General features: G+C 32.8%; 2 protein-coding genes across 2 annotated transcripts; both read left to right on the forward strand.

Moving 5' to 3' along the window:
- Positions 1 to 14,860: 14,860 nt before the first annotated feature.
- Positions 14,861 to 110,222, forward strand: LOC126769420 (uncharacterized). Its single transcript, XM_050488185.1, has 3 exons — positions 14,861 to 14,957; positions 94,259 to 94,333; positions 108,450 to 110,222. Exon 3 carries the CDS (start codon positions 108,453 to 108,455, stop codon positions 109,863 to 109,865), a length of 1,413 nt encoding a protein of 470 aa, XP_050344142.1. The 5' UTR covers positions 14,861 to 14,957; positions 94,259 to 94,333; positions 108,450 to 108,452; the 3' UTR covers positions 109,866 to 110,222.
- Positions 110,223 to 131,252: 21,030 nt separating this feature from the next.
- LOC126769608 (odorant receptor 4-like) lies at positions 131,253 to 138,550 on the forward strand. Its single transcript, XM_050488478.1, has 9 exons — positions 131,253 to 131,511; positions 131,802 to 131,954; positions 132,843 to 133,031; positions 133,426 to 133,630; positions 134,349 to 134,445; positions 135,298 to 135,402; positions 136,112 to 136,200; positions 137,844 to 137,910; positions 138,491 to 138,550. Exons 1-9 carry the CDS (start codon positions 131,253 to 131,255, stop codon positions 138,548 to 138,550), a joined length of 1,224 nt encoding a protein of 407 aa, XP_050344435.1.
- Positions 138,551 to 144,179: the final 5,629 nt, after the last annotated feature.

The raw sequence follows: 144,179 nt of genomic DNA on the forward strand, positions 1-144,179 counted from the left end.
AACCCACGACGTGCAGCGCGAAAGGCAAGTATCAACCAACCACGCCAACCGGCTCGTCCATAAAAAAACAAGTAGCAGTTGAAAAATTATATTTATAAAGTTCATTTACTTTTAATAATTGAATGTAGGATCGTAAAAAAACTTATAGGTTGGACCAATACATTTACAAGCGGCAAAATATGTTAAAATAATAAAAATGAAAAACTTTCTTTACTTCATTAAAATTTTAGGATTATTGTTATCGAAAAATAACATGAATTCATATAAAATAAAAGGTAACGTAAAAAGAAAAAAATATGTTTGAAAAAACTACACCTTTTAGTTACGAATACATAACTTCGCAAAAATGTCTATTAAATTTTAAGTACTGATGCGCGTATTCATTATGCTTTGGTTTTATTCGAGCTGACATTTTTCCCCCGCTTTATATAATCAGCGAAACCGGAAAAAAGGATAATAGTTTTTAGTACAAATGTTTCACATTACTTGAAACTTGAATTCTATTCAAGTATTATTATATGACGGAGGAGGAGCCTCAGCTTCATCAGTATGGTCCATAGTTTCTAATTTCCAAGTTGCGAGCGTCGATTAACATTACCCATGTTGGAGCAACTAAATACAGTAGATTAATGAACTCGTTTATAATGTTCAATCACTTAGCACTATAACTAGGAACGCGCGTCGGTTTCAATATTCGACCGCACTGGCCGGCTGCTGCACAAGAAGTATCGTGTGCGCCGTTCAGCCGGTGAATCATTGACTCCGTCGAGTGCCGACAGAGGCCGCTAGCGTTCCAATGATGATACGATTGCGACATATAAATAAAAATGACTAATGTAGGGTAAGAGTCTTGGGCTAAAATTCTGGGGCGGACCACAAGAAGCCTGGAGTTTGGGAGTTGGTATTATTTACGACTCCGTGCTTTCAATTATACGCTTAATATCATCTGTTAATGAATATATAATTTGATTAGTACGTTTGTCTCTCTAACATCAAGAAATTTTTGACTGAACTGTACAACTGCGACACCATGTAAGCTAAGCCCTATAGTGATAGCATTACGTGTTATACGACGTTATACAATGGCGGCGAAGCTTTACTTGGTGGTATACCAAATATCAATAAAGCATATTTGTATGTATTTATGTGGTGGATAAGTGACCCCGTAATATAGGGACTAGTCCATCATAGATTCCAAAGTTGGTAGTGGATTGACAATGAAAGGAGCAGTAAGTAGTATAATATATATGAGCATGGATAACCACTCTCGCCCTTCCACAATCAAATAAAATATAAGTTAATTTTAAATTGTCAATATTATTTGTGCTGAAACAAAATCGTTAGTTTTTTTTTAAGTATATTATAATTATAGCTGCTCCGGATTCCCATTAGCCATAATTTTTTTAGATCCCGTTATGTTTATAACTATGTATATTCTTTCCCAGATTCAATGTCAAATTCCATTATTATACATAATATCAAAGACATATAGTTATTTTTTTTTATAATATGAATATTTTTATAGTACCGATTAAATGAAATGTATTAAATACTTCTTACAAAGCAGTAAAGGTTTCCGTCTTGTTTGATTTTAGAATAAAAAAGAAATATTCGATAGAACTAATTCAAATATGCATGCTTTTATACATTTTAAGTTGGATTTATCTATTGTTATTCAGAAAATCGTCGTGATTTACAGTACAGAAAGGGAATACAAATAATCCATTAACAGTTTTGTTTTTCACCTATCTGTCTTCACAGCTGACATTGGGAAAATGGAACGTTATAATTCAATTATTTAAAAAAAAGTACCCGGTATCCACAGTTCTGAAGAAAAACAATTCGTTATACCCTAACTTCGAGCCGAAGTAATTGATTGTCGTTGAATCGGTTAAGAGGAAACTAACCGTTCATCACGTTGGCCGTATCATTGTAGACAAGCCAACTGGAACAACGTATTATAGTGCAACTGTGTGGGTAAACATGGAGGCAGTTTTTATTCCCTCACTTTCATAAGGTAATGGGACGAAAATCAAACATAACTTGAGACTAATCAAGCTATCAGTGAGGCGTGGGATCTTCAAGTGTGCCACCAGACTTTAGGCTGCTGTAGAATTTCTTGACGGTTACTTTTTATTGACCTGAATTGAAATGTGAAATGAGACCGGCAAGCCTTATAATCAAATCACAGCAACAATGAGGAATGAGTATGTATATATATATATTTATGTACCATCCAAGTAACTATAAAATATTTACAATAATTAATTATATATTATTACAATGAATAATATTGTTATTTTATTACAAGTAAATATCACAGTACTGTACAACATCGTATCGTATGTCCGAAGGTTGTCTGTAAGAAATTGCTCTTTTAGAGATAAAACCCTTGTTATGTAATATTGTACATCACAAGGTTGTCTCGTTAATTAAGTATATTATGAAATTTATAAAAAAATTGGGTGTGTCAAAAATAATATTTTTATAAATATTCAAGTACAAAAGGGGCTTATGCAAGTAAAACGTCCAGAATGTCATCGATTATAATTTGAATCTAATTAATAAATTGCATTAACCATTTTTTTTTGAAAAATTGCTGAGAAATATCTCTATATCTATTTAAGAACACGATTGTAAGTTAATTCCAGAAAGTTATATGCGACATCAAAATTGCATTTCACCATAAGTCGGCTTTCAACGTTCCGCGAATGAGATACGTAGTGACTTCCTACAGAATACCACTGTTGACATTTCGTATTAACTTGTATTCGAATTTAATAATTTGAAATAAAATTTCGAAGGTAACAACAATTTTAAAAGCTAGCAGTATAAAACGGTTATTTTAACGTAATAAAATGGCGAACCCAACACACCGAGACGAATAAAAGTTACGTTGGATGTATTAAATAATTTTTTTCCCTTTTTGTGTTTCCTTTTTGTTCTTTTATGCACTGAAGTGTTAAATGTGTTTTTTGTGGAATAACGAAGTCAAATTGGATAATGCTGTCATAAGACACCTATCGGAATAATACTATTACTATCCCGCTGGGTATAACGTATAACATTAATGTATGTACTAAGACATTTTGGCTTGATTGGTCTAGCGGATAGCTTAAGCCGCAAACACTGAGGTCCTGAGTTCAAACCGCAGATCAGATCAATAAAAACTTATTGAATTTTTCCATCGATAAATTCTCAGTACTAAGCCAGAGTCCGGAAATTGGCAGTGTTTAAGCTCTCGTGCCTTGATATGTACGCAAAGTCTGAATTCTTTCCGGTCGTGTCAGATTTGCCATCAATGAGAGTAAACAATATAAGGTGCATTTGTATACTCCACTATAATGATCTGTGCAGTTGACTATTCTCTCTTGAGAATGATTGCCGTGGCCTTAATCGACCAGGAAAGCATTATCAATTCGACATTTACTTTTATTTGTTATGAAATAAATAGCAATAGTTTAGAGGTTTACATCATCATACATCAACAGCCAATCATTGTCCACTGCTGAACATAGGCCTCTCCCAAGGTGTGCCAAAGCTCCCTGTGGTAACTGGGGGCCTTTTTTTGGGCGCATCTGCCATTGAGGAGGGTTTGCCCATACTCGCCGCGCTGGGCAGGCGTGTTGGCGAGCGCAGTAGGGTGGTAAGATGTTTATGGGGGGGACGCTGCTGCCCCCCCTTATGCTTAGAGGTTTAATTCTTATGTAAATTTTATCAGAAAGAGTTTCTTTATAAAAGCTGGGTAAAAGTTAATATTTTAACTGTTACTTAAACCTAATATTTTTTACTAAAAAGCTGTTCGGGTTATTTATAATCTTGGCGTTCGAGAACTCGGTATGCGATAACAAAGCATTTCTACTTTGCTTGCAAAATCACAAAATTTTTTCACCAGCATTATATATAATAGTGGTATATAATTTAAAGAGCCAGGATGTCCTAGTGGTTAGTTTACTACAAATTGCGTGATCAAAACCGGACAAGCACCACTGAATTTTCATTTTGTTTACAATTCAACTCGTTCTCGGCGGTATAGAAAACCATAGTGAGATACCCTACATGTATAAGATGATAATTTCTCACATGTGTGAAACACCAATCAAAAATCCACTTAAGACTAGCATGGTGGAATTAGCTCCAAGCCTTCTTTTAAAAAAGGAAGCCTTAGTAATAAGACCTTTACAGACTGCTACTTTTGTAATTAAGATAATTTCGATAAAATCATTAACAATCATTTTGAACTTAAAATTATAAAACCAAGTATCTACATCCTTCCTTTATCCTTCAAAGTATTCATTTAAAGTATTCAACTAAGTACAGTATATGAAAAGAAAATCACGACTTCATTGCTAAAAATAAAATATACTATTTATTCGGCTCTAAAAGAATCAATTCATAATCTTACTAAATATCCTTCTCTCCATATGTTTAATTGGTAGTTTATTTTGCGCAAATACTTATCATATTTATAATAATTTCCTCCAGACCGATTTCGGGCACAGCAGCCAGTCTTGAGATTAGCCAACTGCGCAGGACATATATTATTTAAATGCACATGTGTGGCGTAAACACAGGTGCACTCTCTATTCCCTAACTCATAATCGAATGGGACGGCAATCCGACACGACTGGCAAGAGTTCAGGCACAGGACCAACAGCTTTAAGTGCTTTCCGAGGCACGGGAGTTTAGAGGTTGGAAGGGTACCACTCCAGACACCGGGCTGCTTCTGAAAATTTTCGACAGAAAAACTCAATAACTTTTTATTGGCCCGTCTTGGGATTCGAAACCAGGACGGGTCTGCGGCCTTACATATAGTCACTAAGCTAACTAAGCAGTTACCATATTTAAAAAAAAATTACAATGGAATAGTTTCTATAATTTTTGACAAATAAACCTATATAATAAATAACTAGTTTCTAGACAGATATTCTACCGCTAAACAACAGTACTTGGTATTCTTGTGTTCCAGTTTGAAGGGTGAGTGAGCCAGTGTAATTACAGGCACAAGGGACATAACATTTTAGTTCCCAAGTTTGGTGGCGCATAGGTGATGTAAGCGATGGTTAAAATTTCTTACAATTCCACCACCACTTACCATCAGGTGGCCCGTAGGCTCGTCCGCCTTCCTATTCTATACAAAAAAAAAATCACTGATCGGTGTTAAGGTCGACCACAATAGGATTTGTAGTGTTCAATATTTCCACATAAGCCAGGCACAAATAGGCTCAGATATATTACTGAAGGTGCTTCTTGCGTGTCAAATAAAATTTGCTATCTTTTAAGACTGCAAATCCCAAGGTTTTGGACTCAATCCCGGATCGGCCATAACAAGTTATTTGGTTTGCCTGTCTGTTGTTAGTTATATTTAACAATTAGCAAAGCTGTTGAAATAGCTAGTTAGTGATAAATTACAATAATAAGTGCTGATGAAGAAGAAAGAAACCATACATCTATCGGAAATGAAAAAGGTTTTATTCATGTTAAAATTAATTTACAAAGTTCAGTTACCGTTATTGAGGTTAGTAATTTTATACGTAATTTACTAATGTACACTTTTAGAATATTATTTTCGACGGACTGATTGACGTGGTTGGTAGATACTTGCCTTTTACGCCGAAGGTTGTGGGTTTGATTCCCACCTAGGAGAGACATTTGTGTGAATGAACATGTTTGTTTGTCCTGAGTCTGGGTGTAATTATCTATATGTAAGTACGTATTTACAAAAGAAAAGTAGTATATGTAGTATATCAGATGTTTAATTATCATAGTACAAGCTCTGCTTAGTTTGGGATCAGATGGTCATGTGTGAATAATGTCCCAGGATATTATTATATTATCTAATATATAAAAATCTCATGTCATGGTGTTTGTGGCCGAACTCTTCCAAAGTGGCTCGACCGATTTCTATGAAATTTGTTATGTATCAAATATACAGGCATGAGAATCGGTCGTAAAGTATATTTCATACCGCTAGTTGTCAAGGTTATCCCTATCCAGATTTTTTTTCTATTTCTTAACATTTTTTTTATTTTGTATTTTATTTAGATTTAGCGTCAAAAATTACACATAACCCCAAATTTTCAACCTCCTAACCCATCATCCCGTTTTGTAATCACGATTTTAGTATTTTTGTATGAACAATATAAAAATAATTACTTAAAGTGAACCTCATCGAACTTTCATCCACGTCATTCACGAGAAGCGTCGCGTCATTTTAACATTTAAAAATTAGCAAAATATTTAACGATTTATTTCACTGATAAGAAATATGAACGTGTTTTATGATATTGAAAAGGTTGGTAAAATACAAAAGATCAAATACATTATCGATATACCGTTTTTATTAGTATATAAATACAACAATTTGGTCTATTTGTGTGTGTGTGTTACAGTGAAAAATGACAGCTAGACGCAAGGGGGCCCATTTGGGCTGTCAAACTAATAAAGCATCAAGCATGCGTAATAATAGAGCAGAAAGAACAAACGAACAAATCCAACTAAATAACGAAAATGTGCATGTGAGCATGTCACCATTGAACGGTTTGCTCATCGGCACGTATCCAGTAGCAAGGCTGTTCCTGAAGTTCATTCGCACACGAAAAAATATCGCAAAGGACTTTGTTCCTAAAGGGGTCTCTCCTTCCCCAACATAACGTGGTTGTTTTGTTATCGTTTTAATTACACGGGTCTTATATCGTGTCTTCGTCGAAATTTTATGGAGGAAAGTCAAGAAACCGAAATTGTAGCAAGTGTAAATAATGCAATCTTGAGAAATAAGTTAATAAATTATTAAAATTAATTCAAGCATACATACATTCAATATACACATGATTCGAGTGTTTACTATTGACCGTATAATCAGAGAAATGATAGTATAATCATATGCTCAGCGTCAAAAAAACTATCGAAAGAAAAAATACAAAATCAATGACCATTATTTATCAAGCTACTATAACAATATTTAATTTATAGTAGACTCTGTTTTGATTGTTTAAAACTTTAAAGACATTTTTTATGTTTAATTTATTGTTAAAGGGTTTAATTATTACTTTGACGACATTCAAAATAAAATCCTTTAGAAATGATATCATTATTCTGAATCAAATTTAATTATTTAATGCAATAAGTAAACTTAATTCCATTTGAATTCTGCTAACAGCGCCACCTTTGAACAGATTATGTTTGTTTATATAGTTTGTGTGAAATAAATCATCTCTTGTTTTGTAAAATATTTAACTATATTTCAAAAAATATTTTGCAGTAATTCAATTTGTCTGTTTTAATAGAATCTGTTAGTTGCTAATAATTGAATCGATTGAAAGGCAATAAAAGACGCGGTTTCCTCACTGGAATTATAAAAGGATTAATTTAAAGTAATATCTTAGGAGTTACGGCAAAATTAAAATTCTCGTCCAAGAAGAAAAATTATGGGGATGGCCAACGATGTGACAGCGAAATAGCCAGCGCAAAGATTATGTTCCATTCGTATGTGTATCCCATATTCTACCGCCAAACAGCAATATTTAATATTGTTGTGTTTCGGCTTAAAGGGCAATGGGCCAGTGTAACTATAGGCAAAAGGGACAATTTAGTTTACAAGGTTGGTGACGCATTCGCTTTGTATGGTTAATATTTTTATAGTGTTAATGTATATGGGTGGGGGTGATCATTTGCCAATATTATAAAGAAAACAAATAACGGACCACCTTTTTCAAAAGTTCTGTCTCATAATGTGGGACGAATTTATGATGAGCCACCACTCACACACAAAATCCGTAGACATAACCTAAGAAAACAATAATAAATAAATGCATGAAAAAATTCGCAGGGTGGCGCTTTATGCATATATGTATAATGACAATCAATAAGTCGCAAGACCAAACGATTATGGCTTTAATTTGGGCACAACATGTTTATCACACGGACAAGTATACGTGGCATGTTGTCGGGTGGGCAAACCATCGAGCTTATTTGTGTTGGCTAAAGATGGACTGACAAAAAATATCTTACACTCAATTGCTCTTCGATATTAATTAACTGCTTTAGGATAAAAATATATTACTTTTTTCACTTTAAATTTAACTTTTAATCAAACAAAGAATATGTCCATTACATGAATGAAATACATTAAATTGAGAAAATGAATGGTTGGTGTTTTTTTTTTTGTTTTTATCGGCGGTTATCGTCTACAACGCTCCTTTCCTTTTTCTGTCATAGATTCCATCCCCATACACTTATAATAAATTCGTTACATTTGATTTAAAATCCAAAATATTCAGTAAATATAATTTATATGGCAGAGCAAAGTTTGCCGGGTCAGCTAGTATTATTTATTACATTATACAACAAGTATACCCACTCATCCAAATGCATCAAATTCAACATAAAAATATCACGCGTCAACTTACTGTTTCTTGAGTGAAAGCTGATAAACAAGTGATAAAAAATCGAAACCTCTTATTAATAATTTTCTTATTGCTTAATAGTTTCTTAACTTTATGCGACATCCTACCAAGATGTTTGATTGAAACTATGTTTTGATTTTTAACGTTTGTGTTTTTTAAATTTACATTACAAATATTTTTTCAATACTATTCTCTATGGTTTCGTTTTAAAATTATTATTGATACATTTTGAGTCCAGTTACGCGGCTCTTCAAGAAATACAAATTAAAACAACCACATATAATATTTAATTATCAACACAATTGAATGTAAGTATATAATATAAATAATATTTATACAATAATAACATATACCAAAATAACAAATATAATGAGACTATGAACAAGATCTTTCGTTGTGATTAACTAAATTTGATATGAGTATATTGCCGGTAACCTTAGTAAGCGCTCTTAATATATTATCCGTTAAAATTTTTAGTGTACTAGACTCAAAGGCAATGTGAAGAGTGTAGAGCATATAAAGAGACTAATCATAATATGTTCTAGATGTTCATGCTGTTTTTGTTATAAAATCATATATAAAAATATTGCCACAAATTCAATGCCCCACATAAGCTGCCGTTCGTCAAATAGCCATTAAAGCTTAAGCTTAAGCCAACGTAGAGGCTGCTGGTAAAACCTCCATTGATGAACATGCAGGTTATTTTTATACGAGAAATAAAAGGATTCCCAGTAAAAAAATTTGCCTCTATATTTGACGCGAAAATGAATTGAATCGTGAAAATGAAAACTCACATTAATCTCATTGAGAACCGAGATTTTACTAATTGCAAGTTTTAATCTGGTTGACTACTGAAATTTTAGTACTTAATTTGTATAAATTTAAACGAATACCGGTCATTACATCAGTACTCACTAAAAAAATAAACAAAATCTATTCATACAAAAACTTACCCTTTTTATTAATATGATAACGAAATTGTAATATATTACATATTATAGAAAAATAAATAAGACTTAAAAAATATATATAACATAAAAAATTGTAAAACAATAATAGACAGTAAATAATAAAGCATTTTTTCCTCATACGGAGAAGGATTATTTCACAACGCTGGTTCACGACAGGCTGGTATGTTACATGAATGTTGCGTCTCGATGATTTCATAACCATAATGTGACAAATAAAATTAGGTGTCGATAAATAATTTGAACATAATATAACTCAGTATGACTTGTCAGGTTGTAAGTTCATCTTCAGCTTCAGTATATTATATACCCTTGATCCTATCTCAGCTCACATCAGCTCAACTCGCTTTACTTTTTGGTAGGTCTTTATGTAAGCCCGTCTGGGTAGGTACCACCCAGACATCACATATCAAGTAGCCATACTTAGTATTTTTGAGTTCGGATTTGAGGGGTAAGTTAGCCAGTGTAAATGTTTGCATGAAGGACACAATATGTTAGTTTCCAAGGTTTATCTATGTAAGGGATGGTTAATATTTCTTAGTGTCAATATTTATCGAAAAGGTGGAGATAAGTTATTTTTCATATAATAAATGTTTACTATTTTAAATAATAAAAAAAACTTTCATTATACTGTTCTATTATTCTAAAACTTATCTCGGAATAGTTACATTCACAAAATAACCAGAATAATAAAAATGTCATAAAAACTTTATGGTAAAGGTACTGAACTGATCTACACAGCTGCACCTTGTTAGTTGAATTAACAGTTTTAAAATATCCCAACATCGAATGCTCTTATTTCGTGTCAACGCCCAGACAAAAATTAATTAAAGTTTTCGAGTACCTTTGGAAAAACATACGTAAAAATAAGATGATCATTGCCATACAAACTTTAGGGTTATGTTTTAATAAAAATCAGAAGTTACAACTATTTTCTAACACAAAGTATTGTTTATGATTCGGTTTACCAATTCCATTAGCAATACTGTGTGGGATAGTATTTTTATAAGAATATACGAAAATAAAAATGTCTTATTTGAAGGTACAATTCTGTGAATTTTCAAGCGTATCTACGAGGATTCCCAATTTGATTATGAGCTATTTACTTAAAATGCCATTTCAATTCATGCGCGGTGACATAATCGAACCCATATTTTTTTTTCATCAAATTCATATTAAGCACATCAACTCCGTCAATACTTATCATCAGTATCTCAAAACCTGCCACCATAAGGGGCAGAAAATAATCCACCAATAAAAATAGCCCCAGGAAGGGTTGACGTCAAATAGGCTGGTTATATACGTCTGGCGAATTCATCTTCTTGCAATTTCTTAAAAAAAGACTGCGTGACTTAAATAAATGGGAAAAACAAGTAGATAAAATTAATCTTTTTTTACACTTAATAGGCCAGCATCTGACCGTTGACTGAGCACATTCTCCGAAAGGTATCCGATAGAAGACTGTGAGTGACGCAACCACACGTCGATGTTCTAGACTTTGGAGCCTAGACTCGACCAATGTGTCGTCTCCCATCAGCCTCCTGGCACGCCTCTCAATCAACTCTAGAGCCTGAAAGTGGTACTTAGCAGAGCCATCCCAAAGGTGAGAACGGTACTCCATACATGACCTCACTTGTGCTGTATATAAGCTGAGCAGTTGTTCTGGAGTAAAGTAACTTCTCACTTTGGAGAGGATATAAGCTTTCGAGCAGCTATTTGGGCTTTGGACTCAATAAAATAGCCGAAATTTAGAGTCGACGTGAGAGTAACGCCAAAAAGGTCAAGATGGTCAGTTATAGGTACAGACACATTTCGGAAAGACGGAGGTAGCTGGAATTCCTTCTTTTTAGCGGAAAATAAATACGCCTGCGTCTTGGATGCATTGAACATGACCAAATTGGCATCTCCAGAAACGGACACTGCCTTAAGTGTTACGCTTAGGCTCTCCACCATGGCCTCTCTCTGAGCCTGGATTTGGGCCTCACTAGCGTGTTGGACATGTAGATCTCGACAACTGTGCAATCATTTGCGTACCCATGGATACCAGGCATCACCAGATTATTAATGTGCAGCAAAAATAGTGTCGCCGAGAGAGAATCATAATTACTACCTGTATAAGTAAGTTATTTTTAACCTCCGAGGCAAACAGTGTTATAAGTTTGACGTGTGTTTGTCTCTGTTTGTCTGTCTACATGAGATCGTAGCTCTCGAACGGATGAACCGATTTTCATTTAGTTGCTTTTGTTTGAAATATTTCTTAGTCAAGAGTGCTTTAGGCTATGTTCAAAGAAAATTAATTCAGATGTTTTATAGTTATGGGAAGTGGAAGATTGTATGAATAAACGATAGTTCGGTTATATTCATATTGTTAAATGAAATAATTTGATTTGTAAATTGAAATAAAAATAAACAAGTTGATTAAGCGGTTTTATTTCCAATAAATAAATTAACAGTGATTTAGGTCTTCGATAACGTAAAATAAGTAATAGTAACATTGTATTCTTTACATTACTACTAACAGTTACGAAAATAAGTACCTACAAACTTTCTGTAACAAATACCTAACAATACTATGGTAAAACACGATTTATACCTATATTTCATTTTGAAACAAGACCATACCTCCTACTTAAATCTAAGTTTACAGTAACAGCCTGTGAATGTCCCACTGTTGCGCTAAGGCCTCCTCTCCTTTTTAAGGAAAGGTTTGGAGCTTATTCCACCACGCTGCTCCAATGCGGGTTGAGTACACGTGTGGTAAAATTTCAAATAAATTAGACACATACAGGTTTCCTCACGATGTTTTCCTTCACCGTCAAGCACGAGATGAATTATAAACACAAATTAAGTACATGAAAATACGTGGTGCTTGCCCGGGTTTTGAACCCACGATCATAGGTTAAGATTCTCTCGTTCTGACCATTGGGGCACCTCTGCTTACTAATCTAAGTTTTAAAAGCGTAAAATAAACCTTCTATTAAAAATTTAAAAAAAAAACCGACTCAAAGAAATAAATAAAATAAAAGTATGAAAAGGTAAAACATAAAACATTAAAAAGCAAAAAATAAAATGAATATTATAAATGGAATAGTAAGATTTATATAAAAATCTCGACCGAATACATTATATTAGAATTTATAATAGAAGATAATATAATTATTTAAATTAAAACTTCGTCGTGTCGGGGGACCGCTTCATATTAATCAAACCAGAACACTATAATATTAAATACTACTGCTTAGAGGTAAAATTGGTAATGAGTGGGCTCCACCTACCCAGATGGCTAAATTCGAGGTTGCAAAATGCCCCATCACCAAGTAAAGGTTTTTTGTACAAAATTGCATAAAATCGTGAAAACGCTTTTTTGTCATGCAATTTTATTAAAAACAACATTACACGAATATTTAAAATATTTCTTTTGTATTTAAATTCTGTGTTTAAAATTCCTCAGCTGCGGCAATATCCAAAGGAATGCAAAATGCAGAACGTCTTTAATCTCTTTCTTGTTGGAAACTTCTAACATCCAAAATATTCAACTAAGAGCACTGAATTTATCAACGTTATAATGCACGTCATGCTTTTAGCTTTTCGAAACAATGGATTACTTTGCGCAGAATTCCGAAAACTGAAAGGCGAAAAATGTTTACGGTTAACCATAATTAGTTGAATAAATTTCAGTCCTAAAGTTTATCAATTGAATTTCGTGGTTAGACAAATATCTCTGAAATCTTGACTGCTAGTAGTAGGTAGTTTTATACTTTCGAGGTCCTGGGTTCAAATCCTCAATTAACAAAAGTTATTGAGTTTTTTTTTTAAGAAAATTCCTAATATCAGTCATCTTGATATTGTTACAGTGCCTCGGTGAGCACTTTAAGTTCCTGCACATGATTTTTCTTTTGACGTGTTGTATTGCCATCCCACTGGACTATGAGAATGTGGGAACAGAGAATGCACCTGTATTTATGCTGAAATTTACTCTGTAATATTTTCCACGCCGTTCACGTCCTCCATCAGAAGAATGTTATTCATGGAAATATGGAAAAAAGAAATAAACTTATTACAATTAAAGATAATCAGCTTAATTGATTCGGGACGGTGACGATAAAAATGTGCACAATAGTTTCACTTTGGTCATATATCATTACAGATGCTATTATCAAAAGGATCTAGTTTTTATGACAACTCAATAAAATTAATGGATACATCCTTCTTATTTTTTTGTGTTATGTTACGTTACTTATATATTTATTGCAGTAATGTACGTGCTGCTACATTCCTAATCGCAATATACATATTACTGACATGCTACTATCGCTTGATGTCAATTCAGCAATACCTTTTAAGATCCTTCGAATATTGCGTATAACAAAAGTGATATAAGAATAATAAGTCAGTGTAAATTTTGGATAATTATAATATAAATACTTTTAAATAAACAGGAGTGATAGTTCATTTTTTGTGTTTTTTTTAATAACTTAAGTGCACCAAACTAACAGTACGAATGTTGTAACTTTACACATTTTCTAAACGACATCATTTCGAACGAATCGAGCCATTGCTCACATTTTATGACCTTTAACACGAATTATCACGTGTTCGACGACGTGAAATAGATAAATTCTAATGCGAATTAGCAAATTAACTTATGTACTCTTAATATAAAACCTATAATCATATTAATAATATAAAGGAAATCATTTTATTAAGCTACTATTTTAGACATATGATTGCAATTTATTGTTTCAAAAAGGAATGCTACAAATTTAGTTCTTATGTTTTTATTTTTGTTTTGTTTATTCTAATTTATTCCTTTATTTTTAAAGGAACACTATTCGTCATAAGTTAGAAGATATCTGTAAAATATCATTCGTATACCTGCGTGAATTTATTCAGATAGGTGAATAACAACTTTAAAGAGCAAGAAACGCAAAAACAAAATTGGTTTAAGCTGTCTTGTTTTTATATATATAAATAAATTAATTTTCGGCTTAGTACTATGAATACTTTTTTGCTATGTAACAAACTTTACAGAGCACTTCTTTTGTAATAATCTTGAGTATAGACTCATCTGATTGCCAAATGACTACATATTATATTTAATATGTTTAACTAGATAGTAGGGCTTTAAGCTATGTAACCGATCACCATCAGAGCGCCTGCTTATAAAATAAAATTTAAAAATCATTAGTTATGCAATCCAGCCAGTATAACCCAAGCATCGATTTTATAAGAGCAAGCAATATTAAACTAAAAACTTCGTACAGTTTTGTACGAAACATTTAAAAACGGCTTAGAGAATATTCATTCATATTTAGTCAACTCGAAAACGTTTCAGAGCGAAATATGTACGTAAATATTTTCGTCACACGTTTGATACGATATCGAACGAACGTTTTTTGCAAACATGTTTCAAAACAGTAAACAATGTTAACGATATTTTCCTCTATATCTGTATATTTGATCGCGATGACAGACTGTGTGGAAGAGCTTTGTGCAATGATCGACCAACGAATATGTGGGTCGTTTAGTTTAACGAACTAGTGTTTTATTACAAATTGTGTTAATGAAGTCTATGATACTATTGGTAAGTTTCTTTGTATAATAAAGTACACGTGTATCTTATTTAGCTCATATTTTACTTTTAATTTTGACATCAAACCTTTACTATTTTATTATGGAATAAATAAGCAAAAATCAAATAATATTCAAAAATTCAAGTCAAAAATAATAGTCGTTTAAAATAATTAATGACAGTAGTTTCGCGTTCTGTTAAAAAATAAAAAACCTCGCATTATATATTTAAAATAACGCTTACTAAGCATACGATTTAGCTATGCTAAGTCGGTTTAATTCAAACTTACTTCTATTTGTAGTGGCTTAGAATAATTAATTAAGTTATGTTTTATGCAGTCATTCATTTAAATTATAATTTTTTTAATTTATTATTAAAATTGGAAATATAAATTTAATTCATATACACACAAATTCACTTTACATAAGTATTTACATAATATACATTTACCTTAAATTTTGTGATTTGACATGACAATAATATGTTAAAGTCATCACAATTGGACAGATCTAAATGAATATCCCTTAATATTTTTGGGGAATTTATTTCGTCTCGATATGACAACCTGATTGACTTCTACTTTTTATCTTAATGACAAGTGAGGGAAGAAATTTATTAACTAAATAGCACAACATTAACATTTATGGAATTAATGTGGGCTGAAACAAAAGCCAGGAGAAAAAAAACAGCTTGACGAAACCGAATTTCATTCGACACAAAATTATACATTATTTTAATGGGATGCGGGTCTGTCACGTCAAATTTTCTTAAAAAACTGTCTCCATGTTTCATATTAATACAAGTACAAAACAAAGAGAATCCTGACTTAATTTTTCCCTGTATTCATCGTTATTGTGTTCTGGCGTGTCACTCCGCATAGATTATACATATTCAAAGAATTCACTTAACAAAAATGTTCATATTTTTAAATGTTTTTCGTTATTTTACACCGTATTCATTTATTGATTTTCTTTAATTATAAATTCTTTCGATAAACATCACTTTCGATGTTTAACATATATTCAAGCATCCCGTGACGGTAACACTTTTATTTTAAACTTTCATACCGTAATAATTATAAACAAACATCAAGCCCATCTTACGATCATAATTAAACCTACCCAGCCAGGTGCATGCAAGCAAAACTAACTAGTTCATTAAAACTTCTCACCGTCAATATGCAGTTTTTATACTTACTAAGGTTAAATTCAAACTAGCGATCCCGTTACGCTCCGAATAGATGTTTTGGATATCGCGTCCTAGGTGCCCTAGGCAAATTCCACATATTTCACGTTGGGGAAACGGGTTATTAAGTTTTTCCAGCGAGAACAAAAAAGGGTCAAATTCAAACTACATAATATTTTATTTTTCAACTGTGCAAAACATATCATAACAACATATCATATCAAAAGTCAAAAGTTATAAATTAATATACTAGTGATAATTGCATTAGAAATTATTCTTATAGAGCGTATGTGATACGTAGTTTTCGTGAATCGTGCTAGCAAAATTTTTCTGTACCGATTACTATCCGTGCTGTAGTATTATAAATACGAAAATGAGGTTGTTGTTTGCTTGTTAGGCTTTGACATCTTAACTACTAAATCAAGCTTAGTGAAATTTTGCATAAACATTGTCAAGGGATTTGTACATAAAAGGCCATACGGTACCGACCATCCTCACACGCGGACGAAGTCGGGGGAAGGAACTAGTAATATATAAAAACAATAGATTCTTAATCTTTAGCTTGTTATGCTAATCTAAGGAGATGAATCTTTCTGACATATTTGCATTTTTATAAATTCACTATTGTCATATTTATATATATACTCGTATAAGCAAAATATTACTTGTCACAAGATCTCCTGAACTATCCACCCGTAACTATGTAACTTGAAATTTGTTACAGTTACTCCTTCCCCGACGTAGACGCTCACTACGAACGGATTTTACGCAAATCCTACATACATAATACATTTTTCTTCTTATCTACCCGTGCGAAGCCAGCATGATTATCTAATTTTCATATAACCTTATCAGAAATAAAACGTCACACGTACATTCAAAATCACATCATAATATACATACACAAATCACACACACACAAATACAAATGTCCTTAGATCATAGTTTGGTAAATCATTTCTAATCACTTATAATGGTTATATGTTATAATTATTGAATACACTTTTAGTTCTATCATTATATTTCTTTATCTGTTACTAATGATTGCTCTTCTCGTTATAAGGCCGTTATGATTTATTACCAATAACGTAATGGATTACTAATGACATCACAAAAAACAAAATAACTTTATAACCACATATCTAATCTAAACATCTAATCACTCTACACTTCTCTACGGTAGTATATATAAAGCCTGACTGCCTTGTTGGTCTAGTGGCTATGTAAGGCCACAGACCGGATGGTCCTGGATTCAAATCCCAATCGGGTCGGGCCAATAAAAAGTTATTGAGTTTATCAGTCGAAAATTCTGAATAGCCCCCCGGAGTTGGAAGTGTATACACTCCTATCCTCCTTGCCTCGCAAAGCACGTAATGTCGTTGGCTCTGCGCCTAAACTCTTTCCGGTCAATTGCCGTCGCATCGGATTATGAGATTTAGGGAATAGAGAGTGCACCTGTATTTGCGCACACACTTGTGCACTGTAATATGCCCAGCGCAGTTGGCTAATCTCTCTTGAGTGGCAGCCAAGGACTATTATTATTATATAGAGCCACCATAGAGCAATAGTGTACAACATGACTAGTTTCTGCCCGCGGCTTCTCCCTGTGAGGAAGGGAGTTTTTAGGTGCCCTATGTCTTTTACTCTGACAATCTTTATGTTTGACTTCATGACAACCAGTTGAGTAGTCAAGATGTGGAAGCGTAACAAAAAAATTCACTTTCGCAATTATAATAATAGTTAGAATTTCGTAATATAATAAGATGATTATTCATTTGTCATATTTTCAGTTTTCGAAACGCTGATCAAAATCAAAACCAGTAATAAAAAAAAATCAAATATAATTCATTTCAAAAATATATAATAATTTACTGATACAGACTTTGCTACTATAAAATGGCGTGGGCGTGGGTGTTGGGCGTGTTATAAAATTGTATTCACTTTTATTATTAAGTAATTTTATCTTCTTTTACCTTTTACTGCACTGAATGTAGCGTTTGTGTTGGCAGCATATGTACAAGGCGTAGACTGAAAAGCAGCCTAGCTGAGACTACGACCTTTTCACCAAATTATCAAATATCATATTGTTAACTCTTTTTTTATGGTTTTGTACCTTAATTTTTTTTGTCTTTGTTTCTTTTTGGTGAATAAAGTTATTTATTATTATGATTATTAAAAATAAACAACATTATCTTGTTTATTTCCGTATATATTTATACATAGTATAAATATAAAGTTATAGTTATAATACTAATTTTGTATTTAAACCTGAGTTAAAACATAAATTTATGCACTAGTTTAGTTATTGTTTAAATGTAACAAATAGTTAAAGTTATATTTCAAACATCTGCAGTACCTATTTCGGTTAAACCGCTTAGTCATAACACTAGCCTTTAGTGGAATGGTAAGCACTTATCGGCCATTTCAGAACCGAACGCGTAGAACCACTCATAATAATGATTGGCTTTTAAAACTGACGATTTTACACTCGGTAAAACTACAATACTCCTACATGTAGGATATATAAAGAAGTAATCGACATTTATTTTTAATGAAAAGAAAAAAATAGTTTAGCGTTCAAATTTCGAATACGAATTTAATTATTTTGTTATTTTATTTAATATCTTGTAACATAGTTGATTTTTTATGTGAAACATATATGACGGTTCGCGTTGCGGGTAAAACGGAACTAGTATGACTTAACGGCAAACGGCATGACGTTCTCAAAAGCCGTCATGTCCCTTCTCCACCACCGATTTCTACTCCCTTTTGATTTCGTGGCGCGTATTATATGTACTCGATTCTATTAATAAGAAATATATATATTTATTAAAGAAAGTCTGTTTTTATTACTTTTTCTCTTTAATTAATTTCTTATTTCGTTTAATTCTTCCAATAATTAATTATCGATTTTAACGTTTCACATCTTCCAGCTTCCCGTGACGGCCAATATTTTATTATGGAACGTTTTTGAAACATTATTTCATACATTATTATAATCGATGTAAAAAGTGATGATTTATTTTTTAAGAAAATAAAAACAGCTTTATATAATAATAAATATTTTTTCAAGGAATATTTAAATTATTAAATTCATTCCATGTCTGGAATATGTTAAGTGATCTTTCAAGTTGATGCAAAACTACTTAGTATTCGCGTGGCAGGCGCTGGGTTCCGGTATTTTCTGAGCCATATTGACAAACCCGTAGAGAGCATTAAGCCACCGATATAACAATCTTATAAAACCCTCAAATAACATTATACAATAATATACATATAAAATTAAACCTCTTGAAGCTTTCGATTTATAGATATTATATATAAATTACATTCAAGGTGAAATTTTAAACACAAATTTTTGACTACAACCTAAGACTGCAGATTTAAGCCCAGGCTAGCACCCCTAAATTTTCGTGCGCTTAATTTGACTTTATAATTGATAGCGTGATCAGCTATGAAGGAAAACATCGTAGGGTAGGGTAGAGTAGGGTAGCCTGCATGTGTGGATGAAATTCTGCTACATGTGTATCCATCAAGCTGCATTCCATGCCAAATGTCTTTCAATTTTTTTCAGCGTAATTTCGAGTATGATTGAAGGTCATACAACCAAGGACACATTTTGCGTATTTATAATAATAGTTTGATTCATAGAGCCAATAGGCCCAATTTTTAGATCACGTGAATTTTAAGCTGAAGGGTGCGATGTTTCGGTTGTGATTCTACCACGGTTTTATCCCGCCAACTCTCATTGCAGTAGCGAGGTGGGTAAGCTCCACAACTCTTACAGGCTGTTTTTCAACAATAAATATTTATTAATGAAGACTTGGATTTATTTTATGCCTAATTTTATGAACAAATGAACTTAAAATATAAATTCTGACTTTATATTTCTCTACGGTCGACAAGAAAAATGAATGCAAGGGGAATTTACATATCGCCCAAATATAAAAGTCCTATTTCCGCCACTACTACCCCATGGGATATAATAAATGGTGTCATAAATTGCGAGATGCTCACGATAAAAAAATACAAACATTATAAAAGTAAAAGTTTTGAGACCAAACTATAACATTCAACGGGGAAAAATTGTGTTCAACGATAATATTTACAACAGTGTAAAAATAACACATATTATCCTGTCCTATATGGAAGTCTTTACATTATTTTCTCTAGCAACCAGTATTGTACAAATTACTGATAAAATTTCCTGCGTTGATTTAAATATCTTGTAATGTCTGTATTGTTTGGAGCAATGGTAGTGTAGGTAGGTTCAAGTAACGCACCTTGCTTGCTAATTCTTCACGACCTATAATGTCATTGGTGGGATTTATGTAACTGACCTCTCGCTTATAACAATACAATCTCCACAATTTCTTTCGTTCTCTTTTATTCGCTAATGGTAGATTGTTGGTGTATCTTTTGTATTATATGGTTTTTACGCGCTCTTTTATAAATATTTTTAATTTCATTTAGTGTAATAATACATATTTGAGGATTCTTGATGGCTATACAAATTTTAATTTGACTCTAATCTTATAACATTTGTGGGCTATAAGTTAGTCTTCTCACTTGAAAACCGGGACGCAGAGTGGACAGCGACCGAAATTGTATGCAGCGAGGCTATCACTTTCATTTTCATGTTTTATTTAGGATTTCTTTTGACTGCCTCATTGGTCTATTCGCTATATGTGGCCCTTGCGACGTGACTCGACCGTCTCTGCGAAGAACGGAACGCGTGCAAACGTGTCGTCGGAGCAATCCTGCCAGCCTTCGAAGCCTGGATGAGACGAAAGCGACAAGTCACCTTCCGACTTACGCAAGTAATGACCCGTCACGGTTGTTTTGGAGAATACCTGTGTAAAGTCGGACACTAATCAACGGTGATGTGCCACCACTGTGGCGCAGACCGGGACACCTCTCAGCAAACGTTGGAGGCGTGCCCCACGTGGAGTGCGGAGAGAGAGATCCTGATCCGTCGAACAAGACTTGTCCCTGCAAGCAATTGTGTCGGCGATGCTCCGCAGGCAATTGGCGTGAAGAGCGTAGCCTCCTTCTGTGAGACTGTCATGGTACAGAAGGAGACGTGGGAGCAGAACAGGAAAGGGCCGATCGTGCTCGGCGGAGACGACGTCGGCGTCGTCTCGGAGCCCCCACAGCCCCAACGCCCGGGGCTTAAAAGATAAGGCGTAACCCTGGGGCCGTGAAAGCGTGAGGTTGTGGGCCTCACGTGTCCTATTTCAGACGGCCCTGAGGAGGATGGCAGCCAGGATGGCCTCGCGGTGCCGTACGCACTAGCGAAGAGCGCGGGGGAGGCAAGATTACCTTCGTAATATTAGTAAGAAACATATATTTATTTTATTAAAGACATAACTCTTTAATTATAATTTCCTTCAATATACATCAGTTTCGATGTTTGCTATTTTAATGTATTTTTAATAGGATATTACTTCAAACATCTCCAATAATGTAGCGAAACTATAATAAATATTTATCTTGTTAACTCAAAATATATCGTTAACAAACAATTTTACTGTGGCATAAATATTTTACTTGTTAAAAGCCTTCCTATCGAGTTTTGTATACCAATTTGCATCGTTAGTCTTGTAAAATGTTCTCAGAACTCGCACAACAGAAAATAATATTATAAATTTCATCTATGTTGCCTTTGCTAACGTACTACAACTGTACCTGTATTTTTTTACGTAGGTTTATTTTTATTTTATAGCAACCGTTAATTAATCCACAGTGCACAGTAAAACAATGTGTGTTTCTTATTGCACTGATTGTTTAAATATTATTATATACAAAGAAATGTTTTTTTTTTTCTTTTTTTCATTATACGCAATCACGCCACACTTAGCAGATGTTTTATTTATTAACGTAATATTACTATGCCAGTATTTGTTATAAAGTAGGAATAACAATAGACCAAGGAGTCTAGATGTCTTTATTTATATATTATGTTTTGTTTTTGTTTTTACTTCTTTGTATTTGTACATTTTAAAATTGTAAAGCTTAATTTTGTTTTATTTGAGTGGGATTTTTGTGGATGAGTGGATAAATAGTCTGTCTGGATATAATTTGACTTAATATATTATACATACATACAACTCTATCGGTTTACATCTTCAAAAATCATCGTAATATTTCACCCAATTACCCAAAACTTTAATGAATCCTTCCTTATTAATAACTCAGTACATTAATGAACACAGTATGAAAACTCATTCAGCGATTTTTGAGTTTATCGTGGTCGAACAGACAAAAAATTAGACGAGTGAGCACTTGGTTTTATAAAATGTATTCGATGATTGTAAGTCAAGACAAAGATAATATAGAAATATTTATCAAATGACACTCATATACTAAAAATCTAAGGTGTAATCAAATAATTCATTCATGCATCCCGGTGGAACTATACTTGACTATTGCTAGCCAATTACTACCATGTACACGCCACGCGCTTGATAACAATCGACCAACAATTGAATAATTCCGGTTGTTATTCCGGTTGTTAATCAAATAAACAGAACAATTCGATTGTTTTGGTAACAATCGCTTTTTGCTGGCTTATTTAGAATTAATTCACTGTTAATTAAAAACAATTGACAGATAGATTACGATGTTTGCTGAAACAGAAAATACATGTCACAATAACAAGTTTTAATTCATGACTAAATTGTCGAAGCGTCTCATATTCTTCATCCAAAACTGTGCTATTGCCACCTATGATACAATACAAGTTTGTTGTTATAATAATGGCCTGCTGAGATAATTTCGGCTAAAGCATTCCATATATAGTACTAGGTAAATAATAGACGGTCATTATTACGGGAATAAATATTAGCACAAAGAACAGATATTTTTTCTTTCTATTCTCTTACTTTCGTAGTCCGATGGGATGGTAATTTAACACAACAGGCAGAGGATATTGAATCAACTGATTTACGTGCTTTCTGAGGCACAGGAATGTTAACACTTTCAACTTCCTAACTGCGAACTGCTTCCCGTACCCAGGACTTTGAAATCTGCAATCTTATGAGCTATCACTAGTACATTATATTAACATATTCCAGACCACTTTGGAATAATAAGTATGTTCAAGTTTCAGGAGTATGCCGTTTATCATTTTATATAAATTGGGTTTTAATTACGATCATATATTCTATTATGACCGATGTTTTCATATATGTATTAGGTAAGTGGATGAGCATATAAGCCACCTGATGGTAAGTGGTCATCAACGCCCATAGACATTGGCACTGTAAGAAATGGTAACCATCGCTTACATTTCCAATGCGCCACCAAACTTGGGAACTTAAATGTTATGTCCCTTGTGCCTATAATTACACTGGCTCACTCACCCTTCAAGCCAGAACACAACAGCAACAAGTACTGCTGATTTGCGGTAGAATATCTGATGTTTGAGTGGTACCTACCCAGACGAACTTACACAAAGCCCTGTCACTAGTAATTGTCTAGTGTAAACTGTCACTAGTAGTTCTCGTATATCGTATACATTGTTTCTAATAAACAAACTGGTGGCGGTGTTCCATCCATATAAAATATTTTATTTGTATAAGTGTATTATTTTATGTATTATAATTATTGACTGGCTCGTTGGGCCTAGATATAAACACGCAGACCCCGAGGTCCTAGATTCAAATGTGTGTGTGCGCAAACACAGATGCACTCCCTTTTCCCTAGCTCTCATAATCCGATGGGATGGCAATCCGACACGACCGAAAAGAGTTCAGGCGCAGGACCAACGGTTTAACGTGCTTTCCGAAGTACGGGAGTGTAAGCACTTCCAACTTAGAGACTCCGGGCTGCTTCTGAGAATTTTCGATAGAATAAATCATTAACCTTTTACGGGCCCGACCTGAGAATTGAACCCAGGATCTCAGGTTCTGCGGCTTTACATCAAGCCACTGGACCAACGAGGCAATCAGTCAGTTCTATAATCTAAGATATTATAATAATAATTTCCATTTACGAATTACAATTAACTGTGAATGGTTTAAATAGCAAACATATCTTGTATAATGTAATCAGTATTCATCCTATGATAACACGTCTTATGTATACGTTTAAGCAAATAAGTGCGTTATATTCATTTAAATATAGTTTGTTTTGCCATGAAAAACCAAATAAACACATAACTATGTAATAGTTTAGATTAATAAAACTGTATATGTTCAGGAGTCTAATATATATTATCATAAAATAATAATAATAATAATGTCCTCCAGACCGATTTCGGCTACGGCGGCCAATCTCAATAGAGATTAGCCAACTACGCGGGAGATATTATAGTGCACAAGGGTGTGCGCAAACACAGGTGCACTCTCTATTTCCTATCTCTCATAAGCCGATGGGACGGCTGTCCAACACGAACGGAAAGAGTTCAGGCGCAGGACCAACGGCTTTAAGTGCTTTCCGAGGTACGGGAGTGTTGATATAATAAAAAAATATTTACAATAATGCAATATATACAAATAAAAATAGCTACTGTACAAGTCATAAAATCAAATCGGTGGATACATATGTGGCAAGCACCAGACGAATTATAAACCCAAATAAATACATGAAATACAGTGGCCCTTGCCCGGGCATGAATTCGAAATCTTCATAAAACATCCGGTATTTGTGCATAAAAAAGATTTTTTTCTAGTATACGTGAAAAAGCCAAATTAGTAGAAATATTAGTATCGTGGCCGATTTAAAAAGCGTAACTGTACTGCGTTTACTTTTTCATATTATGTTTTCGAAACGTTAAACAAAACAACCATGTAAATAATATTTGAATTTGTGTACGTTGTAATAAAATATTCTATTTTCAAAAACTGTCGCTAATAAAAATAAAACTCTTTTTGCTATTAATTTTTTTATTTATATTGCAAAGAATAGAAACATTTTACGGGAATTTCGACAAATATAAAAACGTACATCTATTTAGAGTTTGTATCCGATTTTCTTGTTTAATATGGTTTTTTATATATAGCATAGGTAGGCGTTATATAGCATAGATAGGCGGACGAGCATATGGACCACATGATGGTAAGTGGTCACCAACGCCCAAAGACATTGGCATTGTAAGAAATGTTAACCATCGCTTACATCGTCAATGCGGTACCAAACTTGGGAACTATTAAGATATTATGTCCCTTGTGCCTGTAATTATACTGGCTCACTCACCCTTCAAACCGGAACACAACAATACCAAGTACTACTGCTTTGCGGTAGAATTTGGCTTAAAAAACATCGTTTATAGAAATGTGCACTAAAATTAACGAAACTTCGTAAATAATATCACGATTACGATGTACAGTGTGCCATATCTCATTGCCTTAAATATTACATACTAAATACATCACAAATATAACTTTTGCTTGGAGGTTGAATATCTAATGAATGAGCATTTCCCTTATCGTTCTACCAATTAGTGAAATATCGTTTATTGCATTGCATTTGAAATATGCTACATCAAAGACGGCTAATTGAAAACGATATCTACTGAAATCAATAGCCTGTTTGGCGGTAATTACGTAGATTTTAATTAAAGAACTGCCATTGTAGAAGTTTATTAAGTAGGAGTCTGTAAATGTCCCAACGCTGGGCTAACGCTTCTTCTCTTTTTGAGGTATAAGTTTGAACTGCCCACTACCCTGTTCGAATGCCGATTGGTGGATGCTCATGTGGCAACTTTTTCTCAAACATATGCAAGTCTTCTCCCATTTTTTTCTTCAAGCTGAGCACTAGTTAAATGATATATGGTATATTGCCCGAAAATAGAAATTAATTAATTAATTAAATTTACTTGCTGGTAGGGCTTTGTGCAAGCTTGTCTGGGTAGGTACCACCCAATCGTCTGATATTCTACCGCAAAACATCAATACTTAATATTGTTATGTTCCCGGCTTAAAGGGTGAGTGAGCCAATATAAACACTAATTGCAGAACATCTTTTTTACCAAAGTCCATGTCTAATCTGTAGAAAAATTTATATTGCACATCTTGGCCGTGAAGCTTGGTCTTATTTCGCTAAAAATAAATATCACTGTTTACTCCAGCTTTTATCATAATTTATTTTAACAACGTTAGATAGCATTTATATGCTATTAATACTTACTTATAAGATATACTGATAGCAAGAGGATACTAAAATTACCAATTATAACATAGTCTAATTATTATAAAATATCATAATGATAGTCTCTAAAATATTAAATGAACAAAAATATAACGAGTACTTCAGTATATTTTTATGATGCGTGCAAGATAATATAAAATCATGTATATTTTATATTTATAATTTTCAGATTTTAATGAACAGCGTTAATGCTTTGAGAATATGAGGTGATTGTAAGCTTTATATTTATTTATAATCTAAGCTAATAATGTAAATAGGAACGTGAGTTTGTTACACTTAAATACTCAATCATGAAATTTTGCATACACGTTGTCAGGCGCACAGAAAAGGATAAAGTGTAGTGAAATACTTGACATACCCTCCCATACTTGCGAGCGAAGCAACGGGTAAAAAGTAGCTGATAATAATTCAAAAGTAATATCATAAATATTGCAAATTATCCTTTTGTTTGCACAGATAATGTTAATGGGTAGCCAATCTTTTTTTTGCTACAAAATTAATTTGGACACAAAAAGTATTGGCGATTGATATTATTTTTGTAAATGAAAACAAAACACGGTTGCCAAAAAAGAATTATGTCAAAATTGAGTTGTTCCACGGTTGAAATCTGAAATCTTTTAACTTTTGAATCTTTTCGAACCATTTACAAATCAAAACCATTCCCTCAGTTCATATTGAACTTGCTTCCAATTTAATTCCCAATCTAACTTGTTGACATTTTTGAAAGTTCCGGAAAAAATAATTCATACCGAAATAAAACAAAACATTTCTAGAGTAAGTTGGCTATACAGCTCTCTCCATTTCCATAGGATTCACAATCCACATAAATTCTTAACATTAAAATACACTGAAAAAAATGTATGCGTGGGTGGTTATGTGTACATAACATGTTTGTGTACAAATGTCTTACTAAATACCTTAAATAAGATGTGATTGTGTGGATTAATTATATTGAAAGTTTATCTATAAGTCGATTATCTCGTGGAATAAATATATTTTACTATTTCTTAATTTAAAATAATACAAACGAAGCCTTGAGAAGTAAATGGATAACAGAAGAGCTAGAAAATACACATCGATTTCGAATTCGTTTCAAACAACAATATAGGGATGACACAAATTTTTCATATGTTACGTGTTAGATATGAACGGTACGAATTAATTTAAATAATAATTTGATTTGAATATAAATCAGACAGAAATCGCTTCGACTCGAATCGAATGAATTTGACAAAGCTGCGACATAGTACTTAAAAACATCAGAAGCAGGTTAATTACATGCACAGAAATGCATATATACATTTTATACTTCTCAAATTTTTGTCGGATATCACAATAAAAAATGATAAAATGAACTCAAAGTCTAGCTGATTAAGTTCAAACAATTTGATTCAGCAGTTTTTCTTTAAATACTGGACCAATCCAATTTGATTCATTGTTTAGTATTGAGTTGAGACAATAGAACACTGTAATAAAAATAATATTTATTTTTTCCTCTTTATTAGCGTAACAACAAGCACGACGAACATTTTAGTTCCCAAGGTTGGTGGCGCATTGGCGATGTACGGAATGGTTAATGTTTCTTATATCGCTAATGACTACAGGGGTGGTGTCCACCTACCATCAAGTGTCCCATTTGCCAGTCCGCCTAACTTTTCATAAAAAAAACTATTTGATTAATACAAAATAGACCTATTATACTCTTGTTGAGCATAACGTGCATAAAACCATAAACTGTTCGTAGTTGAATATTTTCTTAATATTTCGGATGTAAAAAGTTCTCAACAAGAACGAGGTCAAAGACATTCTGCATTTTGCATTCTTTGGGATATTGCCGCGACTGAGGAATTTTAAGCAGCATATTTTAAACTAAAACGTTAAGAAATATTGTTTAAAATAAAATTATTTAGAGAAAATTCGTATACCTACATGAAAGATAACAACAAATTTATAAAAAAAATATATATTGTCTTTATCTATAATTATTTCAATAAAACTGTTGTTTTAATTTTTACCACCACTAAAGGACCAATTCTGCTACCAAATTGTCACTTTATCGCAATCGAAGAAGTGCCATGTACGTATTCTTTAATTTAATTATATACCATCGATATAAAATTTAGAATTAACTTTGGTTTTGATATTACGGTATATGGTAACGTCATATCGGAACGTACCGTAATCATTATTAGTTAATAGAACTGTGTCCCTACTCCGCGCGGTTTCACTAGTATTGAATGTTATTACTCCGCCCGCGTGAATCGTAGCGTGACAAATATGACAAACATTTTTGAGCCGAGCTTGTCCAATGGTTTTAGCAATTTCGATTATAGAACTCGACAAAAATTGCTTAATATATAAATAAATAAAATAAAAAATAAATTTGAATAAAATTTGAAATAAAATAAAAAATAAAAATTGCGTAAAATTTTAACTAATTTTTATTTGTTATTATTCTGCTATGTATTTTTGATTTAATTATTTGTTGATCTGCTTGATTCGTAAATGATTTTTTTGATATGTGTTAAATAATTTTGTATATATCATAACTGTTTGTCTTCCAAAGATTAAATAAATAAATGTGATTTAGAAGTATAACCATCGAAAGCTTGAAACAAACTTGTTATAAAAATAACAAACAAAATAACTTTAATAAAAAAAAAGTATAAATAATGAATTGACAACATAAAACGTATTTGTTAATTCATTATATAGTTTTCTACAGTCATCAAAAGTTTAATTAATTTTCGTCTAGACGCTGAAGAGCGAAACCGAGCCCTAATTAGTGAATGACAAGGTGTAAGAAACTTCAAAATGTTTTTAATTTAAAAGTATATTTATTTGTTTAACCTGAAAATGTCAAACTAATTTAGGTTTTCGCAATTATAATCTAAATGTTACCGCCTTCCTCTTTTTCTCCTATCCTTAAATAATAGCAATGGCCATAGTTGTTACTGAAATTACCAGCTATTGTGTATAACACGAGTCTAAAATTATATTTGTTACCCCTACCAGGGTTTATGCGTCTGTATTATTTCTGTTTGTGTCCGTTAGTATTGTTGTATTACGGTTTGAAGGGTAAATGAGCCACTGTAATTACAGGTACAAGAGGCAGAACATCTTAGTTTCCAAGGTTGGCCGCATTTCCGATGGCTTAAATTTGTTATAATGGTAATATCCATAGATAGTGGTGATCACTTGCCATCATCTGGCTCACATGCTATTTTGTCTACCAATAAAGAAATTGAAAAAATACTATTTGTTTGTACTTCACCTGTACGGTTTTTAAGAAATAAAGATTTGTTAATGTTTAATAAATATATCGTTTAATCATAATTTTAAACTAATCAAATACGTATTTAATTTTACAGTAAAACGAAACTATAACTTCATTTCTTTTTTTTAAATAATGTATCAAATTTATAAATGAATTTTGCGATACGTGTTCGTGTGCGTAAGTGTATCTTTTGGGATGCTAGAGTCCATTAAACACTGTAATAAAACACTTGTTCGTTAAACTAAACGGCTCTAACTATCCGGCGGTCGAACGGCTCAACAAAGCGTTACCAAACACGCTGTCATGACTACCAATATAGAGGAAAATGACGTTAACATTGTTTGCTGTTTGAAATAGTATTACAGAAAAAATCGCTGTATAGACCGCATGAATCGTGCGTCGTAAATATTTACATAGTCATTTTATGTTGAAATGTTTTTTAGTTTCTGAAAATTTTTACTCAGGGGAATCAGACTGAATGGAATTTCGAATCACTAATTCTCCTGCAATGGCTTGCACTGAGAAAAACTGTGGGATCATTACTGATACAAAGTCCATGTAATACTGCACTTTACCAATATTTAGTATAATTCCCTTTAGGTAAGGAACGACAGTCCTCGGCAGTGTTCCTTTGCTCAAGGGTAAAGACAAAGACCCATTAAGGGCCAAACTTGGAGGCAATATGAGCAAACATCTCAGAAGAGCAAGTTTGTCTCTATTAATTCCGCTCCGTCCAATATTTGAACCTAATGCGAATAAAATATTTATTTTGATGTTTCAAAGGCTTTATTTATTAGCACTTAGAGAAGTTTTTAAATATAAACATACTTTCATAAGTTCAGTAATTCAATACTATATTACTGGTTCAGTTTCCACCAAAGTTCGTTGGCTTCCGCCAAGTTTATTCAATGGACAGATATAGATTTTATTCCAGTGTTTTAGAATCAAAACCGTTGAAATCAAAAAATTCAGAAGTTGTAACTGTATTCTTGAACAGCTTAGTTGATGTTGACGATTTATCTCATCTCGTATACAGTTATATTAAACAAAAATTGCATCAATCAGAAAACAACGTAGAAACACGAAACGAAATATTATCTACATATTTTGTAAATTCACTTATATGTTTACCTGCTTGAGATAATAAAGTAAGTCATAAGTTTATGTATTTACGAGTAATTATTTTAGTCAATGTCCCATATCCGAAAAAATAAATATACATAAAAAATATAATTTCATCATTTTGACAGCGTTCAATATGTTTCTCTTAAAAACTATAAGAATAATTAAGATTATTAAAACAAAAACGAAATACGACTTTTAATAAGAATGCCTTATTCAAATTAAAACTGAGGCCAATATAATTAACAGTCAAATATTAAACATTTATTTACATTCAAATGTTAAAATATTAGCCCTCCGTTTCTTTCTCTTTTCATGAGAAACAATTTACCAAACAATAAACAGAATTTTCACCTGCAGAGAGCGCTCAAAAATTATAAACGAAATCCACACCCTAAAGCAGCCGGGGTGCGTTTAAGAACACTACCGACCTTATTCCGACATTAATTAAACGAAACGGGCCCAATTCTGGCCGCCTTTCAGCCTAATTGAAATAAATGCGGAATTTTAATCTCAGAATGGATGTTCGTATGCTTTGAACCCTTTACTCCGCTGTGCAAAGACGTCTTAATTCCAGACTTCTTAAGCAGATTACACGCGCACAATGAACGCTTTGACATCGCCTACATCGAAATTCTTGAAATATTTTAGGTGAAAAAATACTATTTATTAATTTAAATACTAGTTACTATGCGCCCGTTTCACTTAAATTTAATTTGAATAATTATCTTATATATATTATAATTATACACTTATCATTTATGCGAACGCCTAACAGTAATACTTTAAAGTGCTGTGTTTTGTTTTGAACTTCATAAATTCCGTTGTTTGTAACAATTTCACAGAGTAATGGGGGGAATGTAGCATCAAGTGGTACTCGTCTGCCTTCCATAAAAAAGCTGAAAAAAAGGATCTCATTAAAGGAATTTTATTATATTTTTTGGAACATATTATTCAGTTCGATATATGTAAAATACTTTCGCAAATATTTCATAAAATATAATGATATTAAAGGATGATAATATATAGTAGTTTGCCGATGTTTATAAGGTTTAGGAGTATGTGAAATGTAATAATATATTGTTTTCTTTTTTTAAATACGGATCAAATTTAGATATAATAGAGTTCAAAGACAACGAAGAACATGTCTGTTTAATAGTTGATTTATATACATATATACCCCAGGATGCTTTGTAATTACTCTTTAAATTCGCTCAATAGCTGTTATGTGGACTTGCGTCATCTATAACATTCTCCTTGCTCCGATCTACGTCAATTATTATCGTGTTATTTTTTGAAAGGTACAGAAGTTGATGCGTTATAGTACGATGTGATAGATTTAAGAAAATAAATACATTTTTCTCACAATAATATATTGCAATTTAATTAAATGTGTAGTCTTCTCGCCATGAACACGGGGTTGAGACGAGTGAGGCTGTGGAGAGGTTTGACGATATAAGAGAGCGTCTTACCGATTGTCGTCACCCAAAAAAGTCCATCTTATCCCCCAAGCCTGCTAATAGATGTTTCAGATCGAAACATTGTAAAGAAATAGCCTGTGAAAGTCCCATTGCTGGGCTTAGGCCTCTTCTCCTTTTTTGAGAAGAAGGTTTGGAGCTTATTCCAACACCCTACTCCAATGCGGGTTGGTGGAAGACAAATGTGGCAGAATTTGAGTGAAATTAGACACATGCAGGTTTCCTCACGATGTTTTCCTTCACCATCAAGCACGAGATAAATTATAAACACAAATTAAGCACATGAAAATTCAGTGGTGCCCGGGTTTGAAACTACTATCATCAGTTAAGAATTATATCCTTAATACGCATTTACAAGTCATTGATTCCACGGCAAAACGTCCTCTTCAATTATCTATAATGGGCAACGATTTACGCACGACTGATACAAATATCAGCTGCTCTAGTAATTTTATGTGAACTATGGTGATCGTTAGACGGTTCCGACCATTGGACCAGTCTTTGTCACTAATGTACTGTAAACGAGGAAAGGACACGTGAAGTCGGAAGGATTGGTTCTTTAAATGAGAGCTCTGAATGCCTGGATAGACATACATATTCTATTTATCTATGTTCGTGCTTGACGTACTTAATTTATTTATTTATTTCCTACCGTAAAATGGAAGACGGGACAAATAATATCTATTTTATTTAGGATGCGACATAATACTACTTAATCACTAATAAAATAATGGTTAAGTTGTTGATTAAATTACATTTCTGATTATTTATTGGAATTCTTGCAGACACAATTATATCAAAATATAGACCAAGGATGACTTCACTGTGACGTCACAGTTGCGTTCGGTAGTTTGCATCGATCTGTCGAAATATATTATAATTTTAGGACAGAAGTTAAATATGAATTAAAAAGAAAATAATAACAAAAATACGAATTTAAGGACATTTTATCAACACAGGAAATCAATCAATCAATCAACAGCCAATCGTTGTCCACTGCTGAACATAGGCCTCTCCCAAGGTGCGCCAAAGCTCCCTGTCCTCTGCCTTCCGCATCCAGTTGGTGCCCGCCACCTTCTTAAGGTCGTCGGTCCACCTGGCTGGAGGGCGCCCTACGCTGCGCTTGCCGATTCGCGGTCTCCACTCTAGGACTCGTCTGCTCCAACGGCCATCGGTCCTACGACATACGTGACCAGCCCACTGCCACTTCAGCCTGCTAATTTTGCAAGCTATGTCGGTGACTCCGGTTCTTTTCCGGATAATCTAATTTCTGATCTTATCCTTCAAAGATACTCCGAGCATAGCTCGCTCCATAGCACGCTGAGCGACTTTGAATTTGTGGACTAGTCCCGCAGTTAGTGTCCACGTTTCGGCACCGTATGTCATGGCAGGTAAGACGCATTGGTTGAAGACTTTCGTCTTCAAACATTGCGGTATAGACGACTTGAGGACTTGACGAAGGTTGCCAAATGCTGCCCATCCCAAGCGAATTCTTCGATCGGCTTCCTTCTCGAAGTTGTTCCTACCGACTTGTATTATCTGTCCTAGGTAGGTATATTCACTAACAACTTCGAGAGGTTTCCCCTTGACGTATATCGGTCCCGGCACGACATGCCTATTGAACATGACCTTGGTCTTGTCCAAGTTTATACCGAGACCGACACACCGGGAAGACTCGCCTAGTCTGTCGCCGATGGAGTCGAAGGCTTTCTCGTAGTCCACATATGCCATACACAGCGGCTGATTGTACTCTTCGGTCTTCTGCACAATCTGCCGAACAGTATGGATGTGGTCCACGGTGCTGTAGCCTGATCGAAAGCCGGCTTGCTCTGGGGGCTGGAAATCGTCAAGTCGTCTGGCGAGACGGTTCGTGACGACTCTTGAGAACAGCTTATACACGTGACTCAGGAGGGAGATTGGTCTGTAGTTTTTCAAGAGGGTTTTATCACCTTTCTTGAAAAACAGTACCACCTCACTCCCGCTCCACGTTTCCGGGGTCTTGCCATGTTGGATGACGGAATTAAAGAGGCTTGCTAGCTCTTTCAGGACCGGAGTCCCGCCTGCCTTAAGCAACTCTGTTGTGATTCCGTCATCTCCCGGAGCTTTGTTGTTTTTAAGCTGTTCTAGAGCCGCCCTAATCTCTCCTTGGTCAACGACCGGGAGCTCCTCGGAGTAATGGCGCATAAGAGGGGCGCGCTGGTCATCAATACTGATTCCCACGGGTTTATCCGATCTTGAAGAGAACAACTGCCCATAAAACCTCTCTACTTCTCCGACAATCTCAGGCCTAGAGGTAACGACCCCACCATTTTCAGTTTTAAGTTTTGTCAGACGCGGCCTCCCAAACTTGCGAGCGAACACTTTCGATCCCCGATTTTGCTCAATCGCAGCCTTGATGGCACGGGTATTGGAGCGTCGGAGATCGCGTCGCGTCAGCGTTTTTATTGTTCGGTTTAAGGCCTTATCTGACAAAAACGATGGTAGTTCTCGTCGTTTTCTCATGAGCTCGAGTGTCTCAGCAGAGAGTTTTGGTGCGTTGTCTCTTCTCTGTGGCGGAAAACACTTGCGGGATGTGTTTTGCAGTATTTTGACCAGCGTGTCGGTTCTCTCATCAATGCTGCTTATGGTTTCCAACGCGGTGAATTGATTTTGAAGTTCCATTTGGAACTTTTCGGAGCCTTGAGCAGCTTGGAGCATGGTAGGTCGGAGAGTAGACCTCATCATTCTCGATCTTTCGGCTTTTAAGTTGATATTTAGAGTGCCTCGAACCAAGCGGTGATCACTTCCGGTATTAAACCTGTTGATCACTGAAACATCTCTAAATATGTGCCTTTTATTCGAAATGATAAAGTCTAACACAGGAAAGGACAATCCAAATTATCTAATTATGCGATAAAAATCATTTACTTATCATATAAAAAAAAACAAAAGAAGCCTTTGTCAGCTACAATGTATATGTTGCTAGTGCTATTGTCCACAGATAAATCACTAACAATATTATAATATATTTCGCCCAGAAGATCGGAATTGTGACTCAACTGGGAAATTACATTCTTGCTACAATTGTATACAGTTTTAATTTGTATAGTAGCTATTTTTAATTTCAATCAAAACATATCGTAAACCAAAGGGTAAACTTATCTTTAAAAGCGATGTCTTTCAGGCAACATTTGAATGTATATCTTATTTTCATTTACCTTTGATCAAAGTTAAAATTCAAAGAAAATCTTTACTAAATAATAAAACTACTACAGAAAAATATTCTTTAGAAGAAAATTCATCGGAAATGTTTATATTTTCTCAAGTGCACATGATACCTTAGAACTTTGAATGATACAATAAAAAGCTTTTGTCAAGGCTTATTCGTTAAAATGTAGCTTACGATATATTTACTGAGTTGTTAAATAAAATAAAATAAAAATATCCTACTGTCTAAATTTTGGGCACAGCGTCTAATCTCAGAGATTAACAACTGTGCAAGTGATTTTTTCTAGTCTATCTATATCAGTTTGATCATGACTGGGCTATAGTTGGGTTGAGTTTTTCTGTCGTTTGCCATGCATCTGCCATCGGATTATGAAAGATCACATTAAAGAGCCGAGATAGCCCAGTGGTAAGAACGCGTGAATCTTAACCGATGATCGTGGGTTCAAACCCGGGCAAGCACCACTGAATTTTCATGTGCTTAATTTGTGATTATAATTCATCTCGTGCTTTACGGTGAAGGAAAACATCGTGAGGAAACCTGCATGTGTCTAATTTCACTGAAATTCTGCCACATGTGTATTCCACCAACCCGCATTGGAGCAGCGTGGTGGAATAAGCTCCAAACCTTCTCCTCAAAAAGAGGAGAGGAGGCCTTAGCCCAGCAGTGGGACATTCACAGGCTGTTACGGTACATTTAAACAAAGAAAAAGACAAAGATCACAATAATATATCCAGACAATTATCTAATCTCCCTTGAGAATGGCCGCCGTAAACATCATATTATAACTATAATAATTTAACGTGACAAATATGACGCAAAAATATACCCGTTACTAATAAATGGCGTATCATTAAATTTCGTTGTAACGAAAATAAGCGTATAGTTACACAACCTTTTGTCTTCTTCCTTCTAATGTCAAATTACTTATAATAGAAAGAGACAAATTCAATTCATAACGTTGTTGTTTAACGTTTATTAGTATGGCCGTAAGAAATGAACCTCTACGGATACAGTGGCATAATATAACTCAAATTATTTTCATTAAAACCTACGTCGTAAAGAGAGGAACACGTCCTTATCCACGATATTAATCACACCTTCAGGGAACGTGAGGGTCTATTGGTCAAGCGTGTACCAAAATTCCTGTCGAATAAATGTCTACTGTAATTGGTTTTGATTGTAAAATTATAATTACGTCTAAGTATTTATTCATTTGAATTTATTCTACTGGTGTTTATTTTCATTTACGTTACGTATAATTATGAATATATTACTTACATTGTAGTAATTATTTATTACTCTAATAATTATGGCTGTGGAATGTCGGCGAGAATGCTAACAGCGTGTTTTAATGCAAGCGTAATTATCATGTATTATGTACATTCAGGAGTATATTATATTAAAATAAACGAAAACCACTTAATATAAAAATTGCTTAACGATTTTTTTTTCTTATGTATATCATTTGGAATTATCATTATGTCGTGGTTTAGATTTTGTAAAAAGAATTAAAAAAAAGAACACTAACGTTATACTTTTTCACAAAAAGATATATAAACTTTTTCAATCAAGTTCACTGAATCAATTTATTAGGTTCCCTTTTTGCGATCATAAAAATTTTCGAAGGCTTGATAGAACTCTTTCTCGCCTATTTTCTATCAACGTTTGTGTATCGTATAACACTGTTATCGTTAGGACGCTGAAGAGATAGCTCTGGAATCTAAATTCGAAACAATAGCCTCTTAAACGGACGGATCATTTATCTTCGGATTTTATTTCCATTGCTTCAAAAGTCTTTGATGTGGACGAGAAAAAATTGTCTTCAAAATTATATTATATGTATAATATGAAAAATCTTAATATAACTCGTGTTAATAATAATAAATATACACACAAAAACAAAGAATTTTATTAAATTATATTTTACGCCCAGCGAGCGAGCTGATAATCTATAATAATTACCAATTGAAATGTTGATGATATTTTTCGTCTATATTAATAATATATGATGCACAAATCAATGGTAAACTTAATTATAACATAACTTTAATAATGTCATGTACAATAATTTACGCCATTGAAATATCAAATCACGTTTCATTATATTTATTAATATCAGTCAAAATTGTACTAATACTTTTAATTTGAATAATAAAGTAACTGTAAAAAGGGTGTGAGTGCCAAGGTATTCACGAGAATTAATAAGTGTAAACATGTGAGCTCATTTACTAATCTCACGCACACACACAATAACAAACCTCACGCTGTCGTCATATGACGCTCGAAATCTTACACATACTTGTCTGTCGCTGGAAGTCTCAGTTAGATCCTACCGTGTATCGAGCGCTAAGATGTTTACAAATAAATAAAAAAATCATGCATTTATATACAAAATTTCATACCTATGCTGGTAAAGTTTATTCTCGAGCCAATCTTGGATGTAAAATCAGCTGAAGTTTACCGTAAAAGTGAATTTCAACTCAGTAAAATATAATGAAGTGCTTCTAATTCAGCTTGCAAGGTTTGACCTATACAAACTAACAAACAAACTCTGCAAGTTAAGTCTGTAAGTCCTATCACATTATATAGTATATAAGGAAGCATTTCAATCATTCAGTAAATCCCTTTCTTTAATTAGTAGAATAGGATTATACTACATTATAGGAGGCTAGTAGAAGTATTGTGTTGTGAATATTTGCTACTTTTTCCAGCTTTATCACAGCTAAAATAGGACGTGATTAATATATTAGGCTTTTTTATCCCGTTTAACTGGATTTTAAATTATGAAGCTCGTTATGAAAACTAGTAAAATATTTTTATTTTATTTATTATTACAGTACCACTTACCTATGAGTTATTGCTTACGCCGTTGGTTGCCTGGTAGAGATCGATATGTAGCGATAAGGTCGCCAAAATTGTATGCTACTTTTATTTAGCCTGTATCCATGTTTGTATTTTTTTTCTCTTTGTGGTTTACAATAAAGTATAAAGTATAAGTATAAGAAGACTAGTAATGTAAAAAATGTATGATTGGATGTTTGTTATATAATAACGTTCGAACAGCTGTATTCTCATGAAAATTATGAACATAATGTAACTGGGTACAATTTTAATTTATTTATCGAAAATAATTACTGTACACTCACGATCCATAAAACCACTTCCGCTTGGCACTTGTTATCGCTACGTGAAAATTTGAATTAAACAAACCGTACCAAAACTGTCAACTCTATATCATAAAATACGGAGATATATATTGCGGCGAACCAAACGTTAGGGCGATTCAGGAAATGTTTTTTTCCATACAAAGATTTTTATCAAATAATTTACGCTAAGCGAAGTATGCGAATTTATTCAAGATATTTAAATTTTATAGTATTAATTAATACTAATATTATTAACGCGGTCGAAACGATACGGATCAGCTTGTGTTGGATATATATGTATATTATGTTATATATTTAGAACAAACTGATTTTTTTGTAAAGGTTTCGGTATGGGTGAAGGACCCCAGCGGTTTTCTTCACGATGCTTACTTTCACCACATTATTTAAGAAAATCAGTATTACCCGGAGTTAAGTCCGCAATCTTAGCTAAATACCCACAGTTACATCCACTGGGCCTATATTTGAATATAGTATATTTTTATGTTATAATTGATTTTGCTAACGATATCGATGAACTAATTTTACTATAATATACTCCAACCGATAAACTACTTTTATGGAAAACATTTATTTATTTTGAACAATTAATACATATCATAAACAATATATACGAATATCATATAGTTTTTTTTTTATAGAATAGGAAGGCGGACGAGCATATGGGCCACCTGATGGTAAGTGGTCACCAAACGCCCTTAGACATTGGCCTTGTAAGAAATGTTAACCATCGCTTACATCACCAATGCGCCACCAACCTTGGGAACTAAGATGTTATGTCCCTTGTGCCTGTAATTACACTGGCTCAGTCACCCTTCAAACCGGAACACAACAATACCAAGTATTGCTGTTTTGCGGTAGAATATCTGATGAGTGGGTGGTACCTACCCAGACGAGCTTGCACAAAGCCCTACCACCAGTATAGTAAATACGATAGTATTAAATTGTGTCGTAGCTACTGTCGCCCTCCAATTCGACAGTCATTTATTTATCATTTGTTCAATGTAAACATAAAATAAAATTTAATTTCATTCAACAAGAATACATTTTTTTTTTTATATTATTAAGCACATTTTTTTAAACTGCTTATGATAATAATAGTAATAGTTTATCATAATTTTTATAAAAAAACATCTGGATTTTTATAAATATAATAACATATAGATACACCTAAATATAATTTATAAATAAGGAAGGGATGGGAAAGAAATAAAAGTTAGGTAAATGTTATATTAATCGTTTAAGTAATAACTCAATCTCCATCAAAGAGAAAAAAAAGAAATATACTTCCGAATATATAATATAAGTAAGGATAGAACATTTCGTTTTACTGAGATGTAAAGTATTGGTGTCAAAGTTTCCCCAAGTGAACTGAACTGGGCAGTCGAGTAAAGTAACCATTTTGTTCGCCACTCACCCGATAGGGCGATTTATCGTTGAACATTCGCTAAAGTTCTAAATCGTGCTGGGAAAGGACGTAATCGAGATCGACAGTTCAATGTAAAAGTTACTTTTACGTTACAAATTACCTTGAGTCTTGTATGTGCGTAGTACATAACAAAAGAGGCTTATGTTTTTGAGTTCATATATGAAAATTAATAAATTTTGACTTTATAGTACGTATTTGTAGACAAATCACATCAAACACATTTACCGTTAAGAAAATGATAGGGCTAACATTTCCAAATGGACAATAAAAATCGCAAAAAAAAATGAAAAAAAAAAAACAAAAAAAAAACCGTTAAGAATAAAAGATACAAAATGATAAAGAAAGCGTTAAATGTAAATTTCTTATATATATATATATATATATATATATATATATTATATTATATATATATATATATATATATATATATATAATATAATAATACTACGTGAATATATATATATATATATATTCACGAAATTACGAAACCCAAGCCGAGAGTTCGACTACAATGCAATATAACAATTATTCGGTCAGACTGTTTATTATTAATAAATTCCAAGCTATTTCAATATATTATTAGTTTCACTGAGCTCGTTATGAAATACAAAATAATTAAAAGTAACCACCAAGTGATTTCTCTGACAATCATTTAAGCATCAAGGTTCTCGCTCTCAATCATAAAAATAATGTAGCACACCAATCGCTTACGAATTCGAAGTAAGTGAAAAATTCGTTTATTGTTTGGTAAAATATATCAACGACATTGTTTATTCATGTAAATATCATGTAAATAGGATTACGTGGAAATAAGGTTCGTAAGAAAATGTAGGTGAGATAAGGTCTCAACCGCATATCGTTTCCAATTTCGATTTCTTTTATCTTTAATTTTGTAAGTAATATTTATTTTGACGTATTGAGCTTTTGTATATTAATTTTCTAAGAGGCTTTGATGCGTGATGTATATTTTTCAACTGTTTGAACAATAAAATACAAAAAAAGGTTCTGGTTGACATTTATTACCGCTATTTTTATGATGAAGCCTTTTTTATATTACCACTTAATAGTCTTTTTTATATCCATACTACTGTTGGTTGTACTAGTTGATAGCTTAGGCTAAAGACCGTTCTGTTTATAATTCATCTCGTGCTTTTCGGTGAAGGTAAACATCGTGAGGAAACCTGCATGTGTCTAAATTCATCAAAATTCTGCCACATGTGTATTCCACTAACCCGCATTGGAGCAGCGTGGTGGAATAAGCTCCAAACCTTCTCCTCAAAAAGGGAGAGGAGGCCTTAGCCCAGCAGTGGGACATTTACAGGCTGTTACTACTACTATTAAAGACCGAGTACTGACACTCAGTTAAAATGGGAAACCCTAGTGATTGATAGTAGGGCTTTGTGCGAGCCTGTCTGGTTAGGTACCACTCATCCGATATTCAATCGTCAAACAGCAATATTTAGCAAGTCTTAAGCATCTTAAGCAAGTCTTGCAAGAACTCACTTTGGCTATCTTTAGCTAAGAGCGCATGAATTCCACATAACCCGTTTTCTCCCCCAAGCGAGCCGGGTACTTTTCTGAAGGTTTTCACTGCGAGAAAAAAAACGACCGCATGTGGTCACGTCAGTCGAGACGAGACGAGACGCATTAATATTCAGAATGTCAAAACCTTAAATAAATTTTTTCGATCCAAACGTAGGCGTGATTCAGAAAGTTATTTTTTATACTAAAATTCGTGTCAAATATTATTACAAAATATATTCTTACGCTATAATTCCCAAGTGATTTGCAAATGATTCCCAAGATTAAAGGTATTCATATGAAATTCGAAATGGAATGTTTAAAGATTAATCTATTAATAAAATAATAATAATTATAGCTTCATTCACCCAATTCGATAAATTCAGTTCGAATTATTTGATAGTCTACATTATTTACCACGCAATATTCATCCTTATTGTAATCTTTATAAACGTCTTTTTGCAAATAAAAAATACCGTTTATACTACAATTTACTAGTACAAATATTTAACATGGTGTTTTAGATACGTTTAGGAGAAAAAACGTTACGCGTAGATATGATCGATCGATTTAGTTAACGCTAATTGTTTAAAAATAAAGTAATTCTATTAACTGAACACATATCCATATATTTATAAATATGTTGAATAAATATATAAATATAAATTTTAAGGTATTATTGTGAATTCGTAAGGATTTGTAGGTTTATTTGTAAACACAATTATAGTTTTTATACCAGGCTATGTGGCGCTTTTCTTTCTCTATAAACAAAAACGGTTGTTCTTTTGTTCATGCATACGTGACCTAATAAAAATAGAAATTCTACTCAAAATTTCAAAATGTTTTAATAAACTTATTAGATATAATTTTTATTTGAAATAAAACTAGGTAAGAACCCTGCAGTAATAAATATTATATTAGCGTACACGTGGATAGATACGTGGATAGACCTTCTAAAAAACAAATTGCAATGCTTAATGTTTTTAGTGTTTTATAAGTAATGCTGCTCAGAGATATTTTTGTCAACTGTGCTTACACTAATCACCTAAATATTTATATAACGATTTTTACGGATTTAGAACAATAGAAAATTCACTTAAGAGGAAAAAATATTCAAAAAGTATATTATTTAAAGAAAACTTTTCAACTTTAACAAAAAGAAAACTTTTCGATCATAAAAATGTACTAAAGTTTAACTACTACTAACTAGTTCAATTTATATTTAAGCATCCACGGTGATAAAATTAACCCATCATAGAATTAAAGATCGTTTTCATTGCGTGCTTAATGAAAACCCACCGAAAGAAGAGAACCAGTAATACGGGATGATTGTACAAAATAAAGTAAGTAAAAGTAATTGTGGCGTATTGGTAACCTTGAGACGAGTTAGGAAGCGATTGATCCGCATTTTCTCTTCCATTTTATCCTTAGAGATTAATCTTATTGAGTTTATCGAAGCGTATCTAAAGATTATAAAATAATTTATAGTTAGCGACTTCTTTGTACGATTTTTATTTATTTATTATATATAATATTGCATTCCTGCTAATATTATAACCGCGATCGTTTATGAGGATGGATGGATCTGTATCACTCTTTTACGCATAAACTACTGACCAGATTATGGATGAAATTAGGAATAGAGACAGCTCATATGCTGACTTAACACATACTTAACATCCCTAACCTAACAACTCCACCCTTACTTCAAATGCAGGCGTACTAATCTAAGATTAAGTTAACCTATATTTATGTTACTTATTACATAAACTTATGTAAACAACGCGCGCTGACTACTTACACAAAGTTGACTTGTTAATAAGATTGTTGATATTAATAATTAAAGTAGTTATATGCGCAAAATGAGATGCTGAATATATTTAACTTGTAACTTCTATTACCCGATGACACATTGATTCAGTTATTTTACAAGATGATTCCAGAAGAAATTTAACCATGAAAGTTGGCACATGTTTGTATATTTTCATGGAGAAGGTTCTTATAATCTTCATTTTGTTGTAGCTGTCCGCCATTTTTTTTTCTTTAAGTAATAGGAAGGCGGACGAGCATACGGGCCACCTGATGGTAAGTGGTCACCAACGCCCATAGACATTGGCATTGTAAGAAATGTTAACCATCGCTTATATCACCACTGTGCCACCAACCTTGGGAACTAAGATGTTATGTCCCTTGTGCCTGTAATTACACAGGCTCACTCACCCTTCAAATCGGAACACAACAATACCAAGTACAGCTGTTTTGCGGTAGGATATCTGATCAGTGGGTGGTACCTACCCAGACGAGCTTGCACAAAGCTCTTCAGCACATGAACTTCTACAAGGATCGGCCGATTGCCATTAAAATTTGTACATATAAATAGTGTTCAACAGTAATCGTCGATATTTTTACGGGATATATAAATATAATTGTATATGATTATTACATATATATTTTTATTGTTTAAAAGAGTAACTACTAGGCTTCTTGCCGGTTCTTCTCTAGTATCTACATTTCGAATCGGTGTGAGCTTTATAATAAAATTCGAATTGTAAAATGACGATTCAAAGCTTGAATAAAGTATATATTGACTTTGACAACTAGGACAACTTCTGGCGGGTTTGGCTAGTTTTCTTTAATAAATAAAAATGAAAGTTATGTATGTTTGTTCTCGAAAAGTCTGTGAGTTGCGTACACTAAAGCTCCTGGCCCATAATTTTTATCTGTGTATGTCCTTCAGTATTAGCATTTTTATCCTTATTTACCCATTAGACTCTTTTACCCATCCGAAACTAGGATCGGTATATTATAAAAATAAAACTAATTATGATCGATGTTTTGTAAAAATATATACTAATATCCCCCAACACCAACATCTCCACCCTTAGATAAAATGCGGGCGAAGCAAAAGGCGAACACTAATATTAAATAACGAATAAATATATGTTTAAATTTATAGAAATGAATAACCTTCCTCTACAATAGGCTTCAGCAGATTCGCTCTGTACTTTATAATCTGCCTCTCGACCTATATTACTAAAATAAACTCTCATTTTCTTCCAGTATTTTTTTAAATTAACTGCATTATTTAACAACTGAATTTTTCTTCCCCGTACTTATCTGATAAAGGATTCGTTATTTATATACTCAAACACGGTATACAAAATAATAAATTTTATTTCGTCTGACTTTATAACTACCCGGACAAAAATATTATTTCCTATAATCTTCACTTAATAATTATTAGTAGAATTTTGTTTCATTTTTCAAAATGCATTTTATATATAGAATAGGTAGGCGGCCGGATATATTAGCCACCTGATATTAAGTTCTCACGATGGCGTTGTAGGAAATATTAACTATCCCTTACATCGCAAATACGCACCAACCTCGGGACCTAAGATGTTATGTCCCTCGTAGATATTTTAATATAATTGAATATTTATGTATGGATAAATTATATATATTATATAAGTATACCTTCATAATATATAGATTTGTGTATTTATAGATTATGTAGGAATTTATTACAAACGACCCTTATTTGTTTTTGTCGACAAAATTATTGAACAAATAAGGTCATCCAAGGTTGTCTGGAAAAGATTTCGCGACGCATTGAGTCCGGCTTTGCACACATTATCGAGCAAAAGTTTATATTAAATTTTAAGTGGTAGAAGAGTTTTGTGCAAACCCGTCGTGATGGGTACCAACCATTTATTACATATCCTATCAACAAACGGAATACTCGGAGGACATTAGTTTCCAAAGCTTATTGCAGACACTGTAATCAATGATTAAAATTTCTTACAGTGCTAATTTCTATGTGTGGTGGTCTAAAACTGCCAACCTTTTTACAAAAAAAGATATATATCATACATCATCATATATATCACACATAAAATATCCCTATTATATGTCCATATTTTTTTTTACACACACGGTCGTCTGTTAATGTGGTAATTACCCTTTAATGTAGGTAATTAACTTTAATGCCTGTGTCATAGGTAACAGCCAATTAATATGCATATTGACATATATAATTTTAAATAAATGATACATACTTATATACATAAAAAGGGGCTAGTAATACCTGTACTAATTAAGTAACTTCGTACTGTATCTATATATATGGGCTATCCAGACTCACAACATTTATACTCTCACTATTGTTCCTTATGATAATAATAATTTATTAAATTTTAACCTAATTTTTAACTATCAAACAGTTTATTGCCTTTTGATTAAGTCATGATGCTCAATTTTACGACAAAACGACATCTGGCGGAAGATGAGATTCGAAATTTTATTCGACGTAAAACGTAGAATTGTAAATTGGAAAATCGAAATGCTTAATGTTGCACTTCATGCTTATCTTACGTCACTCGTGACTACGCACACTTTTAATAATAATATGTTTTTTCCGTATTCTCAAAACTCCTTCATTTGTCAGGGTGATGTCCTCCTGACAGGTTTTGGCCACGGCAGACAATCTCAAGAGAGATTAGCCAATTCTAAAGTAGATCTTAATGCATTTTTACAATGGGGCGTAAGGTAAGAATTAAGATCAAGAATTAGATTAAGACATAATATTTGTTTGTATTTCATTACTTAAGAGGACATTGTTTTACGGGCAGAGAGCAAGGTCGCTAGTCAGGTATTATGATCAACATTCAGTGAATTTTGCGTATCTATATAAAATCATATTTAACACAAATATGTTTGTATATAAAATGTATTTCAAACAAATCACGTACTATTGTACAAGAGATTGCAAGAAAAACTGTTTAATTTACTGAATTAATTTTATTATTTTATTCGTATATGAATATAATAACATAAAAACCACTACCACGACGATTGCAATTTTATCCTGTCCATAAATACTTAAAAAATTCAAATGAAATTTCTGTTTATTTATATACGTATATCTAAAACTAATATTTTATTGTACTTTTCATTTTACACAGCTACAGGTGGAGTAAGGGAATTCAATCTTCCTTGTTGCTTTTGACAAATTGATATCTGTAGTTCTTTACCTAGTTTATATTTTTATGTAGGAAATAAGTAGTGAGTATATATCTATTTCGGCGCATACATATCCTATAAAACAAAACCGCAGTTTTGTTATTCATTTGCTTACTATTACTACTCATATATAAATAATAAAACGTATCATATACAAAATTACTTATAAAATTTTCACAAATCTTTACTTTATGAAAGGAAAGTTGAACTGTGTTATTAGAAATATTTATGAAAGTGTGTGTATAACAGCATAATAATACGTATTCGTAATTTCATAAAATTTCCATATAACATATATATATAGGCCTCTGCATCGTTGACAGATGATTTAAGCGGCATCGCGAAGGCACTTGCGTTCATGACTGAAGAGACCAATGCGAGAGAGGATCCTTCGGCCGCACTCCCGACAAGTGTATGCGACCCCAGATCGGTGACAACATCGTCTTTTCCGGGGCTCTTTCCGCATTTGAACTTCTTGACGGCCAGATAAAGTTCCTCTACTGTGGGTGCAACGTCTAGCTTGTGCCAAGTTGCCAGATTCGGGACAAGCTCCACTGCTTCTGGCTGAATATCCACTGGGCACGAGTAGAGCCCCTTGTAGTATTCTACCTATCTTGCCATCTGACGGGTGCTGTCCGTTATAACAGAACCGTCGGTTTCCTTGAGAGGTGCCGTCTTTTTTTGAGTAGGTCCAAGAGCTCTTTTGATGCCCGCGTACACCCCGCCGATATCCCCCGCGTTTGCGCACGCTTGGATGCTTTGGCAAAGCTCTGTCCAATACGCATTTACAAAGAAGCGCGTGCTACGCTGGAGTGAGGCTTTTGCCTTCGTGAGATCTTCACGCGTCGCATCGCAAGGGTTAAGGCGAAAATTTAAAGCGGCTTGGCGTTTTGAGTCAATCAAGGGAAGCAAGTGCTGCTCGTTTTCTTGAAACCAGTCGTAAGATTTTGCCTTTTGATAGCCAAAAACCTTTGCCTGCAGTGTCAGTGAGAAGAGACTTGACTTTTTTCCATTCGACTCGCGTTGATGCCCAACTGTTCCAAGTTGCAACTTCTTCGCGGACGAGTTCCCCAAGTGACTCCACTACTTCCATGTCATGAGTCTTGAAAAGATTTATCTTTCTTCGACCGAGTGGCTCGGAAGAATGGACTCTCCTAGGGACAAGTCGGACTTTAGTAGCAACGAGGCTGTGATCGGTGTCGCAATCGGCACTGTGAAACGCCCGCATATGGAGCGTTTCCCGTAGATCCCTCCTTCTTGTAAGAGCAAGGTCTAATTGGTTCCAGTGCTTAGATCGAGGGTGCATCCACGAGACTTTCCGCATCATTTTGCCTTTAAAAAAGGTATTGGTAACACACAGCTGGTGCCTTGAGCAAAACTCCAACAATCTTTGTCCGTTGTCAGGTTTTGAACGAAGCGTCGGTGCGTAAGCGGAAATTAGCATGACAAAGCCGCTTTTTGTGTTAAGACGCAAGACCATAATCCGCTCGGAAACACCTACAGGTGTCTGTATGGCGTTGATGAGATGGTTTCGAACCGCGAAACCTGCACCATGCTCTCGTGTTTCCAAGAAACTCTTGCCCTTCCAGTAAAAAGTGTAGTTAGCTTCACGCAAAGACCCTTCATCTTCAGTTCTGGTGTCTTGTAAGGCTACAATATCAATATTGAGCCTTTTAAGCTCCACGTCGATACTGTAAATTTTGCGCAGTTCTTGGGCGCAATCGGAGCTTCCGTAGGTGTTCGGGAAGCCTGTCTTCATAGTTCAGACATTCCATGTCGCAAAGCGCATGTAAACAGCGTTGGTGTGGGTTTTGGGATTTTTGTTCCTTTGAGCAGGTGGTTAATATCACAGCGTCAACGTCTAGCTATAAGGCTTGTGTTCCGTTCACCCAGGCGGAACAAGTTAACGCTGAGGCAGATCAGTACCTTATTGATCGGGGGCTGCCCGACTTAAAGCAGGCGGTAGCTGATCAATGGATCTACGATGAATCCTCCTACTGTCAAGAGTATAACATATAAAATCTGGTAAAAAATAGATGAAATGTCTGATGATCGACACGAAGTCAGTTAAATGGAAAGTTGATTGTGTGGGCAGAGCAAATTTCGATTTAGATTTTATCCAATCCTTTAAATAAAAGTATAGGAGGATAAATATTTAGAGAACTTAAGAAGATGAGCAAATTTGGATCACTAGAGTTAAATAAAAAGCTTTCAGTCTTAAAGTTACAAAGTTAAGCGAGGACTTCTTTGTATACATCATTAGAACTTCTCTCTAACTTACTTTTAAAAAAGAGGATATAACTGTCCGCTCTTCAGAAACAATCTTGTCATAACTGTAAAATAACCTTTGGTAATTTAATTTTTACGAATCCTATTTGGATAGTCCACCTCAGATGGTATAAGCGGTGCAGAAGACTGTAAATTTCCCACTGCTGAAAAAAAGCTCTCCTCTTAAGGAGAAGATTTAGGGCTACCATTGTGTCACAAACCACAATGGTAGCCTAGGCTTCACACCGTAATGTTCGATTAAAATTCTATAACATGATTATTCTAACGAATTCACTTCGTGCAAGCCCATCTTGGCAGGTACCACCCACTCATCATATATTCTACCGCCAAATAGTAATATTTATTATTGTTGTGTTACAGTTCGAAGGGTGAGTGAGCCATCTTAATTCCCAAGGTCGGTGGCGCATTGAAAATATACAGAATGATATTTTGTACATTAACAATTTCTATAGGCGGTGGTGGCCACTTACCAATAGGTAGCCTATTTGCCAATCTGCCTGCAAAATTAAAAATAAAAACAGAGTCCTCAAAATTCCTTGGGCTTATAAGCGGTGTACGTGGTGTAACCTTGCCTTCTGTAGCTCGGCCGTAAGAGTCTAATCATTACATCGGAAAAAATGTCATATAAATGTAATGTGAACATGTCAACAATCGCCGCGGGCATAAAGTAAAAAATCAGTCTCTTCGGTTTACATCCATTTTGAAATTTTTATAATAATTGGACTATTATTATGAAACGCAATACTAGTATTATGATAACGTTTAATGACTTTTCACTTTCTTTATAAAGCTGAGAAAATATTTTTAAGATTTGAATAAGAAGATAAGAATTTCGAGAACAATAGTTGTTTATTGTCTGAGAGTAAAGGTACTTTTACCCCCAGAAACCTAAATAATTATTTTATTTGTCTTGGCGAGATTAACATAACGACACTAAAACGGGTCGATAAAGACTGACGATTGAGTGATGCATTAAATTAAGCAATGTCAGATTTTTTTAATTTTATGGTCAGTGACAGACAAAAAAAATTAAATTATTTCACCTGAAATGCCCGCTAGCTCAAAACCCGCAATCGCTTTGTTTTAGCTAGCTAGCTCTTTATTAAGAAAAACATTTTATTATTACATAAATTCTTACCAAGTAAAATACGTAACATATAATGACGCAAAAAAGTAGATCTAAAACATCGAAATTGGTGGTTATATATTTTTCTTACTGGTGATACAATTTTTTAATGTTCCTTTAAATGGACCCATGAATGTTGTTTTAAGAAGTAATAGGTTTGTAGTCTTGAAACAATTATTCTCGGAGGTATGTTTTGCGCTCCTCTTTTCTTTACCGGAACTTTAATCGAAATTTCAAGACGGACACAATACAAGTTATTTTTTTAATATCTCGTTCAAATAATAGACATTCCAACGTCTTAATTTATCAGGCCAAAATGCGAGTAACGACAAAAAAACAACCAAGATACGTCAATCAATCTCCATCGTTTAATCGTGAAGGGCATCCTTTTTGTCATCATCCTTTGTCCCTTTTGATACCGCTAATAACTTGGAGATAACTTGAGATTTTTACGTTAAGTCGATAAAAGTCTTTGGTTCCGGAAGATTAGTTCCCTTCAATTTGTACTTATATTCCCAATATCCTCACGGTCGCTTCACACAAAAATGTGTTCAATTTCATAATGTTGGTACAAAGGATGGTGCTTTGAAAGCGTAGTTTCTAACAAAATAAAATCCATAAGTTAATCTTTTAATATATTTAATAGAAAACGTTTCTATTAAACATATGTTTAAAAATAAAATAGATAAATAATTGTGGACATTAGTCTCAAAATAGCTTTGCGATCGTGTGATATGAAAGTCGCGGTTTCGACGTATATTACACTTACTTAAACGATATATATCGTAAGACGTTATAAACTAATTGTGAGATAATAGGAAAATAATGATTACTATGAAAACTAGTAAAAACTTACGTATCTGTGAGTATTTTTCTGCCTTTGATAAATTGGTAATGTGATCTAAAAATCAGTATTATCCAATGAAAAAAAAACTGATTTATTTGTAAAAAAACTATGTATTCTATGTATATATTAAACCTCATCAAGTTTGAAATCAAGTCAAAAGTAAATAAATAATTATTTTGAAGTATTTAAAAAACAGTCAACGTAACAAATAATCATTAACTTATTCAATTAGTCGTTTCACAACATCAGAGGAAACTCACGGATTTCGTAATCGATTTTAACGTCCAGTTTAATTTTGTCTAATACCTTAAAATAAGACGTAAATATCTTTATGAAGTTTTTTTATTGAAATAAATTGTATTTAAGTCATTTTACTGCGGATGTCTGTTCAGATTAAATTAGTCACCAATGAACCATTATATGCGCATATAATTTAATTTTAATACTGCGTAGTAATTGACAATCGGAATCCATTAATTTCCGCGTGTAATAGACACATAGCCTATAAAAGTTGGTGAGCTACTTCAACACAAATTGAATACAATGCTCTGTTCCAGGGTAAGTAGGATAGCAGGTATAAGGGATGTAAATTTCATACTAAATCACACGGTTGGCGTTGATTTGTGTATATGTGTGTGTAAGGAGTAGTTTATACTTCTTGCATAGCCAGTGTCTTTGAACGAAGGTGATCGCTATTAATTCAATGATATTTTTCATACAATTATATAAATTAAGCATTAGTACATACGGCTTTAAATGTATCTTAATATCGTTTAATATGAAAATATTTTCACTTGATATTTATAATGTTATAATTGATTTGTAATCTTATATATTTTAACAGTATAAGCCCAATCACAAGATTTAAATTTTGCGTTTGAATGTAAATATTTTCGGTTACATGTATTACTATGTATGTCATTGTTGATTGTATAATTGTAGTCAGTTTTGTGGACTAAATAAAAAAAACTGTAAGCTGTCTCAACTATATTGTGAGAAAAGTCATTGGAAAAGTGATCGGATGTATATAAGAAAAAACTCGAAACACGCCATAGGTCAAGATCTTGAAATGTCAAAACGTGATATGCAAGTTTGACTTTAATAATTATAGGAAATAAGGGATAAATAAAAATAGCGTACAAATTTAAGTGAGTTGTTACAAAATAACACTGTTGATATTTAAAAAAATATCGTCAAATTTATTTTCTGATAAAAAATTAAGAACAATTTTCGAAATAATGCTCAAATTAAGTCCGCTAATTTTTTTAATATCGAACATACTTGTAATATGGAAATAAAGTTGGGAAACTTATTCTTTGTATATTTGTTCAAGCGTAACTAAATTAAAAGGCGTTCGTTTTCAGGCTATAATGGAACTGTCATTATGCTTTGGTTGTACGCAATGAGTTTTGGATTCCCTTTGAGCATTTCTACTTTAATATTGAAAAGAGCTTCGTTTCAAACGTATATATAATCGAATTCGCGATATTTCAATATATATTGAATGTTATGTTTTATAATTTTTTTCATGGAAACCTTACGTTTATACAGTGAAGCTTGTCAATCTGTTTCTTATGCACGACTTAGATTTTTTCGCAAAAACATAATCATTAACAAAATATATTTGCTCTTTAGAATCGACAATAAACAGGGTTAATTTGGATATGAAGCTACTAGTTTATATACATTCTACCGATTGAGATTTGGGAGTCACCGTGAAAGAAATCCGTCAGGAGACAGTGCAACATTTAAAGGGTAGAGTGATTGGTTAAAAGATAAGTCGAAGGCAGTTAGCAGCAGCTTTTTATTATAAACATATTTTTATACAATGCATTGTAATTCATTGAGAGCTACGTTTTTTTTTATAGAATAGGAAGACGGACGAGCATATGGGCCACCTGATGGTAAGTGATCCCAACGCCCATAGACATAGGCATTGTAAGAAATGTTAACCATCGCTTACATCGCCAATGCGCAACTAACCAAGTGGGTGGTACCTAACCAGATGAGCTTAAAATAGTTACATCTATTATATATCATTTAAAAGTTCAAGGACCATACTGCGGTAAAGAGTAGGCATATAATGTGGTAAGTATGAAATAACCTTCAATATCGAACTTTCTGAACAATCTAGAAGTTTATAAAAAGCTTACTAATTTTATTAGTAAAGCGATATTTTCTGTCTCATGTTATCCAACCACCCACTCATCAGATATTCTACCGCAAAACAGCAGTAATTGATATTGTTGTGCTCCGGTTTGAAGGGTGAGTGAGCCAGTGTAACTACAGACACAAGGGACATGATATCTTAGTTCCCAAGGTTGGTGGCGCATTGGTGGAAACATTTCTTACAATGTCAATATCTATGGGCGTTGGTGACCACTTACCATCAGATGGCCCATATACTCGTCTGCCTTCCTATTCTATACAAAAAACTATATCTATATGATTCGAATGACAATACAATAATTTGGTACCATTAGGTTATGATGGAGCTGGGCGAACAGAGTAAGCAATGGATATCGCTTTGTTGTATATATATGTATATGTAAGTTTTTTTATATATCACGATAACCAACCTCCTAACGCGCGAGACTACGGGCGAAAACTAGTCTATTTATATACCTGATTAGTCGTGATTTGACATTTTGGTAACCAATTTTATCAAACAAAATTAAACATCATCAGATTATACTGTAATTCGATAGCTGAGCAATAGTTCTTCTTTTTAAAAATGGAATAATTTATTTTAATAGAATATTAGATTTTTTTTTCATTTCATCGATTTAGTTAAAATACTATGTGCGCAACATCAATTTGTTAAATTAAAGTTCAAAATATAATTAAGTTATTATATAAAGCGAGTGGTGGAGCTAATTAAAGTAAAGATTAATCACATTGCCTCATGTTGAGTGTGTGGGAAAGTGGATAGCAAAGTGTTGAGCACTTACTAATTAAGGAGAATACACAAACGTACGACAACTCGGTTACTAGTAAGACAAGAAAGTCTAGAATTTACAATAAAAAAATAACAGCCTGTAATTGTCTCACTGATTGGCTAAGCGGGGACCTTAGAGAAAGGGAAAGAGAAGGTTTGGAGCTTATTCTATATATATTTATAGAAGAATTAGCTAAAACATTACTTGCTTTTCGATGCAAAATAGTGTAAACAACTACCAATTTCAGACTATTGACCGCCAATAAGAATTTTCGACAGAAAAATCGAGTAACTTTTTAATGGAGCGATATAACGGAGTACGTCATAATGACAAAGTGACAGATCAGCTTCAAAAAAGAAAACCAGCATTTAGTACCAATTTAGTACTTCTTATTACCTTTTTTTAAATATTTGGTACCTAAGTCAATAACAAAAAAATATTTAAATGGCCGGAAATATAATATATGGTATGGTATATAATAATATATAGTACCTAAACATACTTTTTTATTAGATCACTAACTCAAAAAATAAAGATTATATTTGCGAAATCAAAAAAATATAATTATTAATTGTTATTTAATTTAAAAAAAAATCGAGGTGCAGCGCCCATTCGGGAGATGTACTCCAGTACATCATACACAGGCCTCGAGAGAGATTTCTTAGATTACTCCGCTAAGAAAAGACAAAGCAATATAGGTGTATTCATGAAACAATCAACGAATTTCAAGTCACACGTTCTCCAGATACTCTCATAAATCCGTCTTCCTCAGCTCTAACTTTTCGCCACAGGAGTTTTGTATACGCAGCAAAGAGAGTAAAGATTAAAATTCCCATCAAAAGTGTTTAATTTTAATTCGTATATTAGGTTGTAATGTATATATATGGGGCTTGAGTTAAATTTAAAAACAATAAGTTGTATAATTAATGGCTGAGTCTAATATTTTTGATCTACTAATATTACATTTAATTTTTTTTTATGTTTATTATACTGTTATAATGTAATCAATATAACAATATATATATATATTGACGTGCCGGTTGGCGTGGTTGGTGGATGCTTGCCTTTCACGCCGAAGGTTGTGGGTTCGATTCCCACCCAGGACAGATATTTGTGTTCATGAACATGTCTGTTTTTCCTGAGTCTGGGTGTAATTATATATATATAAGTATGTATTTACAAAAAAAAAATTATTTAGGTATATCAGTTGCCTGGTTTCCATAGTACAAAGCTCTGTACAAGCTTAATTTGGGATCAGATGGCCGTGTGTGAAAAAATTCCCAATATATTATTATTATATGCTATTTCCAAAAAATACATAATATATTTTATACCCGTTCTGCATTAAATCTATTAGCATATTGTGGAAGTATCATATCAATTAGCAGAGCTATTGTGCAATAACTCAGTTCATAATATATCACTTGTGAACTGACTTACGATAATATTATAATATTGAATATCTATGACGTTTCACAATCATGCTCCGCGGTGGGCCATGCTTTAGATTTGTTAAATTCGGTTTAATTCAGTGAAAAACATTCACTTTTTATAATATTAATAAAACATTTAAATTAATTACATTAAAATAATTTTAACATATTCTCATTTTCCGCATAAACGTCTGACGGCTTAAGTCTATGTCTTGTGTGTTCACAAGGTCTTAGCACTAAAGGTTGTTAGACGCTTGAAGTGTTTATTGTGTGATTATAATAGCATAATAGCTATGTTAGGTTGCGGCAATCTTATGTAGAGCATCTCATTTCAACCTTATTATGAACTAGTTTCTGCATGCAATCTGCATCAATATAATAAAAATAATAATATCCTTAAACATTATTCACACTCGGCCAATCTGATCCCAAATTAAGCAGAGCTTGTACTATGGAAACCAGACCATTGATATACTACATATTCTCCTACTACTACTTTTCTTTTGTAAATACATACTTATATAGATAATTACACCCAGACTCAGGAGAAACAGAATTGTTCAGAAGATTGAAATGTATTAATAGTTAAAAATATGCGGATTTTTTATAGAAACATATATATGGACCTAGAAAGCTTGTACTGACTTTGCAGAATCGGAAACTATATGTTATGAGAAAATGAAAAACACTAAAATAATTTCATAAAAAATATATCGCATAATCTGCAACAGCTGGGCTAAATCCGCATAAGATGCACCATTATTTATCATCTCGTTTTTCTTCATTCTTTCAAAAGGTCCAAAAAAAATCAGATCAGAGAAAGAATCAGAGATTCTAGATCTAAATTTCGTTACTAGCGTTACATTTAATTATTTTCGTAAAATGACTTTTCTAAAGTACTTAGTAAGAAATTTAATTGTGTTTTACATAAGTATTCGTGTAAAAAAGTGCGAAGACCAATGTAATTCATTAGTTTAAACAAAAACTAATTAAATCTCAATATATATTTTATACCAAAATATTATTCAATAATGAAATATTTAATAATAAACTCGGTGAAAACTAAATATAAATTATTTAATAAACTAAGTTCGACGAAATCTTTTGTATATTTAGTAAATAAATTAAATTCCAATCCAATCAAGATATTAAATATTAGTTAAAAATCAACATTCAGTGTAATTAGTTTTACTAATATTTGACAAAGGATTATTTGTTTGTTAGTTTCATGTTTCGGATGTATACTCACGTTTATTATTTCTCCTAATATAATTTAGTTTCAAGTCGAAATAAAACGTTATTTATATTTACAATAAATAAACTAATATAGTATTAAGGTAAGGAGACGAAAGTAATAATATATATATACACAATATTTAAAAAACAGAGAATTGTCATCGATCATAGAACGAGTTCTTTATTTGTAAACTCACGAAAATACGGAGAATTAAAACAAACAAAAAAACTAACCAGTTTCTTCATTAATATGAATGTATAACTTTTAATTAATAATAACAAAAAATAATAAAAAAGTGACTTATCATTAGAAACATAAACAAAAATTTAATTAAACAAATACGTTTAACAATTTGAGTTCAAAATAGATACTGACAAAAATACATTCAATCATTAAATTGAAAATATATAAAAAAAATAAAAAATCCACGGCTTTCGTAACGAAAAGAAAGTGAAGCTTTATCGTTAACTGAACGATTCAGATTTTTCTTAAAACGTTCAGAGTTGCTTTATAATGAATTTTTAAAGAGATCAAGGGCGTCGAATTTACATAATTTTGGGCATGAATAAAAAAGATTGAGCGACGATCGAGCCATATATGTATTGATTTCGTACAAACGAGTGATATATCCATAAAATTTAAAAAATTAAGAAGATTTAAAGATACGAAGTGAACTATCTTTGAAATCTCTTAAGATTTTATTGTAAGTTTGTGATGTGTATTCTTTGTTGGAAATCATTAAAATAAAATCACAAAATTGGTTAGGGAAATATTTCTAGAATTTTCTTTTTAATTAAAAAAGGTAGAAAATAATCCCTGTTATATATTACGCATAGGATATGTTACGCATCACATTTATCGATGTTATTATATATTGTATATGTTATTTAAATCTATAATGATTTTGTTCCAGTCTATTAGGGTCTCTGGTAGAGATCGCTACTAAGCGATAAGACCGCCTACGACCGCATCTTAGATATTTTTGTCTTATAGATATCGTAATATTTATATGTTTATCGTGTACACTAAAGATTATTATTTATCCACCATAGACGTTGAAACTGTAAGAAATATTAACAATCCCTTGCATCACCTACCTTTGGACCTCAGACTATCCTTATGCCCATAGTTACATTGGCTCACTCACCCTTCAAACTGGAACATAACACTACTAAGTATTGCTGTTTATTGGCAGAATAAGATACCTACTCAGTAGAGCTTGCACAAAGTTCTACAACCAAATAAACAGTTTATATTTTTTCAATATCATTTTAACATTTTATTGAAGAAAAAAATGCTCTTTTATACTTAAAAACACGTAAACTCATGTTTTATATATGGGACTTGTTCAGATTAAAAAATAAATAAAAATTTAATTCAGCTTGCTGACATTTTCGCGTTTGTAACAGTGTAACCGACGCCGAACTGATTTGGCTGCAAATTGTTCGCCTTCAGTCTCTATCATCGGATCGGCTCGATGATGTCGGATTAATGTATTACCATTTGATTTACGTAATATTATATTCGCTTAGGTGCAAAAAGCCGAGATTGCCTAGTGGTTAGAACGCGTAAATCTTAACCGATGATCGTGGGCTCAAACCCGGGCAAGCACCACTGAATTTTACAATTTTATTTTATTTTTTATTTACTGGAAGAAATCTCTTGTCCAATCTTGATGTCCATTGAGACTAAATATAAAAGGATATGCGTTTTATATCTAGGTTCCCTTAAAAATCTATTCTTTTTTTGGTACGTACAAAGATGTACTACCGTCTAATTTCGGCCACGATAGGCAATCTTAAGAGAGATTAACCAGTGCACTTGTATGCTTCATTGTCATAATCCGATGGTGCGGAAATCCAAGACGAATGGGAAGAGTTTAAGCGCAAGATCAACGGCTTTACGTGCTTTTCGAGACACCAAAGTATACACATTTCGAACTTCCAGACTCGACGCTACTCAGAATCGACGGAAAAATTCAATAACTTTTTCAGCCCAACCTTTGGTTTGAACCCAAGTACGTACAGTAACGTGTTAATAACACAACAATAAACAAATAGAAATTTAAATGTTTATCAGATCGATCTATGTCAAGCTTTACGTACAATTATTTGTTATAAATAAAATATTTATAAAATTCATTGGAATATAAACTCGTGACTTAGTCATATAAGTGAAGAAGTTTTTTTTTATAGGTACGAGTAGGCGGACCTTAAAACGGGTCACCTGATGGTAAATGATCACAACAACTGCAACAAGAAATATTAACCACTGCTTATATCGCCAATGCGCCACCAATCTTGGGAACTAAAATGTTATGTCCCTTGTGTCTGCTACACTGGCTCATTCATCGTTCAAACCAGAATGCAACAATACTAAGTACTGCTGTTTAGCGGTAGAATATATCCTGAGTGGGTGATACCTAATAAAATATTGGTTATATTTTATTGGTTAAATAATAACACAAGATAAAATCCTTATATCATCCGTATGAAGTTACTAAGCAGATAGCTTGTAAGATCTATTTTATTGCGGAAGTATGCTTTGGAGTGATTTATTGTGTATTAAAAAGCTCCACATTTTAATTCATACATTCAACCTTAATATTTTAACTTATGTGTAGTATTAATGTAAAAGATGAAATATTCAAGAGTGTACTCTAAATATCGGGAGTACTGTATGCTTTGAAAATCAATTCTCACGAGAACCTTTGTGTGGAATACGAAATGAAAAGTCTTGATAAGCGAATATTGTAAAAACGTTGGCAGTAATGTCTTAAAAATTCAAGTTTTTAAAATAGGTACGGTTTTTAAGCTTACAAAACGAAAATTCCAAATGAAAATACTACTTATAAAGTAAAGATACATATAAATAATTAAAAACAAAATCTAAATTTCCATTTGTTGTTTAGTGAATGACAATTCAAATGTGCATTTCGTCGTTTAGAAGAAATATTAAGCTACGGGTATGGAATGTAGATTATATCGAAAAGAACCGACTTTTTAAAAAGGTAATAAGTTTCCATCATATATATGTAATAATCTCCCTGGACCCTGACTGCCTCGTTGGTCTAGTGGCTTGATATAAGGCCGCAGACCCGGAGGTCCTGGGTTTAACTCCCAGGTCTTGCCAATAATAAGTTTTTGGGTTTTTCTGTCAGAAAATTGTCCCAGCTGGGACGGCAGTCCCATCGGATTATGAGAGTTAGAGAATAGAGAGTTCATCTGTGTTTGCGCAAACATTTGTGCACTATAATTTCTCCTGCGTAGTTGGCTAATCTCTCTTGAGAATGGCCGCCGTGGCCGAAATCGGTCTGGAGGACATTATTATTATGATGTAATAAGCATAATATACAATTCACTTTATATATTATATACGGGATGGTAATTTTTGAACTTCAATTTATTATATAATATTTATATTCATATTTGTAATCTGTAATAATAATTACGCCTTATTTTTATAAGACTTTTTAATGTATTTTTATTTTTAAATGTATAATACTAGTAGTAGTTTTAATATTGCTTCTATATTTTATATTGTTGATATTCTGGTTACACCACATCCAAAGTTTCCCAAAGCCAGACCAATTTTTATAGTCAAACATCTTTAATTATTTTTATCAATAAAATTATAGCTTAAAGTAAATAAAATACATTTAATTTTAAGCGTTCACTATCATCAGCATAACTACTTTTATCCATCTCATGAGGTCGCTTTATTAAGATTTATTGCTATATAAGTCTTTAGTAGAAACAATTAATTTTTATTCTCTGGGCATCACATTAAGTTGAGCATATTTGCATTGTTTGAATACAAATAACGCATATCTTATTTACAACTATACCAACAGATAAAATTTGCCTAGTTGTTTTCGTAAAAATAGTTTTATTATTTATTGTTTATTTATTTATGTCACAGTATATATTATACTTAATTATATTTTGGCTTGAATTAGGACCTTCATTTGCTTCGGATCCTTAACTTTCAAAAAATATATTTAAAAAAACAAATGAGTGTGAAAAAATTCAAGTCTACTCTAGATCGTTTGTGTAGGATAGTAAAACAACATATACGAAATCCCAAACTGTGATCACAGAGCGTAAACCGTCTCTGTCAAAAGAAATGTTCTTTGAAAAAGTCCTTCTAGTATAGGAGTATACCTTTTTTAAAGGGGACGAACAATAACTCAGCCCTTCAAGCAAAATAAGTGCTGACTGAAAGCAGAAAATCATTAAAATTTCATCATCCAAAATGCAAGAGACAGATTCTTTGAATATTTTAGCAGCTAAGGCGATGGCAGGCTCTCAAGGTGTAGGTGTCACTTTACATTTCTCTCGGATACGCTTCTTTACGCTTTACGTGACGTTGTAGTTTTGCGTTCAGTTTTAATATCTTGGAACAACTCTAGGCATTCAGTACACTTCTTCTTAATGATCGTTAAAAAGTATCTAATAACATTTTATGAAACAAGTTTAATAAAATTCGAGATTAAATAATAAATCATTTTCAAACTTGGATGCTCAAATTGTTTATCGTTTATTTTCATGTGGAATAAAATAAAAATGTTCCATTGCTGGGCCGAATGGCCTCTTATAATTAAAACTTATTCATAGAAATTCGTTTAAGAGAGTATCAGATGTCGGTGGTGCTTTTAGGTAAGTATTTGAAACTGTTAGATTTCTTTAAAATATATGTGCTTACAAGAAGATGGCGGAATGAGGTAGGTGGAGAACTGAAAGGTTTCGCTCACCTTGACAGAATCCTATGTCTAGAAGTAAATGGCATAATTCAAATGACAGTCATAACTCCAACAAGGCCTTCATCCAGTCATTCTTAAAACAAGGCTTATAAAATTCATGGTGAAATGGACGGAACTATTTAAAAAAAAAGGAAAATGCAATATCATTATATATAAGATATACAAAATTTTAAAGGCTTATAAAATTTACAAAATTTTAAAGGTGGCTACGTAACTGAAAGCCTATCGTGTTGCAGGTGTCCATGTGTGGTGAGAGTAACTTTCCATCAAGTAAGCAATAAACAAACGGGCAGGTCGTTTGTTTTCTAACATAAAAAATACCTCATCAAAATATATTAATATACATTCATATACACATTTTTTTCACATCTTAAGACTGTAAAGATATTATAAAAAAATACGTTACATTTTTATGTAATTAATTTACATGAATAAATTTGTGAATCTTTTAATTATAATTAATTCAATTAAAAAGATCATCCAGTAGCTTAATAACTGAAATATAAGACTTGCTTTTGTTGAATCAGTTAAATGTAACTAGAAATTTATTTTTACAGTCACGTAACTGCCGTTAATTTAGTTAATCTCGAGGGGGCGATAGCGCTGAAATTTCTTTTTCTCACAATTACGTCACCGTCACAAATGAATAAAAGAAAACAAGGACAAGGTCGAGACGTGCAATGAATTCTAATTAATATTGTTAAGATTTTTATTAATTACATTGAGCAGTATACAATTTGGACACAATAAGTTTATGTTTGATTTATTATTAACTAGCGGCCCGCCCTGACTTCGTCCGGTTTGAACACTTGTAACCCCTGATGCAAAACGAGGGGTGTTATAAGTTTGACATGTTTGTATGTATCTCTGTTTGTCTGTCTACATGAAATCGTAGCTCTCGAACGGATAAACCGATTTTCATTTAATTGCTTTCGTTTAAAAGATTTCTTAGTCTAGAGTGTTTTAGGATATGTTTGAAGAAAATTCATTCAGCCATTTAATAGTTATGGCGGGTGGAAGAGGGGATGAATAAAAGATAGTAATTGAAAATATCCGAGTGGGATATCAAATGAAAGGATTTGATTTGTGTATTACAAAATTGGCTGTTTAAAGGGAGAATGATCATGGGCTCAAACCCAGACAAACACCAATGAGTTTTCATGTGCTTAATTTGTGATTGTAATTCATCTCGTGCTTGACGGTGAAGGAAAACATCGTGAGGAAACCTGCATATGTCTAATTTCACTGAAATTCTGACACATGTGTATTTCACCAATCAGCAATGGACCAGCGTGGCGGAATAACCTTCTCCTCAAAAAGGGAGAGGAGGCCTTAGCCCAGCAGTGGGACATTCACAGGCTGTTACTGTATATAATTTATATTTAATTGTATGTAGTAAATGCGATTAGATTGTGACAAACAGTTGCTAAGTCTTTTTTCGGTTCGCCTTGGTAAAATCTAAATTGTTAAACTTATATAAATAATATTGTCCTCCAGACCGATTTCGGCCACAATGGCCAATCTCAAGAGAGATTAGCCAACTGCGTAGGAGATATTATAGTGCACAAGTGTGTACGCAAACACAGGTGCACTCTCTATTCCCTAACTCTCATAGTCCGATGGGACGACAATCCGACACGACCGGAAAGAGTTCAGGCGCAGAACGGCTTTACGTGCTTTCCGAGGCATAGAGAGACACTCCCGAGTGTACACACTTCCAACTTCCAGACTCCGGGCTGCTACTGAGAATTTTCTGACAGAAAACCCCAATAACTTTTTATTGGCCTGACCTGGGAATTGAACCCAGGACCTCCAGGTCTGCGACCTTACATCAAGCCACTAGACCAACGAGGCAGTCATTTTAATTATATAATATTATTAAAATTATACATTATTATTATTATTATATAATATATATGGTATATAAAAAATATTCAACCGACCTATTCGCCCGTAGTGTCCTAAAGCTTCGTATAACACGAACAGCGTATTCTCTCACGCTCTCATCATATCATCTCGTAATATTTGTTCAATTATTGATTCGAATTTCAAATGAAATGTTTAAAATGTATGTTTTACAATTCAAATAAATTTCGTTAAATCACCTTTTTTTATTTATAAAAATAATAATGTATCTAAAGAAGATAGGTCTAAGTTGAGGCTTTATCAAAGATATATTAGAAACCTATAAATTTCTCATAATGTTATTGTCTATGTGCACCTGGACCGACAATTTTTCACCGACTACCTCAGCATAATAAGTTTAATAGCAAAAACTGAAAATTTTAAAACTATAACGTGAAAATTTCAAACCAAATGGATTAGTAGTTTTTGTGTGAAGCCGAAAAATACAAAGAAAACATGTTCTTTTAATATTAAAAAGAGAAATACGTTTTTAATTTTAATATTAGAATAAGATGGGCGATATTAAGTAACTAAAAGCTTTTCTATTAAATATTTTAAATATTTTATCCAAAAATTACTAGTTAAATGTTTTCATTGTATGGATACTACATTACTTTAGTACTACTAAATCACATTAGACAAAAACTTTAGTTAATACTTTATAATGTTATATTCATTCATTATTTTTAATGTGGTTTATGTAAAATGTTTTATGTGTTTATTAGCTTCAGCTTAGCCTTATTAAAATAAAAGAAATTTTACTAAATATTGTCATAGAAAACGTTAATAAAATAAACAATAATATAATGAGAAAATAAACAAAAACATATTTGATTACTTAACTACACTTATTTGAATCTGTTTATACAATAATCTAGATTCTTGCAGTGCTATTCTAGTAAGAACTGACTTAATTACTCACTCATGAAATTTTGACAACCAACATATACTATTTTGATGCGTGTATTCATGAAATTTTATAATTATTATTTTCAATTTCACATATCGCTTTTGACTTTTCACAACCGTTCTGCTGTGAGTTACGAGTTTTTCCGAATAGCCATATTGATCATCCTAATATTTAAAACGTGACAGCAATGCCTAGAAAACAGTACAGTATTCTGCTGTATTATGACAAATTAAATAACTCTTTAATTTCTTAGCATAATAACTTTAAAAATATATTTAATCCACTTAGAAAGAACAAGTTTGCCGGGATAATTTTGCATGTAACACAATACTATAAAATTCAATACCTCTATTGAACTTCCGCAGTATTATCTACTTTTCTTATTCCTAAATGATATACGATTTCATGCCCACGCTTTCGTAGAACAGAACTTCTCTTAAAATAACCAAAACCTTTGAAGTATTGCTCTCTGCGTTTTCAATGATCTTTGTATATGCTACGAGACTGAATTTTTAATATGATTGAAAAATAATTGTATGAACTTACTGAAGTATATTAGTTTTGTGTACTTTTTAAAATATAATTCATTTGTTTGTATGTTTATTTTTAAGATAGATTTATCTTATTTTAAATTTATTTTTGTTTTTTTATTTTCTTAGAAAGCAAAAACAAACGAGGTTCCTCTCAAAAGGCGACTTATAATATAATAAAATGTTATAAACCCTTTTTTCATGTGTTGCTCATAAGATAATAGGAGAGGCAATAGTTAATTAGTTCATGCTTATTATTATGATTATTCAATACATGACATGAAATACATTGTTTTTGTTTTTAGTATATGTATACAATATTTGTCAATCGAAATAATAATAATTTAAATTTAAAACAATTTACTCATTTTTATTCAACAGCTGTTTTAATATAGAAAGAAATAACGTTCTTAGTTTAAATATCTTTGCATGTTATTTTCTCAGTTCTCATTTATACTTAAATCCCTCGAGTGAAATGTGACTTCGAGTATCTAATTATTATTTTTTTAATAAAATATGCATTCCTATTCCACGAATGTTTCACGACTAAGATATACAAATCCCAAATGAATGCGTTTATAAAAACAACTTGTTAATTAGCAACATTTCTTGAGTTAAAAATATATACTTGTTTCGCTTGATTATATTCAGAAGTAGACTGTCTCATTTGTCTAGTGGCTAGCGTGTTAGGCTGCGAGTCCCTAGGTATTATGTTCCAATACAGTGTCGGGTGTATAAAAACATATTGGGTTTTCTGTCAAGGCATTTTTATTTTTTCATTAATTCATAGTTTACTTGGTAGTAGGGATTGGTGCAAACCAGACCGGGTAGGTACCGCCCACTAAGCACATATTCTACGGCCAAACATTAGTACTTAGAATTGTTGTGTTCCGGTTATTGAGGGAGTCAGTGTAACTACATACACAAGAGATATAATACCTTAGTTCCCAAGATTTGTGGTGCTGATGGTGGTGGTGTAAGGAATGGTTAATATTTCTTTAATTGTCTATGTCTATGGGCAGTGGTGATCACTTACCATCAAGTAGCCTATTTCTTCTTTACCTACCTTTATTATAAAAATGAAATAATAGCCCGAAGTTTAAAGGTTGTCAATACTTATAATCTCCTGCCTTGGAAAGTACGTATCGATCCTCTGCCTGAATTTGGAACCGGGAAATTGAAATCTCATTACTGAAATTGAAATCTCATAACTGAAATAGTTTACAATTTCAGTCAATTAATTTAATTTTGCATTTATTATTCAATACAAAACAAAATTATAACAAAAAACGTATTAAAAGATAAACATTGTTTGACTCGTCTATAGTTTGTTGAACATATGATCTCTGGCGCTTTAAGAGAACACGATTATTACAAGCCAATGCACTATTTGAATAATTAAAAGTATGAATACTTAATTCTTTTATAATTAAGGTAGGCAGGTATTAGTAATAAGATAGTCTGATTTATCGTCCTATTGGATTAAGATTCTCTGAAAACATAGTACACTTATATTTGTGCACACACTTGTAAACTATAACATGTCTAGAGCACTTGACTCGTCTACCTTGAGAATGGTCTTCGTAATAAAATTAGCAGAAATACATATCGAATGTTATTCTGGCAATTTCGAATGGTTTAGAATTGCACACAAGCAAATATACAATGTTTTTTATAAGCGAATACCCGACAGACCTTAATACACTGTTTCGATACGTGTAATGTGTATCCATTAATTGTTATAATTATTATATATTTATTGGTAAACAAACCGCATAATATAATACATAAATATTTAGAGTGAACTTAGAGTCAGCTTAGAATTTCGGAAAATTTACGTCGTCTCAAGATCTTTGAGGTTTAATTTGTCACCCTGGCCTTCCAAATTGCATAAGTCATAGTCAAACATCGAACTTTTTATTAAAGTCTCTTTATTATCTCTCTCTCTCTCTACTCTTTAGTTAGTTACTCGTTTGTTGATTCTCTGATAAGAACTGGAAAAGGATAGGAAATGAGTTTATTACTGTTTTTTTTTTTCATTATAACTCTTGATTCTAATTGAAATTCCTTTATTGGATATACTTAGGTTTCATGTACGGCTCAATATTTTTTGACAAATAACTCCATATCGCTTATTCGCGCCCACGGTTTGCGGTTCAAGACCTCAGGAAGCGATGTATGAAGGCGGTAGAACTATAGAAGCACAATGGATGGAATGCATTTTATATAGCATATATTGATATAAAATAAATAAAACGCACGACTGGTTCTTGAGACTATTAAGGTTACCATGTCTGCGCAAACGCACTTTGCGCAATCTGACATAAATTGTCGTGAATTTTGCGACTGCTTTAATATACGGCGCAGGCGGTCCCGCTCAATAGTGAGCTTGACCAACTTGACAACCACAAACCTGTCAAGCTAATCTTCTAGGCTTCGCTAGATATACACCAACCTTTAACCCCTAAAACAATCAGAATTCCAAAACAATACTTTAGTTAATATAATTAACATTCCATTTTAATTATATAAGAAATTACCAAGTATATATTTATAGAAATTTCTCGAAATAACACTACAACGAGTAATAATTACTGAAGCGATATGAAGTCGTGTAACAAAGGCGCCATATGTGCCTCGTGAAAGCAAATTTTGTTTACACATAGTACCGAGTTTAGAATTAAAATTTAATATTTATGCCTTTAATATACGGCTCGACTATGGCTTATATTTTATATCAATTCCTATTGCATAACGAAACAAATTAATATATTTAGAGTATTTAATCAATCAAGAATTATTTAAAAAAAACTAATAAATGTAGCATAGTGCAGTGTATATCATTCAATTGCTGTTTTTTATGTTTTTTTTTTTTAATTTGGAGCATAAACTCAAGTAATATTAGGTCCTTACATATGAAATTAGCGTTTTGTCGTACTGACCACTTTGATCTAAAATATCTCCTCTTTGGTTAAGAATTCCAAATTCAAATCTGTAAAATAATTTAGCTGGTACATTTGAGTTTTGAAAACAGTCATTCATTTGTTTTTTCCTTATAACTTTTTTCTTTGCCGTCGCTTATTACCGCACAATGGAAAACATGGAATATCGATATATTTACGAGTACGAGTTCTACCGTGGCATCAGTGCTGCAGAAACAGCTCGAAGGATCTATGATGTGTACGGCGCTGGTGTCGCAAAAGAAAGCACGGTACGTTTTTGGTTTCAACGTTTTCGTTCTAGAAATTTCGACCTTCAGAACCAACCTCGTGGACGGCCGGAAACCAATGTGGAAAATGAAGAATTAAAGGCTATTGTGGAAGCGGATCCATCACAAAGCACTTCAGAGATAGCTGCAGGCTTCGGGGTAAGTGATAAAACTGTATTAATCTACTTGAAGCAAATCTGGAAAGTAAAAAAACTTGAACGATGGGTACCTCATGAACTGAGTGAATCGAACTTGCAAACACGCGTCGACTGCTGTTTTACTTTGCTCAACCGACACGATTATGAAGGAATTTTAAATCGAATCATTACTTGTGATTAAAAGTGGATACTCTTCGATAATCGGAAGCGCTCGTCGCAATGGCTGAACCCTGAAGATCTAGCCAAATCCTGCCCTAAATGAAAATTTACTCAGAAAAAGTTACTCCGGTACAAAACGCCAATTTTATATGTAAGGACCTAATAGTAGTTATTCAAGTTATTATGCTCCTCGTTTTATTCTATTTCAAATAAAAGAGTGAGTAAGAGAATAGCTAATGCATATGTATTCGTAATAATACCGCTTTATAATATCACTTGCGTAGGTTTTTAAATTGTTCATGAATAAGCCATAGCCAAAGTAGGTCAGGAGGACAGTCAAGGCTGATCCATTACCATTTTAAAAAACAAAATATTCTTTCCTTGTTAAAAACAATGAAAAAAAAATGGTGCCTTGATTTTGACATTCAAAATAAAATCGATATTACGTCTCGATAAATTATTCGATTTAGATTCACTCGAGATTGAGTTCCACAGCGAGGTTCGGGTTCTCGTAATCGTGTTGTTAGAATCTGATTTACCAATATCCTGTACGTCTCATTGCCACTATATATACTAAATTCACTTTATGCTTTTGACACTTTCTTGACATTATTATTCCGTCTCAAGCATAACTAAAAATATTCGTTTTCTTATTGGGTTAGGGTTATTTGACAACAAATAACGAAATTTATTTCATATTTTATGAGAAGGAATATTTTAAATTGAATATAATATATATTCAATTTAAGTAGTATTTTGAATCATTTTACAAGATTTTATTTAATTGTAATTTACCATTATTATTGATAATTTATAAATGCTTAACTTGCGTTTATTATTATTTATCTCGTGCAATCATCTCGACAGTGAAGGAAAACATTGTTTAGAAACCTGCGTGTGACAGATGAAAACTTGGATATATATCCTGCATTAAAGCAGATGAAAGAAAAAATATAGCCGTCACGGAAAACCCGACATGTGAAACTGTGTAAAATAATTTATAATTAAATATATAATAATAAGCAAATATAGAGTAAAATAAATAAAAATATATATTTGTTTTATTTTTATACTAATATATAGCAACAAAGTATATAGTGTACGCGCCACGCACATACTAAAGGTTTTGATTCCCACAAGGGAGCGTCATGCTGGTTGCTGTCACGGCTTATGCTGGGTATACAGAACACCAGCGGATAGAATTTATGACGGCATATCCCATATGCATCATGCCGCTTGCCGTCACGGCATACGAGTCGGTTTTACCACTGAGGCATGCCAATGTTGTTCATAAAAAAAAGGATAGCTAGTGCGCAAGCACCACGTATCAACAAGCCCAACTTCGACGCCGCTATAACTTGCTATACAATGCCATAGTATATTTTGTCTTCAAAGGTAACTGGTCTAACGCCTTAAGCATTGATTACGTCATGACCCTAAGGATAACAGCTTACAGTATCTTCAGACTCAGAAACAATAACCTACAAACTTGAAATTGCAGGAGCTCTTCACTAAATACGATAGGGAATAGACAATAGGCGGAATGGCGCAGTTGATCAAATCTAAGCAAGTGTCTCAAAGTCTATATAGACGGCGACGACATCCGCATACATCAGAAAATCAGTCGTTGAGCATTTACGGACTAATAAAATAATAAGTTGAAAAATCTATGTATGAAGACGCGATAAAAATATAATCTTTAATATATGTCAAATGTACTATTAATAATCTTATATAGTTGTATTGGTGATATATATTTGTAGGTCGTCTTTCATATAAGTTATTTATTTTAAGCATCATCTTTTTGTATACGTAGAATAATTCATATTTGAACATTAATATTTGCAATAAATTATGTGGAAGTATTCTGTAAATAAAGTGGATGTTTTTTTATCGAAATAGGTAGGCAGACTGGCAAATGGACCACCCAATGGGTGACAATGATCAAATGGCCATGGGTAAGTATTCAAAACAAATAAATATTACCCCCGATTCATTTAATAATTAACATCCTGTAAGTGTGTCATTGCAGGGCTAATACCTTGAAATGAATTGAAGAGAATGTATTTTGAGCTTAATCCACCACGTCGCATCAATCTGGGTTAGTGGAATATTTGCAAACCCATGCAGGTTTCCTTACAATGTTTTCCTTCACGGCATTAATTAATTATTTGCACATCAAAATTCAGTTGTACTTCCCCGGCTGAACACTGGGCCATCTCATCGCTTATTTAGTATTAGTTTTTATTAATTAGATTGACATACATAATAAATAATATTTTTCATTTTAATTGCACGAGACGTAACATTGTTATTAAATACGGGCGAATGGGCTTCCTGATGGTAAGTGGTCACCAACGCCAATATACATTCGCGAAACAAGAAATAATAACCATTTCTTACATCCCTAATGCGTTACCAACTTTCGGAACTTAGATGTTATGTCCCTTGTGCTTGTAGGTACACTGGTTCACTCACCCTTTAAACCGGAACACAACAAAAAGTATTGCTATTTAGCGGTATATCTGATGAGTGGTTGGACCTTTTTTATCGCTGGAAAAATGCGTTACGCGTTTCCCCGTTATGGGGACAGTGAGGGGGTATGTGGGGCTCGCCGGTGTCCAAGGCGCCGAGTGCACCCCGAACATCGGAATACCCACAAAAAAAGCAGCGGTACCCTACCGTCTTAACGAGGAGCGCCACGAGATCGCTTTCGCATGCTACCGTGACGACTGGGTTGTACCTACCCAGACTTGCAAAAAGCCTACTAACAAGTAATTCTTTTCTGATTCTCTTGTAATTTTTTGTATATTTTTAATAGCAGAATTTTTTTGTAGTAAATATTTTATCGAAATAACGGATTTTATTTCGCTCAATATCTTAGGGAGAGCAAATGAAATATTAATATTAAATATTTTCTACTAATACACACATTAATGTAAAATACTATCTTTGCGTTCTCATACTAAATAGTTGAATAATTTCAATGAAATCATCGAACTAATATTTCTATTAGACTCCATAGAAGCACGAATAATACGAAGTGAACAGGTCAATAGAACCAAAGCTTTCTTAAACTTTAATTACCCCTTTACCTTCAAGAGTACTTTGCTCTTTACCTGATGTTTTAGGGCTGTAAAAAATAATCGTGACGTCATCATAGGATAATTTAAGTGACTAATTCATTATTAAATCGAATCACGTTTGTCATGTTCCATTTTCAAACGTTAAATTATGATTGGTATTAAATAGTAATAATTATCAATAATGAACATATTATATAAAAATGAAAATCAAAAAGGGACGTAGGTAAAATCTTTAAAAAATATGTATAATAAAAACATGAATATGAAAACATTGAATATGAGTTTATATATTATTTTCCAGAAACAATTAACATACGTTTATTCAGATCCATTCTCTATCTTTATTTATTTTATATGTATTTAATTATGTGTATGCGTGCGTCCAATTTACGTGTGACAACACTGATGCAGCGTTAACATTTACTTTAACAGGATAAGCTCTTCCATCATTAATTACACGTAGTAAATAAAAAAATATAAAAAAACGTAATCATTTATAACTTAAATACAATTTTGACGACTCGAAAATATTCGATTACGTATCAGGTACTACAGGTGATATTTATGTTATGAAAAACGGAAAGCCCTATTTATGAAGGCTATGGCTAAGGCAATCGACCACACTGACCATACACGCGGCACAATTGAAGATTTCGAAACTTAATTTGAACTAGATTCGCTTAAAATTCAACGGTTCATAATCGTAGTCTGTATAACAAATATGCAACGGTGAGTAGAAAATGGGATACAATCGTTAAAATACATTAAATGTTGTGATTATATAGTCAATGTATACAACTTTCTGACATTTAATTTCGAGTTTATTCCAACAGAATACTTCTTCAGTTCTTAAATAATAACATTCTTAGAATTTCGAAAAAGTATTTTCTTCAACTCAGACATTCGGATATCTTCTACATATAAATAGGGAAAACTTTCTGCCTCTTTATAAGCTAACTGCGTGCATAGAGGAGACAATACAATTTATATATCATATGTGTTAGAATACAATATATTATATTAAATAAAACATTCATAGCTTACGTTCATACATACATGCCACATAATATCTGAAACCCAAAAATCAACTACGCAAGTCTCATTTTTCCTATCAAACAACTCGAAGAAAAAATTAAGAAATTCATAAAAGCTTTGTATCAAATATATCTCATACTTCTTTGATGTCAAGTCTCATTTTAATTAGCAATGAATTACGGTTAAATTTAAGCCAATGGGCGAACATTATTCAAAAATACATAAATAAAATAATAAGTATGTATTGTATTCAAAAATTAGCACAGGATTAAAAAAACTGACTTCATATAATATATACAATGAAAAAAAACTTTATTAGTAACTACATAACCCTATCGTCGCCAACACGCTCTTCAACGTGCTCAATTCAATCTGCTTTGTGCATGATACGTGTTTAACATACAAAAAATTCAAACGTGAAACATGGAAGTTGATGGTTATCGAAACACTTTATAATTAAAAACAAAAAAAATAAATACGGTGTCAAATTAATAAAAATATAAAGTTTCACAAATATAAAGAAAAATTTCTTAACACGCACACACAAGGGAGTAGAGAGCAGCGACGAATACAAGACTTAACGGCATAAGAGAGCGTTTGCTCTCCTCAAGAAAGTCGGTCTTACCCCAAAGCGCGTCAATAACTGTTTCCCATTAAAAATGTTTTGCAATTGCGTAATGACATTTATAAGTGACAACCCTAATCATCCCAAGTGGACTGTGAAGTTAGTATTTTGAAAGTTTCATGACAGTTCCCAAGTACCGGACAGGGCGGCCATTGCAATCTTCAAAAGTTTCAAGGAATACCGTTATATGACAAAGCGTCTTTTTCTAGACATTCCCAAAGGAACAATCTTAAGCATATTCCTTCTTTATTCAGATTTTATAATATTATTTTTTATATGAAAATTATTATGAGAATTTTGTTGAGCTCAGCTTTGTGCATTGGACATAAAAACAGGTTTTCGTTTTATACATTACATATGTACAAATTACAAACTAGCGATCACGTTTATATTAGGGGTGCGTGTGATTAACTAAACTTTTAAAATACATATACAACCCTATATTACTGTGTAAATTATACCACGGTATTGGGAACCCAAGCGAAAATGTCATTTGTCAAACTTAACAGGTAGACTTAGCTCAACAGCATCCAGGAGAAACGTTTCAGATACACAAACTGTGTTCATTCTTCGCAAACGACCTTCGCAAACGGGCTATTTGTAATCTTGGATCTAGATGCTTCCTATCGGCTGATTTTAACAAAGAAGAAATATTTACCGAAGCGTTACAACGATATAATGTATGAGAACTGTGATGGAAACATTGTCAAACATATAAATACGATAAGTAAAGGAACTTGTAACAAAGTTATCGAATTCGCAAAGATAATACATTCTTTCTTATCAATCAATGATTAAATTTAAAGTTTACTTTAAAATATATAGTAAAGTATATAGCATAATTATAATAATTGATTCTCTTCATCAGTATTAATTCCGACCACCACAGAGTTCTATGGAGAGCTATAATATACAAAAAGAGTCTAGCGAAAAATCAGAAAACATTGAGTCTCAAATCATGGAGCAAGATTCAACAGCTCTAACCGCTGGTCTATCTTGGCTCTCTCGTTTTAACTTAGTACTTATTATACACATAGTACTGATTATATTTATGAAGTATATGACTTATTAATCACAAAACGAAGAAGAACGAATCGAAGACCCGTAATTTAAGGAAGTTTTCCTAATTATTTCCCGATATCTCGTCTTATTTCAATTAATAATCGTCTCGACCTGCAGAAGATTAACCCTCGACAAATTAATTACAAATTTTCATACCCTTTACTTCAAAGGAGAAATAACTTTTCTCATAATTATTTATTTATTCGCCGGTACTAAAATATACAAAGCCTGGGTGATAAAACTCTTGGAACGCTGGATGTTCGCTGGATTAAATCTGTGTAAGCACAAATTTGTGTTTATAGTGAGAAAAATATCATGCGAATGCTTGAGTAAAATGAAATTCTATTATATATGTGTACCTGTCAGAGAGGAATATGACGAATAAGCTATAAAACCTTATTCTTAAGCGGTGTGGAGATTTTTATCCAGTAGTAGAACATATATCGTATTAACATTAGTATGATAAAAATATTATTGTAAATAAAATACACATTCTTCTAAGTTATTGTCGTTTCCTAAATGCTTACGGACAAGGCCTTAAGGGACCGTTTGCTATGGAAACGACTCAATGCATAAACATCAGCACCGCTTGAATTACTTTGGCGCATATTTAGAAACTCGTTAACGCAAACATTGGATCAGATGTTTGTACCAACTGGTTCCATCATGACGTTCACCTAAACAAACAACTACCTTTAAAACTACTAAGAGTTCATTTTTCAAATGCATAGTAGTAATCTATAGTGTTACGAACTTTTCAATAAACTGTGAATATGTCGGTCTTTCATGAGAGTTGCCAAGTTTCAAGTGAACTTTCGTCGTAAAAACGGAATAAAAGTAACTTGCCAAGTTACGATAAGTCGAAGTTACAGTGAAAATTTTTGATTAATTTCGATACTTTAATATTTTTTTCTCGATTATAATAAATACATAAATACTTAAGTGCTCAGTTAAAATTTTAAAGTAGAATATTCACAGCTAAGGGTCTATATTACCTCAAATGGTTTCGTTTGATGCAGCAATAAAATTTAATTTTAATTTTTTCTTCACTTTAATAATTAATTAATAATCACATTATTTATAATTAATAGTAAAATTAGGGATTTATACTAATCCCTATATATTGTGAAAGCATGATTACTAAAAACTTTTTCGATAAAAATAATCACAAGCTAACTGAAATAAAAAAAACATCTGTAAACAATGAATACAAAAACAATTTATATAGACAAATGAATAATTTCATATAAAATAACTTATATAGAATTCTATCTGTATTCTATATAAATTTTTCCTACCGTTCGACCCGCACCGCCGTTTTACTTTATTTACGCCCCGGGCTTGTGTCGCTTGCACAAACGTATAAATGTATATTAAAATTTAAAAAAAAGATAATATATTATTAGAAATCAAGATAGAAATAGGTTTTTACAAAAAAAAAAATCAAAACAACTATACAACAATAAAGTAAACGTAGATCGACACGTACAATTTACAGACACAAATAGAACAAAGGAATCAAAACTGAGCAACTGAAATATTATTTATGAGATATCCGCCACAACCGAGAGTCCAAGCAGAAGTGTCTAAAGCCAGTCTGGCCGGCCGACGAGCTCGGCAGGGCCAGTCCCCACTATAATGATCATCATGTGATCAAGTCGCGCCGCTAGGCCACGCCCCGTCAGAAGACATTCGTAACAATAAAATATGTGTTACTTATAATAAATGTTATTTAAATTGGATGAATGGTATACAACTGCATAACACTAACAGTCTGTGAATGTCCCACTGCTGGGCTAAGATATCCTCTCCTTTTTTTAAAAAAAAGCACGTTTGGAGCTTATTTCACCACCCTGTTCTAATGCCGGTTGGTGGAATACACATGTAGCAGAATTTCAAAGAAGTTAGACACATGTATGTATATTTGTATTGTATTGCATGTAGGACATGTAGGTCAAGCACGAGATGAATTATAAACACAAATTAAACACATGAAAATTCAGTGCTTCCCTGGATTTGAATCCACGATCATCGGTTAAGATCCACGCGTTCTAACCACTGGGCCATGCCGGCTTTTTACGAACGCATGAAAAAAACCGAATAGGACAAAATAAAGTGATTGTTTATTGATATAATACGTTCTTACATATGAAATTGGCGTTTTGTACGGGAGGAATATAAAGTCAATTTCTTTTTGTAAAATGTACTTAATTAATCAAAGTATGCACCGTTGTTATCTATGCACTTTTGCCATCTCATAGGTAGTTCATTGATATTTTTATTAAAAAAACCATGGGGGCGAGAATCAATAAACTATTTGAAGGCGGTTTGAACTGCCGCATCGGAGTTGAATATTTTTCCTTGTAAGAAGTTGTCCAAATTCCGGAAAAAATGGTAATCTGTCGGAGCAAGGTCCGGGGAGTATGGTGGATGTCGCAGACATTCCAATTGTAGCTCATCTAACTTAGTGATTGTTTGTTATACACTGCATAACGTTGTCGTGAAGCAGCAGTGGCCTAGAACGATTGACCAATCTCGGTTGTTTAGCGGCTAGTTCTTCCTATGGTTTGCAGGTGCTGACAATAGATATATGCCGTAATCGTTTGGCCAAATTTTAGAAAGCTATAGTGAACGCCACCGGCGCTAGGCCACCAAACACTCACAAGTAACTTTTTCTGAGTCAATTCTCGTTTAGGGCAGGATTTGGCTGGGTCTCCAGGGTTCAGCCATTGCGACGAGCACTTCCGATTATCGTACAGTATCCACTTTTCATCACAAGCAATGATTCGATTTAAAATCCCTTCATTATTGTCGGTTGAGCAAAGTAACACAGCAGTCGACGCGTGTTTGCAAGTGCGATTTACTCAATTCATGAGGTACCCATCGTTCAAGTTTTTTTACTTTCCAGATTTGCTTCAAGTGGATTAATACAGTTTTATCACTTACCCCGAAACCTGCAACTATCTCTGAAGTGCTTTGTGATGGATCCGCTTCCACAATAGCCTTTAATTCTTCATTTTCGAAGGTCGAAATTTGTAGAACGAAAACGTTGAAACCAAAAACGTACCGTGCTTTCTTTTGCGACACCAGCGCCGTACACATCATTGATCCTTCGAGCTGTTTCTGCAGCACTGGTGCCACGGTAGAACTCGTACTCGTAAATATACCGATATTTAATATTTTCCATTGTTTCGTAATAAACGACGCCAAAGAAAAAAATAATGAGGAACAATCAAATGAATGACTGTTTTCTAAACTAAAATGTACCAGCTGAATGAATTTATAAATTTGAATTTCTTAAACAAAGAGGAGATATTTCAGATCAAAGTAGTCAGCACGATAAAACGCTAATTTCATGTGTAATATACTTTTGATATGAATTATCGTACCTGTCATCTGTATGTATTCAAGATGACTGCCTCGTTGGTCTAGTAGCTTGATCTGTGACCGGCGTGACCGATATGGTTATACTATATGTATAGTATATGCCGAAGGCCTTCCAAGCCTTCCAAGTCTAGACATTTTGTCATAAAAAGAGCGTTCTCATTCCTTAAACGCCGGCAACGCACTTGCAGGCCCTCTGGAGTTGCAGGTGTTAATGGGCGGTGGTAGTCTCTGGTATTACTTTCCATCTGGTGAACCTCCAGCTCGTTTGCAACCTGCAAATTATATTTAAAAAAATTGCTTTCAACGTAGCTTCAATTAAAAATATCTCCTATTTATATAATACATAACATTATATCATTGCATATTGCAATATTAGAGCATTGATTAAAACTAAAATAAAAAATTTCAACCCTGTGGGGAAATATCACCGAAAACAGAAGTAACATTCAAATTTATTCAGTTGCTCCAGTTGATATCTATTCACTGACTGACACAAAGCATAAGTCTATCAAAAACAATATAATTATACCCTTCTTGTTCTATATACAATGTCCAAAAAAATTGAAATATTTCCAATTGGAAATTGGAAAGAAACGCAGCAATAACAAAGTACTGTACTGTATTCGATTTTTATTTCCATTTTAAGTAACGACAAAGCGATTATTGGTTCTAGATGTACGGTAAACATGGCTTTCCCATCATCAATCCTGGCTAATGATTCAAATCAAACAATGTCAAAGGTTGGAAATAATAGCGTCTGATTCAACTGCGTTTCCACTCGACCGATCAAAAGGCAAGTGCAATGCATCAATCGCTCTTGTTATCGGTGAAATGCTTCTGGTATTCCAACTGGCCATTGTTCGATCGTCCAGAGTTACATTCTCGATCTTTAAGAAAACGAGAAACACATTTATTTCAAATTGAACGGTATGATTTTAAATATATTTCGTCCGAATTATGAAACGAAAATCATTACAACACTATTACAATAAATATTTCTTTCTTGGATAATACGGCTGTGTGCTTATCTGAGTAGGTACCATTGGCTTATCATTTATTCCAACAGTACTTAGTCAATACTAACCACTTACAATCAATCAGACAGGCAGTACACTCTGCACACCCATATTACTTACAAAATACATAAATAATAAAAACAATCGAAATGTTAAAGAATAATCGTCAATATCAATCGTAATACTAATCAAATGAAAAATATATAAAACATTGAAAATATTATTTATTATAATAATAATAATGTCCTCCAGACCGATTTCGGCCACGACGGCCAATCTCAAGAGAGATTAGCCAACTACGCAGGAGATATTATAGTGCACAAGCGTGTGCGCAAACACAGGTGCACTCTCTATTCCCTAACTCTCATAATCCGATGGGACGGTAATCCGACACGACCGGAAAGAGTTCAGGCGCAGGACCAACGGCTTTGCGTGCTTTCCGAGGCACGGGAATGTAAACACTTTCAACTTCCAGACTCCGGGCTGCTACTGAGAATTTTTCTGACAGAAAAACCCAATAACTTTTTATTGACCCGACCTGGGAATTGAACCCAGGACCTCCGGGTCTGCGGCCTTATATCAAGCCACTAGACCAACGAGGCAGTCATTTATTATAATACCTTTCTACTAAACCGATCAATTGGCAAAAGCAATTCATTAATCGTTCATGTTGTCAACAATAAACATTTAAGTAGAACATTTTTCGATCCATCAAAATGATTTTAATTGGTACACAATATATTGAAGTGTTGGTCTTGTGATTAACTTATAAGGCTAAAGATCTCGATCGCTCGATTTGAATCCATGACAATTCAAATAAAGGATCAATCAATAAAAGAAGCAAATGGGTTCTTCTGGAAGCAGCTTTCAAGTTGTCAATCTTTATACTACCGTGCCTCGAAAGTACATAATCGTTGTGCCTACGTCTGATTTATCTTGATTTGCTATCGGAATGCATAGAATGCATAAAAGAAGTCTGGAGAATATTATATTATCATATTTGTTCATGTAATTTTTCAAAAAATTGTCAAGAATTTATCTCCGAGCCAAGCCACGACCGACAGATACTTTCAAATATAGGAGTATTTCTTAAGCACATATTATATTGGAAAGTAACGATCTGAAACTTTCTTTAACTGTAATTATTATTTAACACTCTTGGGCATTTTGATTTCCACCTTTAAATAGGGCTGTTCAAAGTAATGGTTAATAAGTACGTCATATAAGTATAAAAATAAAAAGTATTGTTCTTCGATACTAAAAAAAAAATTACGTTGTTATTTATTTTTATAATATGCCTAGTGTATATTTATGCCTTTTTAATGAGTTTTACAATAATTTTATATTAAACGTTGCGGGATGATTTACTCTGAAAAATGAAGAATACCATTAGGTATTCTTCGAATTATTTTGAAATTATATAATTATTTTTGAATTATATAATTATTAAACATAATTATCTAAATTAAAACATTGGCAATATATTCATGTTTTTTTTTTCTTTATCAGATATAACTGTTACCACAGTCATACCAAAAAATAATTGTAAAATGCCTAAACATTGTACGGCCTTCGCTAAACATTTTTGGCAACCCTAATCATCTCAGGTGAACTGGAAATTCAGTGTTTCGAAAGTTCCATGACACTTCCAAAGAGCGCCACGGTTATCGTGATCTTCAAAAGTATAACAGTATCCAGAAGTTTTTACTGACTAAACCGCTACGCGAGAATTCTCATGCGACCATTTATAAATATTACTGCAGAAACTTTACACAGTCATGTCGTTTCTTTGTTTACTTTGACTTTTTACTTTATTAGTGTAATTTCAATATATCTAATAAACTGATATTTGATAACGCAGATTAACTAGTGTTATGTATTTATAAGCCCAGAAATATAAACTGTTGTCAATGCAAAAAAGGACTATGAATAACGTTTTCAGATGTACATAAATTTGCCTGTCAAAGGGACGCGAGATAATAACGTTGTTGCGAATTAAGTAATCGGATAAATTGCGCTTTTAAATGCAACATTTTGTAATGTAGGGTAAATAAACCATTTCACTTATTTTTAAAACATGTAAATCTGACGCGCAAGGGTGCATTCATTTATTATTAATATTATATAGTAATTTACTGTTAAGAAAATAATTATTTATAATTGCTGCGGCCGGTTATTTTGGTTTTATTACTTTATTATGTTTCATTGTTTATAAATATATCCCAAATTAGATAAATACTTATAGTTAAGATCATATATCATGTATAAAATCATAGATATAGATAGGTATTATTACGATTTTTTGATAAAATTTGTAAGGTAAGTTGTTTGATAAAGTAACGAAAGAGCACATTATTCTAAATTCATTATCAAGAACCTATTGATTTTTTAAACTGTAATGACATTTTATCACAACAATATATTATCCATATTATATATGGAATAGTAGCGAAGAAGCTGGTACAATTGATTCAGTTTTAAAGATTATTACTTACAAAAAGGAACCTTTTCAGGATAGGGTACGAAAACATATTCTGCTCCATAATATGATCGTATCGTTTAAACTAGCTATCACTCGCAGCATCGGCTGGAGAAGGGGGTGTTAGGTATAATAAAGAAACAAACTTGCTTCATACCAAATTTCATCAAAATCAGTTCAGTGGTTTAGCCGTGAAAGAATAACACACAGACAGATAAACAGAGTTACTTTCGCGTTTATAATATTAGTATAAATTGTTTTGGTAAAATGAATAAATCCTATCAAAATCGAAACTATTATCTAAATCAATCTTTGTAGTAAGATATATAAGGCTAGTGATTTAATTAGGCTTTAAGCAATAATTAATTGGACCCTATGATGTAGGAATAAACAAAATAATTGACAATGTTACTACTAACTATTATAACATTTTTTTTCTGAAAGTAATAGCCTGTGAATATCCCACTGCTGGGCTAAGGCCTCCTCTACCTTTTTGAGGAGAAGGTATAGAGCTTATTCCACCACGCTGCTCAAATGCGGGTTGGTGGAATACACATGTGGCAGAATTTCGGTGAAATTACACACATGCAAGTTTCCTCGCGATGTTTTCCTTCACCGTAAACCATGAAATGAATTATAATAATAAATTAAGCACATGAAAAATCAGTGGTGGTACCGGGTTTGAACCCACGATCATCGCTTAAGATTCACGCGTTCTTACCACTGGGCCATCTCGGCTGTGTATTTTTTTGGAAGAACTCTACATATTTTTGACGGGCCGGTTGGCGTAGTTGGTAGATACTTGCCTTTTCACGCCGAAGGTTGTGGGTTCGATTCCCACCCAGGACAGACATTTGTGTGCATGAACATGTCTGTTTGTCCCGAGTCTTGGTGTAATTTTCTATATAATTATGTATTTACAAAAGAAAAGTAGTATATGTAGTATATCAGTTGTCTGGTTCCTATAGCACAAGCTTTGTACAAGCTTAATTTGGGATCAGATGGCCGTGTGTGAAAAATGACCCAAGATATTATTACTATTATTAATTGCATTATATATGCTCTTTGGACGTGACCTAAATGATACAGTAATTTTACGATGTGAAATAGCAGTTTGTTTTCGATGCAGTATTGAAGCCGCGGTTCACGTAATTTCCGTCGACAGAATTCAAACTAGAGCGAAATCTGAATTAGAGTTTAGGTCATTTGGGACGTGAAATCAAAATAACCACTTTTTGACATGTCATGGCGACTATGGTTGGAAAAAATAGTGAACAATTTTCAGCTTACATACATTTTTACATACATATATATTTCTATGCGTAAATTATGACATTCAAATGTTAGTAAAATTGGATATAAAATAATTAAGTATCTACTCCATATTATATAGCAAAAACCATGTACTTCAATCACTAATTGTAATAATTGCTAATTTAAATTATTATTAATTATTATTACTGTAATAATAAATATTTATTAACTTTTTGAACGTATCGAGCAACAAAAGAAATTAGTATTTTGGTTTGTATCAATTAAATCACCTAAGCTCTACATTGTGGTTACTGCACTAATTGCAATATATCTGAAGCCTATGTATTTATTAAATTCACCTCCATTTAATTATGTAGATGATATTGCATTAATGCTAGAACTATTTAATTATAGAAATAAATAGTTATATTTTATATAGCACTTAATTTATTAATTAAAGCAGCTTTTCAGCGCTTAAAAGATATATATTATAGATATAGCAAGAGCGCAAGAGCTAGTCACAGCTTATCTAATTATCTTTGTGCAGTTAAAGCGATCTATCACTTAGCAAATGAATCACAGCCTGAACTACTGCCATAGTTTTAGTAGCACTGTGCAATCTGGTGGAAAGCGTAATTGTACGTCACTCGGAATTAAATCGACCGTGAATGAATTTATTTCGCTGTTTACGTCATTTCGAAAGGATATTTTATTGGTTCGAATACTTTTTTAATGTGAAAACGAATGATTACAATATATGGTCACCTGTTTAGTTACTTGATCGTGTCTACATGTACTAATTAAATATTTTTTAAAATATTATAAGAAGAATAGCAAGATCCCTTAAATGAAGGAATAACACTTTTGGCAAATATTCGACTTAAAATGTGTTTGAATAGATAAGCCACTTAAAAGATTGACAGAATTCAAAAAAAAAAGTAAAATGTTTTTACATGAATGAAAGGAGTCTTAACATGGAGATTAAAATTTTATTAAAATGTTAACATGGAAGCTTTGTACAATTATGGTAAAAAATGTAAGTTTTAATATCGCATATCTATAAATGATCAATGAAAGAAAAAAAACGTGCTTAAGTACGCGAGTAATATATCCTGTGATAAAAAAATAGCAAACACATAACTCTGCGACATTGCCGGTTGATAATATTTAGGAAGGAAACTTTTCCCATTATTCAGAAATCTTGCGAACAAAACAAGGACTTGACGGATACTACTCGAGAATTCACATTAGCAAAGAAAATCAAGTCAAACACAAATTACTGTACAAGAAGTTAAGCGATATCAGTGCACAAAGAAAACAACATTATCGTTATTACTCTATTAATAATATTTTATTTTGAGGAGAGATGTTCTAGTTGACTGAAGACGGGTAGACATTAATAGACTATTACTAAACTATGATATTTTATGTTACATGATTACCAGTATTTTATCAATTCAATTTTCCAAAATAATTAAACATTTCAATGCCTTTGCGACCAATACGATTATAATACTATAAATTCGTATGATTATTTATAGAAAAGCCATTGCTTTTACCTTTACTTGCAAATAAGTAGGAACTATAAGATTTTTATCAAAAAAATCATAATAGGTATAATTTACTGGTGGTAGAGCTTTGTGCAAGCTCGTCTGGGTAGGTACCACCCACTCATCAGATATTCTACCGCAAAACAGCAGTACTTGGTATTGTTGTGTTCCGGTTTGAAGGGTGAGTGAGCCAGTGTAATTACAGGCACAAGGGACATAACATCTTAGTTCCCAAGGTTGGTGGCGCATTGGTGATGTAAGCGATGGTTAACATTTTTTACATTGCCAATGTCTAAGGGCGTTTGGTGACCACTTACCATCAGGTGGCCCAAATGCTCGTCCGCCTTCCTATACTATAAAAAAAAAAAAAAAAAAAAAAAAAAAAACACCAACAATAATAATTTTATAAAAGTGTGTAATTTTAAAAATGCTATTTATTCTTAATTTGAGCGTGTAAACTAGTTTGTTTTTATTTGTCATTGAATATCTATATAACATTAAAATCCTATACATCCATAATCCTATACATCGTAAAAATCCATTTCACTCATAGAATTAATCCAAAACTGGCAATATAATGTTAGTTTTAATAGTTGTAACGGACAATAGGGAAAACGTAAGCACCTACCTTGAACAACACCAACGCGCTTACGTACACCGTGCCCAGTACGTGTCCTATAGTGACTTCAGTTGCTGTAGGGACCAAGGAATGTCTTCCACACTAATATATATGATGAAACAACTCACAGAGAACACAGTTCAGAGTTTCTTATGAGAGCGCCTAAAATATCGACCGGTCAGTTCGGAAATCGATTAGAACATAATAGTTCAACGCACGTGGCGCTGTAATCGCGCGTCAATCCAATAAAAACGTTTCTATTCGGTTCCTCTATTATGAATAAAGTACTCATTCCCAAAAAAAAGAAATAAAAAAACTAGATAAATTTTGTTGCTAAATATTATGTTGTCTTATAAATAAAAAAAAAATTATTATTATGAAATTTGTGATATATATTCTGTTAAGAAATTAATTAGAAGTTTATTCCGGCTCGGAACAATGTTATATATACATGAGTAGTATTTTATAACTATTTTAAGAGTGTGTTATTTATAAAATTCTTTTTATTCTTTATATAAGCATGTAAACCTAGTGTACTGAATTTATTTGTTTTTTATTTGTAATTGAATATCATTGTTAGGTAAAAATCAAATTCACATATAGAATTTATGCGAAACGGCAGAAATTTTGTGTAAGTAAAACAGTTATTGTTAGTTATAAATAGTTTACTGTTAATATGAAATATTTTTTCATGAATTTCATATTGAAATGTTTTCGAAGGAAAAGCCTTTAGAAAAAGTATGAGATTAAATTTAAAAAAATATAACTAGCTCTCAATTAAATTAAAATAAAAAAAAAATATATTTTTTATAATTAGTTTTATAATATTAATGTCTTATAATATACATATTATACATTTCTGTAAGATGAACAAATAAAGTCTAGTAATAATGTAAGTAAATTAACCCGTTAATATTCCACATTGAGCAGTCTTTTGAAGAAGGCTAGCTTAGAATGCCTTGCCTTCACTACATGAGAATGTGGTTTAATTTCAACCTACACATTTTGGTTTTCTCACTATGTTTCTATTCTTCACTGATAAGCTCAAGATTTATAAACACAAATTAATCACATCTAATGAGTATATATCAAAATATATATTCTATCCACTAGCTGTATCAGCTCTTTTATAGTATAGGTAGGCGGACGAGCATATTGGCCACCTGATGGTTATTGGTTACCAACGCCCATAGACATTGGCATTGTAAGAAATGTTAACCATCGCTTACATCGCCAATGCGCCACCAACCTTGGGAAAGAAGATGAAGATAAGATCTTATGTCCCTTCTGCCTGTAATTACACTGGCTCATCCATCAAACCGGAACACAAATATACCAAGTACTGCTGTTTTGCGGTAGAATATTTGATGAATTTGTAGTACCTACCCAGAAGCACTTGTACAAAGCCCTACCACCAGTATGACTAAAACTGTAAATTTTTTAGTCAAATTAAAAGATTCATTGAATGTTTATATATTAATGTTCTACGTCAAGAGTCGCACAGTCATTGATTTAATTCAACGACGATTCAATCAATCAATGTTTAATTGTAAACAGACATCTAGGTTACAATTGCAAGATACATAACCGTGGCATGTTTACCGAGTACTTAAGTGTCGCACTACCGAATTAAGTTTCAAAGCTTGTCGTTTAATAGCTACGACTAATCGTCGATAAATACAATGAATAAAACTGACGGTGTCAATTTCGATTTTGACTTGTTAATCATGTTATTAACCAACAAAATTAAGGAGGTAGTTGTTAATTTGTTTTTTTTTTTTTCAATTATTAGGAATTCAGACAATCAAGAATACCAATATTGCGTTTAAATTTATTAATTCAAATTCTTTGAAAATATTAACATACATTTTCATATTTTATTTCTAAACCTGATCGTATTATATAAAAACGATATTAGTAAGTAGCTGGTCTGTAAGCATGAATCAGGATCCCTTATTGCATTGTAATAAAGGCTATTATAGATCGATTACATTTTGGTTTGAAATTACAAAGTTCTAATCGAAAGGCTACAAAGGAGTTTGGTTAGAGAACACGATCTCGATGGGTACTTAAAAATTTCATCCATTAAATCTAAGAAAAATTAACCTTATGGAAATGCCATCTGTAAGTCCAATATTGACATACACTCGCATTGTTTGTGACCTTCTGTCAATTTGAAATCAAAAAGATAATTAAAATAATCTTAGCATGCGGTACTACCGATGCGATAGCGTTCTCGACTATTTTCTTGCTCAAGTAACTTACAATAGATGTAGTTCTGTGTCAAAATAAGAGATGTGCGAATATGAACACATATTCAAAGTTGATCGTTAAATGTTCACAATGCCAGTGAGAACTTTTTCTCACTAGTTTGTTTCAGTGACAAGAGCTATCAAAGATAAAACTCACTCAGCGATGCTCGCTGGGCGATGCATACAAGTGATCATTCTACTCTACAGTGCGGATCAGAGTGCATCCATCTTATATGAATGACCTACTAATGTGTTCAGTGAGGCTAGTAATCGCTCGTCCTACTCGCACACTTGTTTATAGACCAGCGACAACAATATAGCCATAACACACTCGCTTTTCGCTGCTCGCCAACTTGTTAGTAGTTTCTAGTTCTACTCGCTTCTCGCTAATCATTGACGGTGGAACAGGTGCATTATGTCGCTAGTTACTAAGTGTTATTACAAGAAGATAGACATCTAATCTACGCAATGCAATGATTACCTCTAGAATAATTTAATGAGTTATCTTATAACACCATATTAACCATAGTTGTAATAATTGTTGTTTTAATTTAACATTGAATAATTAATTTACTGTAAACTCTGATGAATTGAATGATACTGTAAATTCTGTCCAGAAGGACATAATCATCAAATTCATCGGAGTTAGAAACCAACTTCAGCTATGGAATCAAGGAGTATAGCCAACCACGAAGAAGACGTAGAGTGCTCAAGTGTATGCTCAAACTCAAGTGAACTGTATTCCTTTAATCTCATAAGCCAATGAGACAGTGATCCAACAAGACCAGAAAGAGTTCAATTGCAGGACCTATAATTTATGTACTGTCGAGGTACGGGAGTGTAAAATCTATCAACTTCGCGATGCTACTGAGAATTAATTAACAGATTTGAACCCAGAATCTTGGAATCTGCAGCCAAATAATCTAGCCACAAAACATTGAGGCAGGCACGTGTTCGTAATATTTAAATAACTAATATTGATTTGACTTCTTAATTTGGGAATAGGCTTACGATATCATTTCTCTGTGTACATGTGTAATTCATCATATTTATCCCCTGAGACAAATCGGCAAAAATATCAGTCTTAGAGATGTAGAGTTATACCAAAAATATACAGTTATACAAATAATTGTGCTTTTCAATAAAGAAATTCCGGATTCTATATCAATGAATCTTTATTATACATCAGTAGCCAATCGTTAAAAAAAAATAGTCCTCCAGACCGATTTCGGCCACGGTGGCCAATCACAAGAAAGATTATCCAACTACGCAGGACATATTATAGTGTACAAGTACTCATAATCCGATGGAATGACAATCCGACACGACCGGAAAGAGTTCAGGCGTAAGACCAATGGCTTTATCTGCTTTCAGAGGCACGGGAGTGTACACACTTCCAACTTCCAGAATTCGGGCTGGTATTGAGAATTTTCATCAGAAAATAACTTTTTATTGGCTCGACCTGGGACACCCAGGACATCCGGGTCTGCAGCCTTACATCTAGCCACTAGACCAATGAGGCAAAACTGATCGTACTTGAGTTACGAATAACGATCCGCTAAGGTTGATTCTATTGTCACATACATATATGCGACTGCGAAATATACGTAACGTTCTTTATAGAAACGCTTTTATATGAAGCTTCGTAGACAATTCAACCATCCATTTCATTTCTTAAACATAGTAAACGGACATTCATCATCATCATCATCATCATCCTTTTGTCGTCCACTGCTGGACATAGGCCTCTCCAATGGCACGCCGTTGAGCTCGATCTTCAGCACTCAATCTCCATCCGCTGCCAGCCACCTTGCGTATATCGTCACTAGGGGCCGTTGCGTATATACGCGTTGCGTTGGTGTGTGCCATAGAAGGTTTTGCCCATAATCACTACGCTGGGCAGGCGGGTTGATGATCGCATAGCGTAGCTCGTCGCACAGATGACGCTGCTGCCCGTTACCGGTCTGCAGTATTTAGCTACGCCTTAATGGAATGGTTACACTGCCATTAGTCGGTCGCCAGTGCCTCGTTTGTTAATCCGCAGGATGTACCACGTGCAGGTGAGGTTGGGTGGAAACAGTTAGATACAGTTGTGCTCCCTTACATCCCAAACGGACATTAGGACTTTAAGTAACCGTCGATGATAAGTATTTTTGTATATTCACTTACGAGTTTATGCCATATCTATTCTATATTAAAATCTATGTGCGCAATATTAAATCTTAGTTACAGCCTTATCCATTTTAAATTGAATATCAAACTAATGTTATATCAATTTTATATAAATGAAGCATTAAGGTAAGGATGCTTTTAATAAAATTTCATTACAAAACATCAGCTAATTTTGTTGGTGTAATAAGGCCATCAATATTTCTTCGAAAATAAATTATCTTTACGTTTTATTCCTGCTTGTAAATTGATTGAATTTGAAGGTTTCTAATTATCAAGCTTACATAATTAATTAGTCCGTTATTTAGGGGCATCATACAAATTGTTTTCGAGTAGGAAGGTGTTACTAAAACAATTTAATTATATTATTTTAGAATATTATTAAAAGTTAATTAAAGCTAGGACATCTTCGTGCTTTGGTTTTGTTTGCATTATACCGGATACAAAAATGGATCAACTAATATATGTTTTCGTTTATCTCATCTGGATTCATTTTTAATTCATAATAAAAAAACAATTTCAAAAATAACAAATAAGTACAAAAAGCAAAATCAGTGCTCAGTATCAGGGGTTTTATTAAATGTTTTCATATAATATGTACTGCAAAACTGTTTGAAAGCAGTACCGAGCTCTATGAACATATCAATATGTTTCACTTGACAACTTCTTTTAATAGTATCAAATCAAAATATACTTAATTCGATTAGTATTTTTAAAGCATTTGAATCGTTATTTTGCAGAATTATATAATATATATGAAAGTCAACAAGTACTAACTCCGTGCTTTTATAACATCTATGTAATCTTGTGTTGAGTAATGTGCCTTATTTATTAATTTTTTTTTTAACATACTAATTAATCATATTAATTGGTGGTATTAAAAATATCTGAATTTTATTATAGAAACTAATACCTTGTCCCAGGAAAGATTTATTAACTTTGAGGAGTCGAAAACCAGACAATTCTCTTTTGTAAAATGAAAACAGTACTTATCAATGACAATAACAGAATGTACTGATTAAGTACTTCGTAACATCCTGTGAATGTCCCACTGCTGGGCTAAGGCCTCCTCTCCCTTTTTTGAGGAGACGGTTTGGAGCTTATTCCACCACGCTGCTCCAATGCGGGTTGGTGGAATGCACATGTGGCAGAATTTCGTTGAAATTAGACACATGCAAGTTTCCTCACGATGTTTTTCTTCACCGTAAACCATTAGATGAATTATAATCACAAATTAAGCACATGAAAATTCAGTGGTGCTTGCCCGGGTTTGAACACACGATCATCGGTTAAGATTGTGACAAGTACTTACAAATCATAAATATTTTTTACAATGATGATAAGTACTTGTAAGTGATGGGAAATCTTGGTGTGTTAATGGTTTCATTTTATTTACATTTTTTTAAATAGAATAAAGTGTATATCATACAAATCAGTCAAGCCGTTTTTGAGTATTCATTTAACATATACAAAAAAGTCAGGTAAAAAGTAAGTACAACACATTACTACCTCCTTTTTTAACTCAGTTAAGAAACCTGATCTGTTATAAATTGGACTGTTCGCATTTTTATGGATAGAACCTAATTCCAATTAAAATTAAAAAATTTAACGTAACTAAATAATATATTTTTAATAATAAATCATTTTAACATTCTAATAATAATCATTATATAGAATTTTAAATCTCGTACTTTGCGATTCAAGAAGATCATAATATATATTATGTACAAGTTTTATTATCTCATAGTATAAAGCAAACCACAAAGTAAGCTGTCAGTTTTCAATCCAAGCGCTATATAAGAGCTTTATCTGAGGGTGTCCGTGTATGTTCGCGAATATAACTTTTCTCACTTATCTTCTAAAGGAAATTAACTTTACATAACATCCGACATGAAAATATGTTCACCAATATAGTGCTGTTACCTTACGAACCTGTCTACAGAGTCTTTCAGTTTAAATATATTATTTTTTTAGTTTTGTAAACCTTTTTTAATAAAAGGTAATACTTTAAAAAAAACTACTGTTCAAATAAAGAAAACTTCTAAGACAGATTGCCTCTATAATTATTAATATTTTTATATTATAAATATTAAAAAAATATAGGAAAATATATTTATTTTTAAATGATAATAATAATTTCATGTACCGGACATTATTCACACACGGCCATCTGATCCCAAACTAAGCAAAGCTTGTACAATGGAAACCAGACAACTGATATACTACATATACTACTTTTCTTTTGTAAATACATACTTATATAGACAATTAAACCCAGACTCAGGACAAACAGACATGTTCACGCCCACAAATGTCTGTCCTTGGTGGGAATCGAACCCACAACCTTCAGCGTGAAAGGCGAGTGTCTACCAACCACGCCAACCGGCCGTCAACGATTTTTATTTTTTATAACATTATCGATTAAACACGAAAAAAAAAATTATCACGTATTAATAAATATTTGCTATATTTTTATAACAGGCGCTTTAGAATTAATTATATTTTATCTTAATTAAGCTATTATATTCAGAAGAAAAAATACGTTTATTCATAGATTAATTGTAAACAAAAATATTTGTTTAGCAATCTTAATCTCGTAGTAGGTATTTTGTTGCTCAGATCTTGAGAAATTCAGGACCATTTCGCATCTTAAGCCTTGCAAATTTGCTTATCCCTTGCTTGGGGCTTAAGATAAAACAGTCTACCAAATTTTATGATTATGCTTCCCTATTTGGGAGATAAGTTGATGAATGGCTCAATTAATTAGTGACCCTGCTACGGGTTTTGCTTACATTATCTTTCTATAAATTCTAGTTACACAAATATGTAGATAAGCTTACTACTATGAACCATTATTAAACTAAATTATGTAAAATACCTTACGTTGTGTAAACCTTAACTTGTTTTTTTTTAAATATATACTGGCGTCTTTATATATTTTTAACAACGAGAAACTAAGTCCCGAGAACTGCAGTAAGCATTACAGACAAATATTATATTTGTATGTTAAGTATGATAGAATATATTATATAACATAATACCACAAAGAGGGGTTATGTAACGAAAATCGAACACCTCTTCGACCTCTAATAATATCTACTTTTTTAATAATTTATTGAAAAAACGGACCCCTTGATGGTAAGAGTCACCACCGCCCAAAGACATCGGCACTGTAAAAATATTAACCATTCTTTATAATGTTAAAGCGTCACCAACTTTGGTATCTAAGACGTTATCCCTATGCCTATAGTTACACTGGCTCACTCACCCTTCCAACTGGAATACAATAATACTACGTATAGCTGTTTGACGGTAGAATACTAGAATGTGGGATGGGGTGCTCTACACTAATGAAAACGAAACATCACAATCAAATTTATTTATTTGACTTAATCAAATTAACAAAAATATCTTACATAATTTGAATATTCATTTCAATTAAGGAATGTATAAAATATATAATAATAAATTTTACTAGAATTCCTAACCAAACTAGACATAGAAATACCGGTACACACGCATATAAATCCTTTTAAATAGGTGATAGCAGGCAGCTATTCTTGTCACGTGATCCAGCCATGAACTAATAATGGTTGTCCTGCGAAAGACGTTTAATTGAACATGTTTAATCGACAGAATTGCACCTGACTCTAATCCGTTCAACATATTACGCTTCGCAATGTTGTTATTTTGTATCAAGCTTAAATTTTTATACTATTGTCTATGATCTCAACTTGATATATTTCATACGATACGCTGAGAAGTATACGTTAACAGTATATAGGTGCATAGACAAAGACCAAATTACAATAATACAAACAGCATTTGACCGGTAACCATCGCTTATATCGCCAATGCGCCACCAACTTTGGGAACTAAGATGTTATGTCCTTTGTGGCTGTAATTATACTTTGAATTAAATTATAATTTGAATGTTCCATTTCTATTGTGTAATAATGTATATGAAATAAATAAATAAATATGTATTATATCCGAAAAGGAAAGGGCTTGCAACAATCATCTTTATATCCATAGCCAATACGAACAAAGTCGTCTGCACATGACACCTTAGATGAAGTAATAAGCGAAATTAAAGCCATAATACTCCGAAATAAACATGAATAAACACATTGACCACCACCAATGCGTCGAACTAAGGTTAAATTACATAATGTTACGTCACTTCCGTCTGACATTGCGACTTTCACTCCGCCTCGTGTGATACACAATTATAATTCCATCTCTTTCTGACACAACTTATGATATAACATTTAGGTTAATAATAAGAAAAAAAAATATCAATAATGGAATCGGTAGTGAAGCACAAATTTTGAAAGCTACTTAGTTAAAGATACGTTTCTTAAATAATAAAAAAAATATAATTTTGTTTTTGCATAGTACTTTACTTACTTACTTACTTTAGCTATATAAAATTTAAGGCTAATTGTTTTTTTTTAATTGTAACACAAATAAAATAAATTGGTTTCTTTTAATTATTTGTACTTCTCTTTTACAATTCCTATATAACATCCTTAAGTGAAAGTATTCGAACGAAAAAATAATTCGAAATAATTTCATATCCGTAATCGTATCCGAAGCCGTTTATAAATTAATCATATATCCATATAGGTGGATACAGTAGGGCTATTCTGTAAGAACAAACTTGGATCTGGAGAGGACCTCAAACGGTCGTGATATCTGATATGCGACATAGAACGTAATAATCATAACATTTCAAGGAAACACGCATCAAAATAGTATATCAAATTAACTTGGTTGAGTTCTTACAGAATAGCACTGCAAACGCATTTCCATAATATAGCTATATAGGGCTCGTCAAAATAAACCCAAACTCAAGATTTACTTGTAGCAATTGTAGAGTTTTACTATCCAGACTCCTCCTAGCCCCATCAGCTTATACGATGGTACAAGTTTGTTATAAATAAGATAAATATTAATGATCGGGTCAAGATTGCTAAATCGAAAGTAGTTAAATTATTTTTATTGATTATAAAGGAATACATTAAAAATAAATTTTGTTCTTATTAATTAAGAATCGATAATAATAATAATGACTTGGTCAAAGTGAAATCATCTCCACAATTTTTCATAATTCTCCATAATTTCCACCAACCCGCATTGGAGCAGCGTGGTGGAATAAGCTCCAAACCTTCTCCTCAAAAAAAAAAAGGAGAGGAGGCCTTAGCCCAGCAGTGGACATTTACAGGCTGTTACTAATAATAATAATTAAGTAATAAAATATAGAAGGACTTTGTTAGAAGAATATTACTCCGTGTCCGATGACCTGTTTTAAGAGTAAATTTTTCTTCTGGGCTTTCGACAGTTTTCCTATGATATATGCTTGCCCAGATGGAGAATAGAAAGTAAACCACTCCAATATTATATACCAGCTTTAAAACCCCAAAAGAATATATGAGAATGAATTGGTACTTATAAACATTAAAGGTTTTTTCATTATATTCACATAAATAGGTAAATAAAAATCTGCTTTATTCTACATAAAATTATAACAATGTACAACGTACAAGTTAATACAGTTAAAACAAACCCAAATGTTTCATTAAAATTCGAAAATATTTTAATAAAGACTAAACTATAATCGAAATTAATATTTCAATTAAGGATACTTAATTGAAACAAGCACTTAATAACATTTTAAACGTCACAGATTATTTAGTAATCGGTGTTACTTCACAGGTCATGGCGTAACTGGTAGTGGTAACAGTAGTGTGAGTGGTCTCCGACGGTGCGGTGGTCGACAATACTTTCACGGTAGGTTCTGTGATACTGAACGGTTTAACGAACTGTGTTTGTGTTGTGATTTGTGTAAGACCAGGTAACATTGAAGATTTTATTCGTCATTTTTTAATTTTATTTTAAAACTAGAATGATTTGCTTTCATATATTTTATAATCATTATTTTTTTTTTTTAATTATATTTTTCATAAATTATTAAAACTTAATTTTAAAGAAATATCAATGCGGCTTATAATAAAAACCTTGAGTGTCCTCTAAAGAGCAAAAGTAAAACGGAACGTGATTGGAATATTAACAAAGCCTTGTAATTTTTATGTTTATTTTTTAAAGATATAATAGGCAAAAGTTGTGTGCTGATCAGCCTTTAACAAAAAATATTACTCCGTGCATTTCAACTATCATATACTCGGGTGACACGACACCTGTTAACCCCTTATGTGCATCTTTGGTCTAGTGGCTAAAATGGCTAAAATCTATCCTAAGTGTCATTACCAGATTGGACCAATACAATTTTTCGATTATTTTTTGTCGTTGTTGTTGTAAAGTTATTCTTAAGCTGGAGTTAAGAAATATTAAAGCCGTTGGTGCTGTGCCGATTCCCTGTGGAATAATAGAACGCTAATTTGGTCGATCGGACATTACACATTTTACATCTTATATATTTTATAAAGAAATATAAGGTAATAAGAAAAACTTTATATAAAAACATACTGCAGATACCAATAAATTACTGAATAATTTTTGTGTATTAATCAATAAAAATGATACGAAAATTAACATCCAAGTAAATAATAAGACAAAGTATTTATAAGAAACACACATCTTAACTCTTCAACCAATGATCATAAAATTTTGCATACACGTGGTCACCTGGTCAGGGGTGCTGAATAGGATAATGGGGTATCTAACACTATATCTCTTACAAACCGCGAAACCGCGGGCGGGATTTAGTAAGATGTCTGCTGCAGTGTCTCAAATAGATACATCATTCGGTATCGTCGAGCTTCAAAAACCAACAATGTTTTGATGGTTTTTCTGGTCTTACGGGAATTCTAATAAAATATATTATAATTATAAAACCAATTATATTATTTTCAAATAAAATCAAGATTAGTACTTAAAAATATATAAATTCTTACAATAATTATGTAATATAATTTATGTACACGAGATACAGGTGAAAGTTACATCAGATATGATTAATGCAACGGTTCGAACAAAATTATCGGCTTAATTATCAATACATCATACCACTTGAGTGAATCATGGATAATTAATTAATGATAATTACTTAATTGAAAGAGATTTTTATTCAAACGGTATGGTGTCAAATTATGTAATAAAATATAATTAATGTAATGAATTTTAATTCCAGGTAAATTTTCATTTCATGAAATATCATTTAATAAACCATTGATTGAATAATTAAATTCATTATTAAGGTTAAATAATAATAATAAAATAATTTATTTCGACCCAACAAAGATCATATATATGATGACAATAAATAATAAACAGACAATATATTACAATAATAATATTTTACAGATTTTACATATTATAAATTATATTAAATTAATTCGAATTAAATCATAATACCAAATTAAATTAAATTAAATTAAATCAAAAATAAAAATTAAATTAAGCAATGTTACGAATGTAATTATTGTCAATTAACACATTAATATTCATTATTAGTCAGTACATGAATCATATTGCAATGATTCAAGTACTGATAGTCAAACCTGCATGAGAACATGGTGTTAAACCCTGCGCAAAAGAGATGCACATCGCTTACGCATGATTGCATAAAAAAAACAGAGCGTCACGGTAGCATGCGAAAGCGATTCCGTGGCGCTCCTCGTTAAGACGGAAGGAAAGGTACCACTGGTTTTTTAGTGGGTATTCCGATGTTCGGGGCGCACTAGGCGCCTTGGACACGACAAGCCCCACGACTGTTCCCGTGGGGGAAACGCGTAAGGCGTTTTTCCAGCGTTAAAAGAGAAAAAAAATGGTTACGTAAAAACAATCAATCCGCGAATCTGTGAATATATAAATATATTCGTATATGTATATGTATATATATATATATATATATATATATATATATATATATATATATACATATATATATATATATATAACGAATTCAAATATCAGCTGTCGTACTATATATATATATATATATATATATGGCGACCATTTATATATTAGTATGTTTCACTTTATGTTATCATGTTGTTCTATAAAGACTCTTTCAACCTATATTTCCATAACATGGCTGTTGACTTCATAACCTCAAAAGCAAAGATCTCTCCTTGATTTTAAGACGAACCCCTTACCCCGTCAGGTTGACACTAACGCGGAACTGTTACGCTGTATATTTAATCTTATTCAATGTAATGTAGTAAATAATAATGATCAATTATATTTCGTTCTTATTAAATAATTTACTGAACCGTACATTATTTATTTCCTTTGCATTATATATACGACCTTAATATTTACGCTGTAAGGTCTATACAATAAAACTGACGTTTAACACAGGCAAATAATATATTCGAGATATAAATTACACGATACATAAGACGATTGTTTTTTTTTTAAATCGAATTTAAAATTGGATAAAACATTTTAAATATATTCTATTGAAAAAGATCCTGAAGTGGAACTATATTATTTTTATATCAATAACTTTTATTTTTTATAAAGTACCGTTTATCAGCAAAAAGTGTATAAAAAACATTCACTAAAGTGTAATATGTTTTTTTAAGCATTTTGTTTAACTAATAACATGACACTTAATTTCTCATAATACATAAAATTTATATACATATCTACTTGAACTTGGCACCAATTTCGATCGGTTTTATTGTACATTAAATCTGTAATATTAGAAATGCGAAAGTTGCTCTGTCTGTTATGCTTTTAAGATTAGACCACTGAACCGATTTTGATAAAAATTGTTATGAAGTTATTTTTCGGTTATTTTTATCGTAAGTTTTGGTTTGCCTTCTTGATTAGTAACTATACTTTCCATTAAATATGTTTGCAACGGAAGAGTAATATAACTATATCATATTAATTACCGCGCTTAAAAACCGGCTTAAGAACGTGTATGTTTCTTGGCTTTAAGACTATAAAGTTTTTTGTTAATATTGTTTTTTTTTTACCATACAATGTAATGAATGTCTGTATAACCTTATTAAATACGTCCTCGAAACTTTACAATCACATATGTAAATGAGTAATAATTATAATATTATTTTGAGCTTTTGTTGATCGCTAATTTATCATCTACAATTATCGCCGCGTTTGGACTCTACTACCACTTATCATAAGATGGAGTAGAGTCATTTGCCTTCCCGACAAATATAAAAAAAAATCTGCAACAGATTGCTTGTTATTTTTGTGAAATATTTTTTCTATTCGTCGTCGTTACGTCATGGGATATTTCGTATAAACTGTAAAAAAGTTACACATAATGCATCGACCATACCTCCGCAGTTAATATTGCGACTTGTCTATTAAATCGACAACGTCTGTGCGACAAAGTAAGGTTTAAGGCAAGAGAGTGCTAAAATGCATTTTAGCTAAGAATTTGATTTAATCTATGATATTGAGAACTCCGGCCTTATAAACCAGCAACTAGACCAAGTAGGCATTGCTTACAAGGTTGTATCACATATAAAAATAACCTAACACATTTGTTAAAACAGATTTATTTTATCAATTAGTAATTACATTGATAGTTTTTACTTTAAACACGCGTGATATAAAATTTTTTTTAAGAACTTACCCTTCCAATTAAGAATAAAACTTATATTAGGAGTGGGGACAACAGTAGCCCAAGGAGTCAAATAAAATCTGCGAGTTTTACAACGCTAACACGACCCGTAAATGGTTTGCGGGCTATTGACGCCTTTAAGGTTTTTAAGTTAGTAGTCATTACCAATTATTATTTCGCTTCGGCTAGAATTTACTATTATTTTTTCATAATTTAGACTTAATAATAATAATAATAATAATAAATGTTTATTTACAGGTAAATATCCATAGTCTTAGTTACATACTTAAAAACGATGTTAGTAGATATATTAACTATTATTTAGCATACATAAAGATAGAATAGAAACTCCGCGCATCCTAGCCGTTATAGACGCTGCTCTCTTTCTAATGACGGCATAGAGGTCATCCACACGGGCTTCAGCAAACATCAGTGATGCACTACAAAAGCGCGGCAATCCCAACAGTATCCTGAATGCATCGTTAACAAGTAGTAATGTTTGTCAAGCTGCAATGACTCTTTAAATATTGTTGTAAGTTATTATGCGATACGACTCAGGCGCCATCTTTTGTACGTTGCTAGTAATAGGCCAGAAACTTTCATAGTTGTCAGCAGCCGATGAATGGTATAGGAGTGCATTCGGGACAAACGAAGTAAAACTCATTAAAATAATTATATGTAATGCATAACGTTCAATAAAGTATAGTTTTGTCCCTTTCACACATTCTACTAATTTAACTCAATTATTTATATCTATATCACAACATAGAATATGATAATTAATAGAAAAATAGAATGAAAATTTTAATTAAAATATTATAATATTACAAACATTCATAAATAAATTACGAACTTATTTATAAATAAATTCTAGAAACTAATTTAATTCAAATATTTTATTAATATATAAAAGCTGAAAAGATATGATTTAAAAACACGCGTAAAAAATATCTTAAATAGACTGATCCATTTAAAATTTTCAATTCGCTTCAATAAATAGGCATATTTCGCAAATCCTTAAATAAATAGACCGTTGAAAAACTTGAGGGAATTTAAGTGGTCAGCAAAGTTTTGACGGGGAAATGAAATGGGCGTTTCCTGAATTAAAATCAATAGAACGTCTTATTTTTACAGGCCCTAATTGAGAGGAAGGTAATTAACCTGGGAGCCAATTATGACGATTTTAATAACAAAGAACTTAAGTTTGGAGTAGGAATTATACTTTCATAATGTTATTTTTGTTCGATTAAGCTCTTTGTATTTTTTATAAATCTTATTTTTTTATAAAATGTTCAGTGATTTTAAATAATACTCCGCCCCTTTAATTCCATATTATTGTTATTAACTTAAGCTAATATATTTAACTCAATATATTAATACTTAAAGAGAAAACTTTTAAGCATATTGTGCACACGGAGAAGCTTGTAATTTGGAATGGTTAAATTTAATACAGAGAAGTAAAGCTAGCATTCGTTTATAATATGTATTACCAACATATTAAATAAAATAAAGTATAAAATTTTACTTTTTTTATAATAACAAGGTGTTTTCAACACGATACACTATTGCATAGAAAAACAATTAAAAAGTCACATAAGCTTTGTAGCAGGTAATCTCTAAGATCTATTTTTTCCAAAATGTAATCTATTGGAATTTAAAACAATATTATACTTCTATGATGTCTGGTCTCATTTTTGTTAACAAGAAATTAAGATCGAATTTTAACCAACGGGTGAGTTGTCGTAAACATATTATAAGATAACGCAACTGTAATCATAAAGCTAACATCATAATAATAAAATCCTGGGACATTATTCACACACGGCCATTGATCCCAGACTAAGCAGAGCTTGTACTATGGAAACCAGACAACTGATATACTACATATATTACTTTTCTTTTGTAAATACATACTTATATAGATAATTACTCCCAGACTCAGGACAAACAGACATGTTCATGCACACAAATGTCTGTCCTGGGTGAGAATCGAACCAACAACCTTCGGTGTGAAAAGCAAGTATGTACCAACCACGCCAACCGGCTCGTCAAATAAGTAAAATATTAGAAATAATAAGTTATTTTTAAAATGATCTAATATAACCCAGTGTTTAGAACAATTGAGTTATCACCGACAACGGATACATGCAAACTTGTGAATAATGTATAAGAGATTTCAATTTTAAAAGTGTCTTAAGCAATCAATGAGCATATTTTTAATTTTTAAACATAATTTGTAGTATCCATAACTTGAGTCGATATGGCCCAGTGGTAAGAACGCGTGAATCTTAACCGATGAACATTGGTTCAAACCCGGGCAAGTACCTCTGAATTTTCATGTGCTTAATTTCTGATTATAATTCATCTCGTGCTTTTCGGTGAAGGAAGACATCGTGAAGAAACCTGCATATGTCTAAAATAATCGAAATTCTGCCACATGTGTATTCCACAAAACCGCATTGGTGCAGCTTGGTGGAATAAGCTCCAAACCTTCTCCTCAAAAAAGAAAAGGAGGCCTTAGCCCAGCAGTGAGGCATTTTCAGACTGTTACTTACTTATCCATAACTTTAATTTATCTTTTTCTTTTCCACAAACTATCAAATACGTATTCATTTGAAGTGTTTTTTAAATAGTTTACGATAATAATAGATAGATGGATAATGAGATAAATAAGAATTTGAACGGTACCAATTCTGGCGTCTTAAGATATAATAATAAATAAATTAAGATTTATCTTGTAATATGAATAATATAACAAGATGATTTATTATTTAAGGATTTTTTTCTATTCACAATATGCCCTTCAAAGAACTTGCTCTTGTCTTAAATTTAATTATAAGCCTCAATAACAACAATCACTTTGAACGCATATTCAAACATATTTTTTCATTCCGATTGCTAAGTTGGTATTTTCACACAATTTGTTCGTTATTGACAAAGATTGTGAAGATGGCGCAAGATTGTGTTAAACTTTGTTTTGACACCAATGAGTCAATTTGTTACCTAAAGACGTGTTCGAAGATAATAAGTAATAAAATTTTATATATTTACAACTAAAGTACCTTTAAAATCGTTATGAAATAGCGCAATTATATGATTAGCAATCCATTCTGCTCGAGCGGTTCCACTCGCGTTTAACGATCCTTTTTTTTTCTGACGCTGGAAAAACGCGTTACGCGTTCCCCACGGCAACAGTGGAGGGGTTTGTGGGGCTCGCCGGTGTCCAAGGCGCTGAGTGCGCCCCGAACAACAGAATACCCACTAAAAAACCAGCGGTAACCTGGGTAGGGTGCTGATGGGGCTGCCGCGGTACTGTAGTGCATCAGGGATGTTCGCAGATTCGCGAATTGATTGTTTTTATGTAACCATTTTTTTTCTCTTTTAACGCTGGAAAAACGCGTTACGCGTTTCTCCCACGGGAACAGTCGTAGGGCTCGTCGTGTCCAAGGCGCCTAGTGCGCCCCGAACATCGGAATACCCACTAAAAACCAGTGGCACCCTTTCCTTCCGTCTTAACGAGGAGCGCCACGGGATCGCTTTCGCATGCTACCGTGGCGTTTAACGATCCTACTCAAGCCTATCTTAGTTTTGGGCTTGATCAAATTCATTTTTTTTTATTAAATCGTACTGAAAGATCTTTAAATAATCGCGTTCAGATAAAAAGATAGACAATCTCTTCAGCTGTATTACAGAGCACGTAATAATAGTGGAGATGTTTATTATTGTTATATAATAAAGTCGTTAAAAGATTCTTTTACGGCACTAATATCCGGTTATTTATTATATTATGTATATACACAAGTATGACTGACTACTTTTAGATTGTTTTTTTTTTTTAATGTTAGTTCGGATAATAACATATTAATTTTAAGCATTTTATGCTTATAAAAATCGTTTAATAAATTGGACCTTTGATATATAAAAAAAGCGCTTATAAAAAAGACATGTATTATATATGTATGGATAATAGCGTATTACCACAGCATAAACGGATGATTCGCTTGGATCTTTATTGTATAATAACAAATGTTTTTACTTCATCATAAAAAATAAATAATTATAAGACCTTTATTTTGTACATGCATGAAAAGGATATTTTAATAATAGTAGCAAGCAAGGTGAAGTCACAAATACAAATAAAGGTAGTTATATATAATATTGTATAAAATACAATATATATGTAATATGCGAAAGAGAGTTTGTCCATTTGTTTGCTTAAAATAATATAAAGTAAAAAGTAAAGTAACATTCTGTGAATGTCCCACTGCTGAGGTAAGGTTTCCTCTCCTTTTTGCAGGCGAAAGTTTTGAGTTTATTCCACCTCGCTTATTCCAGGAAATAATATAGGGTACCTTAAGCCCCCCGCACACCCAGACACGGGAAAACTAGTAAGTATATAAGTTTTCACGCATTAAGCACACAGTTTAATTTCAACAGCATTAACATTTAACTATTAACTTTAAATATTTTACCAATAATGTTTGGTAGGTATACTCTTTTCGAACACTTTTTTATTACAATTTTTATAATTCGTATCCCATATGTGGATTCAAGCTAGCAGTGTGTAATTTAAAAAATATGAAATGCAGTCTTAAAATCCGTATTTCCACAGTCATCGATAAAATGCGAAAGCGGTCAAGTGCATCAATCCACGCTCAACCCAACTTGTTAGCTCACCTTGGCTGCTACACATGTAGAAACATTTTTAACAGCATCCATAGGTTATATTTCGATTTCGAAATGTATCATTAACACTTATAGCCGCTGAGAGCACTGTAAAGCACTTTTTATGCTTTTGAACGCTATCGAAATTATATACCAAATATTTTTTTCGTTAATTTGATTTTATATTGGTATTTTTTATTTAAGTTGTTATTTAACACATGTTTTTTAATTCATTCTTTTATATTTTAGACATCATAAAGATTATTCCATTTTCAAAATGAAAAGGACATACATGAATAAGTTTATACAGATAATTTATGGTGTATATTTAGTAATTTTTTTACTCATTATCTTCATTCAAATTTAATAAAACACATTCGTATTATATAACTCAATGTGAATAAATAAATATTTATATACTTTTCGCTCTATCATTCATATATACAAGCAGTTCTGCACACCTGACCATGTGGACGCGTATTAAATAACAGATTGTAGCCAACATCACGCGATAATACCTCATAGTTTAGTTTCCATTGTTGATTTTGCATCAAATTATTCTTATCACTTCTTCGCGAGACAGCGATGTATAATGAGGCTAAGAATTTGAATTAAATTTTGCCTTAACAGCTGGTTTGCGACTGCTTTTCACTTTCATTGAGTTATGACGGTACATTGTCACTATCGGCCTTACTTATAAGCGTTGCTTAGCGACTGATTAGTTAAGCAATGCTGTGTTTTCTTTTTTCGAATGTCAAATTAATAGTGAGAGAAAGAGATAAATGAGTGTTTAACTAAATATCCTCTAAGAAAAATTTATAAAAAAGGCCGTATATTTTTCAAGTTATTACTCGTTTATGAATCGACATGTTATATGTTTTCTTGTAATGGCAATCACAATGGCTTTTGTTTATTGTGAAGTTATCAATTTTAAATAATAATAGACGTGAGAGTCATTGTTCGTAGCTTCCTATCATTACGAAATAGAGTTCATTAAACGTTATCTATAATAAAACCTATTATTTATCAAATATAGTTTCAAAATACAAGCCAAAATGTTCGATATATATATAGATAGGTTTCTACAAGCATTTTATTACTAAATTAATAAAAGGTCAGTCGCCCACTGACTATGTGCCTGTATAACTACAGGCACAAGGGACATAGCGTCTTGATTTGTGGCGCAATTTTTTTTTTTTTTTTATAGAATAGGAAGGTGGACGAGCATATGGGCCACCTGATGGTAAGTGGTCACCAAACGCCCTTAGACATTGGCATTGTAAGAAATGTCAACCATCGCTTATAGCCAATGCGCCACCAACCTTGGGAACTAAGATTTTATGTCCCTTGTGCCTGTAATTACACTGGCTCACTCACCCTTCAAACCGGAACACAACAATATCAAGTATTGCTGTTTTGCGGTAGAATATCTGATGAGTGGGTGGTACCTACCCAGACGAGCTTGCACAAAGCCCTACCACCAGTAAAGCAATGCCGATACAATTAATATTTTTACAATGTCAATATCTACAGATGGCCTCGAGGCCATTTCCAATAAAAATATAATTATTTAATACCTATAATTATAAAATATGAGATAAAAATATCTCGCTAAGTTTCTTTCGCCGGTTCTTCTCAGCTCTGGCGTGTTTAGCCACTTATTAGATATTCTGTCGCAAAGCAGGAGTGCTTGGTGTTGTTGTATTCCGGTTTAAAGGGTGAGTGGGCCAGTGTAATTACAGGCACAAGAGACATAACATCTTAGTTCTCAGATTGGTGGTGCATTGGCGATATAAGCGATGGTTAATATTTCTTACAATGCCAATGTGTATGGGCGTTAGGGATCACATACCATCAGGTGACCCATATGCTCGTCCGCTTACCTATGCTATAAAAAAAAAGTTTATTTCCAGACCGGTGGTAGATTTTTACAATCAATAAGCAAGTGTAACGATTCTATATTAAATAAAGATTTTGACTTTTGGTGGTGACCATCAGATGGCCCATTTGCCAGTCTGCTTGCCAATTTTATTATTCTTGTTTTTGATATTGTATAACAAATAAAAGACATATTATAAATGATTTTTTTTTATTTTAAAGGTAGTTGGATTACGTTGGTATACAGAAATGGACTGTTTTTGGATACCAGCCAAATACATTGTCTCTTTACACTAGAAATTGTTATTGGCTTAGTTGGCCTAAATTTAAAAATATAAATATATTACAACCATTAAGAGATTAAACAATAAGAAATACATATATACTTAAAAAAGTATTTTCTTTTAATGTGTATAAGAATTTTTATGTTCATATTAACATTCGTTACAGGCTTAAAAGGTCATTAAGTATACTTCTACAATAACATTAAATAAGCTCTATAAAATCTGCAATAGGCTTAGCTGTACGAATTTGCAGCCTAATCACCTAGACACAAGACAAACGAGGTTGTTACTAAGGTAAATGTCTTACTCCCGGGCTAGGACCTCCTTCGCTTATTGGGAGATTGGAGCTTAATCCACCACGCTGCGCCAATGCGGATTGTTGGACGAAAACACGTGGCAGATTTTCATCACAACGATTCAGAGTTTAATCACAATGTTTTCCTTCAGTGCTCAGCACGAGATACTAAAACAAATGGAACACCCTCTGTGTTCCATTTGTTTTCATGCTTGCCAGGGTTTGAACCTGCAATATTATAATTAATTAGTGCTGCAAGATAAAAATATATACTACTTGTTTTTTAACAGTATTTGTTTTTGGTATGTGTATGTGTGTATTGAATAATCATCCACTAAGTTTTTCTACGAACATGTGAATTTTAACCTAAGATTGCTGGTTCGAACCCAATCAAGCAAATTTCATGTGCTTAATTTGTGTTTATAATCACTTCATGCTTGGCGGTGAAGGAAAACATCATGCATATATCGGATGCAAATCTGCCACATGTTCAATTCACCAAACCCCATTGGAGCGTAATGGAAATAAGCTTCAAGGGTCCTCCTCGACAATGAGACGAGGCCTTATCCCAAACATGAACACTGTACAGGTACTTAATTTGTCTCATAACTTTTTCTCAAATTTTCTTTGCAATTAAAAATTAAAAAAAAATTGTGACCATGGTATTCCCAAATCGTAATTTTTTTATGTATTTTGTTGTTAAAAAATATATTCATAGCAATATTTAAAGCACGTGTTTATTATCAGTGTTTTTCGTAGGTGAATTTTTAAATTTAATTATCACCATCTCTTCGTCGTAATGATGTAACGTTATACAAACTTACGCAAACGAGAAGTTTACAATTTATTATGAAGTCAAATTCAGTTATGTTCGTAAAGTAAATGAAAGTTTACAAACATCTTGAGTAAACCTGGTTGTTTCTGATGAATTTATGACAAAACATTGACATTAAGCAGAGGTGGAATTCCCAAGGTAAACTCCCAAGGTGTATAGATTTAAAAAGGCAAGCCTATTCCTAGCTGTGGGACTTTTCGAGCTGTTAATTTTGACTTTATAGCTTATAAATTTTTTGCTACTGCAAAAAAATATTGAATTTATAAATTTATTAAATTTTAATGAGTATAAAAATTTTATCTTTTACGTTCCGTATTGCAAGAAAGGTATAATTAAAATATTCGTGTTTTTCATATTCAAATTTGCTAAAAATGTATAATGAATATGTATGTATATGTAAAACATTCTTACTAAAATGTGAATATTTTAATCTTAACACAGAGCTATTTAAATAAATATTAACTTTTCAATAGACATTTTTAGTTGAAAAATGAATAATCACTTAAAACTACATAGAATCTTAAAGTCTCGCCATAACGTACATGGGCAAGTCAGAGGCCATTCAATGAGACGTGAAAAAGACTACATCGGCATGTGGAATTTAAATCAGCTACCGTTTTGTTAGAAAGTGAATACGTGTATTGCAAGAGATGCGTCATGTGTATAACTGTATGCTATATTTTAGTGTATTTATCATTAGTTTCAGTATTTTTAATTTTCGAACACAGGGTTCTTACTTAATCCATACACTTTTACCGATAGAAATTGACACTAACTATGTAAATCATTTCGTACATACTCAATTCGACATCAACCATGTGATTAAAGACTTTACGTCCTTTTGCCCATGTACAAAGTTTTGATGCTTAAAGGTACAATAGTAATTCATAATTTTGAATTAATTTGAAATTCCTATCAGCATGTTCCAATTTGTATCAGCTACCTATGCTAGTAATTCACTTTGTTGTAATTTTTTGTGTATAATGGTACACTAAATGTCCTTTTTATTTTTATTTTGACCAGTGAAATGCCATCAGCTGTCAATTTACTTTGAAATAGGAGTATTGTTTTACATTTCTTGCGTTATAAACACGTCAACCGTGAGATCTTCTTATATTGTTCCTGTTATTGTACGTGAAATAAAACTAGACTGCAAAACGATATTTTTAAAGAACTTTAAATATTATTTATCAAGATAGCTATCATTCAAACATCAACATTATATTTTTTACAGTGCAAAAGTAAAATTTTTCATATATTTCTTTATAAATATTGTGAAATATTAGTACAAACAAAATTAAATAATAATTAGTAGTCTTCATAAGATAAGTGATTGTATTGTACAAATTACATAGCTACACAATTTAAAATTCTCATGTCCTTAAAATGCTAAACGCGTCATTAAACACAGTACTGACTGTGACCATTAACCTCGTAATGATAATTGTCGTTGCTTTGCGTTGTTACATAACAAAATACGAAGAAACTAATATTTTATTTAACCTAAATCGACATTAACCATTTTGGGTACCTACCTCTAAATATCTCTTATCAGCTTAATTCCACTTCGGCGTGAAAGGCAAGTATCTACCGACCACGCCAACCGTTAATCCAATTCCAAGGACGTAACACTATAGTTCAAATAAAAAACAGCACCATGAATATGAATGAAATTATTTATTTTTACTTAAAGCACCAATGTCTATGGGAAACAGTAGCCAGGTCAGGCATGTTTGTCTTTCTATTACGAATAAAAACCGTATGTTTGTTTTATTAAAGAGAAAAAAAAGAATAGACGAGCCGGTTGGCGTGGTTGGTAGATACTTGCCTTTCACGCAGGTTGTGGGTTCGATTCCCACTTAGGACAGACATTTGTGTACATGAACATGTCTGTTTGTCCTGAGTCTGGGTATAATTATCTTTATAAGTATGTATTTACAAAATAAAAGTGGTATATGTTGTATATCAGTGTCTGGTTTCCATAGTACAAGCTCTGCTTAATTTAGGATCAGATGGCCGTATGTGAATAATGTCCCAGGATTTAAAAAAAAAGTTCTTCTTTTTTATCTAGACAGAGACACCTGAGGTAAAACTTTAGCTTTCAATTCACATAAGAGCAACATTGTCAGAGCACTAAAACAAAACAAACTCGTAAAATATTATTAGCATGTTGAAACAATTGCACCCAATATACTCGATCGTAATAGATTTTTTTTTTAAATAATTGTAGAGATTACATCCCCTATATAACTTTTAATTGAAATGAAGTTACAATGATATTATATTAATTTTATATTGACTTTATGTACAAGTTAATTTACATTATGATTGATTAATCAATTATTTTATTGATTATGTATTAATTTTATTTTATTTTTTCTTTCCAGGCCATGAAGTTTATCTGGTGCTGCCTTGCAGCAGCGTTACTAAATCTTACAAACGCTGCTGTGGATGTAGAAAAAACAGTACAACAAGTTCAAAGTATACTTAAAGCAAATACATTATTGCCTAGACTTACACGACAAGAAATAATAGACTTGTTAAATGACATCAGAGCTGAAGATGCAATAGCTAAGACGACATCAAAAGTCGAATCAAATGCAAGCAAAACCACTACTACAAGAACAGCAAATAAAAAGTTAGGAACAACAACAACAGCGTCTTATAAAAATATTCATGAAAATGAAATCAACACCGCATCTCAACCAACAAAATTATTTTCAAACGTTGCCTTAGAAAATGATAGTGCTGTATCAACATCAGCTTTTAAAAATGTGGTGGAATCGACAACTAAATCTAGTGGTGCAACTTTAACAGTTGTTTTGCCTTATACACCTCGTGATGGATCTTCATTACAAGAATTATATACAAAACCTCCGCGACTCCAAGTTGTGCCAGAGCAAGTTACTCCAAAACCTATAAAAACTACAAAAACAAAAGACGAAAGTTCTCAAGCAGTCAAAAAAGCAAAAACAAAGAACAAACTTGATTTTGACCTTCCAGCTGAATTACAAGCATTTTTAGATTCTCATGGATTGAAAGGTACACCTGGCCAAGATAATTTTTTGTTACCATTGGAAGGTTTTAAGCCTCTGCCACCACCAAAAATAGTTGACGGTAATGTTCAATTACCAGAGAATTTACTTCTTACTTATGATCTAATATCACCATCGGACTTAACTACTCCAAAAAATAATAACCAAAAGTTTGCTCAAACTAATTTTCTTTATGAACCCCTACGTCCACAATTTCCATTTGAACTAGATACTTCTTCATCTGAATCAAAACATACTGTGCTCCCACTTGATTTACCAAAACCTAGAAAAACCAAAGCAGTATCAAATACTCCAAAACCTAATTATGAACCAATAGATTACGAAGCCATTAAAGTTATTCCTCTAAATCAGGGCCCTAGTCCAGTTGAAGATGATGTAATTGTTGGTGCTGATCAAAGTAAAAGACAAGCTAATGAAACCGACGAATCAAGCACAACAACCACTTCTACTACTGAATCATCCAATGTTGATACCGATTCAAAAAATTCAGATATCAGCCCACCGGATACAGTACCACCTGATTCAGATACAGGTGCATCATTCGCAGATCTTGAAGATTCTTTTGGAGGAGCAGCACCTGTTGAACCCGGTGACTCAGAGCTCCCGCCTCCAAGGAAAAATGGCTTTTATTGGATGGTGGACTGGAATAGTTTTCTAGAAGTCGGAGATGGAGACTCTAAAGTAAATATTCGATTTGAGCCTAAGTTAGGTGATCCACAAATGTTCTTACCTGTAAACGTCCCATAAAAAAATCAATATTAAAAAGACGATGAGTAGTGTTCTAGTCTAGTGAAGTTTAGTAAAGATATAGGTTAATAATATGTAAAAAAGGTTTCCGAAAATGTTTTTTTAAACACAATAAAAATAAAATAAGTAAATGCTATTTATAATATTGAATAAAAAAATTGTAACCTCTCTGAGTGAAAGAAAAAAATCTACAGGTGATGCATAATTTAGATTAAGGAATAGTGTTTATAGTGAAATGCATGACAGGAATGCAATCAGTCGGGTCGTGATTGCTGGACCAGAGCAAGCAAATGAAAGCAAAGGAGCGAAATCGTTGCGTGTTACGATACAATGACTTCATATATTGCCATTATTAGCGCATGATTGTATATAGCTTTTATTTTATTATCTTTATAATAAATTATAGGTGTGTGTCTCTATGAATTTTAATGACCTTTACCAAATACTTTTAATACAGTTCATATTTTTAGATAATCATACTTGTTTTAGCCGTTGCTAATATTCACAATACAACTATATGTATATATAGTATGTCCTTTAAAAATGTTGTATAATATATGTATACATTATGCTTTAAAGAGAACGAACCTTTGGAAATAAGAGAAATGTGGTGTTTGATTAAACTAGCTCCAGAATTAAATGAATCATTATGTCTAATTAATTTATATAAAACCTTTTAGATTAATGTAAGTTCTTTTTTTTTAAATTAAAAAAAAAACGTATATGATAAATGATATTTTAGTCTCATACCGACTTGAATTATGATAGTATAAAATGTGTTCGAATATTCAATGTAATATTACCCTGAAAATATCTTCGACACCTTTATGCTCTGAAAATTAGCATAAACTTTGTTCATATTTTCAGAACTAACTCAAAGTTTCTATAATTCGATTCAACATGTCACCATCATCCAACTTGTTTGTATTTCCGAACAAGAATGTTTCGTGAATTATGAACATTCGGTGTTGTCGACAGCTGTTACAGAACTATTAAACTTGTAACTTTAAAGTGTCATGAAGAACAAGACATATAACATTTGTCTTCAACTTGATATCATTACAAATATATAATATTACGAAGCCAACGAAATATTTTTGATAAACATAATAAGATAAAGATAAAAACATTATATACCCGTATCTATTTTCAGCAGAAGAAGCCTCAATCTGGGCTATAATATGTTTCTATTTCAACGTTTGTTATAGTTTTGTTCCTCGTAAACTTAAGAAAGCTAATCGAACCAACGTCTTAGTTATTAAAAAATACAACCTACATAATGTAGAGTAACACAGGTCAGAATTATTTCACATTGCATAAAAGAATAACTACTCGTGTGTTCATATTTATGCACTAGCTTCCGCCCGCGGTTACACCTTCATGTGAGGGGAGAGGGGGCCTATATGTTAAGTATAACATAAACGTGAAATAGTAACAAATATCCATCCAAACATTAGTACGATAAATAAATGTTATTAATAAATAATTGATAGTCACATATTCATTTATAAGCAGTAGGTAGGTGAATAAAACAGACGGATATTAACCAAAGATATTGCGGTTCACTTCTCGGTTCTATTTTCTTTTTCTAAATTTGAATTATTTTCGAGAAAAAACTTGTGTTTGACAGTTGAAGTGCAGAAGTTGAACTGCAATATTTTTAAGTCATTTCTATCATGCTTTCGCAGGTTCTTTTTGGACCTGAAGTTTTTCTTTCCGAACCGGGTTATTTTAAATGATTAATATTTAACATAATTTTATTTCCGTATTGATTTTGCCTTTGACTTAAAATTTTTCAGAGTATGATATGAATACATTTGTATTTTTGTACAGAGATAAAGGTTATACAAGCAGTAGTAGTTTTCTTTTAAAAATTTGTCTCTCTCAAAAGAGATCTTGTAGTAGCGCCTTAACAAATTCTGAGCATGACAAAAATAATTAAGGACAGTTTTGATCACTTTCACATTCCATTAATATAAGTGCGTATACTTTTTGTCATGACATGAATAACAATTTTAGTCCATTTCAAAACATTTTGATAACTACTAAAATTACATAATCACTAACCATCGCGAAATTTAAGATGATCCTATGATACTCACTTGAACATTTTTATTTAATTTTTTTATTATTTTTTTATTATTACCGGCAAATAGCAATACCTTATAAACGACAATAAATGTTTTCTATATTAAATAATACGTACAGCTACATATAGAAACAGTTGTATGTCAGTATGTCAGTATTGCTAGTAACAGCCTGTTAATGTCCCACTGCTGGGCTAAGGCCTCCTCTCCCTTTTGAGGAGAAGGTTTGTAGCTTATTCCACCATGCTGCTCCAATGCGGGTTGGTAAATTAGACATGTGGCATAATTTCAATGAAATTAGACACATGCAGGTTTCCTCACGATGTTTTCCTTAACCGTAAAGCACGAGATGAATTATAATCACAAATTAAGCACATGAAAATTCAGTGGTGCTTGCCCGGGTTTGAATCCACGATCGTCGGTTAAGATTCACGTGTTCTAACCACTAGGCCACCTCGGCTAATATTCAGTATTGCTATTTGGCGGTAATAAGTGATGAAAAAGGCACTAACCAAAGCAGGCTTGCAATAATGACATACAACTGTATCTATACGTATATGTACGTATTATTTAATATAGAAAATATTTTAATAAATCATTAATTAACAAACACAAAATTACTAAGCTAAGTAAATACTAAATATCATTAAGATTAAGCTGTCGAAAATTCTTCAATTAAATTATAACAAAACAGGTCTCACTTCTGCGCTAATGGATTCTTTCGTTCTAAGGAAAATGTTTCTACTTTTTCGTCTGCTTTGCACCAATGCGAGTTGGTGGATATTTGCAAGCCATATTTGCATGATCATTTTTGAAATGAAAGACGTTATTCTATTTACATTACGATTCTAGAAAAGTCTTATTAGACAGTTACACCTCGTCGGTAATAGATGGCGTTACTGATCTCATTTTTGATATCAATTCTAACACTCATAATGTTTTTCTTCATGGCAGAGCACGAGAAATTTTAGCACTTAAAACTCCGTGGTGTCCACCTAAACTTGAAGTCGCAGTTTTCAATTATCAATCACGTGTTCTAACTAGTGTGGATTTTACAACTCGATATAAATAAATTATTCCTTTATGTAGACTACACCTAAAACGAGAGAGCTTAAATTTTAAGCAAATATCTTTTATCCATAATTTTTATTTCTAGATTGATTAAAATATGAATAATTATACTAATACTAATGTTATTCTATTCGGTTAGTAAGTTAAAGAAATTTGATATCTGTGAAATAAGAAATAACAAAAGGATATGATAGCCTGCAGTAAAATATCGCAATGGAATAAACTTACGCATTCTGAAATTCTGAAATTTCATTAAAAAGAAAGAAGGGATTTGCACCGCAATGGGACATTTTACGAGCTGTTACTTTGAATACAAAGGTTTTTTAAAAAATAAACTTCGGATGTACTTTACAGTAAATAATATATGTGTCTTTACACATTTCATATTTTTTGTTGTATATTTAACCTACAATAAGGAATAGAATCGAATGAAGTAATAAACTATACTGGCTACCGTACTATGTGTGTCAAAATAATTTCGCGCGTCAATCAGAAATATGAACAAAAAATATAGTTTCCGAACTTGTTAACGAAAGTAAAACTAAGATAAACTAAAAGTTAACGAAGAAAACGCAACAAAAAGACAATTAGGGAAAATTTGAGCTCATAATAACAGCACTAGACAGTAAGGATAAATGTTGCTCAGAGAAAAAGAGAACGATAATTAATGTATTTAACCTTGTATGTATAGGAGTATTTTATCTATACAGGAAAATAAAGAGATTAATTACCGTAGACGATGATAATATTGATACATATCTATTTGGCTATTTGTTTTTGATGAAAATCACTTAATCTCTCCACGAGGTGTGAACAGCCAATCTTTTGTGACAGGTTATTAAATGGCTGAAATTATCAGTAGGTTTATTGTATCGAAACTTACCGCAGAACACGACAGTGACACGTCAGAAATTGATATGTAACATTGACTATAATAAGTATAACATTTATATGATACACGGATCAAAATAGCGTATCACTAAAATTTGTTTTACAACATTTCTAAAGTGAGATACGTGTACGAAATCAATTCTTACAACCTTATGTACGTTGTTTTTCTGGTTATTAATAATTAATTTTATATTTTCAACAGCATTTTTATTTATACAAAACCAAATAAAGTTCTTACCCTATATTTATAAGCTACAAAGTTTTATTATAATACATAAAACTAAAATAAAAAACAAAATCACATTACAAATTTACAGAAAAAACACGCCGGTGATTATTTAAACATTGCTGTGTCTTCTTCTTTCGAATGTCAAATCAAAAATGAAAGAAAGGATCAGATCCGTATATAATTTATGAGTCACTTAGCAACATTCTTAAGTAAGTTCCTTACAAAACAGAACTGCAAAACCCACGTAAAAAGATATCAAAATGTTACACATTTATAAACTTATAAAAATGGCTCCTATTGGTTAGTTAATCGATATTTCCAATTTAATATTAAGACAAGGTTACCCTCTATGTGATTGTGTTCATAATTTAATGAGTTTGAAACTCGATAACACAACACGCATTAAATTATATCTGCAAGATAATAACCTTTACCAAAATAAACATAATATATTATACTTGAACTGATAACTCGATCGCCCATCAATAACCAAACTAAGTTAACAGCTAAACTCTATTATATAATCCAACGCATGGAAGTTATAAGTTGTTGAAATTCAATATGACCCATTAATAATATCATGTGTGTATTTTTTTATGTATCTTATTTTTGAAGTGATTATGTTACTTAAACATTTAATCCTTATGAATGCTTCAGAATTTTTTATATCTATAGTTGTTTAACTGAAGAAATTATTTTTATTTATTTTTTTATTGTTAATCTTCGCTAGCCACGACATAAATAATTTAAAACACATTTTAAGTACTGACAAATTACTGTTGCTTGCCAGAATTTGATCGCAGATTCTTTGGATAAATTTAACGTGTTCTAAGCACTGAACGATTTCGGCTGGTTATATGTAAATAAAATAACAATAATACTATCACTCTATCATTATCCTATGCTGTTAAACCAAATGAATACATGTAATGATGCAAGCATATAAAATACAAAAGACAAATACAAAAAAACGGACAACACGTCTATGGAGACGTGTTGTCCGTTTTTATCCCAAGGTTTGTCCCAAGGTCGGTGTCGCATTGCTGATGTAAGCGATGGTTAACATTTCTTACAATACCATTGTCTATGGGCGTTGGTAGCATACCATCAGGTGGCCCATATGCTACCTTCCTATTCTATGAAAAAAGACAACATAATAAAAAAAAAATAATACTACACACACATAATAAACAAACACTGTTTAAAAAAGGAACTTTTTATTAAAAACAAACATTGCTAGTAGTCAAGTGATGCATTTACAAATATCACGGCTGAACAGGTTCGTGATAAATTGAGTTTGCAAAACTGTTTGTGTGATCAACAAAATGAGGTTTATGCCTCTGAAAGAATTGAAAGGGAATATGAAGTGGATAATTTATTGCGATATTGTCATTGATCTCTTTAGCGGCTTTTTTCGATAAGCCGAAAATTTATGAGCCTTTTTACGGTTGCGCTTGTGTGTACCGTATTTTTGTTGAATTATTGAACAACCTAGATTAGTTATTAGAATTGTGGAGTGATATTATAAGTAAAAAGTTTTTATATTACACGGACGAATTTGGTATTCAATATTTAAAAAAAATGAGTTTGGAATATCACCAGATAGAATTAGTGTATATATACATCTTTATATTTTTATATTATTGTATCTAATATATTTTAATTGATCGCTTTGCATATTGATTTATGCCATTTTTTAGTGTTTCATTAATATATATTGATAATTTCCAAACAAGACTAGCCAACTGGGCAGGAGTAAATAATTGTAGTGCACTTGTGTGTGCACAAACAAAAGTGCATATCTATTTCCTTACTCTCATAATCCGATGGGATTACTTGTAACCCGGGTCACGGAATTATAAGCGCATGCAATTTCTAGATTTCTGGCTTTTATTGAAAATTTCTCGACGGAAAAGCTAATACTTATTTATTGACCCGACGATACACATTGACGCTTGCAACTAGAAATTCGGGATCTGCAGCCTTATATTAGGAAAATTGGTATTCACTGTATATTTACGCAAATATTCTATACTTATCTATTCTATAATTATTCTATATTAATCAATATACAAAAAAGTGACATAGATCAATTCAATATGAGAAACAAAATAAAATAATCATTTCAAGCTTCCGTCTTAATAAAGTTATTAAATCGGTTTTAGGGTACACACATTTTCAAAAAAATCCGCGGTCTTTACTTGAGTTGCCACTAAGCAAGCTTAGATTATAAATTCGTTTTAAAAAATAATCTTATTAGTAAAGCCTATTTACTCTATTTCTGTATATATATCTGAAAAAAAAACATCACATAAAATCAAATTAACTATTAAATTTATAAGCACAAATTAAGCACCTGTAAACTCATTATCATGTAATCTGTAGAAAAAATCTGTACATTGGACGATCTCGTCTCAGCATAAATAATATTTTGAAACCAAGTAAACAAAATGTAGAGAGAGTTGTAAAAATTAAAAGCAAACTTATCGAACATACATATTCAATATCACATCGATCGTCCAATCAGTTACCCATTTCATGCTTCAAAACTTTTCTATAACGTACGTTGAAAGAGTAAATTTATAACGGCTTCGGCCGACACAATATCCACATATGTATGAATCAAATATGTATGTTATGGAATTTTTAACCGTTTTCGAATAACATTCTGTATACGACGAAACTTTATGCATAGATAATTTAAATATTCAGATAGAATAAGGCTCGGTATGAAGCATGATGTAAATGTCCCACTGTTGGGAAAAACGTGTACGGACCATTGACGGTCGAGATAATATTTTTGCGAAATTCACCATCAAGCCAAAGATTTTTTTTTTAATTTTATTGTTCCCAAACATATTTACACATTTAACAAATACAATTTCAAAAGATATTAGATCTTAACCACTTTGAAAGTCAGTCAGTCTTTGAAAGTCAGTCAAAATCAGTCAGCCTCAATAAGCTGTCAGTCAGAATCAATAAGCTAATAAAAAAAGTTATATGAATATACTCGACGAGTTATATAGATATATATTAAGAGAATACTAACAAAGATAATATAGCTTTGATAACACACAGTCATAATATTCTTAACCGATATAATATTAGAAACTTATATCTCATGAGGGTTCGTCAGATATTCAACCGAGATGTAATCTAAGTTACGTTCTGACTTCTAGAGAACATGCAAATTGCTGTTATAAGACAAATTGAACCAAACTCTAAGATTGACGGTCAAATTATTCACAGATTTTCTACTATTCATTTTATTCTAGTATTATTGTTAATAATAATAAAAATTTCCAATTAAGTTCTGGCGCTGGATCAATGGCTTTACGTGCTTTCCGAAACACGGGAGTGTAAACATTTCCAACTTCCAGACTCCGGGCTACTATCGAGATTCTTCGACAGAAAAACCCAATAACTCTTTATTGGCTCGACCTAAGATTTGAACCCAGGACTTCAAGGTCTGCGGCCTTATATCTATTCACTAGACCGACGAAGCAATCATATATTTAATTAGATTAAAAATACTTAAATTAGTATATTACATATTTATATATTTCCTTTTATTATTTGAATTTTAATAAAAAAAAGTATTGATATAAATAAATCCAAAACGGCCTCGTTTTCAGGATTCATTGTGTAATCCGAAAGTTAAATAAAACGTTTTAATTATGTTAAAAGTAAAATACACAAGCAGTAGTAAAATACCGTTTGAAATTTTCGCTCCTATACAGAGTGCTTAAAAGGCTGGTAATAAAATAAAGAGAAATACGGTTTGAAAACAGGCATCCATCACCGAGATCTTTTCTTATTTACAGCGCGTTTGAATTCTAACAAGTATTAATAAACAGTGCTTGCTTAAATATTTTTCCAAAAGGCGAAAATTAATATTTACATAACATGTTTCAAGAAGTTAAATAACAATCTTGTTAAGATGATGCTGCGATTTATCGAATGTTTGATATGATTCGGTTAAGCTTACCTGGTGGTAGGGCAGTTTGTGCAGTCCCGTCTGAGTGGGTACCACCCACTCATTAGATATTCTGCCGCTAAGTATCAATATTTAGTATTGTTTGAAGGGTGAGTGAGCCAGTCTAACTACAGGCACAAGGAACATAACATATCAGTTCCCAACGTTTGTGGCGCATTGGCGATGTAATAAATGATTATTTATTACCTCGTGAACAAACAATGTCTATGGGCGATATTGAACACTAACCATCAGGTGTCCGATTTGCTCATCTGCCTACCTATAACATAATAAAAAAAGTAGAAGTATCCTCAGGGAGCAGAATGTTCATATTTTGAAAACCTATTTTTCTCCCTTTTACTTTTTATATAGCTAAGTAGACTCACAGACTGGGTCACCTGATGGTAAGTGGTCATCACCGCTCCTAGACATTGGTACTTTAAGAGATATTAACCTTACATAGTCAATGCGCTTCCAACACAGGAACTAAGATGGTATGTCCCTTGTGCTTGCAGTTACTGGATTTTAATTAACTTCACATAATTAAATGCTAACAAGCATGTGTGGGTCAAACCTCACGCCGATCAAGTTGCAATAATGCACAAAGTGTTGTTGTAGGCAACAATACATACCAATACAGATTTATATACCCGGTTTATCTATTTAACGAATCAACAATCTCAAATCAACGACAATTATACCATCGAATAATTTTTTGAATAAAATAACCGGACGAATTTCAATTAAATATATTACCTATCTAAATATATTTTATTATAAAACATTTGTAACATAGATATAGAAGAGATTATGAAATTTTATAATACCACATAGCAGAGGTAGTACAACAATTATATAATAATAATGTCCTCCAGACCGATTTCAGCCATGGCGGCCAATCTCAAGAGAGATTAGCTAACTACGCAGGAGATATTATAGTGCACGAGTATGTGCGCAAACACAAGTGCACTCTCTATTCCCTAACTCTCATAATTCGATGGGACGGCAATCCGACACGACCGGAAAGAGTTCAGGCGCAGGACCAACGGCTATACGTGCTTTCCGAAGCACGGGAGAGAACACACTTCCAACTTCTAGACTCCGCGCTGTTACTGAGAAATTTCTGACAGAAAAACCCAATAACTTTTTATTGGCCCGACCTGGGAATTGAACCCAGGACCTCCGGGTCTGCGGCCTTACATCAAGCCACTAGACCAACGAGGCAGTCAACCATTATATAATGTACACATACAATTGACGGGCCGGTTGGTGTAGTTGGTAGATACTTGCCTTTCACGCTGAAGGTTATGAGTTCGATTCCCACCCAGGACAGACATTTGTGTGCATGAACATATCTGTTTGTCCTGAGTCTGGGTTTAATTATCTATATAAGTAGGTATTTACAAAAGAAAAGTAGTATAGTAGGTTTCCATTGTATAAGCTCTGCTTAGTTTGGGATCTGATGGCCGTGTGTGAATAATGTCCCAGGATATATTATATTAATTTTTATAATAGTCCTCACTTTAGGGCTCCGATATAACAACATAAATTCCTTTAAACAATTAACTTAACGACCAACGTTGGAATGTTGGCATTGGCTACTAGCCACTAACCATTGTCCGCGTAAAATTTAAAACATATATTAGTGCCTTTTTAGCACGACGCATTCGTCTTGGTTTGGCGTAGTCATGAGTTCACTAGATGCTAAAATACTGTAATGATATAAACTCTCAAAATTTTCGAACAAATATTCGTCTCTTATTTCAAATAATATCTTGTTTTACACTTAGTCCATTGAGTGACACTGCAAACATTTTTGTAGGATATTTTGGGCCTCTTGACAGGTTTACTCTCAATGTCCTCCGGGTCCTCTGGTCTGTAAGCCTCGTCGTGTGACGTGCCAATTTCCATTTGCGTCTTTGACGTCGTAATAAATCCATCAATACTATATATTTGTTTATTATCAAAATAAATTTGGGTTATATTCTTAAACAAAAAATGAAAATAAACGCTAACAGGTAATACACTACGGTGATTTATTGCGTTATGTATTTACATATTATACAGTTTCCAACACATAAACGCGACAAGGAAATTATCTTAATATAAATTTCCAGAGCACGAGATGAATTATAAACATAAGCCCTTGAAATATTTTGGAACTTTCTCGAAGACTTGGTCGTCTTTGCTCACTATATATATAGGCAATAATCCTTTTAACAAAAACCCTATATGTTTGCACCGTACTTTAAAAGTATTATAATGCAAAATGCAAAATATTCTTCCAACACGATTATAAGTTCAAAAGTCAAATATATAAAAATGTCAAATAGTTTTATTCGACGCCATTTCGAATAGTCGAAGTTGGATGGATAGAAGTTTCAAAATCAATAGAGAGTTCGAGAACGTAAGCAAGGCTGAAGAGTACTTGAAACTGGCCCATTTTATCATTCTAACTCTAAACTTGATGGAAGGGTTTTGTGCGAGCCCATTTGTTTCGATACCATCTACTGATCAAATTCAAATGCTGTATTTAAAGCCAGAAGTGTAAGAAGTGCATTACATTTATTTATTGATCGTTAAAAGTCACCAATATCCAAAACATATATAAAAATATTGTTTGCTTTTTTCAAATATACGAGTGCTATAACTGTAAACAATACAAAGATATTATTTGAAATAGCAGCCACATATTTTGGCCACTCTCTGGCTTCGACATTTTCGCAGTTTTCGATAGCACTCAATTATAAGCCGCAAACAACTCGATCAACGTCACGCGTAGTACGACTATGTACTCCACACATATGAATATTATCTGCAAAAAGAGAAAGAGATAGCACACTTAATAGAATACGAGTTCATTAGCAGAAGACTGCAAATTTGGCACGCATAACTGGATTTTTCATTTAATTAATTTGTGTTCATAATTCAACGAAATATCATGAAGAATCTGCACGTGTCAGAAACAGTATCGTCGCATGACGTCGAACCATCAAGTCCCGTAGAAGTTTGGAGGAAACAGTTCCAATTCTTTATATAGATAATTATATATCCACAGGTTTTTCTGTCTGAGACATTTTACTAGGTCTTCTCGTGCTATTTCTCTCCGTTAATTGCAAATTGAATTCCTAAACAGCACTAACATCTATATATTGAATTCCATTTAATATTATTCTTATTCTTTCATACTATTATTATTCTTTTTTCTAATCATTTTCTATCTATGAATTAACAGCTACATATTTGATATTTTACAATATGAAAATGAAGTCGAAGCTATTCAAATTATTACAATCAAATGATAAGGAACTCAAGATGTTTCCACATGAACAGAACTTACTCGCACAACTCAATGAAGTTCGCTTCTAGAATAATGAATGAACAGAGAAATATATAAACAAGATTTGCATAAAACATGAATAAATGTATAAATTAAAATATTTACAATGCACAATTTAAAAAAGAAAGTCGTAAATTTATTACTCTGTTTCTTGAATTAAGAAAAACTCTTATACAACAAATTAAGAAGTTCCTTGACCGAATTTATGCCGTGCCGTGGAGTACCGGCTTAGAATAGTACTCCCCCAATCTCATCCCGTGGGTGTCGTAAGAGGCGACTGAGGGACGGGGAAAAGGGGGGATGGGCAGCAGCGTCCCCCCTCCCATAAACATCTTACCCCCTACTGCGCTCGCCAACACGCCTGCCCAGCGCGGCGAGTATGGGCAAACCACCTCCCTAAATGGCAGATGCGCCCAAAAAAAGGCCCCCAGTTACCGGCAAGCCCGCTAGGCCCGACCAAGGTAGCGGTCGCGGTATCGGCAGGGCAGGGGGTGCTAAGAATCACCGGTTCACGGCAGGCTACCGTATAAAACGACTGAAAATGGCAACGTATAATGGACGCTCGATGAGGCTGGACCATCACCTCGCCGAATTAGAAGTAGAGTTAAGTCATATAAACTGGCATATACTGGGGTTATCTGAAGTCCGAAGACAGGGGGAGGACACGATAACTCTAGAGTCCGGTAACTTACTCTACTTCCGCGAAGGTGATAACCTCTCCCAGGGTGGTGTCGGTTTTCTAGTCAAAAAGGATCTCATTAGCAGCATTGTGGAAATCAGTAGTGTGTCGAACCGGGTAGCGTACCTTGTCCTAAAACTTTCCGACAGGTACTCCCTGAAGGTTGTACAGGTATATGCGCCAACTTCGACATACTCTGATGATGTGGTCGAAGCGATGTACGAGGACATCGCAAAGGCCCTCAACGACACCTCGAGGGCCCACTACAATGTTGTTATGGGAGACTTTAATGCTAAAGTGGGAGTACAAGATAGCGGTGAATCGAAAGTCGGACCTTACGGCTTGGGCTGCAGAAATCACAGGGGGCAAATGCTGGTAAACTTTCTCGAAGCGCAGGGGCTTTTTTTGATGAATTCTTTCTTTCAAAAGAAGCCTCAGAGGAGGTGGACCTGGCGAAGCCCCGATAACGTGACAAGGAACGAGATAGACTTTATCATCTCGAATAAAAGGCACATATTTAGAGATGTTTCAGTGATCAACAGGTTTAATACCGGAAGTGATCACCGCTTGGTTCGAGGCACTCTATATAATATCAACTTAAAAGCCGAAAGATCGAGAATGATGAGGTCTACTCTCCGACCTACCATGCTCCAAGCTGCTCAAGGCTCCGAAAAGTTCCAAATGGAACTTCAAAATCAATTCACCGCGTTGGAAACCATAAGCAGCATTGATGAGAGAACCGACACGCTGGTCAAAATACTGCAAAACACATCCCGCAAGTGTTTTCCGCCACAGAGAAGAGACAACGCACCAAAACTCTCTGCTGAGACACTCGAGCTCATGAGAAAACGACGAGAACTACCATCGTTTTTGTCAGATAAGGCCTTAAACCGAACAATAAAAACGCTGACGCGACGCGATCTCCGACGCTCCAATACCCGTGCCATCAAGGCTGCGATTGAGCAAAATCGGGGATCGAAAGTGTTCGCTCGCAAGTTTGGGAGGCCGCGTCTGACAAAACTTAAAACTGAAAATGGTGGGGTCGTTACCTCTAGGCCTGAGATTATCGGAGAAGTAGAGAGGTTTTATGGGCAGTTGTTCTCTTCAAGATCGGATAAACCCGTGGGAATCAGTATTGATGACCAGCGCGCCAGTCTTATGCGCCATTACTCCGAGGAGCTCCCGGTCGTTGACCAAGGAGAGATTAGGGCGGCTCTAGAACAGCTTAAAAACAACAAAGCTCCGGGAGATGACGGAATCACAACAGAGTTGCTTAAGGCAGGCGGGACTCCGGTCCTGAAAGAGCTAGCAAGCCTCTTTAATTCCGTCATCCAACATGGCAAGACCCCGGAAACGTGGAGCGGGAGTGAGGTGGTACTGTTTTTCAAGAAAGGTGATAAAACCCTCTTGAAAAACTACAGACCAATCTCCCTCCTGAGTCACGTGTATAAGCTGTTCTCAAGAGTCGTCACGAACCGTCTCGCCAGACGACTTGACGAGTTCCAGCCCCCAGAGCAAGCCGGCTTTCGATCAGGCTACAGCACCGTGGACCACATCCATACTGTTCGGCAGATTGTGCAGAAGACCGAAGAGTACAATCAGCCGCTGTGTATGGCATTTGTGGACTACGAGAAAGCCTTCGACTCCATCGAAACCTGGGCAGTGCTCGACTCATTGCAGAGATGTCATATCGATTGGAGATATATCGAGGTACTGAGATGTCTGTACAACGCCGCTACAATGACTGTCCACATCCAGGACTGTAAGACGAAGGCGATCCAACTGCGCAGAGGGGTGAGACAGGGGGATGTAATATCCCCGAAACTGTTCACCAACGCGTCGGAAGACGTTTTCAAAACGCTGGATTGGACTAGGTATGGAGTCAATGTAAACGGCGAGTACATCTCACACCTTCGATTTGCCGACGATATCGTCATCATAGCAGAGTCGCTGGAACAACTCACCGAAATGCTGCGTAGCCTAGGCGAGTCTTCCCGGTGTGTCGGTCTCGGTATGAACTTGGACAAGACCAAGGTCATGTTCAATAGGCATGTCGTGCCGGGACCGATATACGTCGAGGGGAAACCTCTCGAAGTTGTTAGTGAATATACCTACCTAGGACAGATAATACAAGTCGGTAGGAACAACTTCGAGAAGGAAGCCGATCGTAGAATTCGCTTGGGATGGGCAGCATTTGGCAACCTTCGTCAAGTCCTCAAGTCGTCTATACCGCAATGTTTGAAGACGAAAGTCTTCAACCAATGCGTCTTACCTGCCATGACATACGGTGCCGAAACGTGGACACTAACTGCGGGACTAGTCCACAAATTCAAAGTCGCTCAGCGTGCTACGGAGCGAGCTATGCTCGGAGTATCTTTGAAGGATAAGATCAGAAATGAGATTATCCGGAAAAGAACCGGAGTCACCGACATAGCTTGCAAAATTAGCAGGCTGAAGTGGCAGTGGGCTGGTCACGTATGTCGTAGGACCGATGGCCGTTGGAGCAGACGAGTCCTAGAGTGGAGACCGCGAATCGGCAAGCGCAGCGTAGGGCGCCCTCCAGCCAGGTGGACCGACGACCTTAAGAAGGTGGCGGGCACCAACTGGATGCGGAAGGCGGAGGACAGGGAGCTTTGGCGCACCTTGGGAGAGGCCTATGTTCAGCAGTGGACAACGATTGGCTGTTGATTGATTTGACCGAATTTTGCCAATTAGTCTGTCACATCTTAATTTTACCTTTTAGGTTGACATTGAATTACAACTATAATATTATAATCATTTTATATTTACGAATATATCTTGGTGTGGTACATGTATATAAACGAATATATTATCCCCGCGACGATATTTTTACCATTTTGTAACTTGAATTGAAGACGCTTCCGTGACTTGAAATCAAGCAAAAGTTATATTCACGTTGCTTCAGTTAAGAAATAATACACAGACCGCAGTAAACATGTTTGGAGCAAATTTGCGTGATAATATGCTAAATCAGTATATTTGAGATAAAATCGAGTGATTTTACAATATTAGTAGAAAGTTTATCGTTACGACGTTTTCGCGATCATACTCGTATTATGTTCACAAAAATAATTGCAGGTTTAAAATGTTAAAATTTCTACAACACAAATGTCTATGTAGATATTTATCTTCAGGTAGCCCATTTTACCGTCTTCCTGTTATGAATAAAACAAAATAACGGTCATTCGTTGTTTTGATAAAAAAATTATCATTTCGATCCCAAAAAAACCTCTTTGTCCTAACAAACGAGAAAAATTGTTATTTGTTTTGATAAAGTTGAAGGCATGTAAGGAAAGGCTTAACGTATAAACAAAATGGGTAAACGCTGAACGAGTTCAAGGCGTTAAAGGGTAAAGAAAAAATACCTCCGCAGGACCTTCGTGTCACAATTTTTTGCGAATGTTATATAAAAACAAAAGCGAAACTTATTATTACCGGGTCATGTAACTTAAGTTTTTCAACGCCTCGAACAATTTTCTTATAAGGTTTACAAAACAAAACATTGTCTCTTTGTTTATTTTTAGTATTAGAAATATCTTGTGATTAAATGTCAACGCTTGTAGGTAAAATTTAAACGTTTTATTTTATTTTCGGTTTAAGTGCTAATGTGAATGCAGATGTACTGGTGGTAGAGCTTTGTGCAAGTTCGTCTGGGTAGGTACCACCCACTCATAAGATATTTTACCGCAATCGTACTTGGTATTGTTTTGTGCCAGTTGGAAGGGTAAGTAGGCCCGTGTAATTACAGGCGCATTGGATATATAAGCGATGGTTAACATTTCTTACAATGCCATTTTCTATGGTGACCACTTACCATCAGGTGGCCCATATGCTCGTCCGCCTACCTATTCTATAAAAAAGAACCATATATAGTACACTATCAGCCTGTGAATGTCCCACTGTTGCGTCCTCTCCTTGAGGAGAAGTTATGGAGCTTATTCCACCACGCTGCTCCAATGCGGGTTGTTGGAATGATACATATTAATTAAATAATAAGACATATTGACTATATAACAATTAAAAACAATTTTTTTTAAGAAAAAAATGAAACGAACGAATATCAAACTTTAAATACAAACCAATTTGTATATATTATTTCTAAAAATGTTAAAATACTTTGTAAAATTACAGGGAATCTTATTTATATTGTATAATTTATATTATATATATATATGACATGTATTAGGTTAAATACAAAAGTAATGAAAACACGTAATTATAAAATTTATATAAAAAATATTTTATCTATGATATCAATAATCTGTGCCATCAAGAAAGTCGTCGGAGTGTGCAAATGTATTTAATACACGGCTTGCATATGCTATGGAAGACGTACGGAGGGTGTATTTGATATACGGGCGGACTTCTACTGATTGGGTCCCGTATAAATGAATACACTTACGTTTATCATACGGCTTAGTAATATATGAATATTTTTCTGTCCTACATATACATATTTACTGCACATTGTCATAACTAAAGATAATAATGTTATTGATAGTAAAGCCGCATTGAGACAATTTAAATATAAGATAAAAAGACCTATAAAATAAAGTTATTAGATCTTTCACATAATACATCTGTGAATTTAACTTAATGTTCAACGGTTGAAATTTAAATCAATACAATATGATCACAAATACCTCTATAAGATCAAAATGTTATCCTTTTTTTATGAATTATATAAATATTATAGATAGATAGATTATGTTATGAATGCCTTAGCTTTCTACCACAAATCTTTTAATTTAATTTCATTTACAATTGGCGAAAATATCGAATACAAAACGAGTGACAACTTAACAAGTTTGGTGAAATTAAAAAAAAAACATTTTTGAAGGTAGTCATCCCGTCAAATAAAAAAAACAATAATCAAAATTGGTACAATAGGCGATGATATCAAGTAGTAGGTATACAGGGAAAAAGCAAAAATTTCACAACTATCACTTATTCAAGTCAAAGGGTTTTTTTTTCAAATAAAAATTAGACATTCTTGATGTTTATACTATTGAAAAAAAACAATCGCTTAAAAACTCAACAGCCAGCGAAACGATCGAGAAATACACGCGCAAAAAAATAAGACCGAATTCAAAACCGGCTAAAGATAATAATAGAAGTTACTTGTCTATTTTTCTTTAACAATCGCCAGGGGAAACAAAATAGGTTTGTAAAAAGACGACTGCAGTATATAGTACTCGTAGATAAATTTCAAACGTTGAATAAAATATTTTTGAAATACGAATTTATATTTATAACGTGCTTTTGGTAAAAAAAATAGCGATTTTTTTTTTATAGAATAGAAAGGCGGACGAGCATATGGGCCACCTGATGGTAAGTGGTCACTAACGCTCATAGACATTATAATATAATAATAATAAGTTTATTTATTCTCTCCCACAGACAATAATGCTTACATTTTTTTCTAATATATATAAAGTGGGTGGTACCTACCCAGACGAGCTTGCACAAAGCTCTACCACTAGTTCATATGTATATATAATATATGTATATATGCCCGCATTTATGAACACTTTGAAATACATTCTGGAATTGGGGCATTTTTCCACGAGTAGGACATTAACTTTACATTATTGGTGGTAGGGCCTTGTACAAGCTCATCTGGGTAGGTACCACCCACTCATCAGATATTCTACTACAAAATAGCAGTACTTGGTATTGTTATTTTTCGGTTTAAAGGGTAAGCGCGCCAGTGTATTTACAGGCACAAGGGACATAACGTCTTAGCTTCCAAGGTTGGTGGGACATTGGCGTTGTAAGCGATGATTAACATTTCTTACAATACTAATGTCTATGGGCGTTGGTAACCACTTACCATCAGGTGGACCATGCGCTCGTCAGCCTACCTATTGTATAAAAAATATATATATTTCTTACAGTGCCAATTTCTACGGCAGTGGTCAACCCTCCATCGGGTGCCCCATTTGCCAATCTGCCTATCTTTTATATAACATTTTAAAAAATCATCTTAGAATAATAAGTTTATTTAAATAATAAGATTATATTTGAAGAAAAGCAAAAAATATTTTCGACGGTCCTTTTAGCAATCTTTGTTGAAACATCACGTTCTCTAGAACGTAGAATGTCGTATCCTATCACAAGTGGAATGTAAAGTATGTCGTAAAACCAAGTTTACACTCATTCCTCGTTTACTAAGTGACACAAAAAAATGCTGAACCAAGAAAATATTCACATTCTGTATATAGCTTTATTTATATTGAGAGTATTATGACGTCGAAATAAGAAGATAATATAGAAACGACAGCTCGTCTTTAACGTTAAAATTCTTGTATATTGTATTGGTATATAATATATGTAGATATATATATATATAATTCTTCATATAATAGCTACCCTAACTGGCTTCGCACTGGTTAAACAAGGTTCTATATAAACGTTTATATCGCAGTATCACTAAAGAGTGATGGTACCTAAAGAGGTACCACCCACTCATCAGATATTCTACCGCAAAACAGCAGTACTTGGTATTGTTGTGTTCCGGTTTGAAGCCAGTAAAATTACAGGCACAAGGGACATAACATCTTAGTTCCCAAGGTTGTTGGCGCATTGGTGATGTAAGCGATGATTAACATTTCTTACAATGCCAATGTCTATTGGCGTTGGTGACCACTTACCATCAGGTGGCTCATATGCTCCACGGCTTTAACTACCTTGTATTTTTATTACATTTGGCAGATAAATTGCGTTTTGACTCTGGTAAAAATTCTTTAGAAACTTACATAGTGTTACACTTCGATTTCAGTTAATTATAATTACATAAGAGCGCAGGTATTACACTTTACGATTCGAAAATACTTGTAAAAGTCAATTTCAGTGAAGATAGTTTGATTTAATTTGACATTATAAACAAGTATTCCATAAAAATCAAAATGTAACAAAATATAACAGCAATAAAGCGAAATAGGATAGTTTCATAAAAAAACATAAAATCACAGGTATCATGTACTATCATACACTATATATGTGGTTAGCAATGTAGCGACAGGAACAAAGAACATAAGGGACGTTATATCTTAGTTCCCGAGGTTGGTGGTACATTAAATATGTAGAGGTAAATTTTCTTACACTGTCAATATCTACGGTCTGCGTCAATTGACCAGTCCGCCTACCTATTGAATAATCTAAATAATCAAAAATACGATTGTAGTTTTTACTTTGTCTATCATAATTCATTAAATAATTAATTGAATTTAAATATAAAATGTCTTAAAATCATAAAATTGTCGAATATTAATTACGAATGCCTAAAATCAGTAACTGCCAGAGCGGTCTAAGCCTGCTCGAATCCACGAATATCGAGATTAAATTTCTGAACATTTTGTATTCATGTAATCATGACGTCATGGAGTCAGTATTATCTGAGCTTTACGCTGAATACTAATACTGCCTCATTCATCATTTCATCTTTAAAAATCCCCAAAAATAGTACAATTATATTTACACGGCTTTATTATTACAAATTATTAAAAAACACTTTAAATAGCTAGAATAATTAATTTATATCGGCGTCGTCTATATCTGAATTTTTTTGTTATATTATATTTTAAAAGATTCAAGGAAGGAAGGCAAGGAAAACCCAAAGTGTGGAAGTCGTGTTCACTTCTTTACTTCGAAAAGCACGTGAAGTCGCGTCTCGCACCCGATCATTTTCCGGTCGTGTCGGTTTTCGGTTCCGTCGGACTCAACGGAACCATAGAATGTACTATTTTTCCGGATATGGACTTTCTTCTATGTATTTAATTTTTTTTATTGGGATTAGCCGCCATGTTTAAAAATAAGTATGACGAATCATTAAACAGCCTTTACTAATAATGGTAATTGTTCAGCATATAAGAGTATGATAATCCATAAAATGTTCCATTGCTAGTAAAAGGCCGCCTCTGTTGCTATTAAAAAAATCATATATGTAAAAAGCAAACAATTTTTTGTGTTCACTATTCCTCCATAAATTCGGACACAGACATTAATTATGGCCGCCAACTGTGAGGTCTAAAATGTTGGCTCTTGAGCCAGTAATAACACTAACTCAGAAAATGGAAGACTAAAATTATTGTTGTTTATTAATAGAATAAATGATACGTGGTGCTATCCAGACGGACATATAAATAATTTTATAAAGAGTCTTTAATACTTATGTGAAAGTCATACAACGCCCAAAATTATAGTTTTGACATAATAAATATTCAACAAAAAATCCTCAAGTTTTTATAAAAGAAAATTCGAATAGAATAAAATAACGAACCACAATCAACGTAACAGCTTATAGTTTGATTAATACTTCGATATATTTTACATTCGCAATTTTTTCACAATACATTTTATTATAGTATACCTCTCGTTAATCTCTTCATTCGTTATTCACAAAGACTCCATCGGTTTGTAATTTAGCGCAAAGGTAAAAAATATTGAATGAAAATACACCCACAAAATTCTAGTAACAAACAGATTTATGTAAATTACCTCGTATTATTTTTAAGTAAACGTGAATTGCTTGTTTGTTATGGTTCTGCCTATAATCCCATATTATATAATCATTATTTCTACATGGAGTAACTTACCTACAGGTCATAAAGATAATACTTGTTTAGCACTATCTTGTTGAAAATTTGTTACTACGAGATAGTTATTTCATTGCTAGCATCACGATTCCTTTCAAGACTAATGAATAACGTAGCTCTCTTTTATATTTATTTAGGTGAAAATTCATTTACGTCACTTTTCGACCAAATCTTTTAATTTCTAGTGCTCCAAAGATTTTCATCAAGTCAGAACTACGATTCAAAGACAGATTCTGTCATTTTTCTCGCCACAATTACAAGCGGCGCTCCATTAATGATATTTAATTTTGATCTTTATAAGCTCTTATTCAATTATTTTAGTATAATTGATTTTATAAGGTTAAAATATAAACTATATATACAGGATATGAATGCATTCAAGTGTTATAGTTACGGATCTCTGAATCGTATTATGTAAAACGTGAAATCCCAAATAAAAGAAAGCATTGTTTCCTCGACGTATTATTCTATATACAAACGGAGACTGCGTCCTAAAATGGGTGAAATGGAAGATTTTCCGTATGAATTCACAAAACCTCTACTCCTATGTTTCAATTTACTAAAGAGATGCAATATCGGATTTTTCGATGACAACGTTCCATTTTTACAAAAGTATTGGCGTTCCTTCTTTATAGTTCCATGCGTTATAATACATTATATTTCTACATCAATTTATGTTAGCCGTGTGTTTACAAGTCAGATCAAAATATCGGAGCTGGCTTTCATGGTTCCTGTTTTCTTGATTTTAACTCAAGGTATGCTCTTTGCAGTGGCATTTTGCCAAGGAATTTATCCCGGCCATTACATCTAATGACTTAACAAGGCTTACGCCGTGCCTCTCATGCAAATATCATTTTTTATTTGAATGTCCCTTTCAAATAAAAGATTATGTTCGTTTCTTTTTATGAAAACTATAATAGCTACTTGCACTTTATATTCTCGTAATATATTCATGGGCGAAACTAAAACTTCCAATTTTGAAACTATATTTTATACTTCTTTAAATAAGAGTTCGACAATAATTTCATCACTACATATTTTATAGGATTTTTAAAAGCAGCTGTTATTATACCAAAAAGGTCTGAAATTGCTACTTTGATAAGACATCTTGGAATGATGTGGAAGACTGACAATCTAAGTGATATCCAACTAAAGAAGAAAAACCAACAGCTAAGGAGACTGAACTTTGGTCATGCAGGTACTGAGAATCGACTGGCTTGCTACATATATATAGACTAGTAATTAAGCAAAACAAATAAATTAAAATAAGGTTTACATGCATAGTTAATAACAACTTCGTAATAAAGTTACAAAGACAAAAGAAAAATTTTAGAAAATTAAGTACAACAACGACATTTTATGCTTGAAATGTTAATAATGATAATGCTTTGAAATGACTGAACGAATGATGATGAAAAATATGCACGATGCTTTTTTTTTAAATCATAAATGTATACATTTTTTACATCCCACAATATGTGGGGTTGCTTGTAAATTCAATCTTAACTATCTAAATTTAATCTAATATATGTGTATATATTGAAGAACTTTAAAACATCAAGAAATTAATCTACAGATAAATGTTGTTCGTATAACTTATTATTATTTTAACTGCCTCGTGGCTAGATATAAGGCCGCAGATCCCCACGTGTAGGTTTAAACCCAGGTCCCACCACCCAGTAACAGCCCGGAGTCGGGATGATAGAACTCCTATGTACCTCGGAATGCATGTAAAGGTCATTGGTCGTGCCCCTGATTTTTTTCTAGTCAAGCCGAATTAGCCGTCCCATCGGATTAGACTGCAGTCTGCAGTAGGGTCATATCATAGAAGAGAAGAAGAGAGAATGATAGTCAGCAGACTATATACATCATTCTCTATAAATGCTATTATGGCTGGCATTTACATTTCACTTGCCATATAAAAGACGCGATTCGCGTCCGCATTATGATCCAAAAACAATGGACACGCTTAGGAAGCACCCTATACTTACTATATCGAAAGTTTTGTTTTCTTATTAATTTCTAAATATAGAACTAGTTTTCTAATTATCGTTTTTATAGAACTTATCATAAATTTTCTTTTTAGTATTCTATTGGGGAAGCATAATTGCAACATGGCAGAATTTGTTGACACCGTTCCTATTGACGCTGTTTAGAAAATTTGTCCTTAAACAAGACACGGAATTTTTATTGCCCTTCGAATATGCATATCCCTTCGATCCTTTGAAAAATTGGATTCGATATATTGTTGTGTATGTTTTTCAAATATTGACAAGTTAGTATGAATCTATATTAAGCTTACTGATAACTTTTTATAAAAAGCTTTATATATTTCAAAATCTTGGTAATGAATACAGTTGTAATCGATTCCTAAAGCTACTGGAATTGCAATAGAATTAACAAAGAATAGCAAAAAGCTTTACAATCTACTAAAGATTTTCTTTTTGTTTTTCGGATCCTTCCGTTTGACACACTGGTTGACTCATAGGATTTTCAGAAATTAGAGAATCGGGCTGCAGCGAGCTATAACACCAAAAATAAAAATAAATATGAATCTTTCACAACCGATGGAAAATACTGGAACAAAAACGAAAGTTTAAATAGAAATATTAGTTACATACACATATTTTCATGATTGTCTCATATAATATACTGTTTTTTTTTTCAAGTGCTCTCGATCGTTTATCACTATATAGGCACAGAATTTGTAATCATAACAATCTGTGCTCATCTTAGTACGGAATTTGCTCTTCTTCGAGAAGATCTTAAGGAAATCATACCTCGAAAAAACGAAGACCATGTTGTTACTTTAATAATTAACAATGATGATAATGCAATCAGAAACTTTATACAGAATCACCAAAAATTGATCGAGTAAGTGCATTTTAACTATATAATCAAAAAAAAAAATTAGTTTGATAGATGATATTATTGGATGTATTTTATGGATATTACAGATATAACAAAGTAGGAAAGTAAACTTTACTTGGTGGTAGCGCTATGTGCAAGCCCGTCTGAGTAGCTACCACCAACTCAACAGATATTCTATCAAGGGACACAGCATCTTAGTTCCCAAGGTTTTGGTGATGTAAGAAATGGTTAATATTTCTTAAATCACGTATCACCATGGGCGTTGGTGCCCACTTACAATCAGGCCCATCTATGCATAAAAAATAGGTAAAAAAATTGCTTAATGTAAACGGGTTTATTTTATTTTTTGATAAGGATTAATTCTATCTTATGTTTTCTAGGTATTTGGAATACCGCTTGATCTTTCACGTAACACACTCATAATGTTCATACTTATGTAGGTAATAGGTATTCGTAACTATTTTCGGTGGTAAAGGTAAAAAGCTACATGTATCAAAGGAAAATTGTCCACGTGTGTATTTACCAACCCGCATAGGTTAAGCGTGGAACAAGCTCCACCTGCCCTTCAAAGGAGAGGAGGACTTAGCCCAGCAGAGACAAGCTGTTTACTTTTACTTCTATTCAATAGCCGGGCTATTGTCTAGTGGCAATATACTTACAATATAATACTTGAAGAAAGTTCACTTCTACTCAATGAGATGAGTTTGATTTTCTTTTTCAGATTAACGCGTTCATTAAATAACATATTCAGTCCAATGGTTTTCATAGATATGTTCTTTGTCACAGTGATTATGTGCTTCTTCGGCTTGGGCGTCACGGTAAGTAAAAAAATACCTTTTTACCACATTAAGATATAAGGGCCTCCAGACCCATTTCGGCCACGCCAGCCAATCTCAAAAGAAATTAGACAACTGCGCAGGAGATATTATAGTGCATAAGTTAGTGCACAAACACAGGTGTACTCTCTATTCATTAGCTCTAATAATCCGATGGGACGGCAATCCGACACGACCGTTGGTTCTGCACCGGAAAGAGTTCAGGCACCACGGCTTTACGTGCTTTTCGAGGCACGGGAGTGGACACACTTCCAACTTTCAGACCCCGGGCTGCTACTGAGAATTTTCTGACAGAATAACCCAATAACTTTTTACTGGCCCGACCTGGGAATTGAACTCAGGACCTCCGGGTCAGCGGCCTTATATCCAGCCACTAGACCTACGAGGCAGCTACACTTTGACAACATCATTGATATACCAACGTCTTACTGTATACACATCTTAATATTAAAAAATGTAAGCTTGGGTGTTTATTACTTAATCGGGCTCGAAACGCAAAACGGATTCGAAAAAAATTATGCCTCAGCAATACGATTATAGCATGGAATAGAACTCGAGTTTTTTTATTATTCTTATTAAAAGCGGCAGGCAACTAACAGCGAGAATGTCTCATATTATATCAATTTTAATAAAATTTATTATTAATCAATTAAAATCTTTCAATGAATAATTTTCTAAAATCTTTCATTTCTGTAAGTAAATACTTACATAGTTAATAATATATATTGTAATTGAAAACGAATGAAGAGAAACGATGAAACCATTTTTAAATAAAAACAAGCTATTTTAAATGTTAAAATAATATAGTTTAATTTGAAATATATGTAATTGAAGGTAGCATATGGCGCAGTGGACATCGCCAATAATTTTATAGCCGTATTGGCTCTATTGCTGCCAATTTACATACTTTGTTACAACGCGGAATTACTGAAAGTTGAGGTGAGTATAATACAGGCTTTTTAATAACGATGAATTCGAAATTCGTTTAATAATAATTTCGTATTTATTTAAATGATAGTAAGTTTTATATACCTTTGAGGGATTAAAGAACACTAATTACGTGCATAAATATTAAAAACATATAAAGCTATTTATGTACTTACATAAAAATATTGTCTATTTTATGTAAGGATGTTAAGTAGTATCACAGAAGCACGCTAATTCGATCGGGCTACTTCGTAATATGAAGGACCGCAGGAAAAAAGGATTTTTGAAGAAAAGCATGTTACTTAATAGCACGTTCGCCTATTTTTTCCGGTAACTACAAGATGTGATTTAAAGGTTAAGGGGGTGTATGCAAGCCTAGCTACTAACTGCTCGGTAGCATAAAAGCGTATTATTAAATATAATACGTTTATATATATTATATTTAATAGCGTTTGTATTTTATTAATTAGATCGTAAAATATTTGATTTGGTTTTTCAAAATTGCGTAAAATTAGTTGTATGTATATATTTATTATTAGTATTTTAATAGACAGAGCTCCTGCATTGACTTAGTCCATTGTAAGTCATTTTGTCATTCTTTGAAAATATGAAACAATTTCTTCAAGTTATTACATCGGCTGGATAGTTTATTTTTGTATTATTATATATGATAGCGTTTATAAGCAAAAATATACATTACACAATTAGCTTTTTTATACAGAGTACAGGAATAGCGGATTCAGCATATGAAAATTTATGGTATAATGGCGGTGCACATTATCAGAAGATTATTCAATTTATTATGGCAAGGTAAGAAATATAAATTATCTATCAATTATGAATAAAAAAGATATTCATTTCTAAAATAGAAAATATTTTATTAAAAACGAAATTTTAGCCATGTGTATTTTTGGTGGAGAAAATAACGTCACTTGAAACTCCTAAAGAAACGTTTGTTCGGCGCATTCGTTAATATTAAAAGTAATTCATACTAACTGCTCAGTAGTAGTCAATCAGTTTCTCCGTAGAAACCAATTAAACTATTTTAAATTATATTTTTAAATTATTCTATCCACAAACATCAAAACTTTGAGTAATTTTTAATGTACCAGTTTAAAAAGTAAGAGACAGTGTAAAAACAATTATTTAAAATTATAGTTCCCAAAGACAGTACGATGATGATATAAAGAATAGTTCTTTGTACTTAATACTACTGTCACCAATAATAAAAATTGTCTATTTGTATTATTATATTACAGAGAACTTAAATAAATAATACAGTAAAGCATCTCTTAAGGCGTTCTGTCCCGTATAGGATTTATCTAAATCCCATTTTTCATTCCCATTCGGCTTAAAATGTTTTTTTTTAACTTCTGTACGTCAAGTATTAAGCTCAATTTACTGTATTTAATCCCTCTGTAAACGACGATAGAATACGGCTTGGAGACATTTCACTGTGTACAGATCAAAATTATAAATAATTACTGGACAATTCATGCCCGTATAGAATGGTGAAAAGAATGCTCGCAGTATCTTTCTGTTGAATTGTTATTTCGATTTTCTAGTAGAGAAATGAACCATCCTTTTTCAAAAGGCAATAAAATGAGGTGTTAGACCTGTTGAAATGTCTGGTACTATTATAATACTAGTACTCTAAGGTTTCTTACGGCATAAGTATTGACGTATAATTTGGGTTTAGAGATGAATACTAGTAACCACTATTTTATTACATGATGAAAAAACGCATTTAAGCGTTTCCCACAAGCGAAGTGAACACTTTGCGAGTCCCATATGGGATATATGGGAACACCCACCAAAAACTCAACGATACCCACTCCGTCTCTTCGGGGGGCGCCACGAGTTTGCTTGCGCATTCTACCGTGGAGCGAAGCGTGACGGTTGGATGGGCTAATACCTATGGGGGCTACCTTGGGGTAAAGAGATTCCCTCTAGCCCGTCAATGCTAACATGCACATTGAGCTGATGAAAAGGGCTCCGTTCCGCTGCCTCCTCGTGCGACAAAATATTTTTAACAGAAGGAGACTATATCCTTCGACCACCTCTCGTTACCATGGCGTTTACATTGAATATATATTTAACGTAAGGCGCAATTGCACCTAAGCCGACGACCCGCCGACCTATGTCGACAACTTTTTGTCGGTGAGCTAGTTGGTAGCTTCACTCATTGCATCTCGCTTTGTCGGCGGCATTGATTATTTTCATGTAGATCGCCGAGTTGTGTGTATTTGTAAAAAATTAACATACCAAAATAATTAATAGAAACATCATAAATTTCCATTTAATTGATTTAAATTCACCTTTTACTGATAAATAAAAGTTTAAATCTAAAAAACTAGTTCGATGAAATAATTCGAATAAAATATTTTTAATTCTATTGCAACCACAATGAAAGATACGTATATAAACTGTTTAAACAAGTATTTCTCTCACAGGTCTCAACGGCCTTGCTGCCTGACTTCTTTGAATTACGTTCCGATAACTCTGAATACATTCACTAAGGTAAAGTGTATTTAAGATACATTTCACGTTGAATGTACGAGATTTACTTGACAAGAATACCTGGAATATAAAGATGTGTGGTCTGATCATTGAACTGTATAAAGCTCGTTCAGCTTTTACTTGGAAAAGTTAAAATGTTCAGAAATATTTTTCGTTAACTTAGTTAACGTAGTAACTTCTATACATGAAAAATGAATTTACCTTGCTTAACTCGAATGATTTCGAACAAAAGCAAAACAGCTAAATATGTATATTCCTTAGTTTATAATAATAATAATATCCTGGGACATTATTCACACACGGCCATCTGATCCCAAACTAAGCAGAGCTTGTAATAGTACACATATACTACTTTTCTTTTGTGAATACAAATTTATATAGATAAATAAATCCAGACTCAGAACAAACAGACATGTTCATGCACACAAATGCCTGTCCTGGGTATCGAACCCACAACCTTCGGCGTGAAAGCAAGTATCTACCAACCACGCCAACCGGCCCGTCAACCCGAAGCCCGAGCTATGCATCTCGGATCAATTATTAACAGATACATACTTCTATAACATAAATATGTTTTCAGGTTGTTAGTACAACTTGGTCCTACTTCTCCTTAGCAAGAAGTTTGTATTCCAATAGTTAATTAAAGAAGTTTCATATTAAATATGATCATAGCTTAGACTTAGCACAAATAACCGTAGAATATGTGACAGAGTAGACAATATGTTTATCAATATATATATATCTGCATTTATTATGGTTATATAAGGAAAAATATAACTGGGATACTCAAGAAAAGTTTAACAGCGAAATTGATAATTAATGATATTTTATATAATTAAACAAAAACAACAGTAGAGTTTCGATTATAGAAAAAGATATTTTTCTTTTTATCATACTAATGTATATCAACGAATATATAGTATAAGCGCCACATACAAGGGAGTAAAAAGCGATAATGAAAAGGACGTAAGAAGCGTCGTGTCATTTGCCGTCGCAATTCTTCCAAACGCGGCAATAGATCACACCAAAAGCAAAATTAGCAGTGGAATATTATCGGATATACAAGAATTAACTTCAGTTGATATAATTTTAATAATCATAATTGAACGAGAATAGAGCAAAAGAGAGAGAAAGCAATATTTTATTTATTTATTTATACTTAATTGCAAAACATGTAAAAAACGGATAACACCGGAGTAACAAAAAATATTGATCACTCGAGATTCTGCATAACTTTATGTTTTAATATATTATTAAAAGCAACTTCAATAAAGTCTGTAGTCATGCAAAATGATTTTACTTGTAATATAATTATTTCCCTTTTACCTTATCATGTACTCTAGCAATTATACTGATCAATTAAAAAGGCTTTTACAAACTTCAACACAAATATAAACATTTATAATGACGACATTTAAAAAATATAATTATACAAATCAAAAATCAAAAAAAAAATATTACTTATAAAAACTTTAGAAGCAGTTCAATAATAGGATTAAATTCATTTTAAATCAACCACCACTACCGGTTCAGAATCTCTATTCTACCGAGAAGAATTGACTAGAAATTAAAAGAAATAGTTAATCTTTTTAATTAATCACATACATATAATAATCACATTATATTATAATGATAACGATGATGTCAAATTCCAAACTCGAAAGCTTTTATATTTTACATAATCTTGTGCATATTTTTTTTGACATCAGCATTGGAAATGTTAATGTTAATTATATATAACATCTCTGACAGTTGGCAACGCCTGATTGATTTATATTTCTCTGCGGAAAATAAGGCATCTTAGTACCGAGTTTATTTCCTAGAATAAAACAACATTTAACTTTTACGTCTTCGTGCATACCCTGCGTGTGTACTCACTTCAACACAAATATAAACATTTATAATGACGACATTTAAAATGAATAAAACAAATTAAAAGAAATAGTTAATCTTTTTAATTAATCACATACATGTAATAATCACATTACATTATAATGATAACGATGATGTCAAATTCCAAACTCGAAAGCTTTTATATTTAACATAATCTTGTGCATATTTTTTTTGACATCAGCATTGGAAATGTTAATGTTAATTATATATAACATCTCTGACAGTTGGCAACGCCTTATTGATTTATATTTCTCTGCGGAAAATAAGGCATCTTAGTACCGAGTTTATTTCCTAGAATAAAACAACATTTAACTTTTACGGCTTCGTGCATACCCTGCGTGTGTACTCACAAATCAAATATTCTACTTCCGAACAACAACGATTTGTATTTGTGTTTCGGTGTGAAAGGTAATAACTAAGAAAGGACATGACATCTCAGTCGGCATGGTTTAGAATTAAAACTTTGCACGGCCATTGATGGACTGGACGGTATACTTCGTTCTTCTCGCTAAAACCTTAACCCGTTCGCCTCAAATTATGATTTATATTTATATTTCTTTGATTCAAAATAGCTTGTAACAACCTACTAGAATCAAATATATTTTTGATTTTGATTCTTATGCCGATTAATTTTATTTCATTAATACAAAAAATAAATCATCAATGAAAGTAGACTAAAAAAATTTAAACACAGACCATCCTCCGTCAGTACAGATCCATGCAAACATTAGTTAAAGTGTGAATTATATGTTTAAAAAGGTATATTTTATATCAATTATTGTTTCTTCGACTTACGTACAACTAGATCTAAATTCTCATTTCTAAAGTCACGTGTCCGATTCTTGTACAAGTAAATATTTGATCGCTTACAAAATGTTTGTCCTGTGTTCATAACCCGTCACTCAACAGTTCGACACAGAGATTCCTAAAAGCGGTCTAGTAAACAATGTTTGCTGTACCCTCTGTCCGTACGATTGTACATCACGTTGATATAAATTTATTATTTGAAAATTTTATGTCGACGGACTGATATCAAAGTTACATAAGGGCTTAGCAAATATTTGTTTCGATGTTTATTTAACTTTCAATATTAATAAATATTTTATACCTAAATATTAATGTCTGTAGCATTTAGTTTATTCAATTTGCTTTATATGATACAGAGCTACAAATAAAAAAAAGGTAAAATTCTGTTTTTTTTTTTTAAATATAATAAAGTTACAGCCTGTGAATGTCCCACTGCTGGGCTAAAGGTCTCCTCTCCCTTTTTTTGAGGAGAAGGTTTGGAGCTTATACCACCACGCTGCTCCAGTGCGGGTTGGTGGAATACACATGTGGCAGAATTTAAGTGAAATTAGACACATGCAGGTTTCCTCACGATGTTTTCCTTCACCGTAAAGCACGAGATGAATTATAATCACAAATTAAGCACATGAAAATTCAATGGTGCTTGCCCGGTTTGAACCCACGATCGTGGGTTAAGATTCACGCGTTCTTTCCGCTGGGCCATCTCAGCTTTTTTTTAGTTTGACAAGTGTGGATGTGACAGAATAACTTATGACACATGCAGGTCTCCTCACGACATTTTCCTTCGCAGAAAGGCATGAGATGCATTATAAAAAAATGTTTGCATGAAAACTCAGTGGTGCTTACCCAGGTTTGAACCTATAATCTACCTTAGCTTCACGTATTCTTCTATATCTCCTTATATCTGGTCTCGTCTATATCTCCTTATAACTTTATATGAAATTGACATAATATTAATATAGATATTCATATAGATATAAAACCATTTAAATTTACATTCAAGTAATAGATCAGCAAAATGGAATTTTACTCAAAAGATTTGCTTTTTAAAAGAATACATATTTTATAAATCCAGACAACAAACAACCACAAAACAAGCACCAATAGAAGAAGCTACAAAACGAAATATTTAATTAGAAATTTGGCTTCGAATGTAATAAATAAAATAATTAATTAAAGCGCCTTCAATATTATTTATAGCAATCAATTTTAACACATACAAGTAAATTGCTATGTTTAAATCAATTGGTCAATTGTTGTTTTATCAATTAACATATTTCAAATCAACATTTCATTGTTTATCTAATAAAGTTATTATGTTTGAAACAACGTTGTATTAAAGAATGAAATCAATTTATTGAATACGGCATATTATTCAATACAAGATGATGTTGTATATATATATATATATATATATATATATATTAGCTCGAATTTATGCCTAGACTTACAAAGCAACGGCCAAAGGACCTCACCCAGCCAAAAATAGTATAATTTTACACTAACTGCTTTGCAGTGGGGGCTCAAATGTCAAAGTGCCTTAGATCTCTAAGCCCGGCCTGCATATCTACAAGACTGAAATAATACAAATTACCTATAACATGCCTAGTTTAAGCAAATGTCCAAAAATATAGATTAATTCAGGTACCTAAATATATATCGTTTGTCAAGAGAAACAGTATAAAAATGAAATTAAGTCAGTAATAAGGAATTCAGGAATTCATTTTTGAGTCGATCCTTGTCAAAACAATCAATGTTGTAAGAGTACCGTAGATTTTTTTCAACAAGAATCAAATCGTATGAAAAATTGAAGCATATTATAAAAAACAGTGAATGAAACATTATTTTGAAAATACGTAACTAGATTTTTTTATAGATGTAGGTGGTATATAGGCCACTTGATGGCAAGTGGTCACCACCGCCCATAGACATTGGCATTATAAGAAATATTAACCATCGCTTTGCATCACCAATGCACCACCAACCTTGGGATCTAAGACATTATATCCCTCGTGCCTGTAGTTATACTGGCTCACTCACCCTTCAAACTGGAACACAATAATACTAAATACTGTTGTTTTGCAGTAGAATATCTGATGAGTACCTACTCAGACAGGCTCGCTCAAAGCCCGACCACCACGTAAAGTAAGTACTCGCTTATTTTGTTTCGTTGCAACTATCACAAATATTCAAACTTTTAATCATCACGATGTCGATTGAATGACTCATAGCATTAGATAAAAATAGTTAACCTTTTGTTAAATAGAATTTTCTGAAAGAAGCTGAATATTTATTTAGCACAATCTCTATTGTTCTGGCACACGCTACCGGTTTCGTGCAGAGTTCGTTTATTTTATAACCATTTCGAAAATTGGTTCCGATTTAGGATTGTGTGTGTAATTTCATTCAGATTTTAGGCTATCTGATACTAAATATAGATTCGTCTTACTCAGAAAGCGTCTATTTACAAAAAGATTTTCAGTGTACTAATATTTAACAAAACAGCAAAAAATAAGGAAACTTTTTAATTCGAATTTTGAATTAAAAACTGTTTTTTTTTTATAAAATGTAGCAGACTTTGTACATGTCATTTTTATAACAGAGCAGAAACATCATTTAATTATTACATATTCACATATATGTACATTAATTATATAGATAAAAATAAGTGGATGTTATTAGCTATTATTAAATAATTAATGCTTATACAATCAATAATAATTACAATACTCTGAAACTCGAGTACACAATTAAATGATAATGATGTACTTCAATGGATTTTCATCAATCATAAATCGATGTGTATTGTGACCACTATATGTCTTTAGTATTGTGTAATTATTTATCAATTCAATATATATGTCTAATTATGACAGAATTATCCGGACCCTACTCACAATACAGCCTTGTGGCGTTCTGACAATACTGATCAAAGATATTAAGATGAAACCATAGACAATTAATTCGTTTTTAATTATTTGACATATTTTTTATTTAGGCCACAGAGTAATTTTTTAACAGAGATTTATTATTATGTACTACATACACGCTATCTGATGTTAAGATAATTTAAATTTCAGACCGTAAATGTCGTCCATTTGGGCAAGTGGCCATTTATCTTATAACGAAGAATTTCAAATACTTCTTGACTGGATAAATATATTTATTTTAGAAATTTTATTTTAAAATATATAGCTTAGAATGTTAAAAGTGCTATACATACAAATTAAACGCTTGACAAACCCAACGATGCTTGACCTCGTATCCTTAACCTTTATTATGAGGGAAAACGTAATTGTATATGAAGTGCCACCTAATGCCCAGTTTATTTTTAAATAAAGTATGTATGTCATAATAACGTTCCCGAACAAAAACAACAGTTTCATTTAACTGCCATATTTGTAATACAATATATGTATATATATTGTCAATTATTTGTCAAGATTATTCAATTTAAAAATATCAAAATAAATCACTCACAAATATTATATTTTTTTTAAAACACTGCTTGTGCTGGGTGCCAAATGTCCCGCCGTGAGTGTCGCCGGGGCTAGGGGGTCTCTGTACCC

Source organism: Nymphalis io, chromosome 7 (assembly GCF_905147045.1).
Source record: "Nymphalis io chromosome 7, ilAglIoxx1.1, whole genome shotgun sequence".
Lineage (NCBI taxonomy): Eukaryota > Metazoa > Arthropoda > Insecta > Lepidoptera > Nymphalidae > Nymphalis > Nymphalis io.

Coding starts and splice junctions, on each gene's coding strand:
- LOC126769420 (XM_050488185.1), top strand. CDS start 108,453: ATGAAGTTTATCTGGTGCTGCCTTGCAGCAGCGTTACTAAATCTTACA.
- LOC126769608 (XM_050488478.1), top strand. CDS start 131,253: ATGGGTGAAATGGAAGATTTTCCGTATGAATTCACAAAACCTCTACTC. Junction 131,955..132,842: donor ACTGAACTTTGGTCATGCAG/GTACTGAGAATC, acceptor TTTTCTTTTTAG/TATTCTATTGGGGAAGCATA. Junction 135,403..136,111: donor CGGAATTACTGAAAGTTGAG/GTGAGTATAATA, acceptor TTTTTTATACAG/AGTACAGGAATAGCGGATTC.